We start from the raw sequence: 111,158 nt of genomic DNA, 5'->3' as shown, positions 1-111,158 counted from the left end.
ATATATATATATATATATATATATATATATATATATATATATATATATATATATATATATATATTACATTCAGTGTAAATTAAAATTATAACATTATTGTGAAAATCACGGTTGAGCGAAAAAAAGTACAGGAACATATTCTATTAAATTCTCAGCTTGATCATGGTTTAAAATCACTTCTTCAAAGTGCTGATATTAAATGAACCCTGTACATCTTGGAAAATACATAATTTACAGATCATTTTTCTTCGCATGATAATAAATCATAATAAATCAAGAGAGTCTTTTATATTTTTTTTTTTCCAGAGTTCCACATACAAAATAAGACCTTCGAGTGATATATCACAACAATGCATGTAATAAATAAGGCGCAAAATAAATACCTAAACTAATTGACTTAAAGTGTCAGTTCAGAGGATGTGTTTCCTACATACAGTCTCATGAATGATTTTTCCATCAAGTGCCATTTATTCTGTTTATCTCAACTCGTACTCGCTAATTAATTACCCGTGCTTTTGCCATCATGGCATTTACCTTGAAAGGTTCTATGCCCGTTGATAGATGAAGGGAAAATGGTTGAGAAACACGTAGACGAAAAGTTGCTAGTCTGTTCAAACATGCGTTAGAGTTCGAGTTCTGCCGTAGCTTTATCACTAAAAGCAAACGTTCGAGGGAAGTGCAGTCTTCATTCTTGCAAGGTCATTCTTAAATCACGTAAGAAGCATGTTCCAGTTTCACAGAGAGATGATATTGAGATCACAGCAAGGTGATGGCGAGAGCATGCTAAATCTCTTTCTCTCTCTCAGAGCTGTACAAGTAGGGCTGAGAGAGAGAGCGAAAAAGAGAGAGAGAGACAGAGAGAGAGAGCGCGAGACAGCAAGAAAGAGAGAGAGAGAGAGAGAGAGAGAGAGAGAGAGCACTGGCGCTCCCAGCAGATTGCTGTAAGTGGAGCAGCGGACCTCCGGGAGCAGACCTGCTGGATAGATAGAAGTGAGTTTCTTCAGGGTTTCCTTCCCCTCTGAATGCCCTTCGATGCTCATTGGTCCGAAGTGCAAAGCTGTCCCAACATCGGACAAAAATATATATATATAACCAAGCTCCATTTACAGAGTGTAGATATTTTTACATTTACCCAAGTCATGACAGAATGTCAATCCTTTTTTTTTTTTTTTTTTTTACAAATAACTTAAATGTAGCTCTTATGCACCATTTGTAAAGTGAAGTTTAGTGTGCTTTATTTATTATAAATATGATGGTTGCTGGAGTGGGAGTTGACTGTTAGTACATGTAGGCCAAGTCTTTTAGTCTCCAACTGAGAGTCGTGTCGTGAGTCGAGCGTCAAATGAAGTCACCTGGTGTCTATTTATATAAGTGGTGATCGCTAGAAGCTGCCACTGCTTCCTATTAAAATACTGTAAAAGCTATTTCTAAGCCACTGTACAAAAAGGCTCGGGTTTGATTTCTGTTTTAACGCTGTGTAAAAAAGTAGCAAAGTAGCATGCAATTAGTAAAGGTTAATGAGAGTTAGAATCATTTCCAGCTAGCAGCAAGAGCTTAAAATCCCCCAGAGGATAAGAGTTGGCAACATGTGCATGGGCCACATTTGTTGGTGCAAAAAAGATGCTGGTGGGTGAATTACAAATGTGTGCATTCCATACACACTGATCTCGAACACAATAGATGTGAAGCATAGCTGGATTTGATATAAGACACACGAGTGCTCGTCGTTCAGTTATTTCGAGTCTGGTACGTTCTCCGGTACTGTTTTTTTCTTTTCTTTGCCGATCAGCAGAGGTAAGTGGAAATGCTCAGATTATAAATACACACAGACAGACAGTATCACTGGTACCACTACTACACAGATTTTAAAAACAAAACACAAAGGGAAAAAAAAGAAATGCAGAATGATCTCCCATGTCCGTCTTTCAGCAGTAAGCAGTAGGTCAGTGAACTGGTATCAGACCCACTATTCTGCCATACTGCCCTTGTCACACAGCTGCGTAATGAACTCTGCCTGTGCAGGTCAAGCAGGGTCAACAGAGGATTGATGGCATTTTTAAGATAGCTGCAGAAGCTAGATTGGGGCTCTGTCCAAACCAGCCAGAGGTCAAACAGCTGCTGAGGCAGAGGGATTGATGATTAGTGCAGAAGTCTAATTTAAAGTGTGTGTTTGTAGTTGTGTGTGTGTTTGTGTTTGTGTGTGTGTGTTTTCAAGCATCCTGCTGGCCAAGAGCCTGCAGCTCCGTCGTGTAGAGCGAGTGCTGGAGGAAGACGTTCTTGCGGCTGTACATGTGCAGAGAGAGTGGCCCGCGTGGTGGCTGGCCCAGACGCCCGCTGAATGAGGAGTGTGGTCTTGCCATGGTGTGTCTCTCACTGTCTGAGGACAGGCTGCAAGAGCTGCCACTCACCACAGCACGAGGGATCTGAGAGGGCCCCGGATGGTCTAGCTTTCGTGGTGTAGTTGCCTCAGAAGATGACGAGTATATCTGTTCAGACCTCCTCTGGACTGCAGCAGGATCTCGAGTGCCTATCCCTCCACTATGACGTTCTTCTCCCCAACTGGACAGTCGGGCTGACCTTCGCTCCCTTGGAAGACTGCTGCTGCTATTGCCTATGGCTCGACTTGGATGGACAGCCTGTTGACAGAAGGCAGGGAAAGAAAAAAATCAGTAAAATAGGTTTTGACTAAGAGTACATTGGACATCCAAAAAGCAAAGGAATAAAACTACATCTGGCAAGCAGAAGCTAACTTAAGGGCAAAGAAGCTGACAAAACATGATGCTACCTAACTAATGTGGAAAAAGGTGTTAAATGTGTTAATCGAAATCGGGTTTGCTCACAGTTTAATTTAAATGAATGGCCTATCAAACAGGACAAAACAACAAACAGACTTTGACTAAGAACAAATTAGGCCACTTAATTCAACAACACCTTGATCAAACTCTCTCAGACTCCTGGATCGTCTTTAAGTGTTTTCTGACCAACTGGTGCGCTAGCTAGTGTGTATGCTTAGGATGTAGCAGAACTAAAGGAAAAAGTCACAGCAGAGATGAAGCCACCTGTTCATTTTTCCCCACAAAGCACAGCCTCACTTACACACAGCCCATTACTTATGATGCTAATGAGCAGAGCACCTATAAACGAAGCCATTAGCTAAAGGCTTCAATGTTTTGACTAAATACCACCCACAACTCGGCGTGTAATCCCAGCTGAGTTTACAGCTAAAATGCAATAAAATAAACTGCAATGAGTGTAAATTTGACTGTTCCCCTGGGTTGAGGGAAAGAGTTGATTAAACGTGATGTTGCTTAACTAATGTGAAAAGCAGAAAGTGGTGAAGTGAAACTGAAAGCAGACAAGGGTAAAAAAAATGTAAAAAAATCAAATGAAAGTACATGTCTACAGTTTGGTAGAAACTGAACAGCTTGTATGCACACCAAGAAAAGAAGACATGGCATGTGCACAAGGCCAGGACATCCGTTTTGTAAAATACCCAGAAGGAAAGGCAGAGATCAACAGAGAGGTGGATGTGGACCGAGTTTACTCCTTTTCAACTCTTTCTCAAGTACATGCCTCCACGAGCATTCAGTCTCTCAAAAGCAGGGACATAAAAGCATGTGAGACAGAAGTTTGGTGCTTTGGAAGGAGGCCAGAAACCTGCACACACACCCACACACACACACCTCACTACACCTGCAGAGTCATGATGTTGAAAACAGGAGACTGGTGTAAATCATTGTGATTTAACAGCCTAATCCATTTGTGTCTTTATTAGCCTGTAATAAAAACCAGTCTGGTGATAATTGTACGCTTCCACTAAAAGCCCCTCAGCCTGATTACACCCACTGGGCAGGAAGAAGTACCATAGTTGTTCACCACACTATAAAGTACATATACACGTGCATATAAATGCAGCAGTTGACACTCAAGCCAGCACTGAGAACAGCAAAAATAAAACAAAGTGTTTCCTGGTGAATGACTGTTTATCATCCTCTGTTGTAAACTGGGCTTGGTACATCATCAATAACTCAACGTTGGATATCAAGCCTTTGTATTATTCCACTAAATACAATATAAAGCTATGTACAGAGTCATACACAGTTCATGCAGTGATTTTATTGCTGCGAGTCGTCAGTCACTGAACTATGAAGTCGCTTGTTGGCGTTCCTACTACTGGCTGCCACAGTAATAAAGTTTATCAGTGAAATGCTGCAACTAGCATTTCAAATCACATTTCTTGCTACTAAAATAAACCATGCTGGAGGGGGATTTAGCGTTTGTACATAAAATTCATCAGTGTATATCTGCATCTTATAGGAGATAAAGAGGTGTGTGCTCTTTGCCACAGATCACATGCATGCTACTGTCTTCACTCCCATTGGGAGTCACTCCACATTTGCATAAAGTGAAACTTTTCTCAACTTTCTCACGTCTGGACACGCCCACATCAAGTCACCGACAGTTGCTGTTGCTCATGTTGCAGGACGTCTCCAGCTCTCATTGCAAATGAATAACCTCTGGTTGCTTTGACTGCTCTGCGACTCTCTGTATATGTAGAATGTAGCACAAGAAGAGGAAGAATGCCTTTATTTTTCACATATATACATCACTGTGAAATTCAATTCTGCACATAAGAGAGCAGGGTCAGCCATGGTACAGCATCCTTGGAGGTTAGTTATCTTGCTCAAGTGGTCCAGCAGTGGGAGCTTGTTGGTGCCGGGGTTCTGAGCAGTAACCCAGAAGATATCCCCTGACCCACCACTGCACCTGAGAGGCAGGGTCTGTAGAGGCAGGAATATTTCTCAGAGAAGTGATCTCAAATCGATAAAAGCATGAAAAGACCTCCCACTGTCAGGTTTAGATAACGACACTTCTAACACAGAGTGCGCTATTTTCCAGACCTCCTGAATGGGGTAGTGCTTTAAATGATAAATGCTCCTTCATCAGTGTTTTCACTGAGACAAGTAGGAAATAAAGCCATTAGCTCCCGTTTGGAGCACAGTAGCCACCTATCTTTTATCACTGTCTCCCAAATGTCAGGGGCAGAGTAGACGTGTGCTCAGGCAGCATGGAGGGAAGAGACACAGTTTGCCCGCGGCTGCTGCAGAGCTAGACGTCTAACGCTGTGAAGCGGACGCGTCTTCAGATGATAGAAGAGCTGACAGAGAGAAGGAGAGAGTATGGAAAACTCCCACAGGCTACACTGTGCACTCAAAGACCTTACAATCATATGCTCAGGCCAAAGGCCGCTTTTTAACCTGCCACTGCACACAAGGACAAATAGAGTGTGTCTACCACAGGGACAATGAGTTTGTATTGGGCGGAAGAAGAAGATTTCAGTTCCTACTTATGATTCACTCTTCTTTAACTACTGTCAACAACTATTCATTTTATGTTACACGCACCCACACGCATTTCTCTTACTATCCTTTTGAGGAGCTTTGATTGACGTAATTATTAATTCAGCTAATGAATGCTATGCCTACACACCTAACGCTAACCTTAACCAAAAGGAAATCCAATCCATGAAGGCCAAATGTCTTCATGAGATTAAAACAGTCAGATACTGCATTTCTGCTCGCTCACTGGTTGTAACAAGAATTTTATTTGAGTTGCTGTAGCCTCCTTGTCAGCTTGAACTAATTTGGTCGTTCTCCTCTGACCTCTCTAATCATTAACGCATTTTACATGCAGAATTCTATAGACTAGAAATTCTACAGACTAGAAATTCTATAGACGGTTGTGCATGAGCAGACCAGGAGATCAAGAGTTTCTAAAATACTCAAACCAGCCCATCTGGTTAAATTTGGATGCCACACTCAAAATCACTGAAATCAGATTTTCCCCCATTCCGATGCTTGAGGTCAATATGTGCTTAGCAACAGTCTGATCACATCTAGGTCATTCATCTATTTATCCATGTGCAACACCTGATTTATCCTGGTCAGGATCCCGCTTGCATAAACAATCGGAGTGCGGTGGGAATACAGCTGTGAATACATCCTGGATAGGGCACTGATCCATCACAGGGCATCACACACATACATTCTCACAGTCAACCTAAGGACAATTTGGCACAGCCTACCACCTACCACCATGTTTTTTTGTGGGAGGGGAGATACACACATGAATACACACAAAAAAAAACCCCATAAGGCATTAACTCAAGGACAGGTTTGAACCAGGGATTCTGAAGCTGTGAGGAAGCATTGCTATCCACTCCACCAGCATGTCAGCCTGAAGAAGAGTTGCTTTACCATCTAATATGGTGGCACGGTGGCTTAGTGGTTAGTATGTTCGCCTCCAGCGTCCTGGGTTCGAGTCTTGCTCCTGCTCACTGTGTGTGTGGCGTTTGCATGTTCTCCCTGTGCTTGGTGGGTTTCCTCCTGGTGCTCCAGTTGCTAGAAGATGCTTCTAGGCTGATTGGAGTCTCTAAATTGCCCGTAGTGTGCGAGTCGAATGAGTGTGTGTGCATGGGTTGGGGTGTTTGATGCCCAATGATGCACAGGCTCCCCGTGACCCGAGAATAGATCGGATAAGTGGTACAGACAATGAAATGAAAAGTCTTTGTGTCCCTACCCCAATAATTAACCCTCCTTAATAGTCTCTTAAATCCATTTCTTGTGCTATCTAAATCCAAAATCAGCATCTCTATTTGAGTGGTTGTTGACATAAACAGGCAAATTTCCTGATTTCACCTTGGTAACAGCCTTTTTTGTGCCCTTTGAAACTAGACCTCTGCTCTGCGATATTTTAAATGACGAGAGCTGAAAGCAATATAAATATTCTTGTTTTATTTTGAAAGGACGCACAGCGATAGCTCAAATCAGCCTAACCTTTTCATTGGGGCCCTGCATAAATAGTCGCCTTTATTAGTCATACCTAGAATTATATCTCATTTCAACGCCAGGGTCACTGCAGGTCTCCACCAATGCAATTTTCACTCTTTCTGGAGCACATAAATGTCTCCCACCAGGTATCTGAGCAGGTCATTTATCAGAGGTTTGGTTTTTTTTTTTTTTTTTCCCTGTTCACAGGAGTGGAATTCTCACAAAGGTTCTGAAAAGTCAGCGGTGCATCTGAAAACGAACTACATTACGACACGGTGCTACAGCACAGGAAGAGTACAAAGAGATGTGAGAGTGGGAAGCAAGCTAAATGGTAGAGAGATCAAAGAGATATTTGAGGGTAAAAACTGAAAGGAACATAAAAGTAAAATAGTGTGAGAATAACAAAGGAATGACAACAATGTGTGTATGTGTGTGTCAGGGGTGTTGCACCTGTCATAAACAAACAAACAAACAAACACGTCTAGCAAACAAAAAGTGTACAAGCAAAAAAAGGTTCTTCGGGGGTTCTTTTATGGTTCGCAGGATAATTAAAGGTTTTCAGTATTACATCATATGATAAGGATAAAGGGTAGGGTTAATCATCGGACCTTTTACTTCAGATCAGACTTTGATAACCCTCAGCTTTGTGGGGTGTCCAGGCTGTGGTTGTCCTGTGAACACCTTCCTTTGTGTGAGCTGTGGATCGCTTCAGCTTCTTCACAGTTGGCCTGCGGGTTGTGTCTCCTGACTAATGACCTCCTTAGCTGGTCCCCGACTTTTGGTAGATGGGCATGGTTGTACCACATCCTTTCCATGTTTTAATAATGGATTTTTTTTTTGGCCAAAAATTTACAAACAATATTGAACCCTGCTAATTGTGTAGACCCATGACATATAATCCCAATTAAGTCCACTTCAGTTCATGTTGTATGAGTACAAAAGGTGGAAAAGTGCAAAGGAGACAGTGTGTGTGTGTGTATATATTTCGCCTAGGCACTGTATAAGGATGGAATGACAGAAATGGATTTCAGCCAGGTTTGTTGTTCATGGAGACCTGATGGCGCTTTGATTTGAAAATGCAGTGTAGAAGAGTGAACATCAAAGCTCTTCCTCCTACTACTGCCTCCCTCAAATAGCCATCAGCTTTGTGGGAAGATAAGGTGCTTTACAGTGCTTGTCTTGTTCTCTCTGACAGGACAGGCACTCGGTAGACAATAGGGGATATGTATATCAAAAAGAGAAAGAGGAAAGATGCAGATAAAAGCAGTATAAATTGAGATTCTATCACGCATTGTGGCAGATGTCTTCTCGGGCTCATGAAGCCTGCTTTAAAGACTGTCAGCTCCACTATGGTGAGGAAAGTGTGTTCTAAGGATCATGTCAGAAAAATGCATCACACATCATTGCCACATATGGGATTTTACAAGCAGAAATTACAAAGCAGCGGAGGAAACGCAGCTGGGTGCCACAGCATCCTTAACAAACAATTGCAGATTTTTTTTTTTTTTTACACCAACAGGCAAAGCTATTGCAGGCAGTGTTTTTCAGCAGAAAAGTGCAGCAAAACAAAATAAGCCGAACTGCTGGATAGCGTTCAAAGATGCACATCCCATCAGCAACCTGGCACATGGTATAATTTGCAGGCAGAGGTAGAACATGAAACACAGAGCCAAATGCTTGAGTGCCCTCAGGCTGTGATGTTTGTGTAGCTCTGCTCAGCTCACTTCCATTTGCTTGGGTGCTAGTGTAGGGAGAGCAGAGCAGTCAGCCTCTTGCAGCTGTTATTACTGCACTCGGGCTGAAGTAAATGCGATGGCTGAGGCTACAGACATTTATGTCAGGTGTGAAAACAACACAAGGATACAAAGCTTACCAGCCTGCGTATCTTTCTCTGTGACCCACTGTGTGGCTTCAGATGCCCTCCAAAACTAGGCCTAATGTCAACAACTGGAACAGCACTCGTTTACTGAGTCAACACTATGAAGGAGACAATGCATTTTTGAGAGCGAGCCTGGTGCTAGATGCAATACAAAGAAACTTTTTTGCAAAGTCAAGGTCTGAATGAATCTTTAATAAGGCAATTAGTATTTGAATTATTAAAGCTCTCACAGACACAAAACATCAACTGTTCATAGCCTTACATTTATGAATACCTTACATTGATTAAGTTGGCATTGATACAGTGGTGCAGTGAGTATCTTTGCCACCTGACAGCTCCAGGATCCCCGGTTGGACCTGTGCTTGGGTTACTATCTATGCAGACTTTCACAGGTTCTCCTCGTGTTCATTTGGGTTTCTTCAGAGTTCTCTCATGTTTTCTGCCAGCTCTCAAAAACATAACAGTATGTGAATTAGTTACACTAAATTGTCCCGAGTATGAATAAGGGTATGAATGTGTGTGCATAGTTCCCTGAACTGAACTGGCTTTCCCCGGCTGTATGTATCCCTGCTTCACACCCAATGTTCCCAGCACAGACTCCAGATCCACCATGATAAACTGGAAAAAAACCTGCTTTTTGTTGAAATTATTTTAGGTCATGGCTTTAGGATTAAAATCACAGCTGTGTGCTTGTCTTTGCATCTATGGATGGCCAAGTCAGTGGAGAGTCTCTGCTGTCAGAAGCTCAGCCAGGTCTCTCTTTCTCTCTCTTTTTTTTTTTGGAGCACTGGAGGGCTTGCCTAGTTTATCGCAACTCATTTTTCACACCAGCACATCCTCTAGAGAGACTCCCTTTCTTTAGCACTTGCTAGCAGGCTATTTGGGCCAGTATAATACCTGTAGTGATGATGCTTTTCTCAATCCATCACAGCCGCTTGTATCCTTTACGTTGTCTGATGATACATCAAACCTTATTTTTAGTGCATTGGGTCATGTCTGTGCATTTCTTTTAATAAGGCTAACTACCCTAATAGAAATTATTCAACACAGACACAACAAGCTTCTGGAGGTATAGGCACTCTCCACATGACCATGAAATAAAGTACATGGAAATATAAAAGAGAGGATGAAGGGAACAGTGTGTCCTTCACAGGGCCCTTGAGTGTCGTTGTTATATGTCATGTAGCTCTGAGTAACGGAGTGAGCAAGGGAAGGGTCGGATGTACCGTTGGCTGGTACACGTCTACCTCGCCTTAGGGAATTTCCGGCCAGGGTCTGCCTCTGATGCACACGTCATTCTCTGTCCACACAAGCCCATGTTAATTACAACTACTATAGATAGTGACAGCCCATAGACTAGCAGAGAAAAAGTGAAGGCAAGAGGGAAAAAAAAGAAGGCAGCAAGAGACCGGTTGCTCATAATCCAGTGGTTGCTGATGATAAGGGACACTACCTGCCAGATGAAGGTAATGTCACTATAAATATTAAGCATTTAAAGTAAACTATGCAAGCAGAGCATTTCAACACTAACTACAAGGTTTTTTTTTCAACTGATAGAAATAAAATATTGAGTATATCAATATTCCCAACTCAGTGACTAGCTGGTAAACAGTGCAACAATACTACAAGTCCTGCATATTTAATAGCATTGAATAAAAAATAAAAAAAAAAGGTTCTCTGAAGGCAAACCATCTAACCATAACAACTATTTAAAAATATCTCATTTTAAGGAGCATTTGTGCTCCTTAAAATGTGCGAAATAAATTCGGTGCATTTCCAAAGTAGATTAGAGAACAACACTGAGCAGTAATATAATAAATTAGAATACATAGTGACTATGGATATCAACAAATAAACAAAAGACAGAAGAGATTTTCTTTATCATGTTTGCATTACTCAACATGTACATATTGGTGTGTAAAGGAGTTATATGAATGCATTTGACCTTTGTGGGTGTGTGGGTGTGTATTGACGCCAACATGACTCCTGCCATGCCTGAAACCTGAATATGTCTCTGATACACATTGTGTGAAATCTTGGTGGTTGTTCCACCTTATCCTAAAAATCTACAGAAAATTTGTGTTTATCATTTTGGTTGTGGCAAAACGTTCCTACTATACACCTCAAGGCGATTCAGAATTGGTGGACTTGACAGGAATATTTAATTAATATTCAATGTGTTGCCTTTTCTCCCATTTGTGCTGGGGTAAACTGTGCTAGATCAGATTCAGAGAGCCAGGGGTCCTCTCAGCATCCGAGAGATGAAAAATTCAAAAGTGCATGCCAAAAGGAAAAGCAGAAGCCAATTTACTGACATACCATTCATCTCAAACTGAAAGCAAACATGCACAGAAGGTCCAAAAAATTCTTGAATTTCACACATACGCTGCTGCTACCTCAGTACGTTTAGAACCAGAATATGGAGGAGGATGCTCAGACTGCACCTGTCCTACTTTAGCTTGACTAATGAACTCAAAATGTCCTGAATCTGTCCACTAGTGGGTGAGGAGGGCAGCGGTAAACAGGAGCAAGTCCCTTGGCTGGCACTGACCGCATGCCACTACACAGTGATTGATACACAACCTCATCCCTGGACACTAGGCCAGGCTTAGCAGCCCACTGAGACCTGCTGAAATCAACATGCACCTATACTCTCTCTCTCTCAAACACACACACACAGTGGTCAAATGTACAAATTTATTTTTAAAAGTCATAAACTAAAAGAAAAGTTCTAAAATCTAGTTTCGTTTTCAAGTTAAGTTGTCTTTATTTGTCACATATACATTACTGCACAGTTCTTATAACTCACATTTACTTTATCACTAAAAATCAGATCGCCTAAAAGCAGGAGTAAAGGTTTAATGTCAAGCCCTATAACAGTGTTTCCATATCTGGAAGGATTTCATGCGAGTATCTTTTAGGAAGCTAAGAACCCTTTTTAAAATATAATGCCAACATCTACCCAATCAGCTTATGGATTATATTTAATGCAAATTTGATGCTACTAAATTTGAATAATGACACTGCTACAAGATATCAGTTTGAAATACTGTCCAAACACTTTCCAAAGTGTCAGTGTGATGCAGAGGCCTCATAACTCAAATGTCTATAAAGGTTCAGTCTTTCAAGCAATTCCTTTGGAATGTCCTTTGGAAATGAACACAAGACCAATGTACCAAAGTGCTAGGATTCCGAACGCATTTTGCCACGCATCTGTTTTATGTAACAATGTTGCTAAGGTGAGCAAAAATAGTCTTATATACTATGTACAGCAGAGTGCACTAGCATATTAATCGTTTTAGCTTCTCCTGAAAAGTTCTATATGTGATTCACTACATGGATAATATATGGGATTACACCCACACATACTGCTGCATTGATATATAATGTGTTACATTTTCGTTTGATGTTACTGGGAAAAAGAACTGGCTGCCTGAGTCACTGGTACATGATGTTTCAGAATATAGAAAGTCTGAACTGACCCTGTCAGGAAAAAAAGAGGTCTAAGAGAGCTGTGATCTCTGTCACACCCCTCTGTGCCCCCAAGCCTGTCTCTCTCTGTGTGTGTCTGAGAGACACACACACACATATATATACATACACACACATACGCTTATGCAGCAGTCCTCTTCCCCTATCATTCTCATGCTGCAATCCGCAGTCCAAAGGATAATGGAGCTCTAATTAATTTCTAAATCCAGCCTATTCTCAAAGACGAACCACGCTCAAATCTCCCTTTTGATGAATATGCTGATTGCGGCGCTATTCAATTAAGATGTCCCAAAAAAACCATCAATGCATTCTAGTCAGTAAATCATCACGTAAGTACTGCATATCAGCTTTGTTCCAGATTCCTTTTTCCTCTTATGTCAGTCAGACCTAATGGGTTCTTGATTTGTTTGATGCTATAAATACCACTGTGTAATCGAAGAGAAAAGAAAAGAAAAGAAAGCCAATTACTTTTCTGCAGTTGTTGTTATGGACAAAATAATCCAGGAAATAGCACTCAGCCATTAATGGGCCCAATCTAAATTGATTACGCAGGGTTTCAGGTACAGCCATAGCTGTAAGTAAAAGGATCTATGACACAAGGGCCCTCTCAGTGCACTGGATAAAATGGACTTCATCCCAGCCAACCTGAACAGGGAAAAAGACAACTACATTTATCTCAATCAAAATAAAGACCAGCCTCCATGGATGGCAAGCTTTCAACTCTCCAGTAGTTTACCCTGTCTGTGCCTTTTCTAGCCTTCTCTCCAAACTTAACAAATCCACTACAACACATACTGGTCGAAAAATAAATTGGTGCAGATTGAGTGAATGTGAATCGTTGTGACAACTGTCTCGTAAATGACGGCTCACAACATTCTGGCAAACTGAACAGTATGGCAGGAGAGGCAAGTGTGCTCTGAAAATGACTGCCAGCTTGGACTGAAAACTTGGAGCCACACATTTTTGTAATCCTCACAATATTACATGATAAAAAAAAAATTGGCTACTAAACACAAGACAAAATCATGAAGGAATAATAAAGGAATTAGTCTGACAACTCAAATCTCCATGGACTAATTCACAATCCTGTTTAATCACTGGGGTAAGCGGTGGTGTAAGCAGGTCACAGCACCCTGTACAGTAGTTAAGTAAAATGGAATGGGGGCAGATTGTTGAGGGTGACTGTCAAACTGGGGTGTGAGATATTGGTCTGAGATCTCAGTATGGTGAGCTTGATCATGACTGTGGGGTTTAAAGCAGAATCCAGCACGAGGCATTCAATCAAATCTCAGGTTGTTTGCAGCATCACTGAGCACTGATTCTGTGTCAGCAACTGGCAAATAAGAGAGAGGAGATTTCATCTGGGCTAAAAAGCAAATAAAGTCAGGGTTATGACTGTTAAAGATTTAACTTAGAAATGTTCACTTACTGCAATATGATGCTTGAGCTGCTCTGAGCTGAGATAAACTGATCTTAATATATGTATGGAAAGCAGTTGCTGAAAGATTAGTAAGTTGCTTCATTAAGAGTAATGATTTTTATTAGCTGCCCCTGCAATGTGTCCCTTTTGAAAGTGAATTTCTGCCTTGTGCACAGTGCTCACCCTCAATAACCTTGACCAGAATAACATTATTACTGAACATGAATAAATAAACGAACAAACAAACAAACAAATGAATGCTTTGTGATTTTGCATGCAGCTTTTTTTAAATCTTCTCTCACATATGAAACAATACCAAAGAAGGAGAGAAATAAATAAATAAATAAATATATATATATATATATAAATATTTTTTTTTTTTTTTTTTTTTTTTTTTTTTTTTTTTTTTTGAGAAACAGTCTGTGCTGCTACTTGATTCGATTTTCAGACCTTCCAGACCTGTAACATACTCGCTTCCCGTGTTCTGGATGGGCTTGCATCACACAGGGCTGAAACTCCAGGTAAAATCAATACCTATCTGCTGCATTTAAATGCATGTCAGACAAGAATCTACAAATAATCCAAAAAGGTGCTTAGTCTTGGCCTTTAGTATGATTCAATGACTCACTCCAAATCCCAAACTGTATCAGCCGGTGTAGGGACATACAAATAAGTTGAAAAAGAAAAGTCGATGGAGTGCAAAGACAAGAGATATGAAAACTAAGAACAAGCTCCTAGCAGAGATAAGGCCATGTGAGGTCTTCTTAAATAGTTTCTATTAGTCCAAAGTTTCCCTAGAAAACCCATATGGACCTTTTTCACAATGCCAGTGTCATGATATCCAGAATTAAATAGTAGCATTGCCACTTTGAACATTATTTAGGTTTGAAATGCATATCTACATTTTTCAGTTTGTTTTTCAGTCACCTGCTGTAGCTGCTAACAAACACAGCAGTTAATCAGCTGACAATCACTAACAACAAGGCATGATGAAAACTGTTACTTTATAGTAGAATTAAATGAATTTTCACTATATGGCCTAAGTATGTGGATATCTGACCATCACACCCACATGTGTCCTTTCCCAAACTGCTAAATGCTACAATTTTCTAGAATGTCTTTGTATGATGTATCTTTACGATTTCCCTTTACTGGAACTAAGGGAGAGCAACTTACAGTTACTTCATTTGCACAACTGAGCAGTTTAGGGTTAAAAGCTCAACAGTGGTGGGATTTGAACTCACAACCTTCCAATAATCAGTCCAAAGTCTTATCCGCTGAGCTACCACTGTACCCGTGTGCACAAAGCAAGCTTCTTAAAGACTTGGTGTGTGAAGGCTAAAGTGTAAAAACCTCAGTATCCCACACAGAGCCCTGCCCTCAACCCCACTGAACACTTCTGGGATGAACTGAAAAGGCAACAGAGTTCTACACCTTTTCACCCAGCCTCACTAAGGCTCTTGCAGCTGAATAAGCACAGGCATGTTTTAAAAAGAATCTAGAGGAAAGCCTGCCATAAGATTCAAGGCTGTTAAAGGGAATATCAGCTTCGTTATGGGATGTTCAACAAGTATGTTCAAATGTGATGGTGGATTGTCCACATACTTTTGGCTGAATATTGTACAAATATTCACTTATCTGTGGTGGAACAGCTGCATGGTTGTGGTCCTACACACTGCTGTCGCTTTGGAGTTTGTCATGTCAAAACATTTTGCTGGACAACAGATGTTTCATCTGTCTATTCAGTTGGAGAGGGTATAGTCCCATGCTTTTGATATTTACAGCCAGTGGTTTTCGAGTAGTCGGATTCTTTGAAATGCAGGCTGCAGACGTTTCTGCTGCTCATCCTTATCCCAGTGAATAGCTCGAAGCCATTTTTCTCTCACAAGCACATCGGTGGAGAAATAAGTGAAAGTCAAGGATTTTTGCTTGAATTATATGTATACTTAGGGATGCCGCAAAAATTGCAAGCTATATTTGCTGCCTCACTGGAAGTTCTGAAACGCTACTACTTACGCTTTCGCTTTTATAAACAGAAATGTGGAAAAAGGTCCACTAGTGTTAATGGATAGAATAGTCATGTTAAAAATGAATAGATTTACATTATGTCCTTTCAGGACCTCACAAAAATGCTGATGTGGTCTGGGCAGACTTAGAGGGAACAGCAATTGCAATCTAAAAAAAAACAAAAAAAAACAAAACAGCTATAGCTTTTTTTTTTATGGAAAAAAGACAACTTTAATAAAAATAATATTGAAGCAGAAATTGAATAAGAAAAAGAATTGAAGCAGATAATTAAAGAAAGATGCCAGCCCTGCTATAACACAAAGAGAGACATTACACAATGCTGAAAGGCCATCTGTATACTTCAGCTGAGATATTGATCTTAGAAAGCTTTGGATTATATGAAAGCACACAGCATTGCTTTAATGCCTGCAAAAGAGCAGCATGCTGCCGTTTCTAAACTTGAAGAAATACAGAAAAGTGAATGAATCATTACAATAAAGCTTTTTACATCTCTAACTAACACTTGCAACACATGCTTTCCAACAGATCTGATTAATTGCTGCAAATTAGGCATAATTACTAAACCACACTTTAATCCAAAATGACAAACCTAATTTTAATGCAAGTAACGATATGCTGTACACATTATAGGTATTTTCACATTAAGGGCAAATCATTTAATTCATCTAATCAGGACAAAATATTGGTTTCAGTTCAACTGCTAGACTTGACACCAGCGGAAAAGTCTATTTTGCTGATTCTTTTATTTTTTTCCAGCTAGCTGAGCAGGTAAAAGAGGCTGCATGTGAGCAGGAAATAAGGAAGGGATTTTCAGCCCTGCACACAGAGGGCGGCGTGTCTGACTGCGGTTCAAGTTGTTCTAAAACCAACAATATGAAACCAATTATTTCTCTCAGTGTCTGCTGAAATATTTAAATGGGTATTTTTCCCCTGTTGTGAAATAAAGCACGATGTCTCATCCCAAAACAAAAGTACACATCCTCTCTGGCTGATCGCTGACTGTTACAAGCTTGAACTAACAACTCCAATAATAGACAGCGGCCTGGAGGCTGCTTAATAATACATCAATCTCTCTGTCTCTTCCCAAGATTTAATCCATCAAGCAGACACACTCTTCTATTCCACCTGTAGATAAGAAACCGGATATAGACTTGCCTGATAGAGGCTCAAAGAAAAGAGGTGTTGAAGAGAGGTTCTCAACTTCAAATTAATCAAACCTTGTTTCACTAATAATAATATAAGCAAAAAATATTTGAAGCACTCATTAGAAATGTAACTTGTACGAATGGCTCTGTTGTCATTTTTAAAAGAATGTGATAAATATCTGAGCTTGGATCATTCTTATTGTTTAAGCATAATTTCTCCATGAAACACTTATAAACGCACAGTCTTTCTGATGTCAATAACATTTTCATTATACTGTATGTGGCTTTGAGCTTTGTCACTGAGAGTAAGGCCCAGAGATCACTCTTTCCAGTGCACCTTTGTACTGTAAATGCAATGGATCAAGTGAGTCTGTATCTTGGCAGTGCTCTGTAAAGCACACACCTGCAAGGCTCTCTAACCTCTTCCTGAATTAATGAAACAGATGTCGGCCTGTAGCTTTCGGTACATAAACATGGATTAGATTACATGCCCTTACTACTAATGAAACATCGGCCTATACCCGAATCACACAGACAAAAGGGACTGACAGGACACCACGATGCACTAAGCACAATACTCTACTGTTAAACTCGACCTACTGCAGATACAGAATGTTAACAAATGACAGACTTTCACACTACCACCCAAAATCTAACACAGAGCTGTGGCACGGAAAAAGGCAAAGCAGCAGGGCTTCAATTTTTACTCACATTAAAACACCTACTCTGCACCCACAGAGCTAATGGAGGGGGGTGACTGGTGTGATTTGCATCCCATCTACATTTTCTACTTTCTGCTGGGATGCTTCACTGTGTGTTTGTGTTTGTGAAGTGTTTTCAAATTCCTCCACATTACTCACAAAGTGGGAATTTAAATAACTGCCTGAACGTATTCTCCGCTATAAATCCGCTCCCCATTTCTCCACACTGTTACGGTTTACTGTCCCTTTCAGCGCGTGCCCTGATTCGTATTTGTGTAATAAATGCTAAATGTCTATATGCAACCTGGAGGCAAGAGGCATTAAGGAAGTGCCACATGGGAACAAACATTAGCAAAAAAAGAAGGCAATTTCATAAGAGAATGGCTGCGGACTGGGTAAGCATTGATGAAGAGACACCACATAATCAACATGCCCCCCGATTAAGATTACTGATAAGATTACAACCCAACAATCACTTTAATTTCATAAGGAGCACCACGGCAATTAAGCGATTCTATTATTCGATGATGCAATTTCAAAAGCTCTGCTGTTTCCCTTAATTAGCCAGGGTGAAGATTGGAGGAGAAAAGCGACCTGACTTTGATTAGAGTCAGACAGGGCTGCTTCATACAGAGATACCTCCTACCTGCGTTCTGCCTCCAGCACAGGCTCGTGTTGTTCACTGCACCCACAAGGAAGGATCAGGGAGGGACAAGAGAACACAACAACAAATAGACAGATGAACATGATGCGTGCAAAACACAAATAAAAACCTGAATATAAAATGAAGAGAACAAAAGGTAGACGTGGTGAGACGAGATGGAATGGCATGTCATTATGCAGATATAACGATCCCTTTGAATACATCATTGGGGCATTAAGGGAAGATCAAGTGTGTAGATTAGCATTACAAGACTTAAGAATGGGGGGGGGCACTTTCTAGAAATAAATCTGTTTAATTTTTTTTTTTTTATTAATAATTAATTATCATAACATGTAGCTTCTTATAGCATTCTTTACAAGTATTAAATGAGCTTGATATTCAACAGATCATTAGCAGTCAGAACAGATCTGCCACAGAATATGCCACATGACATGAAGATGAATGGTCTAATGTCACCAAAGAATCAATTATAGTGTTTAAAGATTTACCACCGAGGCATTGTTAAATTCTTATCAAATTAGAAAGAATTATAAACACTGCTTGAATTATTTATAAATACAGATTGATGTAAACCAGTGCTAAGTTAGGGAGGCAAAATTGCATTACTCCACAGCGCAAACTCAACAAATGCAATCAACGTGGGAACGCAAAAAGTTTTCTTTGAAGAAATTTTCAAGAGGGGGTGAACCTGCAAATGCTTAAGGAAACAGTAGGTGGGAGAGTGACTCACGCTGCAACATGTATTAGAGGTACTGAGTACAGAGAAAAATAAATGGGGGGGTGGGGATTTGAAACAACAATCCGTAGTATTTATTAAAAACTGGGGAATGTCATTATTTCTCTCAATTTCTGATAAAAAAAAGTGATATTTGGAATACACACAATGACGTGACAATACTGTCGGAAGCTAGTGACTGAGCCTCAATTTGGTCTTACAACAGCCTTCAGAGAGTCTCATAGAGAGGAAAATAAGAGATAAAACATTCAATAATTGGTGCTCCCGAGCGGGAAAAAAGCATTTGCTCTATTGTCACAAGTTTGAATCGAGACGAGGAGAACAAAATTGGCTGTGCTCTCTGGGTGGGAGTGACTACATACTCTTTCTTCTGTCAGTGTAACGGCTGGTTTCATACGATTCGGAGGAATGAAAATGCTAGCTTTCACCTTCCCTGTGTGGTAGGTGTAGAACAGGGAAAGGCTCATAGGTGAGTGAGAACTGGCAGGTGACCACAGCGGGGAGAAATGGAGAAAAAAAATAAAAACCGTAAATGTTCAGTAATATCAGGTGTAGACATCGGATTAGTTATGCTTTAAACAAAATCTAAGCACTTCAAAATGAAATGTCTGGATAAACTACGAGTATAACTCTTCTGTTGATACTGTACATATAAAACTGCACAGCAACCTACAAAAAAAAAGTACTTGAGGCCACAACCAAGAATAAACACTAGGATCGGTGTCATTGATGATATAATTCTTTATTAAAATTCTTGCCACAATGTTCTTGCCTCTCCCAGCCATCTGTCCCCGGTGAGGTGTCGCCTGTGCATTCTGTCGCACGCTGGCCCTTGAGGGGAAAGAATTGAGGGACGAGAGAGAGACAAGAGAGAGTGTGGCACACTCCAACTAGTGCACACCTTTCTCTAATATCTAAATACCCCACAGACAGCCTGCAGCCAGCCTAATGTACCGGGACTCAATAATTCTGTTGCTCATTTTGGGCCACAGTCATTACCCTGACAAAGTTATTAAAGTTAAGCCATGGCTACAGTGTGAGCATAACAATACAAGAGATACTGCATGATTACACAAAAGATGACATTTTCAAATGACAGCATATATTAGGGGCTAGGAAAAATGCACTTAACATTCATCCCTGAAGAACTACTTAATCAACTGGCATGGCACTTCATTAAAAAAAAAACCCCCACTGAGTGTTCTCCAACCTGCATGCTACTTAATGTTTTCACACAAGCACCCACACACCTGATGATGCCTTAGCACTAAGCCCAGATGGAGCACTGTGTTAATGACAGGCCTACCAGTGCACACGTTTGCACTTAAAAAGCACATCCATCTCGCATTAAACACAGCTTAACACGTCAATAACGTTTTGAAAGACCACCTTATTATGATAACACACGCTCCGACCCCTTCTTCGAGTCCCTTTACTGATGCTTTCATGTGTATCCATCTCACTATTTAAGTCCATAAGCGTTTAAAAATACACATCACTTTTGTAATGGCCTCTCGTCGAGTGTTCTCGCTCTCCCCCACTCCGAGCTGTTTCTAGCAAGACACTCACCTTCCCACTCTCCTGCCACCTGAGAAAAAGAATGTGAAGGAATGTCAAAGACAAATCTAAGAAAAAGACAGAGGCAGACAGATCCTCTCCAGCTGATGGTGTGCTGGATGAGATGAGAAGAATACAGCTAGGGGCCAAAGCTATGGGACCTAAGGAACAGCAGCGGCTGCTGGGAGCCCACGCACCTTCTTGAGGGATGCTGTCTCATTAGCTGCTACCGCCTGCCTGCTGTCTGGCCAAACTCCAATGCACTTATCCAAATCATAGTGGCGCAGATCAGCACTTCATTATTGCATGAGACGCACTTGAAAACGTTCACTCATTGCCAACGGCCACATGCATCAACTCCCAGGAACGATGATCACGAAGAGCACAAAAACAAAACAGAAATTCTGTGATACGTTGAATCTATAAATCAGTTATGTGAATTTAAAATGTTATATTAGATTTTCTAAAAAAAAAAAAAAAAAGCAACAATGCACTGCCTGTAATTCCTACCATGCTAAGTCAGTAGATTATGTACCAAATTAGTTCTCAACTAAACTATGCTATGAAGCTTGAAGGCATTTTTTTTTTTTTTTTAACAATTTCCATGAGCACACTGAGACACCTTCCATCTCAGCTAATCTGCACTAAATTATCCATGACCTGCATTCGCGGGAACCATCCCACAGCGGCACATGGGGAAGAAAAGTTAGAGATAAATCAAATGAATTTTGAAAAAATTAATTCAGACTCTTTGTGATTTTGGTTTCATTTAGTGTATAATACATGTTCATGAGTTTTACATGCATCAGTAAAAAGAAAAAAGAAAAAAAAGTTAAAAGTGGATCAAAGCATATGTGGCCTTCTGCCTTCCTGCAGCCAGCTCCTCCTCCTGAATAAACATGGCACTTTCATCTTCCCAATCCAGGCGCTTTGGGCAGAGAGTTGCCATTCTCATGCCTCTGTCTGCGTGGATTATCATTCAATATACTTACGCCCACACAAGGGCAGTATATGTATGCACTTCTCTGAGTTTTCCCTTCATCTTTGAAGCGGTGCTTCTGGGGGATTAAATACAAACTAAATGTGAGGCTGGCTTTAAGCATTTAAACTGGAGATGACTGTTCTGTGAAGGACAGATCAAGAACTCCATCTAATGTCAGGAGATATGGTGTAAAAAGGCCACACTTGAAGCTGTAATTTCTTAAGTACCATTACTGCATATGAAAGCCCACACTACACACACACACACATGCAAGAGCAGAAGGATGGGATATATATAGAGAGAAAGACAGATAGAGATAAAGCTTGGCAGGCAGGAATTGGATTGGCTGAGCAAAAAAGACAAGATGTAGAGGTCTCGAAAAAGCAGGCAGGAATCCAAAAGCATCAGTGAGGGAGTAGCAGTGTCCAGCTCTCTGAACCGTGGTTGTATGCCATGCTTTGTATGAAGCACCACATGGTTGTGGGAAGAACTCGCACGACTGCCTGCGAGACAAGGCGTGAGCAGGAGAACTGGAGCTGGCATAAGCTTGGCCCTGGAAGTATCTTTGGAAGTATCACACACGACGTATCTTTGGAGCAGGATTGGTAAACAGCCTACTCACACATCCTCGATATGATCAGCATGGACAGGGGACAGCTGAACTGTCTGAACTTATTGAGGAAACTTTGAGTAAAACAGACGTGTGTCTTCGTTATGTATGATACTTTCCTTGGACTTAATACCGCTCCTCACTTGAGCCAAAATGGCATAAGAAAAATAGCTTAAGTGCAGCACCATGGTCTAAAAGCATGAAAAATAAACACTACGTTCTGTGCGCATATGATTTTACAACCTTGATATAGTACTCCAAGGCTTCATTAAGTTGTGAGAACAATTAAAATAAAATGTTAACTAGCAAAGGGGTCAAGCTGGCTTAGTGGTTAACACGTTTGCCTTGTGCATGAAATCTGCATCTTCTCCCAGTGATTTGGGGTTTACTCCCTCAGTCCAAAGAGCATCATTGTAGACTGACTGGCCAGAGTAGATTGTGAATGGGTGTGTGAGTGAGGGTGACTGTGCCCTGTGATAGGTTGGCACCCTGGGTGTTATGCCACGTGTCCCCTGGGATAGACTCCAGGTTCCCCACAACCCTGTGTAGAATAAGCACTAAAGAAAATAGATGGATGGATGAATGTTAAATAAAAGGATGATCAAAAGCTATTTTATAAGTTACATATAAATGTATAAGCTACATAAAAATGACAACCAGGACTACTGATGCAGCAGTATATTTTACAATCGACTAGATTAGTAGATATTTATACTGTTTAATGTCTTCTCAGTCATATTAGTATATTAATCATTTTTATTTCACACTTTTTTGGAAGACGCCTGTGCTCCAGACAAAACTGACAACCTCTGAGACATGAACTAACACACAGGTAATTTGCATACGCTGAATGCCACATTCAGAAAAAAAAACACCTTAAGTACTTGGAACTTTCACAGCATAAATATTGATTTAATCTTTGGACTTAAGACAGTCACTCAAATTGCCAATTTCTCAATTTTTGTGAGCCTTCTGATCTTCAGCTCATTGAATGCAACCATGCTACCTTTAACTTCAATCTATTGTCTGTACCGCTTATCCTACACAGGGTCGTAGGAACCTGGAGCTTTTCCCAGGAAACACAAGGCAGGGGACAGCCTTAACAGGATGCCAACCCAACGCAGGGCACAAACACACATATACTCACACACCAATTCACACACCACTACCAGTCAGCCTACATCACACGTCTTTGGACTGGGGGAGGAAATCGGAGTACCCAGAAGAAACCTCCTCAGCATGGGGAGAACAAACTGAACGCGGGGCAGTGCAGCAATCGACACCCTGAGGTGCGAGGCAAACATGCTAAAACATGCAGTAAGTCTCTGTGGTTTCACATTATAATAATAGAACTTTCAACACAGTCAATAATTATGCCCTATTAAAGATCAGGCCTGTTCTAGCTACACACTCTTTCACCACGGCTCACTCCTAAGCTTTGAGGCCACTGGCAGACATCTTGAACACCGTATGTTCCCTGGATATATTTAATTATAGGTTGCTTGCACTGCCCATAATCATAGGCTGTTTCAGCTCCAAGTCCAGATCGCAATTTCTGACCATTAACAATCCCTTCAAACCCACTGTATCAACTATACCCTGCACTGCTGACCACTTTTCAAGCTTTTCTAGATATTTGTAAAGATAAATTTAGTAATATCCACTAACGTTACCCCTCTGCTCCCCTCCACTGTCATGGTAATTTGTTTGGCAGCTTCTGTGCTGTAGATTCCATCTTGGCCTCAGAACTGTGTACTAAATCTAGCTCTTCAGTCTGTGAGCCTGACTACCTTTAATCTTAAAGCTTGTGCTTCTAGCCTCTCGACTCCTGCTGTTCGATTGATATGCGTATGCCTGTTGTTACACCTGTCCCAAAAAAAGCTGGCCTTGACACAACTGCTCCTGCCAATTGTGAGTGATGGAAAAAGTGCTCCTACTGTCTGCTGATGCTGGTCCACTGCACATTCTTCTTCGCCTTGATCTCACTGTGGCTTTTTATACTGTAAATAGCGTTTCAACCAAACGCAGTTCATTACCTTAGGAAAACATAAATCATCTACCTCGCCTGTCAATCAAGTGCTGCCTCAGGGCTCAGTTCTCAGTCCCTTCCTTTTCATCATACAGTACATGCTCCCTAGACAAGTTACAAGCTTTCAGTATTCTGCTGAAGACATGTAAATGCAAATTCAACCACATACCTCAACCATATGTTCGCCCTTTCATTTCAGTAACAAAGGAATACATGCATTTATGACCCGAAAACCGTGAATGAATGAAAACGTTCTTAGATTAAAAACAAACAAAACAGAAGTATTGCTTGTAAGCCCCAGTGTCACATCTCCCAATCTTAAATCCGCACAGTCTGTCAGGAATCTTGTGCTGCATCCCAAACAATATACTACACATTAGGCACTACTTTTTTACTAACCGGAAGCATACGCCATCTCCCTGGCTTATGGCTAATGACATCAAACACACATAATTCGACGGCGCTACCTTTAGAAGAATTTTTTAACGTTGAAAAAGAAAATCACAAGCAGTGTAATTTAAAAGACATTTGTAAGATGTTTTGTTTCACTGGAATGTCATCAGCTGTCTTGATTTTTTTTTTGGCTCATCCAGGATCAGCACCTGGTAGCCCCGCCCCTCTTCCGCTACACAAGCAAAGCGCATGAAGTGCCCGACGTTCCACGATAAAATTTTTTGGTCGAATAAGTACATCACCTGGGTGCTTGAAGTGCACTTCATCCTGCTGTAATTTGTGAACACACAACTAACACTATGTGTAATACACAATGGAACAGAATAGGACACTCTTTTTAGTGGTGTTCTTAACTCCACTTTCATTCGAGCATCCCATTACATTTCTCACCAAATTTATCTTTTCTTAAATATTAATGATGCTGAACATGTGTTCATTTGCTCTTATTGTAATGCACTGGTTTTTTGATACATCATGGTAGCTTAGTGGGTAAGGATTTGGACTACTAATTGAAAGATCGTGAATTTGAATCCCAGGTCCACCAAGCTGCCACTGTTGTATAAAATGAGATAAATTGATAAGGGCATCTGCCAAATGCCAGAATTGTAAATGTGAATCAGCTGAAACTGACCAATATGCTCAACGTTCAACTGTTCAAGCACTATCACACCATGTGATCAGCTCATATTACACTCGTGCTATGTCAATTACGCTGGTTACAGTTATCTTTCCCGTATTCAATAAAATCTACTTTTTATAACTTTCAAAGCCCTTCACAGTCTTGCTCCTGCCTATCTTTCTTTTACATCCCATCTCATTCACTCAAGTCCTCTGGCAGCAGACTGCAGTTTCCCACACCAGGCTTTCATCAGTGGGCAGAAGGTCACGTATTGCCATGGCTTACCCTAATCGAGCTGTGACTGCACTTCTATTACTTCTTTCGAATCACAGCTGAAAACATTTCTCTTCACACAACATTATTCTTCTTTTTCTTTGTTGTAAACCTTTTTATTTTTAAAGTTACTCTGTGTTACATGATTGGTAAAGCAAACCTTAGTATAAGAAAGGTGGTATATAAACTTCGACTATTTCACAACATACATATATTTTAAGTTAAAATAAATTAAATTAAGTTGTATTTATTTGTCACATATACATTACTGCAGAGTGAAATTGTGTCTTTGCATATCCTATCCTTGGGGTCAGAGCACAGGGTCGGCCATGATACAGCGCCCCTGGAGCAGGGTGAGTTGAGGGCCTTGCTCAAGGGCCCAACGGTGGCAGCTTGGCAGTGCCGGGGCTTGAACCCTGATCTTCCAGTCAACAACCCAGAGCCACTTGAGCTACCACCGCCAATTTTTTTTTTTTTACATGTGTTGTCCATAACATCACCCCAAACAACCCAAAAAATGTCCACTTCACCCCTGCACCCTATGAGATGCTTCACACAGAGACAATTAAACTTCATAACAAAAGTTCAGTCAAACAACAAACAATTAGATTTGCTCTTCAAAGCAAAAATAATTCACTGTTCCACATGCAAATACCAGCTTGCAGATAGGCACAGGTGGAGGAGAGCGAAGATGCCAGAGATCCGACAGTTGGCACTAATGTAGGTCTCTGTCACCACCATTCTGCACCAGTCTGATGCATGAAATCAAATAAAATTGTGATTTAAGAGCTGCTAGGTGGACTGCAAAATCACTCAATCATCTGTGAATGTCCCATAAAGGGTGTCTGCAGAGATAGGACAAAAGCTCTTATATGCAGAGGGTAAAAGCTAAAAAAAAAAAATATTAATTGAAATTCTGTACATATGACGTTTTATACAGAGTAAAGCTTTCTGCACTTAAACAGTGCTCCAAGCATAATCTCTCTGAGTGCTGTTCAAAAGATCAGATAGGCCTTGGCTTGGCTTTCCAAGTGCCAAAAAAAACCCTGTAAAAAGAGGGAGTGAGTCAGGTCAAAACAAAACATGATGAAAAGTTTCTCTGCAGGATGGACAAAAGGTCTCAAACGTGGCATTGCTGAACATGTCCACTGCTATTCCATCAACAGGTTTCTTGAAGCAACAAAGATGATCATCGATCGATTTCCTCCCACCACCTCCAGCTAGTATAGATTGAACTGTCGAGGCCATAATCAGAACAATTCATTTTGGCTAGAGGGGGCGTTTCATATGGGATAAATATTCAAACATTTAATGAGCTGTCACTTCTCCAAATAAGATTTATGGCTAGGAGGGGAGGTATGTGAAAAATTTAAAGTAATCCATTAAAAAAAATTTGTATCTGTGTCGTGGAGTGAGGACTGATGAAGCAAAAGGGCTCTTTAGTGTTTATCATTTTTAAACAGAGGTCCACAGGCTTAAGCCTCCAAACAGAAAAAAAAATGACCACAAGCAGAGAAGAATGAAAGCAGCAGGTAGAGTTTTTCATTTAGGTTTACTAAACATCTCTCAGCATGACCAGTTCTGAATTTCCACTTGATGAAAATACATTTCCCCCTCTCACTGACCATTACTAAACACCGGCAAATTGCTTTGTCCGATTTTTCTTCACAGTTAAGGAAAAGAAATCACTAACTCTAATTAAATGTTAGCTCGATGTTGGCTAATTTAAAAAGGAATCCATTCTACATTGTTTGTGCATTTTGGTGGGTTTATAGACCAAAATGAATGATACCTCACGTTCACATTTTTTAACCTCTCTAAATCACTTCAAATGAAAGGTTTTGAGAATTGATATATAGATGGATAGATGATTGAAAGGAAAAACTCTGTTGTGCGTGTCCTATGATTAAAACCTTTAAACTCACTGAGCATTTTACTGCACATTCATGAAATTATCTAATTGCATGGCAGCAATACAAGTATACAATCAAGAAGATACAGATTAAGAGATGTTAATACCGATTAGCACTAGGAAAAAATGTGATCTCGGTCACTTTAACCGTGGCAGTAGTAGTTGCCACTAGGCAAACTTAAGTATTTCATAACTTGCTGATCTCCTGGGATTTTCACACACAACCGTCTCTCAGGTTTACACAGAATGCTGTGGAAAAAAAAAACACACATCAAGTTGATGGTGGAAATGCCTTGTTGATGAGAGTGGTCATAAGAAAATGGCCAGATTGGTTCAAAACAACAGGAGGATATAGTAACTCAAAATAATCACAACTGCAGAATAGCAGAAAAGCATCTGAGAACACAGATAACATCACCCTCAGTTGGCTGGGCTACAACAGCAGAAGAGGATCACCAAACTGGACGGCTTAAGATGGGGAAAAAGAGCAGGCGATTTTTTCTAATCTCAAACTGTCCAGTGTTAGTGAGTCTAGGTCTACTGTAGCCTCAGATTCCTGGCTGATAAGAGTGCAACCCAATGTGATCTTCAGCTGTTGTAGCTCATTCTCCTCAAGGTTTGATGTTTTGTTTGTTCGGAGATGATTACTGCTCACTACAGCGTTAAAGAGTGATTGTTTGCTGTGTGCTTCTTGTTGTCTTGAACCAATCTGGCCATTTTCCTCTGACCTTGTTTCCACATAAATGTCCCTCACTTTTTTTTCTTCTTTCTTTTTTTTATTTTCACACCATTCTGAGTAACCTCTAGAGACTGTTGTTCATTACAATCTCAGGAACTCCAAGCCTGTCTGGCACACACAATCATGCAACGGTCAAAATCACCAAGTTCAATGTGCGCTGGATAGATAATCACTAGCAGCCATCATTCCACTTAACATAGCGCTCATGAATAGACCGGGTACATACATAAACAACGTTAACATATCTAACTCGTTCTAATCCAAAAAAAAAAAAAAAAGAGTTATCATGATATCCCTTTAACGGTTCTCATGGACGGATATAATGGAATTCCTCAACATGTCAGTTCTAGCATCATGACGTGCAAAGAAAGCAGATTCATGATCAGTCTAAGTCTAAGAGGAAACCTTTTGAAGAGCTGTGTCATGATTCACAAGTGACACGGAAGATCATATTGATCTGCAGGACAACTGTGGACAAGATGGAAATAGACAAGCTGGCATGAGTGGCTCGGTCTGGAGCTTGGCCATCTGGCCGTTGCTCTTTGACACATTGAGAAGACTTTGCTGTGGCTGCTGAATACGAGTATGGCTAATGCCTACAAATGTGGCCGGTCCATTCGCTTCTGCTGCTGCGTGGCTCAAGTGAGGACATGAAACCCTTGCTTCGTTTCTGCTTTAGCTAATTAGCTCAGTAAGAGAGAGGCGGGGTGCTCCAGATAAAAAATAGAGAACTACGGATAAAGAGGAAAAATAGTGATGACCTCCTCAAGTCAAAGCAGCCTTAGAAATAGCTGACCTACTTGTAGACACACTTTCTGATGTCTGCGTGTCCTCAATGAAGCAACCTATATAGCAGTGCAGTCTACATAGAGTGGAGTGCGGAAGTGCAACTCCTCTCTTGCTAAGCATTAGAAGTGATGAGGTTGTGTATAGCAGATAGGTTGCGTGAAGGTCTTGTGTGGTTAGTTTTTGCTCCTTGATTCCACCTCTGGTTCATCTGAGACAAGCAGAAGATGATCCACATTTTTATCCACCCACTCTACTTCCACATTCCTTCTTGACACCGCAGTGGAAAAAAAGGTGTTAGGCTCACAGATTTTTTTTTTTTTAAATGCTGTTTTTCTATTGCATAACCGTGCGCTCCTTAGAATATCTCATCCTTCTCAGGCTCTTTTATAGACGATATGAGAGATAAAAGCCTGATGACTTGGTGAGCCATTTAGATTGTGTTAACAGTGTGGATTGTAAACCAATTAGAAAAAAGTCATTTGAATTCACATCAGAGAAGCACATTATCTATAATACAATGCTTATAAAGTCTAGAGAGGATGGAAATATTTGGGGGAAAGGAGCAGGGGGGTGACTGGCGTCTCCATAGGAGCATGTCTAAAAGCGATTCTGTATGAGGGAAGTAGAGTCCCGAAAAAACCCACCCATGATCATATTGCAGGTCCTTTTCACTCTGCATTACAATGTTGGAGGTAAAATGTGAGATGAATACAAAGAGAAGAAAGAAGAAAACTTGTAGAACTTACTGCCTGTCATAATGCGCTTCATGTTTTCTAAACTGGAGATATTGAAACGCCCAAAGACATTTACGAGCAAACGGATTCAAAACAGAACACGCATCCTAATATACCGTTTGAAAACTTTTTCCAGGATATATACTGAGGTCACACACTGAGGATACACACTGAGGTCACACACTGAGGATACACACTGAGGTCACACACTGAGGATACACACTGAGGATACACACTGAGGTCACACACTGAGGTCACACACTGAGGATACACACTGAGGTCACACACTGAGGTCACACACTGAGGACACACACTGAGGACACACACTGAGGACACACACTGAGGACACACACTGAGGTCACACACTGAGGTCACACACTGAGGTCACACACTGAGGTCACACACTGAGGTCACACACTGAGGACACACACTGAGGACACACACTGAGGACACACACTGAGGACACACACTGAGGACACACAGTGAGGTCACACACTGAGGACACACAGTGAGGTCACACACTGAGGACACACACTGAGGACACACACTGAGGACACACACTGAGGTCACACACTGAGGTCACACAGTGAGGTCACACAGTGAGGTCACACAGTGAGGACACACACTGAGGACACACAGTGAGGTCACACACTGAGGTCACACACTGAGGTCACACACTGAGGTCACACACTGAGGACACACACTGAGGACACACACTGAGGACACACACTGAGGTCACACACTGAGGTCACACACTGAGGATACACAATGATGCACACACTGAGGTCACACACTGAGGTCACACACTGAGGATACACACTGAGGTCACACACTGAGGATACACACTGAGGATACACAATGATGCACACACTGAGGTCACACACTGAGGATACACACTGAGGTCACACACTGAGGTCACACACTGAGGATACACACTGAGGTCACACACTGAGGTCACACACTGAGGTCACACACTGAGGTCACACACTGAGGTCACACACTGAGGATACACACTGAGGATACACACTGAGGATACACACTGAGGTCACACACTGAGGATACACACTGAGGATACACAATGATGCACACACTGAGGTCACACACTGAGGATACACACTGAGGATACACAATGATGCACACACTGAGGTCACACACTGAGGACACACACTGAGGACACACACTGAGGACACACAATGATGCACACACTGAGGTCACACACTGAGGATACACACTGAGGTCACACACTGAGGATACACACTGAGGTCACACACTGAGGATACACACTGAGGATACACACTGAGGTCACACACTGAGGATACACACTGAGGATACACACTGAGGATACACAATGATGCACACACTGAGGTCACACACTGAGGATACACACTGAGGTCACACACTGAGGATACACACTGAGGATACACACTGAGGATACACAATGATGCACACACTGAGGTCACACACTGAGGTCACACACTGAGGATACACACTGAGGATACACAATGATGCACACACTGAGGTCACACACTGAGGTCACACACTGAGGTCACACACTGAGGACACACACTGAGGACACACACTGAGGACACACACTGAGGACACACACTGAGGACACACAGTGAGGAGACACAGTGAGGAGACACAGTGAGGAGACACAGTGAGGAGACACAGTGAGGTCGCACACTGAGGACACACAGCGAGGACACACAGCGAGGTCGCACACTGAGGACACACAGCGAGGTCGCACACTGAGGACACACAGCGAGGTCGCACACTGAGGACACACAGCGAGGTCGCACACTGAGGACACACAGCGAGGTCACACACTGAGGATACACAGTGAGGTCACACACTGAGGATACACAGTGAGGTCACACACTGAGGATACCCTTGTGAGGTCACACACTGAGGATACACAGTGAGGTCACACACTGAGGATACCCTTGTGAGGTCACACACTGAGGATACCCTTGTGAGGTCACACACTGAGGATACCCTTGTGAGGTCACACACTGAGGATACCCTTGTGAGGTCACACACTGAGGATACCCTTGTGAGGTCACACACTGAGGATACACAGTGAGGTCACACACTGAGGATACCCTTGTGAGGTCACACACTGAGGATACACAGTGAGGTCACACTGAGGATACCCTTGTGAAGTCACAGAAACTACAATGAGGTCACACACTGAGGATACACACTGAGGATACCCTTGTGAAGTCACAGAAACTACAATGAGGTCACACACTGAGGATACACACTGAGGTCACACACTGAGGTCACAGAACCTACAATGAGGTCACACACTGAGGATACACACTTAGGTCACACACTCCTAGGACCTACAATGAGGTTCTACACTGTCAAGTTCACACCGAAGTTCTTACTCTGACCCTCAATGACCCTGGGCAATTTGAAAAGTCGTTGGACATCCTAATGGCTGTAAATTATACAGCTTTGAATTTCACAGATTGCTGCATGTCAACTTTTCAAAACTGCTTTACCCAAAGAACATCCAAGAAAACGCTGCGTAAGAGATTCATGATTTAAATGACTTGAAGCTTTCTGCTGAGAAAGTATTGAATTCGGGAGCACTATCTGAACCTGAGCATGCACTGCCTGGATTATAGTATTATTGTTTCGCTCGAACCATGACCAAAAATAAATAAATAAATAAATAAACAAATAGACAAACAATCAAATAAATAAATAAATAACAGGACAAGTCGACCTGAATTCAATTAAAAAAAACTGACAGCGTTCAATGAAGCCATGACTTTAAAGGAGCCATTAAGAGTTCTATTATGGTCCAGTAATGGGTACTCACCTCTGGGCCTGGAGGATCTGTCTGTGTTGTTTTGTCAGTCTTTTGGCACATGGATTTCTGTGCAGAACGTGCAGCTTCCTATAACACATGCACACATATAATAAACAATTACAATGCCGAGTTCCATTAGCAGTCATAATTTAGTTCTGTTCTATGTGTAACGTAAAAATGACTTGTTTACATTTGGAAATATGTAAAATCTCCTAGACATACGCTTGAAGAACAGATAAAACAACAAAGCAAAAAAATATTCAAAGTTAAAAACAATGTGGCACAGAAAACAAAACTGCTAATAGCCTCAAAAAGACACAATCTGAAGTCTGCACAATAGGTTGGCAGTTTGAACATGGAGTGTTCATCATGTGGGCTAGAAAAATCGTCTAATTTTCTTCAAAATACAGCACTATTCCAACCGATACTCAGACTTACTGATCACAGTCCTGAGGCTTGAACATCCTGAATAAACATGCTTAGACAAAGACAGTGGTGAAAACCATTAAAGCCTAGGCTTGTGCAGCCAATAGATTTTTAAATAAACTCAGTGGTGTATTGTCTTGAGGGACTGGAGAGATTGGGTTGTGCATGTTTGAGGAGTGCAAACAGAAAAAGGCACAGTACATTGTTTCTACAGACACTTGTTTGCATGAGAAAAGAGAAGGTGACCTTTCATGACAGAAAAGTAAATTTAAAAATGCATCAATAAAGCATAAGCATCTTTGGGAAGAGAGTGTCTGGGCCAGAAAATGAGCTAGAAGAAAACTCTGCAGTCTGAACCCTACGCTGTCTATAGCAAGTTCTTGGACCTAAAACTTGAGTGATTATAACAGCGTGACATTAGCTTAACAACTATACAAAAGTTAAACACAACCTACACATAAACATATAAATAGTCTAGCTTGCATTGCATAAGTAAGCAATCAATCTAATGGCAATACTACAATGACAGAGTAATAACGATACTGCACTGAGATTCAACCGACCATCCTTCACTTTACCCCATCAGTAGGACAGAACAACGGCATTTAAAATTTGATGTGCTTTTAAGAGTTCTTTTCAATCACCTCCACAAATCAATCTGACAAATATCAATTTAGCAGGTAGAAAACCATTATGATGGCCTTTCACATTACGGCTGAAGTATTATTCTTCATTTGTCCTCTTGCATTTATAGCCTCTTGACTGCCCTCTAGAGTTTTATTCAAGCCCCCTGTCTTACGCTAGCACGTCTTTTCATTTCCCCTCCACACCGCTAGCCCATAAATTTGAGTAGGAGCTGTCATATTTCTCCTTCCAGAATCTACCCTCTCGCGGTTAAGACACAGAACAGTGTGTTTGCCATGGTGAGTGGTAGGAGCATATGGTGCCTGGTTTACAACGCAGTGAGAGAGCCCGTGACAAAATATTTCCAGTGCGAACCGGAGTGCTCTCAAGCATCTGCATAACTTATCAGCGAAAGAGAAACAGACACCAGCTAGACATCCATGCCGTCCATTATTTATAGCTTTAGTGCCACCTAATTATGTAGCGCCAACAAAAAGGAATTAAGTAAAGCAAGCATGAAGCTGTAGCATGTTAATCTTGGTTGCCTGTGAGAACACTATAGGCATCTTGGCTTGGAAAATGGAGGTGATGTGTATGAGGGGGTTTGACTTATCTCACCAGCTCAGTCTGTAGAAGCAGGATCAACTCATCTCTCTCTTTCAGCTGCTGCTGCAGGGAGTGGCTCTCATCTCGCCCTGGATCCTACACGCACGCACATACACACACACACACACACACAAAACTTCTCTTTAAAAAGGGCTACTTTATTCAGGCCATCTCTTCAGCTTTTTAAGTGAGAGAAGAGAAAGTGAAGAAGAAGTGCAGCTTTTACACTAAAGTTTTGCCTGATGTGAACTTGCTCACCATTTCCAGCAAGTTTGGTCAACAGCTATTATATGTGTATGGAGGAACCATAAGCTTCAATGGCTAGACCACCGAAAGCTCTCAGCAAAAAAGCAGGTCAGAATGGCAATGCCATCTGTCTCTAAACTCCCTCGTCCACATACACATACAGCATAGATTTGGCAACTAACGTACTGGTAATAAAGGGCCCTAGATAAACCGAAGCTGCTTTCCAGACAGGGTTTAATTTAAAGGGATTAGTCACACTGGGGAAATACAGTAAGGTGAACATGAAAGTCTTGCACATTTATGTGCATAATGTTTGGATAATCAGACTAATGATGCTGCAATGAAAGCCTATAATAGGTCTGAGCTTGTGGATTGGGTAAATATAAAAAGTGGAAAAAAATGAGCGTTTAAAGATGGAAATATTGTCCACAAATCTCTAAAAGAAAATTGAAGTGCTGCTTCTGAGGTTTTGTGGAGCACAGCCAAAGGCTAAATTGAGGCTGAGGGACATGCGAATAACACACCGAGCTGAAACTCAGTACTACAATTTGATGGGTATGTTTAAAAAAAAAAACTATATTAGTGATAATGACAATATCATTCTGCTTCACTGCCGACACGATTTCACTTCCAAACTCTACGATGTTTGATTGTAGTTTAAATGCTTTGCTTCATATGTTTTCCAAGAAATATTCCAATTATCCCAAAACATGACCGAGATATATTCATTCTGTCACATAAGCATTAACAAGACTGGGCACTGATGCTGGGTGAGAAAGTCAGCATTCCAGTTCATCCTAAAGGTTGTTCAGTTGGGTTTAGTTCAGGGATCTGTGCAGGTCACTCGAGTTCTTCCACAACAACCTCGGCATGGCATGTCTTCATGGACTTCATAGGCTCTGATTACAGGGACATTATCCTGCTGGAATGTGTTTGGATGCTGTGGCATTACAAAATTGGAACTAAGATGTGCAAACACATCCAATACAGTTGTGTACTTCCAACTTGTGACAACTTGGAACAAAACCCACACTGATGGTCAAGTGTCCACAAATATTTGGCCAAATAGTCTATACTGACCAGTGCTGTTCCCACATTAAAACACCTCAATCCCAACTGGAATTTCCCATTCTATTTGAGCTTGGTTAAAGGGTTGCTTAAATATAATGTAAAACATTATACAAGCGCAATCTTCATTTTAGAGTTGTTTATTTGTTTTCTAATATGGTAATATCGCTAAATCCTGACCTTCATTGTTCTATCAATGGTTGTGTTTTATAGCTGACATCAGCCAATAGCTGAAGGTATGAGAGTATATGGTGTATATAGTAGACGTTTTAACCATAAAGGTAATTTATGTTCAAATTTTCAATCTTCAAATAAAAGGTCAAAAAGGTCTGACAAAATCTGATTGTTCTAACACGTCCTAAATACTTTGGATGTTCATTAATCAAGGTGTAAATATACAGCTAGTCAGGGGCGGGACTTAATCCTGTTATGTAGTATGGAGTCGGTCACAAGAGCTCAGTCAAAAAGATTATGTGCTTCAATGTCACTGTGCGAAACTATTTCTGGAAATGCTCCCTCATGGAAAGAAGGATCTCAAGATCTCAGTAGCCAGTGTACCTCTGATGCAGCTAAAAAAAAAAAAAAAAACAACAACAAAAAAAACTAAATAAATATCTTGATACCAAATTTCAAATTAGTGAACTAGTGAAGTGAAACCACATCCTTCCTGTGCATAAAAAGGTCACATCCAAATCCAGGCTTGTGGGAACATTTAATTATGCGATAATTATAGATCCCAGATTTACCAAGAGGCATTTTATCTCTGCAGAGGCATGGTGGACCTCCAGAGAGCAATTTGGCCACAGTTACATTGACACACACACTCGCACAAGTACATAGACAAACAGACGAATGCCTTTAGCATAACAAGACGCTGTGCACAGTGTCTTTGGCACCATGCTGTAAAGCTCCACTTGAGTAGTTTTTTTTTTGCCAGTTTAGTTGGCCTAGTTAGACACTTCAGCAGTGTGCAAGGGGTCAGGCTCAACAAATGAGAAGACTTTACTGTTACAGAAAACACAAATACAGAAATATATTGAAAGTTGAACTCTTAAAGACCCATAAAAAGAAACGCACACCAAAAACCTGCTCTATTTTCAACTGAGGTAAAGGAAAAACTATTTATTAATAAAAAAAATAAAAAAAATCTTCCATACATAATAATGACCATCCCATTATAATTACAATACTGTAATTAATTTTGTGAACACTCTAAATGTTTGTTTTAGACAAATACCACCAAATTAATAGTCTGGAGCCTTTGTTATGACATTTAGAAGAGGTCTATAATTTTACTTAACAGCACATATTATTCCAATAACGGAATTCCTATTTAGTGCAATAGCTGTGGGTGTGAAGATGTGAACAAATCATTTTAACTAATATTACATTTTGGCATTTAAATAAATGAATAAACATTTTTTTTATTATTATTTTCTACTGCAGCAACACTGTCAGCAATACATGCAGATTTCCTAACATCACTCACCATGGTTTAATCAAGGAATATTTCTTTACATGGATCTAAGTTCAGATACCTGAAGTTTCTGCTCTCTATTTTTGACATGCTATATACTTGACTAATTTACAAGAATACAGAATATAGAAGAATAAAGTTATCGATATAGGCTAAACCCAAAATAAGGCACAACACCTGTTCCGGACAGGTATGCTCACCGGGGAGCTAAACTATTTAGCATTTAGTCTGAACGTCACTGAAACCTAAACTCTCGTTTTCAAGATATTAAGTCCTGGCGTATCGCTGTCCTAAAGAGGCACGTAGGCAATCTTTTCATTTAGACCCAATTACCATACTTCAGTGATCTGCTGGGCTCTGCATAATTTGTATTTCCAGTCTTTTTAAACATACCCTTATAGTGAAAGCGTGTGAATGTACAGACAGCCAGAAAAGCCAGGAACCAATAAGAGAAAAACTACATATAAATACAGTATGTTGTTGTTGCTGTAATAAAAAAAAAATACATTAGTGCTTACTGCATTTACAGTATTACTATGTAAATATAGCCTAGGACTTTGGTTACTTTGTGCTTCGTAGTTATGAATTGTCTGAAAACAAGTTGATTCTCTGAGCTGGCTCTTTAATGTAGACAAGAATCTTTTTGAGATTCTACTTTAATGAAAGTTACAATAACGTTGCTGCTGATACAGCAGGCACAATGACATTAATGTCAGAACAGCAGTGTGTCGCTGGTTTTACATTTATTGAAATAGATTGTTTTTGTCCATCATAAAGTACACTAAGCTTCTATTGAAACAAAAAAATCAGGTAAGCTGAGGTGAGCTGAGAAAATTGCTCCGAGTCATTGAAAAGGAGTCGCAATGTACTCTCCTTCTCCCCCCCTCCCCTCCCTAAGCTTTGGCCGATTCTCTCTCACAAGTCAGATCTGCCCTATGAACTGCTGCTCATGCTGTGTCACAGAGCAGTGTAACACACATGGAGGTAAGCACAATCTGCCCACTTCTGCATGCATGAGCTCAAAGGTGCCCACAATCGGATAGTGTCTCCACGACCGATAATAGATAGAGTAATAGATAGAGACCAATAATAGATAGAGACAGAGTATTCAATCATTTATTATAAGCAAGCTCTTTATCCTGGTCAGGATTATGATAGGTCTGGATAATATCCCAGGAACACTGGAGTTGTGTTAGGGACATACCCTGAATGGGATACCAATCCATTGCATACACATTCATATGCTCATTCATACCTAGGGGCAATTTAACCTAGTCCACTTACCAGCAAGGTTCTGGAGGAAGGACCTGGAGGAACCTCACACAGACAGACATTGTGAAATTACAGACAGTAAGCTCCGGATCAAACCAGGGACCCTGGACCTGTGAGGCAGCAATGCTACCCACTTTGCAAAAATAAGACCTGTATATTAATTACCATACAAGTCATTTCTAACATAATTAGAATGCCCTTTATTGCAACTCGTTCTAGACTTACCCTGATTAACAAAAATATTGTTCCAGATGGTTAATTAATGTAGGGCACTACATTTTCAAATGAGTGTTTGCGATGTGTGAACACAAAGCCATGTTGTCACTGAAGCATTTCGTGCTCATTATTGAATTATATGAGCAGGATGGAAAATCCGACAAAATTAACATGATAAAAAGGTTTTCTACTCATTTGACCTTTTTTCTTCGTTTTAGCAGACACCGTGTGGAATCACGGGGCGATGGAAAATGTCATAAATAAATTTTCCAGTGTTTGACACTGTATGGGAGACTCAGTCAGCCATTAGAGAGGCTTACTGGTGCCTCTGCATCATTAAGAAATATAGTCTCATAAAAGCTAAAACAATAAATTGAACTCAGCAGCCTGAAATTGGAACTATTATTTACCTAAATCCTATTTACTGAAAGACACTTAAGCCAGGTTCTGCCTGTTGCACTACAAATATACACTGATCAGCTTTAACATTAAAACCAGCTGCCTAATATTATGTAGGTCCCCCAGTGCTGCTACTAAACACATCAAACTAAGATGTGCTGTGTGTTCTGATGCCTTTCTATCATAGCCAGCATTAATTTTTCGAACAATTTGTGCTACAGTAGCACTTCTGTTGGATCAGATCAGACAGGCTGATTAACCTTTGGTCCTCAAATGCATCTATGAGCCCTGGGCTCCCATGACCCTCTTTTCATTCCTTAGACCACTTTTGGTAGGTAATAACTGCATACTGGGAACACCCCACAAGATCTGCTGTTTTGGAGATGCTCTGGCCAAGGTCCTTAGACTTGCCCATTTTTCCTGCTTCCAGCACATCAACTTCTGTTCACTTGCTGCTTAATATCCTTATAGTTGCCATTGTAACAATATAATCAGTGTTATTCAGTGCACCTGTTGGTTTTAATGTTAGGGCTCAACAGAGCTTAATGACAGTGATAGCAACCACATAACTAATAATCAGTTAATAACTTCGAAAAGCATAAGTCCACATCTCCAGATTTCTCATTCTAGCCACACGAGAGCGCTTTCCTCAGGCTCCAATTACGAAAGAGACGGGGATAACAAATGTTTTATACACAAAGTTTTTTGCTCAAAGTAGGACAAAAAGTGACATGGTTCTGTTTCAGGTGGGATTGTGAGTTTTATTTTTAAATACGAGGAAGTTATATATTTTCTAGAACAAGGCAGGACAAGTCCCACCCTTCTCCTGTCATCTGAACACAGTGCGAGAATTCATGGCGTCCTATTCTAAGCTTTCCTCTTGCTGGCTACGGACAAGCTGCGACATCACATGGCCCGTTGGTGTGACTGCTGCTCCTGCATGTGCTCCATGTAGGTCAGGAAGGAGGACAGAGAGAGACCTCGTTTCCAACTTTGCGCAGCTCGACGGGATTTCCGACTCAAAAAAAAAAAAAAATCCTGATGAAAAATAAAATCCGCTTCCCTCCCAGAAAAAGCTCCATAGGCAAAAGTATAAACCTTTCTCTTGTGACAGCCATGGCCCAGCTCCAAAGGATTACCGAACATAATAAAATAATCTCATCAACATAGTTCAACATTTTTTTATTGATGGTTGAGGAAAATAATTCAGATCGAGTTCCCTTCTATACCGAAGTTGAATTGTAGGAAAGACAGCATTTTGTTGAAGAAAAAAAAAAAAAAAAAAAAAAAAACACAAATGGAAAAATAAATGTATTGTCAGTGTTGCAGTTCAGAAACTCTGACATCTTTTTTGTGATAAGGTTTATATATTAGCACACTACAAAAACATTAACACTGTTTTTCTTAGTGTTTTTTTTAATTACTAGAAAAATGTAACTACAGACTTTACCTTCTGAAAGGCTTAAGAAATTCCCAAAATATATTTCATAATGAAGGCAATTACCTTGAAATCTGGAGACTTCTCGCTGCAGGGGCTTATGGGTAAAGAGTGAAGGCTGCTGGCAGGGCTGGGCTCAGTGCTCTGAAAGAAGGGAAAAACAACAAAGACCATCGGTTTCAATTCCGTCAATCAGTTTTTTAATTACTTACCCTGAATCTACAACACATTTTAATACACTTCAGATCATTTCCAAAGAAGAAAGTATAATAGCATTTACTAAATTCTTAGATCACTCCAAATTTCACTACTGTTGACTGCGCCTCAGGTTTCTTTTGATTATTATAATTATCATATGTTATTATGAAGAACTTCATAGAACTTGACTAGATATCACTGTGTTAAATTCAATGGAGTGGGCATGATTTTAGACATGTGTGTACAGGTATACAGAGGCACAATTTAGAGAGCACGTATGACCAGAAACCAAACCAACAAAGTGCAAGGAACTCACTGTAGACTTCCGCAAACAAATTGTATTCAAACATGAATCTGGGCAAGGCTATAAAACATTTCTAAAGCTCTGAATTCACTGCACACCATGTGGGCACCACGGTTGTGAAATAAAAGTTTGGAACCATTACCAGGCTAGACTGGCCTTGGTCAGAACCAAACAGAGACACTCTAACAGAGCTTTAGAAGTCAACAATCTCAAAAAAATACTGCATCAATCAGGCTTTTAATGTTACATCAGCAAGATACAAGTCACTCCTGAGTAAAAAAAAAAGCATATGGCAGGCATTTAAAAGAGAGCATGAGGAAAAAGATCCTCTGGTCTGATGAGATATAAATTGAACACTTTGGGCTTAACTCCAAGCACAACGTCTGGTGAAAACCAGATACTGCTTATCAACTGGATAATACCAATCCTGCAGTGATGCATGGTGGTGGCAGGGACAGGAAGACTGGCCAGAATCGAGTCAATACAGAGGTCCTTGAAGGTCCTACTTCAGAGTGCACACATTATTAGAGCAGGGAAAAGGTTCACCATTCAGCATGACAATAACACAAAGCATAAAGCCAAGACAACGAGCTTGAGGACTAGTGTCTGAATGTCCTTGAGTGGCCCAGACTTGAACCCTATATAACATCTGTGGAGAGACCTAAAGATGGCTGGTCACACGTCCTCCTGTCCAACTGTAGTATCACTTCTGCAACAACACAAATAGCTCTTATATCTATCATTGGATTTGAATCTACTAATGGCACTGTACATATGTACCTGACCCTGATGTTTACACTGGTTAGATTCTAAACTGCTTTTCATTGTACTAATACTTGTACACTGTGCCAAGTTGAATCTAATCTACCCTAATAACACTAAGTAGGGATCAGATGAGAAAGTAAGAGCAAGGATTTGTACCTTGCTGTACTGTGAACATGGCTGCTGTCCAAGCTGCACACCAATTTGCAATTTCTACAAGTTTCCTTCCTTGACATTTATTTTTCATAGTCATTCTAGAAATGTGGATTCAACTACAGCTTATCTGCTGGTCTAAATGTTTGTACTTGATAACTGGTTGTCTTTGTGGTATTTTCTGCAGCACACTGAGATGTAATGCCCTAATGGAACTTGAGTGCTTAATGGTCCACTGAGTGTTTCACTGAAAGCATATTTCGTGAGGTGTGCTATAATTTGGAAACATAGTCCTGCCTGCTCAGCTGACCCGCATGACAAAATGAAACCAAATATCATCAATAACTAAGACACCAAGTTCTGTGATGAATTGTCATTGTTATGTACCTATAGCATGATGGTAAGATGAGTCACGTGACAAGTAATAGGTAATTTAATGAGCGAATAATTAAATGATACAGCAAGCTCCAAAATTATTGGTTGCGAAAGTTATGAAAATACATACTGTATGATTAATCACTCACTAAAGCTAGCCTTTATTCTAAGAAAATGGATCTATTAAAAATCTATCTATTAAAAATAAATTTTTTAACACGCTCCTCATTATGGAATCTCTCCAGATCCTCCATTATCCCTGATCATCTCTTGTGGACTCTGTTGTTCTGCTCACCCAATGGTTTTTCACTAGGGTTTTAAATATTTTCAGGGAGCTAGGATAGCTAAGTACAAGGTTATATTCTGTGATGACTGAACCATTTTTGTGTAGATTTGCATTTGAATGGATCATTATACTGCTAAGTTCCCAGTTGTGGACTCTTGGATAAGGTAGCTGGACTTTCTCAGCTAAAAAAGCCAAAAAAACCCACAAAAATATCTTTAATCCATAGCTCTGTGATGTATTATGTAGCTCTTTGTTGTTTTATGTAGCACCATGGTCCTGGAGAAACTTTGTTTTATTTCACTGTGTACTGCATCAGCTATATGGTTGAAATGACTGAAATGAAAGCTTCTGGACTTGACTTGTCCACAGAACATTGTACAACTCAAAGTTCCAAGTGAACTCCAGGTACCTACACTTGTAGCTAATGAAAAGGCTTTGTTCTGACCTTCCAAATCAGGAGTGCTCAATTTTACCCACAAAGAGCCAGTGAGGGTGCAGATTTTCAGTCCAATCAAGCAGGAGCCACACCTGTTTAACCAGTTGAATCTGACAAGTCATCATGCACAGAGCAAAGGATGTCTTATTTCAGATTCTGAGATTTAATGTCTCCAAAATGATGGTCATCTTCCTCAAATCTACATTCCATGGAAAATCTTTTGCCTTTGCACCGTGCATGATGGCAAAACAGACTTGTGTCCTGTTCCAAGCAGGTTTATTACAGCTCTGGCTGCTTTCATTGATTCTTAAATTTTTGAACTTTGGAGTTTTTTCATAAAGGTCAACACAATTCAGTTGTGTATTTTTACATTTTTCCAATGTTGATAAATAACTAAGGGAATTAGGCCTTAAGTTCCTTTATATACCAGTGACGGATGACTGTTTAAGTATCTGAACTTCAAAAAACAGTGCAATATAAATGGGAACATGTTGAGGTTGAACTTTGTTCATAAGAATCTTTGCCACTTCACTAAGGCTGCCAATAATTCTGATGCTAACTGCATATAATAAGAAACCAATCAGAAACTTAGAAAAACATCGTCATCTGTGCTCAATATCATAGGGTCATACAAACAAACACAGCAGAAAAGCACAAGTCATTGCAAATCTTGTTGGTGAACAGTTTACATATGGAGATAGAAGATGGCACATTTGCAAGTTAATGAGACGACTGAGTCAGCGAAGAGGGCAAACAATTTCCTCTTTAATATTCATGTTTTTTTCTGCTGTGTGCACTTCCCTGGACCTTTTTTTTGTCTCCTAATTGTTATTTCGGTTTTTACGGCTTACAAAATAGTTTTAATGTTGCTATTGTCTAGAGTAATCTGGTGAGCGTCACAGGTACGATGGTTTATAGTGAGAATCAATAATGAAATCTGAAATAACATGATACAAAGGAGTGCAAAGGAACTTCCACTGAAAATAAATGAGCTTGTGTTTATAGTCAAAACATCAGAATGACTACAATTTTGCCAAATAATAAATAAAATCATTCGCAGGCTGTACCTCAGACTCTGCTTGCTCCAGGTCCAGCCTAAGCAATAAAGCTTTTTGTATTTTGCATAGTCAGTAAAGCTGACAGAGTTGTGCTTCAGACATTTTGCCCTAGCTAAATAGAGCTGTGCTCAAAGCAAAGATAACAACATTTTTCAGAAAAAGATGACATTTCTATGGTATTCGTCAAGCTAATATACAGCCCTGAAAGCTAAAATGATGATCTATCATTTCATATTTATCTTTTGTTCTCAAACCCAAATGTCTTCGGTGTATAGCAAAAACAATAGAATTGCCTTTGATGTTCCAATACTTTCAGAGGGGACTGTAGGTGTACTCCAGGTAGGCTGTGCTCCAGGTAGGTTTCTAAAGCTCTGCTCCAGTTAAGTTCATGAATCTGCGCTCCAGTTTATAAACCTATATTCCAGGTAAAAGACAGCATAGCAATCCTGCATGTAAGTTTATAAACCTTTGCTCTAGATTAAAGTAACACACATGAGTTTAAGACAAAACTACTGTGCTCCAAGTCATTTTAATGGAGAGGTTCTAACAGGTAGGGGCCATAAAGCTCTGTTTATTCCCCTAATGATAAAAAAAAAAACAGCAGCTTCAGAAATCAGCTACTAGCATGAAGCCTTACCTCCTGCAAAAGCCTGCGAAGTCGCAGCAGGAGCGTTTTCATGGCCGTGCAGTCCTGCTGCATCGGCCTGAAGGGTAACGTCTCCAACCCAGAGAACAGCTCATCATCACAGGGCAAAAAGAGAGACACTGGCCGTGGCTCCCTAAGAAAACAAGAGATGGAACAACGTTAGTGTATTTCTAGCAGTTGTTTTGTCAACTCAAACCTCCGAAAAAGTACACGTAGAAGAAGCACAATATAAACTGAACACGTTTTCAGTACATTTTCATTTCTAAACAGAACTATTTTTTTGTTTTAATGTCCACTCAGCAAATATCTATGCTTTAGTCTTTAAGAATAAATCTGTTCTTGGTCATGAGGTTATTTAGCTGCTTAGCCTGATAGAAAACTATACTGATGAATATGTCAAGTGATATATCGAGTGATATATATACAGCAACATGAGCCTAGGAATACGCATAGTATGTTTATTTGAATATTTTGCAGGAAGCATAGTGAAGAGCACAGAAAGTGGAAAGAAAAGAACTATTAGACCTGAATCATAAAGCATATAATCGAAAAGGGAAACACAGACTTTCAGAGAGTGTATATTATAAAACAAAAAAAGGGGCAAAAACAGAACTATACACAGCAGCCGTAGAGAAAAGTCATGAAAAAGGAGAAACAGAACCAGTCCAATACATAAAGCAGTTTTGCACACAGTGATTCCAGTTTGGAGAAAATTCTTCTGCAATTCATGTCATTAAAGCCTAAAAAAATGAAGATTGTTTGTGTTATAGCAATGAACATGAAGATTTCAGGACATTTGAGTCAGGATTCTTGAATTCCCAACAAACATTTATTGTGGCTTGGAATAAAAACAGTATCGAAGTCTCTTAAAAGACAACACTAACCACTTTTACGCAGTATAACAAATAAAACCAGATTTTTACTTCATGTTTGCATTTGCTGTGTATTAAACTAGTTAACTACTTAATAACAGAAATGAAAAAGCTCTCAGGTGTGGATATGCCAGTTCAATCCTAGTAATAATCCAAAACTACTAGCCAGGAAAACACAATATTTCTTTAGGAGTATTTTCTCTTGGAAATCAGAACCAGTTCTGTGGTAATGATTATTATGATTCACTGACCGCTCACAATCCACCCGGATGATTCTCTCGCAATGGATATGCCCGAGGCAGGCCAGACAAAACAAAAAATAAACAATACAATCGAAACATTCTCCAGCAGTACAGATATCGAATATTCATCAGTAAGTATTGACAATGTTAAATGTCTTTTCCTCAGCTAACATCGCTACCTCTACCACAGGGTCATTATTTACATCATGGATTAGAGGATAGTGAAACTGTCGTTATTCAGATTCCCAGAGACACCAGAGCAGATCTTTGTCTTCCCTGGATTTTACCTTGCATCGAAGAGCTTTTTTACTCCGTCAAAGAAAAACAGCATGGTGAGGATAAAAGCAATGACATCTTAGCATAATAGCCTCAGCACTAAGAAAATGGCAGGCTGGCAGAGTTAGCTTTGTCTGGGAACACTGGTGATAACAGGAATAGGGTTTTTTCCTGACTCTATGTAATTTTCCTTACTAAAGCACTTTTTCAGCCTCCGCTGGCACAAGCTGGATTTCTGTCCCTTCAAACACTATAAATCCTAAATATGCTTCACATTAGTGCCTCTATCTTTCCCTCACTGTAATATGGCCCTGTGTAGAACATCTAAAAGTGGTGCCCATTAGCTTTGACAACATTCCAGTCACCTCTAATATCCCATTACAATATCATTATAGCCATCACAGCTTCCCCCAGGACTCTCTGGGTTCATGTCTTTACTGTGCAATGCGAATACTAATAATGTCATCCAGTCAGGGCGTCTTATGAAGGAAAGTCTCTTTGCTTAGTCTCCTCTATGATGGCCCCCCTCTGTGTGCTCACCTGGACTCCTCATGTTAGAGGACACGGGGAGCCAGCGTCCCTTTGCTCTCAACGACCAGCTGTCACACGCAATGGACTCCCCCAGCTGGACTGCTTTATAGCTCATATTCTGTGTTTGGGTTATTAGCGCAGTATTCCCATCAGGGCCTTCAGCATCATGCCACGCAGTGCCTTTGATTTCTAATTACACATTAATTTCACGCTAGAGAAGCAGTACTGCATCTGGGCACCGTGAAGCCATTCATGCTGGTATATTCATTACAGAGTTGTAGGGAAAAATTTGGATCTCTGCTTGAACGGCTCCTAAAATACAATCTGATCTTCATCTAGGTCATAGTGGAAAACAAAGACAAGTCTTAATAAGCTATGTACTTGTTCAATAAAGATATGGAAATATTTGGTGTTGAGCGAAACAACAAGAGTCACAAAATATTATGATATGTTTCAATCAGGGATTACTCATAAAATAAGCCGCAAAATAGAGGCTGTAGCTTACAAATCTAATAAACAAATCAAGTAGTAATATAATAAACACTTCAAGCAAAGTGGAGCACTTAAAAAAAATAAATAAAAAGGCCTGCATTTGAGTGGAGTTTTGTATCCTGGCAAGAGCAGCAAAGACAAATATGTGTATACCTTAGTTAGCAAGCTGTTAAGCTGTACAGCACATTTGGTGGCTGCAGATAACCGAGTGAGTAGGAGGAGATTTAACAAATGCAGCGCTATACCAAAAAAAATATGAAGCATAAAGACACTGAAAATAGCAGCAGTTTGAAAACTGATGGTGCTGTATGAATGTGCGCCAGGAAAGAAACCCCATAAACATACACAGAAAAAAAAGCAGACGAGGGACTTTTGGATATGCCAACAACCCTGAAGAGGTCCATCAGGCTTGATGGACTACTGATGTTTAGAGGTACATACCTGAAACCATCAGCATGCGAAGCTACTGCAGAGTTTACGCTGGACCATTAGCTTAAAGCGACGTGCAACTAGGAAAGGAAGCTAGGAATAGGATTACAAGTGAAAGGTGTGAAAAATGTGCGTGAAATGATTTAAAATGAAGTGGCAATCGAAACAAAGATTTGCTTAGATCTAGTTTAAGGTGGCTCGTGCTTTCAGCAATTAAAAGGATGAAGGAAATACAAACTGAAACAGAGTTTGAGAAAGGAAAGAATAGAAAACATGAATATGAGGCAGATTTTTTTTCCTTGCTTAATATACACCGATCAGGCATAACATTATGCTTAATATTGTGTTGGTCCCCCTTTTGCTGCTAAAACAGTTCTGACCCATCAAGGCATGAACTCCATCTAGCCCTGAAGGTGTCCTGTGGTATCTGGCACAAAAATGTTAGCAGCAGATCCTTTAAGTCCTGTAAGTTACGAGGTGGGGCCTCCGTGGGCCCCACCTTGCAACTTGCGGGACTTAAAGTATACTTACAGAACTTAAAGGACTTACAGGACTTAAAGGATACTTTTGACAGATACTGACCACAGCAGACCGGGAACACCCCACAAGAGCTGCAGTTTTGGAGATGCTCTGATCCAGTGGTCTAGCCATCACAATTTGGCCCTTGTCAAACTCAAATCCTTACGCTTGTCCATTTTTTCTGCTTCTAACACATCAACTTTGAGGACAAAATGTTCATCTGCTGTGTAATGAGGAGATAATCAGTGTTATTGACCTTACTTGTCAGTGGTCAAAATGTTATGCCTGATCAGTGTAAGCACACCAATAGTAATCATACATAAATGTATTAAGATTAAGTGAGATGTAAATACTGTAAAAAAAAAAAAAAAAAACAATTAAAAAAGCCAGGTAAATTGATAGAACCCTTTTTCATTTAATTTCCAGTGCTGAGTGAGAGAGCTTTAGCTTGATTTACCTCACATGATACAATGCAACATTGGTGTTAACATTGAGAATGTAGAGGTGACGGCTGCAGGCTGTCTCTTGACACCAATGCAATTTTTTTTTTTTTTTTATAATCTCACTTCTATGCTTGGAATAATAATTTTGTCACTGCTGACTGAATGCCTGCTGAAAAGCCAATGGCATTTCGAGAAAATGAAATAATAAGAGGTTGAGTGAGGAAGACAGCCTTGACATATGAGTTATATGGGAAGTCCTATATTTAAGTACTTCATCATTTATTATGTGCGTAAACAGGCAACAAAAAAAAAAAAACATGACTCTAAAGTCGTCACGAAGCATCTGAACTTGCCAATACGGTGACTGTGCCTGCCTTGGAAATAAAAAAATCAACATGATTCCTTACTGTGAGTGACAACCAAATGACAAGCATGACTCACTGCGATTGAGATATTTCTTAGCCTAGACATAAGCGTGCTGGCTGAGGGTCGGATTAGGCATTCTCAATCTAAAGTACTTCTCGGATTGTCATGGTTTTTGGAGCCTCCCTCTCTAAATCACCTTGAAAGAGAAGGAGACGGAAAGTAGCACAGGACCAGACGCACAGCCTTCTGTCGCCGAGGACCACAGCTTGCAAGAACCTATGCAGTCTGCCCCCCTGCTGGAGCAAACCTGTTCCTGAAGGACACGTGAGATGAACAGCATTTCATGGCCGAGAATTTGAGCACCTGACCACCTGGGCATTGTCCAGAGACTTAAAAAAAAAAAAAAAAAAAATGATCAAAAGCGTTTTATGGAAAACTGTAAGGACTGTAATGGGATTAAATTCTGTTCTGCTTTCCTACAAGATCAATCGTCTATGTTGCTAGTTGCATGATTTTCTCCATATTACGCTGTCTTTCTACAACAAGTGACTCAGTCTTAGTAGTGCTATGAAGTAGGATGAACCCATTCTGTTCTCTCGCTCTCACTCTCGCCCCCTCTCCCTCGCTCAGTTTAGCTCTGTCTCAATCCTCAATCCTGGGATTGAGAGAGGGAGGGCTCTGGGGCTGAGAATCAGTTTCGTCAACTGTTGATGTGTCATCCAAAGGAAAAGTCAAGGTTTTGCCTTAGGATAATAAATCATGTCACTTGGAGATGAATAAACACTCCACAGAAGCACTGTGTATCTTTTGCTGCGCCGATGGTAGTGGTATAATCTTAAGTTATCTCACACTGGGCATTTCAGAGCTCGGTTCTTAATTGCAGATCAGAGCATTAGCAAGAGCAACAGTGAAAAAAGGAGAAACTCTTGTCAATCCATGGACCGTGCCATCACTAGGGCTGGATAGTAAATATCAGTCCTTTTGGGATTTAGCAATTTTACAATCACAGTATTCAAGCAAACTCTCTGATATTCTGAGACGCCTGCATTTTTTCAAACTTCTCAAAGATGCCCAAGACATGTAGTTCAACCCAACCCCTCTTCAGTTCATGTGCATTGAACATCATAGAAAGTAGGTTTAAAAAAATCAATCCAGTGCTTGCAGTTTCACCAACTCAAAAAGTTTTCAGCAAAAAGGCTCAACAGACCAAGTCACTGTTTCAACATTGCAACAGAAATCAAGTCCCTCCAGGAGATATTTAATGTTTGTTGCGACCAAAAATGTTTAATTTATTTGAAGATTTTTTTTAAAAAATTTGTTATGCTCTGTGAACTTTTTTAGTGGAAAGCTCGAACTGTTCAAAATACAAGCACAGGATTCTTCTTTAAAATTACTACCAGTGATGAGACATGTAATTGCTTTCTATAATGCCTCACATAAATTGAAGCAGGCTTTGGCTGAATGTGCGTTGTGATGATGCCAGACAATGCGTCCAGGGCAAATCTGTATAAAAATCTGAAAGAAATGGCAAGCTCCTCCATATATTATAGACTTTGCTTGATTTTTAATTCATTTCTGTGATCAGAAAACTGCAAAATTGTGTAGTGGCTGAAGAACAGGTGGACAACAAGGTCAGTTATTAGTGTTAATATACAAGTTATTCAACCAAGACACTGGAAAAGCTGAACACTTTCAGTGACATGCTTGGTCTCTTTCCTGCGTATTTTAATTAATTACAAATCTTGTATTGTACTGTAGACCTGGCAACAACAAAATGACACGGAATGGTGTGTGTGCTAGCAATGGGGAGCTGCTAGCAGGAAAATGTCGAGGGTCAGAGATTAAATAAAGCAAAGCACCGGCTTGGTCGTCTTATTAGTTCAATATGTCCAATTAGTTGAATATTAATAACATCACAATGTTTGGGGTCGGTTTGTAATGTTTGTATTCATCGCTACTTAAAACACGCTAGCTCCACTACTGACCAGATGTGAAGCGTCCAACTGGAAATATCACCAACCTGTATGTGACATGTATTCTGGTTCTGTCTACATACACGTGTTTGGGCTTAAAAAAGAGGGACAGTGATGTGTAGCTGAACAAATACAGAAAATATTTGCAAGCAAAAACATTTCAGTTCTTAAGTCTTTTTTTTTTTTTTGCCAAATATCAGAATATCTTCAATAATATGACTGAAAAAATATGATGTAATCTTTTGGTCATATCATCATCCTAGCTGTCAGAATGCAAAAAAAAAAAAATTGGATGCTGATGAGAAACAAGGGGGGAAAAATTGACTTGCAAACTGCTGGCCAGATGTGCTGAGAATGTACAACAGACTGCATTAACACTAGACATAAAACACTGTTGGAAGATATACAGTGGACGTGTAATTCAAAGCTGTTTTAAAGATACAAAGCCAAGGTCATTCATACGTCTTGCTGACGAGGCAAACCCACCTGCTCTGGAGGGAGCTTAACGGCTTTTTGTGCCGTAATTCAAAAGTAGATTAAAAATATCAGTCTTCGAGTCGGTTTTCCAAGAAAAATCTTTTTGTATAAGTTTCTTTTTTTTTTAATGGAAGTGTTTTATCTCCAAAACACAGAACACCATTTCTTTAGAAAATATCAAACTCTGTTGGTGCTTTGGACCAGATATGAGGTTATACACACATCTCATCTAGGGAAAGTCAAATGAAATAAAATAAAATAAAATAAAATAAAAACAAGGAAATGAAACAGACACATTATCAAAATTGCAAGGCTTAACTGTAGTTGCCCATCTCTGGTGATAAAAAGGGAACAGGATGCGAGAAAAATTGCCTGACACCCATAATAAAATATGATGGTGGATCACTGCTGCTTTGGGGCTGTTGGTTCAGGTGCTCTTGTGAATATTGATGGAATCATGAATTCTGCCAAAGAGCAGGATATTTGAGCCCAAAACCTCTGCCAGGAGGTTAATAGTTGCTTGTAAATGGATCTTTCAGCAAGATAATGACCCCAAACTGAAGAGGTGTTGGGACAGAAAATCAATCTCGGTTATCACAGTTGTCAGGTTTGAGCCGTATTGAAAATCTGCGTCCTGTAGGGAATCATTTTGAATGTATAAAGAGTCCATCCATAGACAGGAGGAGCCCACTAACAACCAACTGCTGACCAGATCTTATCTTAGTGGTGGATCATTCTCAGCAGTGACAGTGGCATGGCAGTGGTGTGCGTGTACGCGTGTGTGTGTGTGTGTGTGCTGCTGTTACAAATGCATTAGTGATGGTGGGGTTTCATGAACACTGAACTTACTGTCCACTTTATTACACCTCCTGCCATGCCATGGTTTTCACGATGGGCACATTTGCTGAGGTCTGAACCAGAGTGTGATTGTTCCAGGCACTTTGGTTTGGTTTCAGACTCATTTGATTTCTACTGAACCCCCAGAGCATTTGCGTTCATCTTACATCATCACAAATGTGCATGGAGAGCACAAGGAGACTCAAGAAATTTTACTTTTTTTTTGGTGCTATTATGCACAGCATTTTGTGCAGAACATGATGGGAATCATCACAAGGCAATGAAGTCTAATGATAGTGTTATCGGCTATAACGCATGCGCAGGTTACTCTACTTCCTGAACAAGTGCGAGTTGCGTTCCTGTTCATGGGAATCGTAGCACTGTTACTATGCTACCCAAACTCAGAGCTCCTCCTACAGGCAGTCTCGGGTTCAAAACTGCAAAGCTCTTCCCAGTCCACATGACAGATTTCACATTTTCATGCAAACCTTGCTCTGTTTCAGACTAAACTGCCAGTGTGAAAGCTGCCTAAGTTTTCCTAGAAGGTATAGAATATTCTATTTGCCCTGCACATTGTCTGTTGTCTCAAGTCTTCATTAAGGTTAGAGTCAGGATCTGAACACAACATTGCTCTCAACAGTTTTAGCTGGTGGACTTACTATACCATACTTTGCATCTTATGAAAAAATACTCAAAATCTGTTAGTCACACTTTTTTTTCCAGATTCTCAAATAAACCTGATCCATAGTAGGACAGCTTCTAAAAATTGTACAAATAATTAAAAGGTCAGGGAAATATATATAATTTTCTAGGCTAATTTCCATGCAGATATAATTTCCTGCATATCCACATGGGATACGGCTGGCGTCACTGCGAAGAAAAGCCAGCTGTCAGAAATGAGACCCAGTTCTGTAAGGACTCTGCATTCGAGAGCACATTTATCAACTAGCTTAACCAGTACTATACTGCATGTATTACTGTGAGATATAATTGAAAGCATCGAAACACAACTGTATAAATGATGGTAATTATCTGTCAACAAGAGCAACACGCTTGTTTAGATGAGAGTTAGCATCAGGAAACTGAAGTGGATTTAACGATATAAGAGGCTTAGTCAATCAAGTCGATTACAATCTCCTGCAAAGCGGTGGAGACTAAACCGAAAAATTCTTCATCAAGAACACTGAGGTACAAATTCCACAGTGACACTAGACAGCACTGAGACCATGCAGCTGAAATCCTAAACAGTCTTCATTGTTTAAGCGTACGCTTACACTCTCGCTCAATCAGATAAAATGAAATGAACTAGTGGCAAGCTTGTAAGGCAAATCCGTTTCAAATCCCAGTATACTGAAATCCAGTAGAGGTAAGGCTTGGCTTATTTGTGTTCCTCAATCACTGTCTTCTCTTGTGCATTCATTAGAGAATCTCTGTGAGCTGGGCGCAGGGGGTTAAATTAATTGTTAGTGCAAATTTTAGAGAAGTGATCACATCTAATTCTTTTGACTGATTTGAAGTTTTAGCATGCAAGAGAAATTGATTGCCTCTGAGAGGAGAGGAGAGGCGAAGCAAGGTGAAGAAAAGAGAGTAGAGGAGAGGAGAGGAGAGAGAAGAGAAGAGAGAAGAAAAGAGAAGAGAAGAGAAGAGAAGAGAAGAGAAGAGAAGAGAAGAGAAGAGAAGAGAAGAGAAGAGAAGAGAAGAGAAGAGAAGCAAAGAAAAGAGAGGAGAGGAGAGGAGAGGAGAGGAGAGGAGAGGAGAGGAGAGGAGAAGAGAGGCGAGGAGAGGAGAGAAGAGAAGAGAAGAGAAGAGAGGCAAAGAAAAGAGAGGAGAGGAGAGGAGAAAAGAGAAGAGAAGAGAAGAGAAGAGAAGAGAAGAGAAGAGAAGAGAAGAGAAGAGAAGAGAAGAGAAGAGAAGAGGAAAAGAGAGGAGAGGCAAGGAGAGGCAAGGAGAAGAAAATAAAAGAGAGGAGAGGAGAGGCAAGGAGAAGAAAATAAAAGAGAGGAGAGGAGAGGCGAGGAAAAGAGAGGAGAGGAAAGGCAAGAAGAAGAAAATAAAAGAGGAGTGGAGAGGAGAAGAAAGGAGAGGAGAGGAGAGGCGAAGAAAGGAGAGGAGAGGCAAAGAAAGGAGAGGAGAGAGGCAAAGAAAAGAGAGGAGAGGAGAGGAGAGGAGAGAAGAGAGGCAAAGAAAAGAGAAGAGAAGAGAAGAGAAGAGAAGAGAAGAGAAGAGAGGCAAAGAAAAGAGAGAAGAGAAGAGAAGAGAAGAGAAGAGAAGAGAAGAGAAGAGAAGAGAAGAGAAGAGAAGAGAAGAGAAGAGGAGAGGAGAGGAGAGAAGAGGCAAGGAGAAGAAAATAAAAGAGAGGAGAGGAGAGGCAAGGAGAAGAAAATAAAAGAGGAGTGGAGAGGAGAAGAAAGGAGAGGAGAGGAGAGGCGAAGAAAGGAGAGGAGAGGAGAGGCAAAGAAAGGAGAGGAGAGAGGCAAAGAAAAGAGAGGAGAGGAGAGGAGAGGAGAGGAGAGGAGAGGAGAGGAGAGGAGAGGAGAGGAGAGGAGAGAAGAGGCAAGGAGAAGAAAATAAAAGAGGAGAGGAGAGGCAAGGAGAAGAAAATAAAAGAGGAGTGGAGAGGAGAAGAAAGGAGAGGAGAGGAGAGGCGAAGAAAGGAGAGGAGAGAAGAGAAGAGAAGAGAAGAGAAGAGAAGAGAAGAGAAGAGAAGAGAAGAGAAGAGAAGAGAAGAAAATAGAGAGGAGAGGAGAGGCAAGGAGAAGAAAATAAAAGAGGAGTGGAGAGGCAAGGAGAAGAAAATAAAAGAGGAGTGGAGAGGAGAAGAAAGGAGAGGAGAGGAGAGGCAAAGAAAGGAGAGGAGAGGAGAGGAGAGGAGAGAGGCAAAGAAAGGAGAGGAGAGGAGAGAAGAGAAGAGAAGAGAAGAGAAGAGAAGAGAAGAGAGGCAAAGAGAGGAGAGGAGAGAAGAGAAGAGAAGAGAAGAGAAGAGAAGAGAAGAGAAGAGAAGAGAAGAGAAGAGAAGAGAAGAGAAGAGAAGAGAAGAAAAGAGAGAGAGAGAGAGAGAGTAGAGGTAAGGAGAAGAAAATAAAAGAGAGGAGAGGAGAGGCAAGGAGAAGAAAATAAAAGAGAGGAGAGGAGAGAAAAGGAGAAGAGAGGCGAGGAAAAGAGAGGAGAGGAAAGGCAAGAAGAAGAAAATAAAAGAGGAGTGGAGAGGAGAGGAGAGGAGAGGAGAGGAGAGAAGAGAAGAGAAGAGAAGAGAAGAGAAGAGAAGAGAAGAGAAGAGAAGAGAAGAGAAGAGAAGAGAAGAGAAGAGAAGAGAAGAGAAGAGAACAAGAGAGGATAGGAGAGGCAAGGAGAAGAAAATAAAAGAGAGGAGAGGAGAGGCCAGGAGAAGAAAATAAAAGAGAGGAGAGGCGAGGAAAAGAGAGGAGAGGAAAGGTAAGAAGAAGAAAATAAAAGAGGAGTGGAGAGGAGAAGAAAATAAAAGAGAGGAGAGGAGAGGAGGGAAAAGGAGAGGTGAGGAGAGGCGAAGAAAGGAGAGGAGAGGAGAGGAGAGAAAAGGAGAGGCAAAGAAAGGAGAGGAGAGGAGAGGAGAGGAGAGAGGCAAAGAAAAAAGAGGAGAGGAGAGAAGAGGAAAGGCAAAGGAAGGGAGAGGGGAGGGGTGGGGATGAGACAGAGGAAAAACAGATTAACGGAGGGTAAAGGGGGATGAGAGGAGAGGAGAATATTAACACAGGGTGAGCCAGAGGAGGATGAGCAAAGTACCTGTTGTTCTCTCTGCACTCCTTGGCAGTGTTCTGGTCTGTAGGCAGCTCCAGAGGGGATGGCAGCAGGTTCAGACAGGAGGCAAGAGATTGGCTGGAGTCTTCCTGAGAAGCTATAATGAAAAAATATATATATTAATAAAATGACATATCACATATAACAAGACTAATTACTGAGTATGACATTTAACACGACGTGTAATATAAATAATGAATAACAAAATATGTGTATTTACTTTAAAACATTTTTGGATTGTTAATGAATCGTTTTGGTTTTTTTTAATAATTAATTAGAATTTTTTATAATAAAGACCCCAATGTTAGCATGCATCCAAATATAATATGCGTTTTTACATAAAATATTTAAAAAAAAATAAAATTCAGTAGAAATTTGCTAATAAATTGTTTTGCTTTTGAAACAATTAATCCAAAATACTTTGATTAGAAACTACATCAGAACCTTAATATAGACCAGAATACTAAGAGACCTGCCTATATGAATGTGTTAATTCTACAAAAACACAAAGTTTGATGAGCTTAAATAGACAATTAATGAGATATACCTATAGGATTTATCCTGGCTATCTGCTCACAAGCATAGCCACATGCCCTACTGCAGGTCAACTAGCAAAAGTAAAACAATTCTTCTCTATAGTGTAGTGTAACATAATTGTGTAATATATTTGACAAGAATAAAATGCTGTCTTGCTTAATTCTCAGGTATTTGAAACAACAGAGGGATGTCTGGTTTAAAAAAATTTAAAAAGATACCTGCGAGCAATCTACCCACTAGAGTATTGTGCAAATGATTTACATAATTACTTTAAGATGAAGGATATTCATCAGAGACGTTAGTGTGAGGTTCATTATTAGTTTCAAGTGCTAAAAGACGTACCGTGTCGATGTCTCTGGTCATCAGAGAGCTCCAGGTCCAGCATTAGATCGTCCTCGTCTAGCTCTGAGGAGCCCAGATTGTTCAAAACATCCTGGGAGAAGAGAAGCCATTGCATCAGTGCAAAAGTTCTCGCATACTTCACTTGAAAAGCTCAATTCAAGTTAGAAAATATATTGCATTTGATATAAAGAATATAAGCTTCCTGGATTAAAATGTAACCAAGTATTTGGTTACGCTTCTCCTTGCCTTAATAGCAGTGCCAATCCTGTCAAGTAAGCATGGCACCAGTGTGTTGAGATAGTTCCTGTGAATTTCAGTGTACTTTCGTGTGCAATGCGGCTAGAGTTCATGGATTAACTAGTTTGGAGATTTTGCAAGCATCCTAGCGCTCATGCTCATCACACACAGATTTGGTCCAATACAGTTTTGTCATGTAACGTGGTTGCCAAAGTTTGAGTTCAACCTCAGAGTCTGGTCATCATCTAACAAACTGGTGATCATTTTTACAACAAAGCTACATCCAGTGAAGCACTGGACCTTTATTTTGTGTGAGGGAAAAAAAAAAAAAAAACGTAGACTTTCTGCATTCGCCTGGTCATTTTAAATTTCTAGCAACTGTCCGTGGGATTTCACTTAAAACAACAATATCGATCAAGAGGCTTCATCAGTCTTATGATTAGAACACAAATCAAATCTTAGAAAAGACAAAACCCCATGGATGAGTAGCATCTTGAATACGTCTTCAGTAAAATCCCATTGCTACTAGTAAATCAAAATGACCTGAAAATCTTTATAGCTTTCATATAAAACACAAGGCATGTCTTTTTCTATCAGAAAGGAGCTCACAATTGCAATACATCTAAAAGGCATGTCCTGCCTGAACAATTTATACAGATTAGACCGTAAGGCATGACAAAGTCTTTCCGAAGAGACACACTGCCATCTTGTGACCGGTATCAGGAACACGGATTGGATTCGAAGCAAAACAGAAGGCAAGCAAAAGTCCCTGTACAACAGAACATAGCAAAAGCACAAAGAATAGCTTGAAAGAAACTGCATAAACACACCCACCATCCCTCTCTCACTAGTAAAAGTAGTACTGATGTTAATGTTACCTGCAAATGGCATGTGTAATTATTTTCAATCGAGAGATATAATCAACAACGTCTTACACCCACACCGGTACACATCCTCCTGTAAATCAGCTACCTGCAGCCAGCATCCTGTCTGAACACTCTCATGTTAACATTTATCTCTGAGAAGCGTTTGAGGAGTGACACAGATCTGACATTTGGTGTGACTCACTCACTCTCTCTCTCTCACACACACACACACAGATTGATTTTCCCATCCTCTCGTGCCATAGCCAGGAGAAAACCTCTTTTACTTGTTAATGCTGGATACTGAAGCTCCCGTCAAGTCACTCAAACAACCGTGCAATGGCAAGTGAAACAATTTTCTGCTGCCTGATGATTCCACGCAGTCCTGTGAGAACATGCGAAAACATCCGGCTGTACGAGAAGAAACTGTGCCTGAACACGGGCCAATCCAGGACACCGAACATAGCAGTGATGCATGCTGAGTCAAGGAACTTTAAACAACTCCTCACTTTTATCTGGCAACAAAAGCACGATGACTAGATAGACTATTCAAAGCATGTTCCATAATCCAGGACAGTCAGTAGTTAGTACTGATCAGACCAGTTCTGCAAGAGTGGGGATTTCTATACAAAGCGAATGAAAGATATTGTGTCTCATATTGGGTCAGCAATGCTCACTGTTACAGTGGCTTGGTATAAAGGTGTACATATTGGGGAAACAGATGGGCTGGCCAGGATAGATGCTACTTTTCCTCATTTTGAAGATTCATTAGTCTCTGAAGAGGCGAATCATGGTGAAGAGGCAGGCAATCTGCATCACCTACGATCGATCAAACAGAGCAATGTGGGCAGTGAGCAAAAAAAAAAAAGAAAAGAAGGAGTACCTTCCTCGTACACTTTAAAGGAGCACTTTAAAGGTGACATTATAGCCAACAGATTTAAAAATAAAAGCTGCAAAATATATAGTGTTGTATATAACATGGATACTACACGACAACATAACACAGGAGGTAAGTGCTGTGTATAATGCACACCAAAAACCTTGCACTACAGTCATCTTTAACTAGTTGAAGATCTAAAAGGAATGTGTAGTATGAGCCTGAATTACTAGCTTTAGATAAAGCTCTGGGATGTTGACAAAAGAGAAGTGCTCATGTACAACGTGCCATGTTTGAAGGCAAAGTATTTATTTACAGCGCTAATGCATGTGTGAAGAGAAGCGGCTAAAGTCAAACTGTACGTACGGCCTTCATCCTGGATAGTGGATTCAAGCTAAAGAGATCTGAAAAGATCTCACTGGGGGGAAAAAAGGAAAAGAAAGAGAGAGAGAGAGAGAGAGAGAGAGAGAGGATTGCATGCCTCAACCTTGTTGTCAACATAAAAAAAACCCTAAAATGCAGCATTCTGTAACTATCTTATTCACGTCTGCTCTGGAACACAAACGCTGCTCTGTCAACACTCCTCAATAAAGCTGCTGCTACACACAATAACGTCCCACAAACTCTGCAGCTCTTGCAAGCAGAAGTATTAAATACAGGAGAAATTCAGCCACACTGCTGATTTCCTGTGTTTAAAGCCTTCTGAATTATAATCTGAAAAACTTTCTCAATTGATCAGCAACATTATAACCGAACATGAGAATGTCATCTATCATGAGATTTTGCTTTGCTACTATAATTAGTGTAAAATAAAATAAAATAAAATAAAATAAAATAAAATAAAATAAAATAAAATAAATAACTTAAAGAGTAAGAACTGAACCCAACAGCATCCCAGATTGAAAAATACAAAAAACTTTATGGTTAACATATCAGCCCGGGTTAGGAGGCATGGTGTCTTAGTGGTTAGCACATTTACTCGCCTCTGGTTTTGGGGACAATGATGGTTTGATTCCCACCTTCACTATGAGTTTGCATGTTCTCCCCATGCTTCAGAGGTTTCCTCCAGGTACTTTGGTTTCCTCCCCAGTCCAAAGACCTGATCGGTATCTCGTAATTGTCTGTAGTGTGTGAATCTGAGCGTGTGATTGAGCCCTGTGATGTTTTGCTACCTTGTCTAGGATGTCCCCTGCCTTGTGCCCTGAATCCCCTGGAACAGACACCAAGTTCCCCACTACCCTATGTAGAACAAATGGTTCTACATGGAAATAGATGGATGGATGGATGGATGGATGGATGGAAGGAAATCAGGTTAGGTTTCAAAAAATGATCATTTCCAACAAACTTTTGCTGCTAACACTGTAACTGCCTGGGTTTCGAAACCCAAATTCTACAGGGTCCAAGCTCAGTAATTAAATCCACTAGACAGGACTGCATAATGCGCTGCTTCAGGATTAGGCTAAAGCTGGGCTGTCACAAGCTATTAAGAAAAAAAACACAATTCTGTGAAAAGGCTTATTTATATTCAACCAGGGGGTATCCTACAAAACAAGCTCCCAATATCCTGCCTTATTTAAAAAAGCCAGACAGGTCACTCCATCCTCAGCATGCACCACACAATCCTGGTGTGACATGTTCCCACTAATTTAAGCACAGCTGTAGAAATCAAGGCTCACACGCATCCATGCGACAATTACACAGCCCTGACGATCGAATGCAGAAAGAGCAAAATGTCATTTAAACAAAGAAAGCCTTCGTAAAGCAAGCCTATTTTGTTCTTTGAGGAATTGTTTGTTAAACTCTGTAAGACATAATTATGACAAGAAGGTCCTATAATAAAGGTGTAGAAGCTGCCTGGTTTAAAGTAGCCGGCAGAATACGCAAGACAAACGCTGATATTAAAAAGCTCATAAGGACATAAATATACTTAAATATATGCTCTGCTTTATGGAGGAGGCTATGAGCAAACCAGTATCACTGGAAATGATCTGCAGTTAGACTTCAAGTAGACATTATATAGCAAGTATTCATTGGAGAAGGCAATGTGTGAGAAGGTCAATATTCATTCTAAAAATTTAATACAGGGCAAACCTATAGGACAAATACCTCACAACATACTGTATTTCAGCATAAGGCTGCAGGCTAGTAATAAATATATAATGGACATTTCTGAGAGCAAGGTAATCCCTACTCTAACATTGCTCTATCCTCCATACTAAAGACATTTCCAGTAATTCCAGTATCTTCAGTGATCACAGAAAATCTCCTCAGGAAAAACAAGAGAGCTTCTCCTGTCTGAAAATGATCATGTGAACACTTGCACTTGCACCGTCCACTGGATTTTAAACAAACAACCATGATTACGCAACAACCTTCACTATAAGATCCTGTTTTTACAACCACTGTACAGTACAGACAACATACAGCAGATCACACACAATGTTATGGCATACTGGCTTTTATTTTGCATCTACGAATTACAAAACACACCTAATAACATACACCGTTTAGGCATAACATTATGAGAATCTTAATATTGTATTGGTCCTCCTTTTGCTGCCAAACCCCATTGACCCGCGGATGCATGGACTCCACTAGATCCCTGATGGTGTGCTGCGGTATCTGTCATCAAGATATTAGCAGAAGATCCTTTAAGTCTTTTAATTTGCGAGGTGGGGCCCATCTCAACTTACATGACTTAAAAGATACTTACAGGTCTTAAAGGACTTACAGGATACTGACCACTGCAGACCAGGAACACCCCACAAGAGCTGCAGTTTTGGAGGAGATGCTCTGATCCAGTCGTCTAGCCATCACAATTTGGCCCTTCGTCAAACTCAAATCCTTACTCTTGCCCATTTTTCCTGCTTCTAACACATAAACTTTGAGGACAAAATGTTTACTTGCTGCCTAATATATCCCACCCACTAACAGATGCCATGATGAGATCATCAGTCTTATTCACGGCACCTCTCAGTGCTCATAATGATCAGTATATGTACTAGATTGGCTAGATTTGTTCCTGAGTATTGTTTTTTTTTTTAAATATAGGAAATAAATTAAATAATTATATATAAATTATATAGTAAATAAATTATAAATAAATAGGAAACCTATATCTGGTGAATGTCATGTGACTTTTTCAATTTAACTGATCAAGCTAAGCATCAGCGTTAGACACAAAGCAGGTTTGCCCAAAACAATAATTTACCACAGTAACAAAGCAAGCCTTATTAAGTAGGACTTCCTTGGAAAATGAACGGAAATTAACCAGATGAAATAAGGCTTCCGGTTTGTTCCGAGCACACGTGCATTGTTCAGGAGAGTCGGTTGCATCAGCACTACCTTATGCAATCCCTGATGTATTTTCTCTCTACTATTGTTTAAATTATCACTAAATACATAGCTGCGTGTGTATACACATATACACAAATACATAGATGTGTTTACTGATGTCTCTCATCCATTCCACCAAAATGGTAAGTTCAAGTATCAAAATGTTAGGGATGATTAGCAATAAAAGCCTTTTGTGGTGATAAACATGCAGCTCAAGAGTCCGATAATGAGGATATGGGATAAAACCTTAATGGCACAATAAAAATTTGCTCATTTTCCAAGGGGAAAAATAAACACTCCATAAAACCTTACACTTGTAAAACATGTTAATCATGCTTTGTTTATAGACACATTAGACAAATCTGCTGCAATTTAAGCTGCTTAATGATGTCCAACTAAAGTTATGAATATTGGATGTGGCAGCTTAGTGGTTAAGGTGTTAGATTACTAATCGGAAGATTGTGAGTTTGACTCCCAGGTCCACGAAGCTGCCACTGTTGGGCCCCTGAGCAAGGCCCTTAACCCTCAAAGGTTCAGTTGTAAAAACTAAGTCGCTCTGGATAAGGACGTCTGCTAAATGTCAGAAATGTAAATCTAAATGTATACAATTCATCCGAGCAGCAGCAAAGTAAGTTCTTTGTTCTTCTCCTGTCTGCCCAGTCCAGTGTTTCTCAAGCTTCTCATTTCTTGGAGCCAGTTATTACATGTCTCTATAGCAGAGTGAAAAAAGCAGAAGTAAGCAGCAGTTTCAGTTCATTCAGTGTGAACCATTCTGCGCTGGTTAAACAATTCACTGACAACAAAGGAACATATTTGTGATGTAATCTGTTGCATGCACAGTGGCTGGGAGCAGCATTACATGTACATAACAAGACCTTCATCACTGGCCATGCTTTAGTCTTCAACAATTCAACCCCCCTACCCCACCACCCCTCCCTTAAAAATTCAGATTTGTTTGGTAAAAAGGTGTTCCACCCTCTTCACACTTTTTATCCTGCAAAAATCATGCTCTATGTGAATACACCTTTCCACTGGATTCAACAGCCAGTTCAACGAGCACACTGTACTCACAGCTTCTTAGCATAAGAAGTGAAGCGCCATGCAGTGAAGTCTGGACAAAGCCGATTCTGTTTTTATCTGAAAGCCATATTAAAGTGCTCTTACCCATGTTAGCTTGACCTTGCTCATGCTGTCAAAAAAATGAAGGTATATTCTGAAAAGGACTAACTGCAGCTACACTCTCTCTCTCTCTCTCTCTCTCTCGTACACACAGAGTTATTAATCATGTTAATATTGATCACAGCTTTATAATCTCACACTGGCTCTCTCCACGTTTACTTCTAATCTAGTTTTACATTTCATTATTTTTCTGTGTATTAAACTTTGTTTCTTAATGTTTACTTATTGATGTAGGATTTGTAATAGCGATAAAGGTAACCATGAAAAGCTTGGAAAATAATATCATACAATCGCCGTCCACTTTATTAGGAACCTGTACACAGATCAACAGTTTCAGAAATACTAAAATCCTGTACCAGGGACCATGCCACAGTTTAAGATAACACTTTTTTTATACATTCTTATATTCAATGTGAACATTAACCAAAGGTCTTGCCTTGTATCTATACGATTATACACTCTGTGCTGCTGTCACTTGATTGGCTGATTGGATAACTGCATACAGTAATCAGGCATAACATTTTGACCACCTGCCTAATATTCTGTTGGTCCCCCTTACCTGGCATGGACTCCACTAGATCCTTGAAGGTGTGCTGTGGTATCTGACAACAAGATGTTTAAGCAGCAGATCCTTTAAGTCCTGTAAGTTGCTAGGTGGGGCCTCCCACGCTCTGATCCAGTCGTCTAGCCATCACAATTTAGCCCGTGTCAAACTCGCACATCAACTTTGAGGACAAAATGTTCACTAGCTGCATAATATATCCCACCCACTAACAGGTGCCATGATGAGGAGATAATCAGTGTTATTCATTGCACCTGTACCATAATGTTATGCCCGATCTGTGTATATGAGCAGGTCTACAGGTGTATTAAAGTGGACAGCTCCTACTAGAGTGAACAGTGAACTAAATCCATGTTGTAATTTTGGTTTCTTCCGATTAATTGTGTTTTATCTGAATATTTTGTTTTATATTAGGCTATAGCAAGGGTGATAAATGAAAGGAAACTCCACAGACTCTGTAAAGCTTCAGGAGGCATTTTGCTGCTAGGGTTTGGATTCACTTGTCCGTTTAGAGGAAAGAGTCGCTGCAAATCAATACAAAGTTATTCTGACTGATCACCTTTTATGCTACGATGAATCATTCCTATACTGATGGGAGTGTTCTGTTCTAGAGATATCAGTGCGAACAGAGACAGGGCATGAGAACTCACTAAATGGTTTGATGAATCTCAGTTCCACTAAACACTGATGGGAGATCTGGGACTGGTGTGTTACACAGCGCTTCCCACCACCTTCATCATCCAATCACCAATCAAGGAAATAGCTTTTGGGGAAATGGTGTTGGATAGAATTCTAGCCATTGTCTCATTGTTGTAACAAGTTACTTTTATCAACATTAAGGATTCTCAATCAAAGTGCAGGAAGGAAAACCAGCAGAACTCGACACTCAACAAGATGCCTTTCTTATTAGTAATATGTATGATTTAATACCCTTTAATCCAAATACCCTTAAAATATATTTCAAACAAGAAGCTGTGGAAGATGAATGAATTAAAAAAATCTGACCTTGCTGTGACTTTCTGCTGGTTAAAATGATACTACCATATAAATCCTACAAACACTAAAGCACTTGTTCTTGAGAAATCAAGCTAACAAAAAATTCAGACAGACAAACACACAGCCTGAGACAGATGCACAGGCAACCCAAAAATATGACTTAAAATAGCAGATAAACTGAAAGTAGACATACGATGGGAGCCTGAGCTCCAGCTTGGCTTTCTGTCATTCCCAACCGTTTTCCTTCAGTACTTTCCTTGTGTATTCCCACTTGCCAATTTCCCTGTTTAGTACCAATCACCTGGTCACCTTTACCTCACAGAGGCAGCCTACACAGCGTCAGCTCATCCTGTTTATCACTACTGTTTATCATTACTACCAAATACAGCACCAGGTCCTTTATTTCCTAGTAATTTTGCAATAAAGCTATTAAATCTGCAGCATCGAAAGAGTGTATGTTAATTTTCTTATTTGCTGGTGGACTGCATCCTATGTGTAGCAGCATGGATACTGCAGACACAATGAGAGAAACTCATCATTTTATGGATTCTTTAATGTATAGCTTATGATTTGTTGAACTATCCTCTTGTAATATTTTATTGCAGACTTGTTTGTTCTACCAGGCCCTGATGGAGTTGATGAGTGACACTGAACAATGCTCATATAGGTCAGACTAGAGAATCTTCAAAAAACATTTACAGAGCCTTTATTTAACTGCAACAATATGCCAATAGTGTGAAGCTCACGAGATTTAAATACTGCTGATTATACATTTTCACACTTCCTTCATGGTGCATGGTTGCAGCAGGGCATAAAGTAAATAGCAGACTTGGCTGCAGAGAAAGGTAGTTGGCTTCAGTTGGTGCTATAGTGTGTTGGACTGCATGATCAGGCTTCACATTTCAGGAAATTCTGATGTATTCAAAGTGGCTGCTTCTCATTCTCTAAACTTGAGTACTGAGCATGCTGATAGGCTGCCAATGGAGCAGTCTAATAATCAGATTGTGATGCAGGAGTGTGGCTCAGCAGCAGCACTGAATGCACTGCAGGCTGATATTAAGGCTGCTCTAGCAAAGCTGAAGCTGGATCTTTTTTTACAAATTAAAGCTGGACACAGCTGATTGATGATTGAAGTGAATGACTAGATAATTTCACAATGTGAGATTAAAGAAAATGTGAGGAAAATAAATGCTAGCTAATAATATTTTCACTTACTAACTAAACCAATGACCCGAGCCTTTGGCTGAGTGTTGAATGTTGCTGTAAGTGTCATAGATTCAGAGCAGGATTTTCCTCCCAATCCTTTTTAGTGGTGAAATTAGAACGTGGGCACAGAAACCTTATCAACGTCAGAGCATATCCTCAAAAGTAACAGAACTCACAAAGTACCTGAACATTTTTTTGATTAGGTTAAACCTTCTTAGATGGCTTATTCTGATTATACAGACTGGTATTTGGGTCAAATTCACTAACGTTGCTCCAGATTCACATTTCTCTACTATGTGAAATAAACCACAGTGCACAGCTGATTAGGATTCATATTAAACCAGAGACACTGACTAATAAAGTCAGATTTATTAAAAGGATGTTTTTTAGCTTCCTTGTGCTTGTAAGTTTAACTTAAAAAAAAAAATAAAAAAGGAAAGTGTCAAAGCTAAACAGTCCTGTTAATCATAAAGAGATCATGAATGTTTACAAATAAATAAACAGAAAATATGTAGAACATATTATTTGTGATTTTTCATATTTAATCATAATATAATATAATATAATATAATATAATATAATTTATATTATATTATATTATATTATATTATATTATATTATATTATATTATATTATAACATAACATAATATAATATATGTTTATTTTTTCACAATCATTTTATTCTATTTGAATGGAAAAAGGCCATATTCTCTGACACATTCGATGGATACGCTATAACTAAAAATAATAATAAAAGAGTCCATAAATATTTGGACACAACCACAATGGATTTAAAACCAAGCGTTAAAAATAATTCTTAGAATTATGATGAGTCTTCCTAAATGGTCAATAAAATATTTTTGTTAAACCACTTGAATTAAACCTGAAGGTCTACACGCCAATCCAATTTTTATTGCTTCACTTCAAATCCATTGTGGTGGTGTACAGAGGCAAATGTATGAAAATTGAGTCACTGTCCAAATATTTATGCACCCGACAGTAGATAATATCATTTGTAGGATACTGGTACAGCTTAATGTTGACATCTAGCGTTTTTCAGATTTCCTTATCACGGCACAGTATCACACATCCAGACAGAACTAATCCATATCCAGACATTTCCATCTCCACAAAATGGATGAGTGTGCCATCTTCTTCTTTGTGGAACCAACAACATAAACGGCAAAAACTAGATAACAGACAACTATCTAATAAATGAGGCAGTGCTGGATCCACACTTTCTGTTCCCTCCAAAATTACTGCCATAAATAATGAGCAAAAATGAGAGAATAAAATAAACACAACACACAATTTCAACTCAATTCTATTCAACTGCAGATATTATTCATCACTGTTTTAAAGTAAAAAACTATTCCTATTGCAGTTACTGTCTGTACCGTGTATGCCACTTAAATAGGTACTGTACTTTCAAGCAGATGTGCCATAATAAATGACAGCCCAATGACTATTTTAAAACAAATGCAGATTTCCTGTCCGGTTATCTCAGGGATTAAATGTGACATTTAATCTAACACACACCTAATAATTCTTTGTCATCTATTTATGTGGGAAAACCAAAAAAATATCATTAAGTTCTATAATAAAGTTTCATATGTGAGTAACATTTGAGGATAACAGTGACCGAGGGGAAAAAAGAGCTCAAAGGTCACTGCATAGTTTAGCTGATTCTTCAGCTTGTCAAGTTTTAAAATCACGATATAACGATAAAAAATCTCCTCTAAAAGTGTCTCAAACTTCATTACACAATACAAGAATAATTGCAAAGTCATTAAGACTACATTCATGAATACAACACCTCTGAATAACACGATGAATGTGTGCCAACTGTTTCCTGCTTTAGCCAGGTGCGCACTGTCTGTTCTGCCTGAAATATAAGATATGAATCGGAAGTAGCGCTTCCTCTTGGTAAGAAAAAAATAACAATAGGACAGGATACACACTTTGACCTTGCTCTCATTGTAGATATTTTTTAGTCATTCTTTAACTGGAAAAAAGGAAATTATCAACATTCTCTATAAAAAAAAGAAAGAAAGAAGAAATTGTACAATAAAATCCAAAGGGCACAAATTTAATACAACGAATACAAAAAGTCTATTAAAATTCAGGTTTTTTGTGAGGTTAAAAATGAAATGAAGATAAATCATGTCAGAACTTTTTCAATGTGAAATTACAAAGAATCACAAAACATTTTCAAGTTTGCAATAACCTGGTTGCATGTCTATAATAATACTTTGTTGAAGCACCTTGTGATTTTATTGTGTGACTCATAGCTCAACAAGTTTCTCACTATTTCATGCAAAAAAATACTCAGATTTTTACTTGGATTGAAGTCTGGCTCTGGCTACCTCATTCACACACACTGATCTTTTGCTTAAGTCATTCCTTTGGTGATTTGGATGTATGCTTTGGGTGAGTGTCATGCTAAAAGGTGAAATTCCTTTTCGTCTTCAGCTTACTAGCAGACATCTGAAGCTTTTGCACTAAAATTGATATTTGTGATTATGTCCACTTTACTAAAAGCCCCAGTACTGCCTATAGAAAGGCAGGCCTAAAGCATGATGCTGCCACCACCATGCTGCCCCAGGGATATGGTGTTCTTCTGGTGATGTGCTTTAGATTAAACATTCCTTTCGGAATTAAGGAATGTACTGTTCATGATGATGTCAGTGTGGTGGTCAATGTGTTGTTGATGGCCCTTACAGTACATCTAATGTTTGGAAAATTCTTTTCTACTCCACTTCTGATCGACACCTTTATGGATTCACAGATGAGATGGTATGAAAATGCTTTGTAAGCTATTTGTAGACCATGGCTTCAGATGATACAGGAACAGCTGATCTTTATGTGGGTTTATCAGAATCATTTCATTAATAACAGCTGTATGATCATTACTTTTCTACATGAGACTGGATGTGATTGGTTCGATCAGAATGCAGCTACATCCCCAATTATAAAAGACCAATAACCAAGATCGGTGTATTTTTATATTCCCTTTTTTCCCCAGATTTTTTGCACTTAATTTTTCTATGTTGTAATTTTACATTGAGGGTGGAAAATGTTCTGACATGATTTCTCTGTTTCGTTTTTAAATATATATATAAAACTACTACAGACCGAACAGGCATAGCATTACGACCACCTGCCTAATATTGTGTTGGTCCCCATTTTGCTTCCAAAACAGCTCTGACCCGTCGAGGCATGGACTCCACTAGATCCCTGAAGGTGTGCTGTGGTATCTGGCACCAAGATGTTAGCAGCAGATCCTTTAAGTCTTTAAGTTGCGAGGCGGGGGCCTCCATGGGCTGCAGTTTTGGAGATGCTCTGATCCAGTGGTCTAGCCATCGCAATTTGGCCCTTTTCAAACTCGCTCAAATCCTTACACTTGCCCATTTTTCCTGCTTCTAACAAATCAACTTTGAGGACAAAATGTTCACTTGCTGCCTAATATATCCCACCCACTAACAGGTGCCATGATGACGAGATCATCAGTGTTATTCACTTCATCTCTCACTACTAAGAATGTTTATAAAATATTTTAATATGTTTATAAATATTTTTACCGTGGACAGTGGATAAAGCATTTCACATTTTGTACTGTGGATGGACTATAATGTAGAAAAGATAAAACAGTCTAAATCTTTAAAAGATTAATAGTAATACATGCTAGACAAAGTGAGGGGTAGACCTGAGACTGTAGTGTGGTTTAATCTGCTTTTCAAACAAATCCTCCTTTGAGAATGTTTTCTTACTTTACCACAGAAATACAGAAAACGCCGTTTGAAAGAAATAGTCATGAAATGGCTCTTTATAGCGAGGCGCACACACGTCACACTGCTTTGAATACTGCACTTACAACTCTAAGGAATGCAAATCTGCTTCAAATTGCTGTGGAGACTGTATCGATTGCATTCCACTCCTGCTAATTAACATAACCAGCAATAATAAATACACTGCAGAGCCAGAACTATACTAGACCAAAATATTTCACCTCCTGCCTGCTCTTACACACCATTTTTTAATGAATATGGTTCTAATAGTCTTGGAGCTAGTTCACACTGAAGCGCTACTGAGAGTGTTTGGGGGCCTGGAGAGAGCCATTTATTATGCTTTCTGAAGTCAAGTTTCTCTAGGGGAAAGACTCACTCATATTTAAGTACGGTAAAGAAATAAAAATAATCTGTGCATTCCTGGTAGACATCTCTCTGAAAGATAGTCACTGTGTAATGAGGTTAAATATGCTTCATTAGCTTACAAAGTCCAACAGCTTCAACAACAGAGAGCATTAGTGTTTTTACTTAGACTGTAAGCTCTGACCCTGTCACCTGTAAATTTTTCATCATGTCTTTTCAAGAATAGAGGAGACTGGGAGTTCCCACTTTCTTTTCTGCATTCTAAACGCAATGCTGTCTATTTAAGTGGTCCATGGGCATTGTACCCCCTCTTGACAGTTAATGCAAATCAGTTGCCAGTTGTCCTTTGCAGAAACCATGAAATGTTTACACAAACGTAGATCTCCAGCTGCTCAAACTGAAAACTGAGCTTTTTTTTTTTCCAAGGTAAGGATTTTTTTCAACTTTAGGCCAGTTTTGATATACTGAACTTCTTTGGCTCTACAGGGACTGCACTGAGGCTAAGTGAGTGGCAGAGTGTAGTTTAGAGGCCATAGAGTTCACAAACTTTAATTCCCATGTAATTACAGTAGAGCAGAGGACAAGCCAAGAAGCAGGTTTAACCGCAGTTCTTGGCTAGAGTTTTACGATACTCATAGAAAAGTGACCTTTAAAAGTTTACATTTTCAGCCGAGTCAAGTTTCAGAATGTCTGCTCCAAAAACATCTTACTTCAAGTTTACGCCATTAAAGGACACAAAGGGTGACTCTCAATCTAACTACTAATCATCTTGTACAGCATCTAATGCATAAAACATTGAATGCAAAGCTATTATTCAGAGATTTATTAAAACAAAATGTCCACACTCAATGTGTTTACTCCAGCAAACTGTGCTTACTCAGCCAAGGTGCTGCAGCAACAAATCTGTCACAGAAAAGGCAGCAGAAGGAAGCAGGACCTTTATGACTCTGGGAGCAAACAGGTACGTCTGAGCAAGTCAACAGATTCGCCTCTTCTCTGAAGACTTTCCCGAGGTGAAAATCTTTTAAAGAATGGAGGGCATGACTAGTTTAAAGAAGTCTACTCTAGATGTGGCATCCAGAGAGATGGAGCGTGTATGTGTGTGTTCACTGCGGCACAAGAAATAAAAGATGTATTTGTGTAAAGGCGGTCTAGGGTTAGCTGTGAAAATTAGGATTTGAACAGATCTCTAATGAGAAGGAGAAGCCTGTTAGAGAATAGCAAAAAAGAAAAATGTTTGCAAAGAAGCATGATAAAAGAATATGCAAAAACTCCAAACAAGGGAATAACAAATCTCTGTGAGACTACAGTAAATTTGATGGAGCATATTATATTCGAGATTTTATATTTTTTTGCATAAGCACGAGGGAAACGTGTGGGAGATTGAACGAACCCAAATCTCATAATAAAAGACAGAGCTACCAACTTCAGGATAGAACTCATTATATCTTGTTAGTATACCTTTTTACCCCCTGCAGTGCACTATATTTGTATATAGCCACATGCACTTACAGAGCTGCAGTCTGCACACACTTTGGCTGATTTAGTTAGCAATGGTGTGTGATTAGGTGTGGAATGGGATCCTTTAACACAGTGTTATAAAGGCTGAGTTCCTTCTTTCAAATTCATACTACACCTAAACAAAAAATTTATTGGCAATCTGCTCCATCTACTCTTTTATGGTTCCAAAATGAACGTTCATGTATCAGCATAATATGCTACGTGCCCTGAAGTCTTATGATCTTTATGACCTTGCTTACCAGGCTTCCCAGTTTGGAGGACGAGGAGTTGGTTCTGTGTTTGGCCAGCATGCTGGTCTCCATGCAGGTATGCTCTTTAAGGTTGAGGTGAAGTCTTGGTCCTCCGGCTCCCTCTGAAGCTGAGCGCAGCCTCCGCTCCAAACGTATCACCTCACGGCGTGGGCTCATACTACTGCACATGGATACTGTGGAGAGTGAAACACACTGGTTGTGAAGGGCAATGCTACAAAACCAGGAGCAATACAAAATAAGCAATCTTCTTGTAAAGATCCCACTGATGTGGAAAATGAACCAAAAAAAAAAAAATACACATAACAACCAATCACCAATTAAAGCAGCCATTAGTTTATTTATGTAGCGTCCAGCTGAGACAGCTGCAGTTCTCAGTATTTCTTTTTCCCCTCCCATCTGTATGAATCCAACCAGAATTTTGTTAATAACTAACAGTTATTACTTTGGAGTTATTACTCAGGATGCTGAAGAAAATACATTATCACTATGGACACACCAGTGTTTAAGATTGTGGTTGATTGGAGCATCAGGGTTCAAGCCCCACCACCACCAAGCTGCCACTGTTGGGCCCTTGAGCAAGGCCCTTAACCCTCACTGCTCCAGGGTGCTGTATTATGGATGACCCTGCGTTCCTCCAAAGTTGGGATATGCAAAGAAAGAGTGCTACAAATGTGTAAGTGACAAATAAAAGCTTCTATTCTACTGTTTTTAAGGACAGACGGACCACCCCAAGATCCAGCAGGTTTACAATGAGGCTCCTGAGTTTCAGAGGCACTGCACAACTCCCCAGCCAGTGAGCGAGGCTTCCATAGCGACCGTCTCTCTTGTGGGCCACCACTCCCCAGCCACTTTTGTGAGGAAAATTTCACATATCCAGTGAATTTGAGACTGTGCCCCTCACCCTCAGATGATGGTGTGTGGTATTTGGGGTATTGCTAAAGGTCCAAGCAGCCCTGCAGTTATAATGAAAGCATCGAACATAAGCTGGTTCCTGCCTGAATCCAATAGTTTATTCATATCTGGCACACACTGGGGTAATATGGTGGCCAGCATTCTCCATGCTGAAGCCTTTATGCTGAAAAACTCCATCAGTATTAAGGAACTTTTTCATGAGAATGAGCAACTCAGTGTGAGTGAGAATGATAGACTGTCCCATATGGTCTACTTTCACAGGGTTGAATTACATGTGACTGTCAATATGGATCGTGCCAACCCTACTTGCCATCTTGAGACACTGATAGCTGCATTCTGGATCAGTTCCAATGAAACCATCAAATAAATTGCCTCTACACACCACACGTGAGGTAAGACCTCATCAGAATATCATAAATTCAGCTGTAAGGGCAGTGCATTCTACACGTGTACATCTGAATGTAGCACATTATCCAGTGAAGCACCAGTAAAGCAGTGTGGCCTGCAACCTGCTCATAATCCATCAAGTTAAATAAGGAGCCGGAGCTGGTGTAGCAGATGGTCTAAAGTTTCCTGTAAGGCTCAATAAATAGTTTTTAAACGGTCGAAAGACAGCATTTGTGACCAGTTCCTTGACCAGCACCAGAAGAGGCAGTGCTATAGGATAGATGTCAGGATCCAATCCAGTTGGAATAGATAAGGGAAGGGGGCCGATCAAGGCCCAATTTTCTTGGTGGAATGCAAAATTTTGCAAGGGAACACGGAATATAAATTATAAATCTTCCTCCCATCTTATATTTTTTCCATCACCATGTCGCCTTAGGGGTTCCGTAGCTTGGAGAATGCTTCTTCCATGATGATCAATGAAAGGGGAACTGAAGACAACCTTGAGAACCTAGTACTATGGCAAAGAAGATGAGGCGAACGTGATGCCAGAGGCATCTACAGGGACACCTTCTCCACAAAAAGTTCAAGTCCTTCTTTCTTGTTACTATTGTTTATGCCAGAAATATTGAACTACACTTCAAACTTGAAGAAAGCTATTGAAAAATATTTCAGACATTTGACCTTGCTACAACCTTTTCCCAGTTTGGATGAATTTCAAACTCTACTGGTTACAGTCCCATATAAATTTAACAACAATTCAACCACTTGTTCTTCAGATATCATGTTAATAAGAATCTTGGATGTACGAATGGATGGCTGGATAGACAACACTCAGAGGTATGAAAAAAAAGAGGGGTTAGGAATCAGGAAACTGCAGGCTTGTGGGACTGTGCTGAAATTTCAAGGAAGGCCTCACTCAAAGGGTTACAGACAGAAAAGGGAAGTCCAACTCCAGCTTCTGTGTGTGTGTGTTTGTTAGTTGAGCCCATCAAACTTTGCAAGCTCAGAGGTGCAGAGTGTAGTATGGTGGAGAAAACCAGTCAACAATGTGAGCTGTACACATTCACTAGCGTACATGTTGCCAGGCAGTGGGCGATGTGAAAATGTTGAGGCAACTCTTAAGAGAAGATGCACCCAGCAAAGCACTGAGAGGTGAGCGTCATATGGAGGAACAGAACAGTTTATATCGAGCTTGCAGACAGTGTAGGAGTTATGGGTAACAATCCTAAGCAAGATAAAGAGAGAAAACAACTCATGCTAGGGGCCACCGTGTTCCAAACGTCTCCAAAAAGTACAGAATGGGGACTATAGGAGTCTACTGCAGGATTAAATGAGGTTTGAAGTGTTGTAAGCGAGAACTGGAAAAAGAACAGAAACCATGTCAAAAGTATTTATATCAAATAATACACCGGACGCTCACTCTTACGGGACTTTGTCGAAGGTCTACATGTGCAGGCATGCATCCATGCTGAAGAAAGTATCCTGAGGGTTTTCACCATTTCTGGCAGTTACACGGGTGAAGTAGAAAATATCCTTACACATTCATAAATAATACCTGACACAACAGCAGTGATGACTATGCATGTGCAGAAAAGACAAGTCTGCATAAGTAAATCGTCAGCAGACATACAGAACAAACTGGTATTATTTAACCAGAAAAGCTCAAAATGCAGAACACACTGTATAGAGTTACAGGGGTAGGTGGTATCTAGTGATCTAGTGTTATATAAATAATGAACAAGGTCTTCTCAGTAACAAAGTGAGGTTTGAAACATCAGTGTGTAAAAACAAAAAAAAACTTTAACCAAGCCTACATCTTCTAAAAAAGCCCACACTGTGTACTGTACTACTACAGAGGAGCCGGATACTCTAATTACAGGAGGTCAATGAAATATTCTGACGGTTTAATCATTGTCATTTTTCACTTTGGCAACATTGTGTCCTTTGTGTATTTTCAAGGTGTAAATGAATGAAATTAAAAATAAGGGCTCTCATATGGCAAGAACTTTAACATGTGGCATAGGCTAAATTTAAATGTAATATATTTACATATGGTAAACAGAATTCCTGCACCACTGGCGTTTTCAGATTCAACTTTACCCAAACGTTAAAGCCTGCAGCACAAATACCTGTACGTATACCTACATCCAACGACAAGAAAAATAGAATCTTAATACATTAAATTTACATATTAACACATGAGGCTATTCATCAACATGCCTGGAACAACAGCCTTTGTCCTTTCTTAACTGCAATGACTGGCAAGTCACGACAAAAATACATTCAAGAATAACCTCATACAAATGTAAATTTACAACTACACCAAGTGTAAAAAGTTCACTTTCTCCGGCACACGCGTTAAGAAACGCGAGAAAGACACCGCGAGCGTGCAGATTACCTCTCAGCAGGAAGAAATTTAATACAGACGACAACAAACTTTGCCTTCCATAAAAGCTCTCAGCCACAGGAATTCTGGAGTGTGAGCTTCAGGAGGATATAATATTACAAAATTGTAGGCCATGAGGGAAAGACATTGTCAAGTCACGCCGCATTGAAATTTTCGGTGGGCAGAAGCAGTAATGTTTTAAGAGGAGTGCAATGGAAGAATAGTTCAACTAGAGCTAGAAGTAAAGGGTTGTTAAATCAAACCTGAGGCAGCACACGACTTAACAGAACAACACAAAACACGAAAAAGACCATTTACCCAAAACAGAAAATAATACAATGAAATGATGACACTAATTAAAGGGGAACATTATTACCATTATGGGTTAATCTTGTTTTTTCGTCGTTATCTACTAAATACAAAACCTAGTTCCCTGTTCATTATCTTAAACTTCCTTCATTCATTATCTTAATTGTAAAAATGCAGTTGTGGGGAAAAAGAAATACAATTTTCTTCAATAACAATTGTGTGGTTCTCACCAAATTCCAATTACAAATAACCTCAGGTGATAAAACTAAACAACAGATTTCAACATGTAGTTATTTTGTTCTGCAAAAAGAAAAGCAACATTCAGAAACCAGGTGCAGGAAAATATGTACCTCCTACATCATTAAGAGAGCAATATAAAATGTTTATCCTGAATATGTTGTTGATTTTTCGACTGCTCCTGTGTGTGAGGGGTCGCCACAGTGGACCAACTGGTCCGCACAACAACTTGGCACAAGTTTTACACTGGATGCCCTTCCTGACACAACCCTCCCATTTTATCCGGGCTTGGGACCGGCACCGCATCCAATGGCTGGAGTTTGGGCACTGGCTGGGAATCGAACCAGGGCCTTCCACATGGTAGGCGAGAAACCTACCACTGACTGTACAGTAATACCTCTCAGATCCACGTCTCACGATTCGCGGCTTCACTGATCAGCGAAATTTTCTTTGGAACCTAATTAATCTGTATCCGCAAAATTTTTTTGCAGACCCATGAAATCCCGCAAAAGTGTTTTTACGGCTAATTTCGTGGCAATTTATACATTTTCATGCTTTTTAATGCAAAATTATTAAGAAAAGTTTAGTTTATTAATTTTGTAATATAAACATAAAAGTAAAATCAACAAAATATTAATATAAATAAAATATAAATGTTATTAATGATATTGAACATCGCAGATATCACGTACGTACAGTACAGCCATTACAACACGCTATTGGCTGGAAGGGTTGGAAGTAGCCAATCACAGAGCATTAACAGTTTTACCTAGCTGCTGATTGGCTGGTAGCTATGATGCTTTGTATGCATGATGTGGTTCATCTCCCCGACCCTTGTACTCGGTTCAACACGCACGTATTTTGGGAGCATGATTGGGGTCATATTTACGGTTTCAACTCCAAAGCAGAGTTTTCATACCAAGCAGAACAAACAGCGCCCATGACCATCAGAGAAACAACTGAACTGATGCTGCTCATCAATTTAGGAAAGGTCATAAGGCTATCTCCAAATAAGTTTAATTCTATTTAAAACTACAGTGAGAATCATTATTTACTAATGGAAAGCCTTCAAGAATTCCCAGGAGTGTGTGTCTCATCAAATTTGGTCCAGCCCATTTAATGCAAGCTGCATGATGCAGACTACAGGCCTCTGTAAATGTTTATGTTCAGGACAGAACCATCAGAGAAACCTGAACCATCAGAGATTTTCATGGAAGGCTGGTTAAGAAAAAGCTCCTCCTCTGCATGACTTAGTTTTGTAAAAAATTTCATATTAAGGAATCTAAATAATAAGTCTTTGAACTAACTAATGAGGTAGTGGTGTGTGTTCATGATGCACAGAGCTATTTTTACCAAACAAACTGTCAAGCATGATTAAAGAGGGGTGATGAATTAGGCTTGTTTTTGGAGCTGATCTGCAATCATTAAAAACAAAAAACAAACGAAAAAAATTAATTCCACTTCATACCAAAATATTCATGTCCAGCAGCTTAAGCTGGATCGAAACTTAGATCATGCAACAGGACAACGATTGCAAGTACACCATGTGAATGTCTAACAAAGAAAAAAACTCATGGTGTTGGCCTGGCCAGGTCAAAGTCCAAATCTCAACCCAGTGAAATGCTGTGGTGGGATTTAGTGAGCTGTGCATAAACAAACACCCTTAAACATCAATGAACAGAGGCAATGTGCTAAAAATTCACCAAAACAATGTGAGAGATGGAAACTCCTACAAATAACACTTACTTCAAGTCACGGTTGATAGAAGCTGGTGAGGACCACACAATTGTAACTTAAGCACTGATAAATAAAATCATTGCAGGGGGGTGTATATTCTTTATTTTCCATGACTGCATATCTCTTTTGAACCTTGTCCTTTTAAAAGCAAGGCTTCAAACACTGCACATTATACATTCTAGCAAAGGCAGTCATGAATGTTTTTTTCCCAGAATCTCCTAGGCATCTGTCAAGATTTAACATGAACATGCTAACAGAGGAAAGAGCTGGTGACATAAGTGTGCAAGTTTTGCTCTACCACTTCTTTATGTGAAGCAGTAGCTCAGTGGTTAATAATAGGTTATGAGTTCAAATCCCAGGACCACCAAGCTGGGCACTTGAGCAAGGCCCTTAACCATCAAGTGCTCAGTTGTATAAATGAGATAAATGCAAGTTTCTCCGGATGAGGGCGTCTGCCAAATGCCATAAATGTAAATGTATACTTAAGTCAGGTCAATATTTACTCTACATTTCACATGCAGCACATTCAGATGACCTGTGTACAGATCATACCTCTGAGGTGGACAGATTTTGAACTCATGGGACAGAAGTATTGTAGTGTCTAGCTTTCTACATTTAAAGACAATCACTTCCCATCACACTAAAAAAAAAAAAAAAAAAAAAAAACACAATCAAGTGCCATATACTGTATGAGTATTGTTTCCTCTCATCTCTTCTAACTTAAAAATATCTATGTCGAAGCATGATACATATTCACAAAGTGCCGCACAGTGGATCTTGACCTAATACTACTCGAGCTGATATTATAGAAGACAAAAATAGGCTTCATTTCAAAATCAGCCTCATCTGACTGACACACGGCTTTATTATTGATAAACAAAACATCATGGCATATTCGAATGCCGTACTAATTTTCTGCTCGAGACCCTTATGACTCACTTCGTCTGAATTATTTATACGCCGATTTACTATAAACTTGAAATACACCACACTTGCTAGTGAAACCACACAGACAACAGTTCCTACTTCCCTAATAAACAAACTGCAGGGAATTCATTTACGACAGCCAGAGTGTAAAAGCAATATGGGATTATTCCATAGCAGTCACACTGTAATGCCACTGTTATCATCTAAACCTGGGATGGCCCTTCAAGAGTCGCTGTATTCTAGTTCATCAGGTTATAGAATAAAAAACCATCATTACCACATACCACATACCTCATGTAACGCTACTTAAATTTCAGTACCTTGTGGTACATAATGCTTCCTCAAAATGTAGCATCAGGTCACAAGTAGTAAATATAGTGTTTTAAGGCCAGCGGGTTAAATTACAACAAACAAATGTAGATGTAATTAACCAGAAACTAAAACCAGTTTAAAAATAATACATTAAAAAAACCTGATAAACAGCAAGTGTGGGGCAGGGCAACTGTCTTTCTCTTGTTCACTAGAAAACAAACAAGGAACTAAATGAAACAATGAGTAACCTTTGAGAGAGATCCTGGACTTCAACTGAAATATGTCCTGTATTAACTCTTGCAAAAGTACTAAACCCTATTTAGAAAGCATTATGGGATTTATAACATATTTATAGAATATGTTTTTCCCCCCACAGAGTCTTCAGTGCACGCATCTCTGGAAATACTAGAAATGTAAATTGCAGACTGGAGCAGAACAAAGACCTCTATATACTAAGAGGAAAAAAAAAACATTTTTTACTTTCACACAACACTACCCTGAATTTCCTCTCCATCATACCTGTGTGAGGTTTCCTCAGATAGCTTGGCCTGCTGTCCAGTTTGCCAAAGCCTGCCGATTTTCCGAGCTGCTGGACCAGCACAGTATTCCGGTGTGTTCTTTCTCTGGGTTCTGCATTGGAGCTACTCTCCTCGCTCAGCTCTGGGTTCAGTTCGTTTTCACTGGCCTCGATCGGATCCTGGTGCTGCTCCTGCTCCGTATTCTGTGTTTCTGGTTCTGTTTGGACAGTGGTACTCTCACACTTTGTATTGGCAGTTTGGCTCATATCTGGCAGTATAGGCTTCTCCACAGTACTCTGATCAGGTTTGGCACATGTCTGTGAGGTAGAAACACCTTGGCTGATATTCTCAGGGGGGACTTCAGCTGGACTCGGAACAGGCAGGGCATCCACTTCAGAGACTGTGTCCTCAGTGACATGGACAAAGTCTGAGGGGGTAATGGCTGTCGTGCGGTCCTCAGAAACCATGGGAGATTGTAGAGAGCTCTCTGCAAGTTCGCCAGGCCAGGAACCTGGAGTTCCTGTCTTGGGAGCATCGTCCTTGACTTGATTCTGTTCCACCTGGTTCGAGTAGTTCTTAGAAAACCGATGGTGGGCCGAAAAAGACTTGGGCAGCAGCTTTTTTGATTTGGAAGATCTCTTGCTGCTGACATCATCCAGGAAACCCGAATCATCTCCTTCATTCGTCCCTGAGCTAATGCAGTTAATGAAAACATTCCGGTTAGTGGAGGTTTTCTCAAAGTCCTCTGTCTGGGAACGGCTGAGCTTCTTCTTGTGTCCGCCGAATCCAAACGAGTGTCGTGTCTTATTGTTGCAACCGTCATTAAAGCTCGGCTCAGACAGCCGACTCCGATTGTCTGCACCGAGTTGGTTGGAATCGGCACGTAACTCGCTGTTCCTCTTGCTATGAAAGCTGATAGACGGCGTTCGGAAAAGGCTGCGCCGCTTTCCTGTGCTGCTGGAGCTCGAGTTGGTGCTTGAGGGAGAAGAAGTGTGCACACCATTGCCAACACCACCAGAGGATGGAGAGGATGGCAGGGAGTCCTGCCTCTTCCTTACACTGCGCCTGAAGATTGGCAACCTGGAGACCAGGGTGGAACGGCGTGGCCCTGATTCACCCATCAGAGATAAGCACCAAATCTGACAATCTGCTAAAATGAAAACACAATCAGTATACATGGAAATTATACTGAAATCAACTGAAATAACTGCTTGTAGTCTCAGCATAATTTTACACGAAGTTCATGCTAAGGATGAAAACAATCCATTTTGCCTTGCATGTAAGGAGCTGCAGTGACTGTAAAAACAAGGTGTTTCCTATTAACTGAAAATGCTTTCACACCAAACTAATGAGATACACCCTCTTCCACACACCTAGCAATGGAATGTAGGTTCCACTCTATTCATAACATATGGAAAAGTGGATGCCAGCAACGCAAAGCCCAGTCTACACAATACCGGAATAATTTATAAGTGAATTGTGGTTGTTTTTCCCCAACAGATGAACACCTGCGCATTATGGCGCGTGCTGAGGGGTGGTGTTTCTGTTTAGGTGACACACCTGACATCCTGCAGCGCTTTAAAGCACAGAGGCAAATCACACCGGACACTTTGAAGACTAAGGTCAGTTAGGGGAAAAGAGAAACGTTTAGAATAATACGCGTATAAATATAAATGTACACAGGTTACGAGCAATCACATGACGTCAGCACCATCAATCCGAGCTGTAAGTGGTAGATGAGACTGAGGCTTGATTTTGACAGCTCTGGTCATATTTTAATCATGCAGCAGGAAGTAAATAGAGAGTCAAGGGGCAAAGCACGAAAATAGCACATTTCTATCAAACGGATAGAAACAGGTTTTGTGCACGTTATTCGAACACAGCAGTGATTTCTGTCTGTCAATAACGTGCTGCCTGTTAGCGTCGCGCGCGCTACAATAGCCAGCCCTGACACGCTAGTCACATCTATGCTAGGTCAACAGTGTTAGAAAGAGAGAGAGAGTAAAAATGGTACCTGAAGAAATCCGTCGCTTTTCTGTTTGCCTGCGAGGTCAAACACTATTATGGCTCAGGGTATGGCCGGTTCACTTACATGTCACTCTCCCCACAGCAAACCCCATCCATGGTTTGGTCGCAATAGTGCACCTAAAATGACGTGGAGCCTGTTTCTCCGCTTCCGCGTTGCTGCCTCGGTGACGTGAGCACCTTGTCGTCACCGACCGATAGTGCACAGGTAAGTAGAAAAAAATGGCTGAATCCCAAAATTAGCCCTGTTTTTCTCCAAGTCTACTAGGACAGGGTTGTGGAGAGATGGCTGTTAGAAGCATATTTAGTGCACTTCGTGTCATTTGTGATCCGGCCCTGGTATGGCGGGGTGTTAGTTGATGCATGAAGGACGCTGGTTGCTCGGGTGTGAGCTTTCCTCAGCATCCTCAGTTGGATGTAATATGTGTTGATAATGGTACACTGCCTGTCTATTTGAGCTAAAGCATCGTTATACGTTTTATCAGCTTAAGTGCGAAAAGCAGGGCGTGGTTATTTAAATATAAACCACACCCGTTTTGAGGAGCAGTCACTCGTTCCCACGCTCGCTGTCAATGAATAAAGAACTAACTAATAATAAATGGTGTAGAAATTACACGCTGGATAGTGGGTTTTAAAACAATTAAATGAACTGATATTTATATTTATTCATATTTATTTATTAATTAAATTAATATTGCGAGACTCAGCCCAGAATCACACAAAACATGTTTTTATTAAGGGGTAAAGTAAAGCTTTACTGAGCGTGCTGTTACAGGAAAATAAGCAACGGTATGTTGTTGTGATGCCACCCTGGAGTTTTTATTCATGTTTTACCACAGCGAGTTATTATTCTTAAAGAAACATACCTAGTCGTTTACTTTTTATCTGCCACAATTAATAATCTAAGAATTGAGTTCCGCCTTTGTTTCAGTTTGATTCCCATCCTACACCCACTATATTGGCTAAAGTTTTGGGACACCCCTCCAAATCACTGAATTCAGGTGTTGTTTTTCAGGGGTTGGGCTCGGCCCCTTAGTTCCAGTGAAAGGAACTCTTAATGCTTCAGCATACCAAGACATTTTGGACAATTTCAACTTTGTGGGAACAGTTTGGGGATGACCCCTTCCTGTTCCAACATGACTGTACACCAGTGCACAAAGCAAGGTCCATAAAGACATGGATGAGTGAGTTTGGTGTGGAGGAACTTGCCTGACCTGCACAAAGTCCTGACCTCAACCTGATAGAAAACCTTAGGGATGAATTAGAGCACAGACTGTGAGCCATTCCAAAACTGGGATGTCTGTCTTTACATGCACATGAATTTAATATGGAGTTGGTCCACCCTTTGCAGCTATAACAGCTTCAACTCCTCTGGGAAGGCTTTCCACAAGGTTTAGGAATGTGTTTATGGGAATTTTTGACCATTCCTCTAAAAGCGCATTTGTGAGGTCAGGCACTGATGTTGGACAAGAAGTTCTAGCTCGCAGTCTCCACTCTAATTCATCCCAAAGGTGTTCTATCGGGTTGAGGTCAGGAGGTCCAGATTTGAACCCTATTGAATACCTCTGGAATGTCATCAAGAGGAAGATGGATGGTCACAAACCATCAAGCAAAGCAAAGCAAAGCAAAAAGTGGTATAAAGTTCCCCAACAGCAACGTGAAAAACTGGTGGAGAGCATGGAGCCAAAACGCATGCAGATCGGGGTTATTCCACCATTTTGTTTCATTTGAAATGGACCATTTTGTTTTGAGTTATTAAAGCTCTGCAAATACTGCATGGTCTTGGGTTATTTTGATGTGATGTCATTTCCTTTAAATATACACTCTAAATATCAATAGTTATATTTTGAATTTAGGAGAAATATTGTCAGCAGTTCACAAAAAATGAAACAAAACTGTTCATCTCACCAATACATGCACCTGGAAGAAGAAACTGATTATTTTGCAGTGGTCTCTTATTTTTTTCCAGAGCTGTACACAGAGTTTTTTTTTTTCTGATTGTGTTGTAAATCAGATTATTAATAGATTATTAGACTTCAGTGCCCGTAAATGTTAAAGAAACTTCTTATAGAAAAAGCTTCTATAATCTTCTCAACAGTTTGTCATTGTCATCATTGTTAAACAACATGTTTGTAATCCGTGTATTATTAGTCTTACTGCCTGCCAAACAAGACACTGTGAAGGAGTTGTTACTATGGAAACAAGCACATTAATATAAACCTTGCAGCTCTTACTATTTCAGAGTTGTAGAATAATTAATGAAGAGGCAGAATAAGGCAGTATTATGAATGAAAAAATGCACACTACGTAACCACTACTTGTAGTTATTATCAGTTACCCTATTTATATATAATCATATGTTGCAGTGTGCAACAATAATTTCCAGTACATCATGACTGGAGTCACACTGGGTGACATTATTCAGTGGTTTGGCTTCATGCATCATGTCCACTCCTATTTGCGGGTGTAATTCTTTTGAAAGCCACAAGGGGTCACTGATGCCTTACAATGGTAGGCTGTCACAGTACAGATGACCTCTTATGCAGAGGGCATGTTTACTTATATTTACAGATTTTTATTCAAATCAGGTTCCAAAGGAAGAGGAATAAACTCTTAGTTTGCAGTTGTTAAAGGTTAGAGATGCAGATACCACAAGTTCCTATTAGTGCAACAAGCACATATTAGTCGTTATACATTTCTGGCATTTGGCAGACGCCCTTATCCAGAGTGACTTACATTTTACCCCACCATGTATAACTGAGCAAAGGAGGGTTAAGGGCCTTGTTCAAGGGTCCAGTTGTGGCAGCTTATAGGACCTGGAATTTGAACTCACAACCTTTTAATCTGTAGTCCAACACCTTCACCACTAAGCCACCCTATCCCCTACATTCAGGCACATTTAGAAAAAAAATTCCTCCTCCTCCTCCTCCTCCTCATCATACTAATAATATTATTATTATTAACAAAAACAATTCCTCCAGATTTCACCACTTTTATTTCATATCAAAACCCCACATGGTAAATTAAAAAAAAAAACAATATAGATACAAGTGACAGACAGCTTTTCATTTTCATTAAAGCCTCAAAATCACAAAAAGCAAACGTCACACTGCAGCTCATTTGAAGATTATAGTACATCCTGTGGGGGGAAATTATATTGCACGCTACTTCACATACACCTGCACCAAGCCATGAGACTTAACATGCTATAAAGTGCTATCTCAAAGATGAATTAAAATGACCACTAAAACACATCATGTCCTGTTTAATAAGTAAGTACAGCTCACAGTATCTTGATACTCTACCACTAAGTCTACGTCAAAAGTGATTAGTGAAAACAGCACCCTGCCCTAAAGACCGAACAGCTTAACGTGTACAAGAGGAAAAATAAAACATGTTACTTGTTGGTTACTATTATTACACTCTGTGACTCAAACTTTGTAACTTTGCAAAAACACAAGTCAGAAACTAAAATGTGCATAGATTCTCCCTTGAATCCACTGTGGAAAGAAATTTGAAAAACAATGATTAGTGTTTACAAAAAAGTAACTACTGGAAGAGCATCCCATGATTTCACTATTTCCTTATGTGACAATACCATCGTTCACATTATTAGTTTTAATAATCACAAACAAACGGACAAATCCTCAGGACACAACATGTAAAATATATTACATATTATTGAAGAGACTGAAGGAAAAAAAACAAAAACAAAAAAAAAAAAAACCTTGTGGCCATATGTGATGATGCTTTCTTTAAAACAAACATTCTTTTCATAAAGGATAATGCTACAATAAAATAAGAACAAACAAGTAAACCATCAAGTAGGAAAGGATAGAAAAGCATTGAAATTTGAAAGCATCTTTAAAAAAAATCAATTTGCAAAAAAATCTAAGAGGTTCCAGCAAGTTAAAAAGCCTTAAAATGTAAGAATAAAAATGCTTTGATTTGGTAAACTCAGAGGGTTCCAGCTTAAGAAGCAAACAAACCCTTTGAGGTTTAGTGAATAGGCACATGCTATACCACCACCTCAAATTCATCCAAGCATAAAACCAGTGCCAATTATTATTTGAGGACTAAGAGGTAGGTATTAGAAAGCCCATAGGGTGAGTACCTGAGGAATTACATGGCAATGCCATTTCATCCACCAATTGCTACTCCATTTAAATCCCTTTAAAGCCAGTTATCTGTCATCATTATTCACTAAGGCCATGTCAGTTTTTCTCAGTCATTTTTGGACTGGCTGTGATGGTGCATATTAACCCAATCACCTTTTGAATCAGTGTTAGTACTCATACCCTGGTTAAAACCTAGCAGCACAACTGTGCTTCAAATGCTACTTTGCATTTTTTCCATGAAAAAAAAAAAAAATACATTCAAAATGCAAAAGCTATTCGATGCTGCATTCAATTATATACCAACCACTACGAGGTGTCATTACATGTATACATCACAGTCCACTGCAAGCAAATGCTTTCATGGTGTTTTTAAGATAGACTGTTTGGGATAGATTTAGTTTCACTGCAAGTTATTTATTAGATCATTATTGTTATTAATCTTAAACAAAACCTCTTAAAGGAAACAAAGCCAGCTCAAGCAGCATTTCTACAATCAGAACAGTGTACAAAGTCGGTTATTATTAGTGCACAGGTATTAGATAGTGTTGATTAACATACTCATCTCCAACATCATTAAATTGCTCATGTGTACAGCAAATAGGTGACATCTGTAAAACTTTGCATTATATTAAGGTGTAGTGTGTTCTTTTGCATTTCTGTGACTGGTGTTAAACCCTGATGTGTTTAAGTGCAGACATTATAATCTAAACACCTGCCTAGTTGGTCTTCTAAAAGGCACTGTATCAAGGGTTTTTCAGATTACTTGTGGCTCTGAAGCTCTAGTGCACCGAAATAGTGTTTTTAAACAAATAGCTACATATCATGACTTATGAGAAGCAAGGGACAAAATAAGCTAATGGAATAGGATAGTTAGTGATCAGCAGACCGACTTGGACACATTCACATGTAAGAGAGGCGCTTGGCTGTGATGAACTCCTCCAGGTGGATGGCTCCGCCCCCCATGAGGCCAAACGCAGGGTACATGGTTCCAGAACAGTCCACCTGACGCTCGTAGAAGCATCGCATCGAGTCGGCGTCATAGAAGAAGACGCGGCCGGCCTCGTAGTCGAGGCAGATGCCGATCCGCTGAGGCAGAGGCATAACACGGCTGCCATGGTCTCCAACGGCTGCATTGTGGGACGCTTTGGGAATGAAGAGCTTGCCCATGCCTACTGTGAGCAGAGTGAAAGGCTGAGAGAGCTCATAGCATGTGTCCTCGCTGCCACTGTCATGCCCGCTGTCATGGTCGTACCTAGAAAGAAATTATAAGAATGGCATGATCAAGATTTACTGACCAGGAACCAGTTGGCTTGGAACAGATCCAACTATTTAAAGCACCAGATCAGATGCCCCAATTTAAAGAAATAGTACTTCAGTTACAGGCTTGTATGTACGTGTGTATGCTTAAAGATTCTATATCTGCCATTTTTAGCCCTCTCCTCAGATATCTATCTTAGAAGATCAATTTCAATGCTGGACTGTATGATGCAGCTTTTCTGACATCATGAGGGTTGGTAGTAAACTTTCTGCATTTCTTTACCATTTATTCAACTGTTTATTCATCAAACTGCACTATATTCACCTGCATCAAATCAAACATTTTTATATTAAATATTTATCTAAAATTTTTGCTCCTGATGTCTCCATAACATTGCTTCATTATATCAATCCTCCCTAGGGCTCAACAGACCTTTACATCAGCTGACAGACGAGGGATGGCCCTCGATGTCGAAACATATTCCAACAAGGGGAAATGCCAAGAAATAGACGGGGGAAGTGCTTCAAAGTGCTGAAACACATTGTTATGCTCTTGAAAATGCTCAGAGGAACTAGGGAACAGGGGTGAAGTGGCATTTACTTGCAGCATTCTACCTTTAATTACTATTCTTTCATCAATTAAACAAATTGTTCCATAACATCAGATTACTGACCAGCAGTAAGAGCCTTTCGTAAAGCATAGTACACAAATTACCATTTTTAACAAAAGTAACAGTAGATGACCCCCCCCCCCAGTTCACTTGAGCTCACCGTGGGCTGCTGGTGTCACGGGGGGTGTGGAACCATTCACTCATCTTCGAGTCTGATACCACGCCTACTTTCACCATGTAAGAACTTGGTTCCACATGGAAAGCCCAGTAATGGCGGCCATGAGAGATTCCTGTGTCACCGATGATGTAATCAAGGCATATGTAACTTCCAGTCTGAACCCGATCAGCAGCCAACAAGAAGGTCATGCCAGCCATGCTGTCTACAGAGTCCTTCCTCTTGCTCAACCTCAGACGCTCTGTGCTGTAGCCGCATTTCTCATTGAACAAGAAGCCGAACACTGTGGAAAAACAAACAGCAGCTTCTTAAAAGTAAAACCTGGTTTTAGGGTTTGGATTAAGGAGTAGTGTTTCTTTTATCTTAATACTGGCCAACAGAATGTAAAAGCATTCTAGAAGGAACAGGATGTGACAACATTACTTCTAACACTGAGGTGTTTTTTTTGGTGTTATGTATACACATATATAGTATCTCACAAAAGTGAGTACACCCCTCACATTTTTGTAAACATTTTATTATATCTTTTCATGTGACAACACTGACGCTCTGCTACAATGTAAAGTAGTGAGTGTACAGCCTGTATAACAGTGTAAATTTGCTGTCCCCTCAAAATAACTCAACACACAGCCATTAATGTCTAAACCATTGGCAGCAAAAGTGACTACACCCCTAAATTGGGCCCAATTAGCCATTTACCCTCCCCGGTGTCATGTAACTTGTTAGTGTTACAAGGTCTCAGGTGTGAATGGGGAGCAGGTGTGTTAAATTTGGTGTTATCGCTCTCACACTCTCTCATACTGGTCACTGGAAGTTCAACATGGCACCTCATAGCAAAGAGCTCTCTGACGATCTGAAAAAAAGAATTGTTGCTCTACATAAAGATGGCCTAGGCTATAAAAAGATTGCCAAGACCCTGAAACTGAGCTGCAGCACGGTGGGCAATACAGCGGTTTTACAGGACAGGTTCCACTCAGAACAGACCTCGCCATGGTCCACCAAAGAAGTTGAGTGCACATGCTCAGCGTCATATCCAGAGGTTGTCTTTGTGAAATAGACGTATGAGTGCTGCCAGCATTGCTGCAGAGGTTGAAGGGGTGGGGGGTCAGCCTGTCAGTGCTCAGACCATACACCGCACACTGCATCAAATTGGTCTGCATGGCTGTTGTCCCAGAAGGAAGCCTCTACTAAAGATGATGCACAAGAAAGGTCACATACAGTTTGCTGAAGACAAGCAGACTAAGGACATGGATTACTGGAACCATGTCCTGTGGTCCAATGAGACCAAGATAAACTTATTTGGTTCAGATGGTGTCAAGCGTGTGTGGTGGCAACCAGGTGAGGAGTACAAAGACAAGTGTGTCTTGCCTACAGTCAAGCATGGTGGTGGGAGTGTCATGGTCTGGGCCTGCATGAGTGCTGCCGGCACTGGGGAGCTACAGTTCATTGAGGGAACCATGAATGCCAACATGTACTGTGACATACTGAAGCAGAGCATGATCCCCTCCCTTCGGAGACTGGGCCACAGGGCAGTATTCCAACATGAGACATCCATGCCCAAGACGGTTAAGGCAGTGCTGGAAAATAATGGTGGCCACACAAAATATTGACACATTGGCCCCAATTTGGACATTTCCACTTAGGGGTGTACTCACTTTTGTTGCCAACGGTTTAGACATTAATGGCTGTGTGTTGAATTATTTTGAGGGAACAGCAAATTTACACTGTTATACAGGCTGTACACTCACTACTTTACATTGTAGCAGAGTGTCTTTTTTCAGTGTTGTCACATGAAAAGATATAAAATATTTACAAAAAATGTGAGGGGGGTGTACTCACTTTTGTGAGACACTGTATTTATGCTTGATTTTTGCAATATAAATTTTCTGTGATTTTTTTTGGAAAGCTATCTGAATTGGCAAAATTGCAAGCACTGGATTCTTCTTGTAAACTTCTACTAATGAACACGCATATGTTGTTACTTTTTTTTATGATAGCTGGACTCATATTGGATTTGACAGCTTGGTCAAAAATCTGTAATCGGGAATCTGTAGTAATTTTGCAAAAAATTGCAAGCTCCTCCAAATAGCGTGGAGTTGATTGCTGAATGCTTAATTTTGCCTTAATTTCTGTGATTGAAACAACAGCCCCATCAGGAGTCTGTGAATTTGCAGACATCACACACTAGGCAAATAAAAGAAACAAACTAATTATAAAAGAGATGACTTGTTTTGTTGAGACACTGTCACTGTGACTAAATGTGTAACATTTCCAAGTAATCAGTGAGTCAACAGAAATATGCTGAAACAGTGCACTGACTATAACTGAAACAGGATACTTGTACAGTACTGCAATACACCTTTATTTTGTAATTTTATTTGTACCAACCCTTAATTAATCCAAACTCGGAATTTACTTCAGAATATTATGATTCTATAAATGTAAACTGAGCAATACCACACTGAGCAGAGGAAGTGCTTTAGACAAGGCACCAAATATTACATTGAGGTGCAGAGTCTCAAAAATCCCCCTCATTAATAACACACTCATGCTCATTTGGAATGGCCCTTCATCCAGCTCTGTGCTTAAACAAAGTGCTTGTGCACAATTCCAAAAGTGAATGGATAAACTCTAGCACAGATCGGATTTTAACAGCAGTTTAAATCGCTTAAATCCGACACTCACTGAATAACAAACAAAAGCCCCACTTTAAATGGGTTCTGCTGGACTGAGCACACAAATGCTGTCAGATTTAATCTAAGCTAAAGGTAATCATGACAGGAGGTGCACAAACATGCTGCGATCAAACGATCTTAGTAGAGATTGGCCTACTTAGTAATCTTGTTCAAATATGTGCATTAAATGTATACATAAAGCGTCACGGGAGGTTACTCATGTGGTGGCTCAGCAGTACAACTGCCACATACCATATGTTCAGTCATTAATCAACATAGAAGAGCTGGTTCATACACGGTGACAGAGAATGCATAGTCAGGGTTTGTTTGAGCAAGATGCACAATCAGCAGAATCTCTGAGTGGATTTGAATAAAAGGGTCAGTGGGTTTATGGACATCGTAGACAATTTAATGAATTAAAGTATACTTTTTCAAATGAAGCCTCTCAAATGTGTGCATTAGTAGTGTGCGATATGAAAAAACATCACAATACATAAAGGCATTTCTACAATATATACTATAAATACTAGATCACAACAGGAGCTTGCCAGTGACCTTACAAATACATTTAATGGTTTATTATTAATTATTATTATTATTATTATTATTATTATTATTATTATTATTAAATTGTATATAATGGTCTGATATACAATTTATGCCAACAAACATAAATTGAAGATTTTCTTTTTATAAGTTTTAAGATTCCAAATATTAGAAACTTTCTTAGGCTGATTTAGTAAAGAGATATCTAGACATCTGATTTGATAAACAGAATAATTCAGACAGAACATGTAGTGTGCTAGAATTGATCAAAATATCACTATTATATTGTAATATCTCCCAGTCCTAGTGTGTAGCACTGGCACTGAATAAACCATTAAACGTAAGACAGCTACACCCTATGTAGGACACAACATGTGTGAAAAGCTATTTGTAAATCGGCTTCAGGAAGTCTGACGCATGTAACATGCAAAATCCATGTAAATCTAACTCAGTAGCAGTAAAAAAAAAAAAAATCTGTGTATATGAATAAAAACAAATCTGAAACCTTAAACAGGAATTTTAAATTCAGAAGAATTTTAAAGCAGTCTCTACACTACTACTGTAGAGTTTTGTGCTAATAAACAAATGATTCACTGAGAGATGAATCAAGGTTCTATGTAATTTCGCTTGACTGATCAACAGTCTGCACTATTTTTAGCATCACCAGCAGGTATAAACTTGCATGGGATTCATCAAAGGGACATGGACGTCGTTAAAAAAGCATCATCACGTGGGATCGCAGTTAATTTCCTAAGCCATGCTGCGACATCAAATGGCGGAAGAAGCACTATTATTGTAATGAGGGTTTTTACAGCGCTGATGCATACAGTCTCACTCACAGCTGGGACCGAACTGGCCGAGAGCTCCATCGGGTACTGACTTTCGTGCAAGAAATCAGATTATTAACCATGATAATGTTCGTTTACCTGGTGCAGGAGGTGTGTGAAAGGACACCTCGGGGCTGTAGGGGCTATGAATGGTATTGCGGCAGCTCCGCACCCTGAATGCGTAGCGGCAATCACTATCCAAATCACACACCACTGTGCTGGAGCCGTACACTTGCTCGGTCAGGTGCCACTGGCTCTCCTCATCCTTTGCAGGCACTTTTCTATACTCGAGGACATGGTGGTCAGTAGGAAGAGAGTCCTCGGGCAGCCTCCAGTGGATCAGGCCCTCATTATACACACGACTATGAGACAAGTCGATCATGGGTGGAACAGGAACTGGAGAGCAAAAATAGATAAACATAATTCAGCGTTAAAGTTTGAACTACAAAGACATGGTTCCTGCATCAAACCCTGAAGGATATGAAGTGAACGGGACAAGAATAGAGCTATTCCTAAGCCATGACTTCCAAGGTTCATGACAGAATACAAGGTAAATAGAACATCTAATGCATGCTCTTTCATAATCAGCAGCTTGTTGGGAACACAAATTTTAATAAATTAGAGGTATCGAAAAATTTGGTTTTGCTTAACTTGGAAGAACTCTTAAGGATGACCCTGTCCAAAAAGTGAAGAGGTGTAAGCTCGGCAAGCGAGGATGAAGAGGGGACTGTCACAAATCTAAAGAAGCTTGCCAAGCCTTTAGGCACGAAGCCCAAAGCACTTCTCCCCAAATAACAAGCTATTGACCAGAACAGGGGCTGCATTAAACCCCTTAAAACTGGAAAGAAACCTCATCCTGCTCTCTGGTCATGAATTCTTCTTCACCAGAAAGTATGGCAGAGACGAACGAAAACAGATTTAAAGGGCTGGAGGCCAAGAAGGTGTTCCATGCTCTGAGCATTTATGGCTTCCATCAGCACTACAAAACACCATTTTGTGGACCAAAAGTCCACTTTAATCAGAGATGCAGTGTTGAAATGGATGAGCCAGATGCCATCTGCCTAGTATGCTTTTTCCTTTGATCAATTTCACTATACGCAGAGCTTTTTATCCATTACTAGACATTAGTAGCATTGGCAAAACTTAGATAACGAAATTGATTGTATTAATTATAGTATAGTATATGTCATTACTCACACTCAGCAAGGCAGAACTTTTTGAATTATGCATTATTCCACTGATTGGTGACAGGACACAAAGAAAAGTATTCAGAAAGTATTCAGACACTTTCACTTGTTGCACACCTTATGTTGTTGATTTGATTCTGAATGCATACCATTTTTACACATCCATAAGTCTGGGATTTAGTGGAGTGTTGTTTTGGCTGTATGCTTAGGGTCAGTGTCGTGCTGAAAGGTGAACCATCATCCCACTTAAAAAAATTTTAAGGATGTTCCTGTATTTGGCTGCATTCAACTGCACCTCAATAGTCCTTGCCTCCGAGAAGCACCCCATCACATGATGCTGCCACTAGGCATAGAATTAGCCAGGTGATGTACTGCTTGCTTGGGGGTTTTTTTGCCCAGAGACTTTAATTTTTATCTTATCAGACCAAAGAATCATTTTCCTAGACGCTGCTGGAGTCCTTTATGCAGTCATATGCTATTTACTCAACAGTAGCATCTGTCTTGCCACTCTTCCATGAAGACCTGATTCATGGAGTGCTGTAGAGATGGTTGGTTTGTCCAACAGGTACTTTTGGAGCTCTGTTAGTGTGAACACTGGGTTCTTTCTTACCTGCCTGACCAAGGTCCTTCATCTCTTGAAGACGGTTCTCTAAAAAGGTTCAAAATTATTGCCACTTTACAACTGAAAATGCCTTAGAAATTGTTTTGTATCCCAGCATTGATCTATGCCTCGCCACAATGTGACTGTGGAGATCCACAGATCCTTGGACTTCACGGCTTGGTTTTTGTCCGGACAATACAGTTTAAATTGTGCGCCTTTCCATACTATGTCCAATCAATTTTAGCAACAGGTGAACCTCAGCTGAGTCCTAAACACATATACATCTCAAAGAAAGAAGATGCATCTGACCTCAATCAGTCAGAACTTGATTACTTTTGTTAAAACACGTTTTTTACTTTTTCATGATGGGCAATTAACTTTGGATTGATGGGTAAAAATGGGAATTGTATCCATTCAAAATTAAATACTCAAAACAAAGTGTGAATCAAGTAAGAGAGTCTGAATCTCTTCTAAATCCAGTGTGTGTGTGTTTCCAAAGAAAATCATTGAGAATGTGATGAAAGCAGGATTTGGACCATGTGCAACACTAAGCTGACCAGACCAGAATTACACCATTTTGGTTCACTGACATATCACTGGTCAGCCATTGCCCAATAGCTGCCCGACTCCAGTCTTCAACCACAGTGGCATTATTGCTCAGAAGTGAAGATCTACACAGCAGTTATGTTAGCTGTTTATCCGGATCATTGCAAGCAAGAAATTCTATATACCTGGACCTTTACAAGTTTAGAACATGTTTTCTAGAACAATTTATGTATTAACCAGTTCATTCCCCACAGATTTAGAAGTTGTTTGAAACGTCTTTTCTCCCCTTCTGCATATTTATTTTTGCTGAGCAGTACTAAATGCACTCTTTGTTTCCATAGCTGAGGAGAGACTTCTGTCTAAATAAACAGTTCCTGAGCAGACTACCTTGCAATTTTAACATCTATATTTGCCTCTGTAGTGCTCCAGCTTTTCCCTGTACTTTTCCTTTATCTACGTACAATTGAGCGCAAAGCTTTGCATTCCCTTGGTTTCTCAGTGGAAAAAACACAGACGTTTAGTTTATCTAAAAAAACAATTCACCTAACACAAAATAGAAGATGTATTTAGAGGAACAGGAAATAATGGGATAGGAGGAAAGTCCACATCAGAACACCACAATGGTGATTGTTGCACTATTAAGATCATACAATTTCAGGAACAAACTGAAACAAACAACCTCTAATAAACGTTTTGAAAGATTTAACATTTCAAAATAAGGATAAGGATAATAAATCTAAAACTAGTGTGCTCAGTTTTATACTCTATATACTCACTCACACACACACAGACCCATTTCATAAATTCTACCTTACAACACCACAAGTTATAATGAAAGGAATAAGAGTAAAAGCCGCCAATCCTCCTGGCAAAATCCTGGGCTATTTTAGGACTCCAACCAGCTTATTTAATTAGAAAGCCACTGGTAGCAGACACACCAGCACCCCACCACCCACCTACAGGGATACATGAACGCGTGACTTTCTCACACTTACCTCCACCAAAAGAAAGATCTTTCAGCAAGGACTCTTCCTTTGAGGTGTCCAGGACAAACTCATCAAATGAGGGGTTAGCAGCAGGCTGAAAGGTCTTCAGTGACTCCGTGGCTTTCTGAATCCTGCACCCAAGAAGACAGTGAGATACAGCAGCAGTTCAACAGCAGCCATGTTTGATCATCGTATATGCAGCTCTTAGACAGTAAACTGCCAAAAGCTGCCTAATGGAGATCAATTATCAGGATTAGACTAGAAGACGCATACTATTACTATACTTAAATCCACCAACACATGCCATTCTGCAAAGCTCACAAGCACATGGCCAGCTTTCACTAACCAGAACCTCAAGATAGACCACCAGCCACTGTTAAGCAGCTTGTGTCTGTATATAAACAGCAGCATCCTCATTAGAAGAACAAACTTTTTGGATGACTGTGAAGCTGTCAGTAAAAATAAGAATTAGGGAATTTAGGTGTAACCTGATGTGGAGCTGCTTAGCTGTCTGAACGAAGCAGGACTGGTCAGTCTCTTTGAGAACTTCCTGTGCATAACCCACTAAACCGCTGTTCTCCAGCATGCCCTGGTACTCGTCCACCTGGCTCCTGAGCTTGTCCAGACGTCGGTTCCTGGACAACTCAATGGACCGCAACAATTCACTCTTCCTTTCTTGCAGAGTCTCAAATAGACGCTCAAAGTGCTCATGCGCCTGTCTCTCTGCAAGCTGTCCATTTTCCTACATTGGTGAGATACAAACATTAATTACCAAAAGCACTGCTAGCCCATTTTCATTTTCAATATACCAATAAGAGTTATTTGCTGAAACCCAGTAATGGTCTGATTGCTATCCTTCTCCATCAGCTAATGATGTGCTTAAGAAAGGAAATACTTTGGAAGCAGGAAGACATTTGTCATGTTCAAATCTGTCTCAAAATCAATCCACTGCTTCAGGCCAATTTAGGTCCAGCACTAGTACTCAGCATTAGGTGAGTGCATCACTACACACAATGTACTACACCAGCATTTCCAGAACCAGTCCTCATGGACCAGTAGACAGTTTTTACTCTCTGCCAGCTGCAAACATGTCTAAACAGAGCAGTCAGAAACATAATACACTTGACCATGCTTACTGGGATTTGGCAGAGAACAAAAACGTGGGCCATCTTTAGTCGCTAATAACCAATACATCTTTTTAATCGTTAAACACTGGCTGCGAGTTTCCTTTCCTTAAGTAAAATCTTTTTATGATCTACACTATTACAGTTACTACTACAGACCATTACATTTTATATTTAATAAGATTCTGAAATAATACATTCTCAATATCGTAGACATTTCAAATTACATCAGTCCCCTAATATTCCAAGGATTGTCCATCAAAATTATATATAATATATAAACCTGTTCATAAAATCTACTTGACTGGGAAAGACATGATCCTGTCTTGCAGTGGGCATAGTAGCTAGAGCAAAAGGCTCTCAAATGTTTCCACAAACTACTTACCTCAGTTTGCTGAATCAAGACGTCCAGTTCAGAAATCTGAGTCCTCACTTGTTCCTCTTTGCTAATTAAGTAATGGATACTTTTTGATAGCTTCTCCTGTTGGCAGAACAAATAAATCTGTTAGGCTATGAATGTACGTAATGGAAAAGCAAACCACCCCAGCAATTTTCAGGTAGTTCAGAGCATCTAATACCACAATGACAGAAGACATTGAGCTCTGTGATGGCTTTAACATTATTAGGCACAATTGATTGCATTAAAAATGCATAGCCCAGGCCTGCTTGATCTAATCTAAGGTTACACGGCTTAGGCCAAAGACAAAATGGGCCTGAGGTGTTTTTTTGTATTCTGTAGAAATTTACACCAGTGGCCAAAAGTAAAGAAGAGGCTTTTACTGACAGATGTACAGGCGTGAACTTTTTGCCTTGCTCCCCTCTATTCACGTGTAACATGATCCTGAGTTCTTGCCAAGCAGGATGCTCAATTTTTAATGAGCAGGTTAAGTAAATGAAACTCTAAACCCTTAACAAATACAATGCACCATCACATGCCTGAGAAACCTATAGTTTATGGTACAATTTTATTTCGAGTCTGCATACCTTGAGGACCTTGTAGGCACTGCTCATGGACGTGACTTTATGGTTAGCATGAGAACCACCGAGTTTGCAGAGGTGACACACCGGCCTGCGACACACCTCGCAATACATGTTAACTTTCTCCATCTCATGCTCAGGACACATCAACACCTGCAGCCAGAAATATACCAAATATAATACTCATATAATAATGTTAGTAATTTAGCAGCTTTGCTGGTCATACCTTTGGTCTGAAGTTAGTAGTAGGCCCGACGTACTCGTGTTGGGCCCTGGGTGTCCCCCATGGGTGGTGCAGCTTGAAGCACTCATTGCAGTAGCTGGCCTTGCAGTCCATGCAGCTCTTGGTGGCCTCCTGCACAGCAGGTGGCTTGCACAAGTTGCACATGATAGCGACAGCGGCACGGGCCGCCTGCCTGTAGCGCTCCACGATGCTCTCCAGCGTGAAGTTGCGGAAGAGCATGCTGATACCCCGCTCGCCCAGCTCTATGTCACGCTGGCAACCTGGGCATGGGAAGCTGGTGACGCGGGGGGTGACTGAGGAGCGCCTCCAACCAGGAGAAGAGGACACGGACCCTGATTTCACACAAATATTACTCTGTCAGATAAATACATAGATGAACAATATTATAAAAAAGTTAAAGCACTGCTAACCTAAAAAGATGAAACTCAAGTCAGTTGACTCCAGTTTCAGGATGCTCACAAAAGATGTGACAAACAGAAGAAAAAGCCACAAGGTGACAATGATCTGGACAATAAAATGCTCAAATGCAAAAAGAGGTCAAACAAAGGGATACCAAACAAAAGATATGTGAGCCAGTTACAGTTACCAATTTCTTGGTAGACAAGCTGAATAGACAGATGATGCCACAAATGTACACTTGATCACAAAAAATATTGGAGTATGATGTATAAAGACAAGTGTTTTTGACATTTTACTGACACCAGGAAAAAAACTACAGATATTGGGTAAAGCTTTATCTTATTCCTTGTCCAGTTCAATGTATTAAACATATATACACACACAGTACAGTTACAGAGACAGACACAAACTTGGTGTTTCACATGAAGGAAAATCTCAGACAGAAGAGAAAGCCACTGACGGCACAAGTAAACATTCACTACAATCATGACAGAAGCAAGCAGGTCACAGACACTAAGAAACAGCTAAGAAAAGACTACACGTAGATGCACGGCATGGACACAAGACAGTGACATCACACTGCATGGCACAAAAGTGAGCAATGGATGCAAAACATTGCCGTAACAAACATGCACAGAGATGTACGGAGATGTAACGGACTCATAACGGCTTGACTGTTGCGGACGTGGCAGGAGATGACCGTGAGTGAATGACTGTGGGGACCTTTACAGATGGGAACTGAACAAAATGAGGGAAAATAGGCAATGAGTGAGGGCGTGTTAGAAGAAGAAGCATGTACTTAGGCCATGGTTGCGCTGCGCTGCTCGGGGAGGGGAGGAGCAGGCAGCATCTGCAGCGCGGCTTGCTGGGGCCAGCTGCTGCTGCCGCAATGACACTCAGTGCAGAGGAGGGGAAAGAAAATAAAACGCTCAGACCAGTAAGTCATCGTAAGGCCATTCTGGCAGAGCATAGAGGTGCCTGGCCATACAAAAACCACAAATCAACGGCAAGCACCCTCTCATTCAAGATTATGGTACTACGCTAAAACTAAAAAGTGATGCACTTGCACGCACTGTCTTCTTCAAATCTGCCTCCGTCACTTGAGAGTTAAATTTGGTAGAAGGTTCTCACTTTACCGTCACTAAATTTGCAGTGGGGTGTACTCTCAGATGCAAACTGATGTGTGATATTCACATCTGAGGTGGATGGAAGACTAGAGCGGTTGGAAACAAGCGAAATATACACCTGCCCGTTTGAAATACTGAGCATATTTACTGCCAGGACCAACACTGAATAGAAGCAAGTCTGGCTAAGGTTAGTGCTGACACATGCAATCTTTACCACGTGTTATATTACACAAAATATAAAAGGATTTGGCCAGGACTGAGTGGTGCACTGATGCATTGATTGATTAGTCAGGAGAAAAGACATACTGTTAGCATATAATAAATCCAAATTTTACAATGCACAATTCAGTAAATAAACACAATTTTAAAAAAAATACTCATTCTGTCCAGCTATTGGGTTTAAAGGAGCTGTTAGTAATTTTAGTGCCATCTGCTGGTGGTGAGATGGATAGCAACAGAACCAAATAAACCACCATTTGACCACATGAGCACTTTCCATGGAAGCTAGGGATGTGCACAGACATTCAAATACCTGTTAAGCATTTGATCCACCAATATTCAAATAAATACTGACATTGCTATCCAGCCAATGGTTATGCCATACATCCACATGAGGTCATTGTGAGGACGGAAACATCCGGCAGACAGCCATACTGTTTTCATGGATTTTCTCTGGATCTGGCGTTTTTACCCTCATGTGGGCAGGCAATGATGGCAATCAGATATGAAGCTTGCAGGATAAAAATCAGCGAGAAATACATCTCCAATAATGTTTACTACAACTGTTTAAAAATCTTAAACGACAGTGGACAGAGATCAGGTACCTCAGGTCTGCACATTTGCCTGTGTTACACCAGAAGCGACAAGGTACGTCTCACACGCTCCACAGCGCTTTTCATTTGACACAACTGTGCAAATGTTTTCTTTCACAAGTTCAATAAGAAGAAAATATCTCTTGTGGCTGCCAGATTACAATAAACATACATTATTAAAATTTATTAGGTAAAAATAAATATAAAGGTTTGAATTTTAGTGATACCAGCGGCTGAAATATTGAGCTGACATTTAAACTGTTTTTTTTTCTTCTTTGCTGTGGGTTTAACAGTTTTATTAATCATTTCTCCATATTACGTCTGTCAAATACAAACACGTATGCCAGCACTGACAGGAAGAGGGCTTCATTAAAATGATACTCCACATTAATAAAGAATTCTCTGCTCTCCTAGAGGTTAACTCAATATCAATTCATTAACTCGTCAAATATGAACTAAAAGCAAGAGATGGGTACATAAAATCGTTTTAAACTGCTGGGCAGAGTTAAATTTGAGACCAGAAATTTTTAAATATAAAGAAAGACACTATATCAGCATCAGTGGAATTTATAGTGAATATAGAAGAATATAGAATATAGGAAGAAGGTCATTACTGTGAAATGCTAGTTTGAAATATATTTATGTGTTTAGCAGGAGGGGAACTGTGCACAGTGACCCACACATTCCTGTCCAGCACACATCCACAGCAACATCCCCAGCTCTCCAATCTCTCTCTCCCTCTCCCTCCCTCTCTATCTATCTATCCATCAATCTATCTATCTATCTGGTTGGAATAATTCCTTGTAAAAGGATTTGCAAATGTGTGGCTTCAATGCTGCCCCATGGTATCCAGTGAATATGCTCAGTAGACTTGTAGACTTTTCAAAAGACACCGTTTCCGTTATTCCATTACACCGTCTCGCACAAGGAAGTGTTTGTACCTACAGAGAAGTAGTGCGTGTTCACAGGGGTTCTACAAACACCGTACTCACTACAGCTATTCAAATTATATAACCCACATCTACCTCTCCCTCCAAACGACCTTCTGAGTGAGGCTGGAAGCAACAAACAGAGAAGTGAAATAAAATAAGAGTAACACAGAACAAATGTGAACAAATGTGGCATGAGACCTGGCTTGCAGCCCAGGATTGCACAAACATGAAATCATATTACATGTCACACATTTCAATGCAAATCGGACATTGTAGATGAGGACAACAGGAACATATTTGTTAATTCACAGGAGCTTGATGCGTATCTTTCGCCGACAGCCAGAAATAAAGCTGAATTATTTGCTTAAGCAAATGCTGGACCATATAAAAGAAGCCTGGAGGTTCTTGTCCCAAGGTTTGTTCGGTTTGATTTAATCCTCCTCATGCCAGACTGCCTCACCATGACAACACTTTGTAGGAGGTAGAACTCGAAAACATCAGTCTATTCCCTCTCTCTGCTAGGGGTCCACACAGAACAGGTCTACAGCTGACTAAATATGCCATTTTGTATTATAATCTTAACATTTATGCCCCCTTTTTTTGGTAACAGAGAACCATTCATGTCCCCCAAAAGAAAGGAAATGATCTATAATAGTGCAAAATGAACTAAACATTATTGTATGCGGGAACATTCTGTAGGCAGCAGGCTCACAGCACTGAAGATCATGCTAAAATTGATACACATTCATTCATTGATCTGCATTTGACAAGAGTAATTAACAAGTTCGGCACTAGTCAAGCCTGAATAGTCAAAGAGTAAATAATTAGAAAGCTAAATATTTGCATAAAGCAGTATAACTTTCCTTCTCGTGCTTTCTCTCTCCTTAACCCAGATTTCACATTGATGAACTAGGCGCCCAGAGGTCAAAAAAAGTAACAAATTCACCAGCCTTTCTTGCATTTTCTACCAGACTGAATTTAAAAAAAAAATTCTCCAAAGCACATTATTGCATATTCAGGGGTCAGATTCAGTGTGTAGCTGCTGAGACTCAGAGCTGGGACGCACCTGATCGGACCAGCCTGTCCAGCCTCTCCATGCTGGGAGAGGGAACTCTGGACCGAGGGCTTCCGGGGTTCGAGCACTCGGATCCGGCATCCGTGCTGAAAGAGTCGTCCTGGTTTAGCATGAGCAGCTCTTTGACACACTTGTGACAGACGCTGTGCTGGCATGGCAGGATGAGTGGGTGCGTGAACAGTTCCTTGCAAATGGGGCAGATCAGCTCGCGCTCTATGTTCTTTATAGGGACCTGCAAAACAGAGAGACATCAGGCTCTGGATGAACAGGAACAGTGTGTAGAAAAACAATTTGACATATCTTGGCAGGGTGGATTTTTTTGTAAACTTTTCATTCATTTATAATATTTCAAATATTAGGACGTTTTAAGCACAGGGAGGAAAGTGAGTGTGCTATTTAAGCTATCTAAGTGGAAATTCACATGCAGTAAAAGTTTTGGACAAGACTTGATCTGTGTTTTCTTTCCTTCTACAAGCTAAGTTGTTACAAATGAGCTTGAAGACCCCTGCAGCCGAACCCGAGCCTGGTTTGCATACGAAAAGCCATGTGGGGAAATAAAGGGGAAGGGAGCAAGCCATTGTTACATTTCTGCTTGTTTTCCCCCTTATAATCTAGCAGTCGGATCTTACAGACTTAAACAGGCGATGCAGAAGGTGTCCGCGTTAACTCAATACAATTTATTTATTGTAAGTGTATTATTATATTTATTATAAAGACACGACACGGCTCCGCTATCAAACACATTTACTACACTCCAGTCATTCTCCTGCATCACTTACCCCCATCGAGCTTCGCCTTGACACCGCAGACATTGTAAAACGGCTTAACTGCTGAGAAGCAGTGCTAGCTGGACGAGCTGAAGAACAAGAACTTTTAGCAAGACGAGAACCAGAAGCGTGAAATAAAAAAATCGCCAGTCCACTCCACAGATATAAAGCGCCGCTGTGAATCGCCACACACGCGCACTGCCGTTAGTTTATGGGAAGGAGCGCAGAAAGCCGGGGATCAGGGCGGGGCCACGGAAAGTCGCCTTAGCAACCAGCCCTTGTGTATGCAAATTAAAGGGGGGCGTGGATGAATGAGATGAATAGTCACGCGGCCGCCGGTATCTTGTTCATTAAAAAAAAAAAATCATATTTTAAAGGACAAACATCTTTCAAGACATAAAGGAAGAAGGAAGAAATAACTTTAATGCGTTTAAACAGTCAGCTCGTGTCACATTAGTTAAGAAAATACAGCCCTCTTTTGCACTTCAGTCCCTGGTTGCCAAATGGAGAAAAATCCCGTCCTCATGTGCTCATATAATTGTTCTACGTAATGACAAAATGTCCAAGTGTGCGTATTAGCTGTCTGAGCTATTTTGGTAACTTGGTAACCATATTAGGAAATCCGTATAGCGGAAGTGGTAGCCCAATGGTTAGGACATAGGATCATAAGGTTGTGAGTTGAAGTCACTGTAGGGCCCTTGAGCAAGGCTCTTAACCCACCAACTGCTCAGTCGTACAAATGAGATAAATGTAAGGGTAACGGTGTCTGCCGAAAATGCCCTGAATGTAAATACATGAGGTAGACACCGGTTAAGTACTGAGAGTAAGCTGACCACTGAAACTGGCCATTCATTCGGGTTCGGGTGGATCCGCAACCCAGGAAACTGGGCGTGGCTGGAATAGGCCTACATGCTCAGGTGGGATGCAGACCACTGTGTGCGCGCACACACACACACCTGCAGAGGGCCGAAAGTGCGGGTACATAATTGTGCCATTTGATTATGATGTTTTCTTTGTTCGTATGGTTTAAAAAGGCTCACCCTAGATTCCTAGGTATTTCAATGAATAATAATTTAACTATAAATAAAAGGCCCTAGATGCCGTCTCTCACACGTGACCTGCATCAATGTAGTCACATTGTATTTATAGTATCTGTCGGGTATGTAGTGGTGAGCAGTGGTATGCAGTGGGCGTGACTAGGGGCGGAGACTAATATGAGCTGAAATAGGACCTTATTGACTGTCCCACGTGTTCGTCCTGAAATGAATTCTCATTCATTCAAATTAATGATAGTGTTGAATCTTCTTGACGGACACAAAAGGTCCACGTGACTGCGAGCTTACTCTTACTGCAGTAGAGCAGTAGGTTATGTAGCTTAAGGCACAGCTGGCTAAATAGATCAGTGTGTTATTACTTGGTTGCTTCTTGTATGAAACTCTATGCCGTTGCTTTTCAGCATCTTTTTTTTTTTAATTCTGATTCAAAGCTATACTTTACTTTCCACCTTTAACTTTAAATCTGATATTTATTATCATGATCATATCCACAATATTAAATACTTATTATTATAAAAACATTGTTTTATTTGATGAATGCCAATCTAGTCAGATAAAACTGCGTGAGCTTGAATATTCGTATTTAATGTTTTACAGTCATGGTGTAAATATGCTCCAGTATAACTTTAAGCACCTGCCTGCTCTTCTAACGGTTTCTTCACGGCCATGTTCACAACTAGGGGCCAGTAATTCCAATGGTACATGCATGGAGCATATTTTCAGGTAAAACGTTGCCTGGATTGTTTTTCTCATCGTGCAATCAAGTGGCATACCGTTAAATGTAATCATGCTCGATTATACATAATAAGTGCGCGTGCTTTGTGTTAGAAAATCCTGATTAAACCCCAATCTAAATGCATGACTTGCAGGAATGATCCAGTCCTTATTCTGCACTCCTAGAAACAGGGCGGCGTGTAACTGAAACGCAGCATCCCTCATGCTCTCAAGATCAAAGCAATGGCAGGAAAAAAAAAAATCTGTGGTAAATGTGTTTCAGTGTAGGCTTACCTCTCCCCTTTCAATCCGCTCCATTATGCTCCCGAACTCCGTTATCTCCTCTGAGTCAGACATCGTAAATATCCCGATCAATAGAAACGGCGGCGTTAAATGGGTGTATAAAAGACCAAGAGAGGATAGCCTACTCCTGAGAATATCAACCAAGCCCTCCTGCAGCTCAGGGGTGTGGTTCAGTCTCCCCGGATGCGCACTCCATGAGACAGGAGCAAGACGAAGGCTGCAGGATTTTAAGTGCTGTGCCACATGTACAGCACCCTGCGTATGGCTTGTGTCCAGAAGAGCGAGCTATAATGTGACATTGATCGTGCTCTTCTTTAGAAGGCAAATTGAATAAACCATTAGGATCATCCTTAAAGCATGAAACCCCGCCCTCTACTGTCAGTGAGTGGGCGTGGCCTCATTTACGCTGCCGAGCTGTTGCTGTGTACACGGCTCTCATTTAGCAACAGCTACAATTATAATCATTAGCGTAAAAAAAATGCCTTTGTACGCAAAGCAGTGTTCAGACAGCATAATCTACCCAAAATTAGCTCAAATCATTAACTGCTTAAAGACTGCAGTTATCCTGGATGCCCAGACTTGTATAATGTTGGCTAATATTACCTAAATTAGTGTTACAGGTGATTAAAGGAGACATGGCCAGACACATACACTATATTGGCAAAAGTTTTGGGACACCCGTCCAAATCATTGAATTCAGGTGTTGTTTTTCAGGGGTTGGGTTTATCGTCTTAGTTTCAGTGAAAGGAACTCTTAATGCTTCAGCATACCAAGACATTTTGGACAATTTCATGCTCCCAACTTTGTGGGAACAGTTTGGGTCTGGCCCCTTCCTCTTCCAACATGACTGTACACCAGTGCTCAACCTGATAGAACACCTTTGGCATGAATTAGAGCGGAGACTGCGAGCCAGGCCAAAACTGGGACGTCATGCACATGAATTAATGAGAAATCCCACGTAGTAGTGGAGTAGTGAACGTTTGACCTCACAGTTCAAGAATGTCACTATATGGCACAGTTGATCTGAGACTGGACATGGCTACTTAGCAGTGGTGTTGAAGGTGGTGTTATTGGCTAATGTCTGTTCTAACACAAGAATTTCCCTCATGGGATCAATAAAGTCTGTCTGTCTGTCTCTCTGTCTGTCTGTCTGTCTGTCTATCTATCTATCTATCTATCTATCTATCTATCTATCTATCTATCTATCTATCTATCTATCTATCTATCTATCTATCTATCAGCAGAATATATAAACGATCGAAATATATACAAATGAGGAAGTGAGAAAGCTGCACAGACTAAAGGACTAAAGTGCTGCTGCATATTGTAGATTTAACAAGAGGACATGTCTGTATTTTGAATGATCTAACACAAACACAGCAGAACCTAAAGATAAGAAGAGTTTACTTCTGATTCTGTGTGCAGCTTTATATCATTCTGTAAACTGGGAAGGAACTTGTAGTTGAGAAGACTACCTCGAGGGGAGGAGTAGGAATTTAAGTTGAGGGGATATTTTCGGGGTTTTTCTTGTTGGAGGTTGGGAATTACAAGTTGCAGCCTCAGGTCAAATACAACTTAGATTCCACTGGCTCCTCTAAGAGTGAGTAGTCAAACAGCATTGTGGGTAATGTAGGAAACCATTAACCAAAGTAAAGATATTGATGACATATGGATATATCAATGACAGAAGTTAACAAAAGGATTGATTACAAAATAAATAGTAGATATCACTGAAGTGCACATTAACTATAATGATTAATAATACAAGTCATTCAGAGTGGAGTTTTCCTCTAAAAAACAGCCATTTATACACTGTTCTACTTACAGGACACTTACAGACAACTTAATCTTATATTATTGATATGTTAAGATTGATAAGATCAATAAGGCTAATGTAGAAAATAATATCAGAGGTCTTGAAAGAAACTACACTCTATCACTTTATTTTTTAAACTAATGAGCAATTTTTAGTTAAAAATATATATGAAACAGGGCCAATCTCCTATATTGGGGTAATACAAAATTGAATGCATTGTAAAGCTTATATCTCTGTAGCTCACCTGTATCATATGAGGGAAATTAGATATAGATTAGCTATACAGTGGTAGATTCAGTGGTTGGATCTTTTGCCTGTTTCAGAGGCATGATAATGACCCAGATGTTCTCCAATATGTTCTGTAGGTGTTACGTTTAATTTACATTGAATATAATATTACTTTAATTGCTTCCTATTGTGAGCCCACTCTTTCTCCCACTGCAATATGATAGCTTCAGACACTAAAATATTACATGATAGTAAATATAGTTCCTAGTTTAAAAGAGCAGTGCATATTTGTTCATGACAGTGTACATTACTGATATATATCCATAAGATACATATCAGATGGCAGCTTATTTAGTCGTCTGAAAGACACAGGATCATGCATGTCCTACATTATTGGAGTTTGTATGTTCTCCCAGTGCGTCAGAGATTTCCTCCAGGCACTCTGGTTTCCTTCCCTAGTCCAAAGAAAGGTGTAGTCTGATTGTAATCTCTGAATTGTGCAGAGTGTGTGTGATTGTGCCCCGTGATGTTTTGGCACACTGTCCAGGGTGTCCACGGGTAAATCTCAAGGGTCACTGTGAGACCGTGTGTAGGATAAACGCTGCAGAAAATGAATGGAATGGAATGAAAGTTATAGAAATAACAGTCTGTTGTTTATGTTACTATGATGCAGATAACATAATCCTCGATATATAACTCATATTGGTTATTTTTTTTTAGATTGTTTTAGAGCTTGTGACTAGATTACATTGCATTGGTCTATCTAAGACAAATAAGAACAAGTCCTTTCAGACAGATATTTAGTTCGTTGTTGGCGATAAACACATATATCAGAGATGAAACTGACAGTGTTTATTGTGTAGTACTTTCATGTAGTAACTGAATTTCGTTAAAGCTAGCTGATCTGTCATTTGACTTATAACACATCAGCTGAATCTATTCCAGTTACAGGAAAGTCATTATAGCAAGTGAGTTGCTGCAAGAGCCATTTTACTTGCTCTGAATTGATATTGCTAGCCATGTCTTTGACAGCGAAGCTACATCTCTGATCTTAGCTGTCCTTCCAGGAACACAACGTAAACATACAGTCATGAATAATGTAACAGAAAAGCGACATTAATCTGATCTTGCAAGTCTGACGTAAATTTGTAATTCTATGACGTATACAAAAACTCAACATGTAATACACACAAGGTAATTTACAGTAGCGGTATTTTGATGGTCAGAATTAGCCTTAGTGTTAGCTTTAACATTATGCTAAATTAATATTTCATACAAATGATTCAGTAAAGCTCCCTGCTTAAGAACCATCATGCCTGGTGAATGCAGAGGAAAAACATCTGTGCGATCAAAATCATCACACAATCCGGTTTAGTGTTTTCTAGATTCCTGCCTGGAGTTTGCATGCTCTCCCTGGGCTTCCGGGGTTTTCTCCCAAGTCCAAAGACATTCATTGTAGGCTTTTTAGCATGTCTAAATTGTATGTACCCTGAGATTGGTTCACACCCCATCCACAGGGTCCATCACTCTGTGCCCTGAGTCTCCTGGGATAGATACCAGGCTCTCCACAACCCTGTGTAGGACAGGCAGTACACAAAAGGATGGATTTATTGTGATAAAACGTGATGAAACGTAACTAATACCATCCTGTCGAGTGATATCTTGAGGCTTTTAGAACTAAAGTTTATCAACTAATCTAAAGCACATCTAAACTAAAGACAGTGTTGTGATCTTTGTACGATTTGACAGAGAAAGAAAAGATTTTTGCTAATTACATCTAACCTTCTAACATGATCTCTCTTGTTATTGAACCACAAACACAAATCTCTGGAGTAAGGTCATGCTGAAACGGGCCACAGTTTTAAGCCAGTATACTTAAAGTACAGTAAACTCTGAAAAAGTCTGTTCAATTCTTCTAACCGTCCATTTGAATAATGACCAGATGCAGCAGAATAAAACAGGAATTCAATACTTTATTTCCCTTTTAAATATGCATTGCCTTTCAAATCTGCTGACATGAAAGACGGTTATTTATTAATCACACTGAAATTGTCATTTACAGTATTGGCATTTCATACAAAGGCTTTGTTGTTTTTTTAATCTCTAACATTGATATTTTTGTAAGCATAGAAAAAATAAATTCTCCAATTTTGCTGAAACACATTCAAGTGTCTTCTTCGAGAAGTGACGTCAATTTGCAGCAATGTGGGGGTAGGGTTCAAGGAAGGGGGAGTTATTAATTATCGAGTTATTTATCTGAGGCACATTCACTGAGGACAAGGGGTGCTGTTCATTACTAAAACATTGCAGTAACCTTTGCTTTTGAAACGAAAGCGTGTTTTAAATACAAGTGGCATGTTATTGGAGATCACGTGATTGTAACAAAAAAAAATACTTTAACGTATATTTATTTTAGCAGGACATTTTGCTTGAATAGATATTTTAACATACAGTTTTCTGTGTTGAAGTAAAACATATTGACAGCAAACCAAATAAACGAACGGAGCAAATTGGACATTTCAAGAATCTAACCAGCGTCTAACAAAACACCTGATTGCAGCTCATTTAAAAAAAAAAAAAAAAAAATTGTTGGTGAGGAACAAGACATCTTGTTGATGTACGAGGGACCCAAACAACCTTGTGCTTGGGTTTAAGCAGCGATTGATAGTTTCAGGTTCAATAATAGATGAAGCTGGACCCAATTATTTATTCATCGCCTCCTCCCCGCCTCCATTACGGAAGACGGTCCATGGTCAGCTTGGTTTCTATCTACTGCTAAAGTTAATGCAGCCGGGCTCAGAGGGACGAGGTGCGTCTTTGCACGTGATTCGGAGGCTGTTGTGGTTGTGTAGATGTGTGTCACGCTGTCATGTGCAGCTCTCCCTCCATGTCCGCTGCAGCTGCTGCATGCGCTCAAAGGCTCTGTAACTGACGTTCAGCGCCGGGTGAACCTTCAGCAGACTGGGCTCACCTATCAGAGACAGGCCGCAGATGCCGAAATAGGTGTGCAGAGGGTCTGAGGCGCAGGAGGACGAGACAGAGAGTAGAGAATGTGTGTCAGTTAAACAAGACACAAAGACACACACACACTCACACATATGTACAGACACACACTCACATATGTACAGACACACAGTCACACACAGACACACACTCTCACATATGTACAGACGTACAGACACACAGTCACACACTCACACAAACACAGATGTACAGACACACTCACACAAACACAGATGTACAGACACACACTCCCACATATGTACAGACACACAGTCACACACTCACACAAACAGATGTACAGACACACACTCACACAAACACAGATGTACAGACACACAGTCACACACAGACACACACACTCACATATGTACAGACGTACAGACACACAGTCACACAGACACACACTCACACAAACACAGATGTACAGACACACTCACACAAACACAGATGTACAGACACTCACTCCCACATATGTACAGACGTACAGACGTACAGACACACAGACACACACTCACACAAACAGATGTACAGACACACACTCACACAAACACAGATGTACAGACACACACACAAACACACACACACAGAGATGAACAGAGACACACACACTCACATGAACAGACACACAGTCACACAGATGTACAGACACAAACACACTCACACAAACACACACTACCATGAACAGAAACACACACAGATGTACAAACACACACTAACATGAACAGAAACACACACAGATGTACAAACACACTCACATGAACAGAGACACACACACAGATGTACAGAGACAAACACACTCACACAAACACACATGAACAGAAACACACGAACAGAAACACACACAGATGTACAAACACACACTCACATGAACAGAGACACACACAGATGTACAAACACACACTCACATGAACAGAAACACACACAGATGTACAAACACACACTCACATGAACAGAGACACACACAGATGTACAAACACACACTCACATGAACAGAGACACACACACAGATGTACAGAGACAAACACACACTCACACAAACACACACATGAACAGAAACACAGATGTACAAACACACACTCACATGAACAGAGACACACACACAGATGTACAGAGACAAACACACACTCACACAAACACACACATGAACAGAAACACAGATGTACAAACACACACTCACATGAACAGAGACACACAGATGTACAGAGACAAACACACACTCACACAAACACACACTTACATGAACAGAGACACACACACACAGATGTACAGAGACAAATACACACTCACACAAACACACACATGAACAGAAACACATAGATGTACAAACACACTCACATGAACAGAGACACACACACAGATGTACAGAGACAAACACACACTCACACAAACACACATGAACAGAAACACACACAGATGTACAAACACACACACACATGAACAGAGACACACAGATGTACAGAGACAAACACACACTCACACAAACACACACTTACATGAACAGAGACACACACACACAGATGTACAGAGACAAATACACACTCACACAAACACACACATGAACAGAAACACATAGATGTACAAACACACTCACATGAACAGAGACACACAC

At 40.1% G+C, this 111,158-nt stretch overlaps 3 protein-coding genes across 9 annotated transcripts in view; all 3 read right to left on the bottom strand.

The window, feature by feature from the left end:
- Positions 1-284: 284 nt before the first annotated feature.
- ccser1 (coiled-coil serine-rich protein 1) lies at positions 285-81,619 on the bottom strand. Of its 3 annotated transcripts, XM_058389601.1 has the most exons (11): positions 81,433-81,619; positions 79,420-80,565; positions 71,682-71,866; positions 56,514-56,604; positions 55,620-55,731; positions 44,395-44,536; positions 40,252-40,329; positions 34,082-34,165; positions 32,423-32,500; positions 18,142-18,177; positions 2,498-2,636 (listed from the first exon to the last, which is right to left on the bottom strand). In XM_058389601.1, the coding sequence occupies exons 2-10, from the start codon at positions 80,537-80,539 to the stop codon at positions 18,175-18,177; spliced, it is 1,893 nt and encodes a 630-aa protein (XP_058245584.1). In that variant the 5' UTR covers positions 80,540-80,565; positions 81,433-81,619; the 3' UTR covers positions 2,498-2,636; positions 18,142-18,174. The 3 variants fall into 3 exon arrangements, with proteins under 3 accessions (XP_058245583.1, XP_058245581.1, XP_058245584.1); XM_058389600.1 differs by lacking the exon at positions 18,142-18,177 and having other exon boundaries at positions 285-2,636; positions 79,420-80,568; XM_058389598.1 differs by lacking the exon at positions 18,142-18,177 and having other exon boundaries at positions 285-2,636.
- A 2,800-nt stretch (positions 81,620-84,419) lies between these two features.
- Positions 84,420-104,842, bottom strand: trim36 (tripartite motif containing 36). 5 transcript variants are annotated; one of them, XM_058390522.1, is made up of 11 exons: positions 104,494-104,842; positions 101,655-101,895; positions 98,517-98,612; positions 97,301-97,650; positions 97,081-97,227; positions 96,482-96,577; positions 95,461-95,714; positions 94,982-95,103; positions 91,752-92,048; positions 87,590-87,887; positions 84,420-86,813 (listed from the first exon to the last, which is right to left on the bottom strand). In XM_058390522.1, the coding sequence occupies exons 1-11, from the start codon at positions 104,554-104,556 to the stop codon at positions 86,462-86,464; spliced, it is 2,316 nt and encodes a 771-aa protein (XP_058246505.1). In that variant the 5' UTR covers positions 104,557-104,842; the 3' UTR covers positions 84,420-86,461. The 5 variants fall into 5 exon arrangements, with proteins under 5 accessions (XP_058246505.1, XP_058246500.1, XP_058246501.1 ...); XM_058390517.1 differs by lacking the exon at positions 98,517-98,612 and adding an exon at positions 100,682-100,711 and having other exon boundaries at positions 104,494-104,841; XM_058390518.1 differs by lacking the exon at positions 98,517-98,612 and having other exon boundaries at positions 104,494-104,840.
- Positions 104,843-108,508: 3,666 nt separating this feature from the next.
- The window catches only part of pggt1b (protein geranylgeranyltransferase type I, beta subunit), a 16,744-nt gene continuing 14,094 nt past the window's right edge, over positions 108,509-111,158 (bottom strand). Inside the window, exon 9 of the mRNA XM_058389806.1 lies at positions 108,509-109,562. Coding sequence (XP_058245789.1) covers positions 109,414-109,562 — 149 coding nt within the window. The 3' untranslated portion in view covers positions 108,509-109,413. The remainder of the gene's footprint in view (positions 109,563-111,158) is intronic.

This window comes from Hemibagrus wyckioides, linkage group LG05 (assembly GCF_019097595.1).
Source record: "Hemibagrus wyckioides isolate EC202008001 linkage group LG05, SWU_Hwy_1.0, whole genome shotgun sequence".
Taxonomy (NCBI): domain Eukaryota; kingdom Metazoa; phylum Chordata; class Actinopteri; order Siluriformes; family Bagridae; genus Hemibagrus; species Hemibagrus wyckioides.
Note: the sequence above shows the minus strand (reverse complement) of the source record. Positions and strands in the feature narration are given on the sequence as shown.

Excerpts from the sequence above, each read along its gene's own strand:
- trim36 (XM_058390522.1), bottom strand. The coding sequence starts at position 104,556 with ATGTCTGACTCAGAGGAGATAACGGAGTTCGGGAGCATAATGGAGCGG. Across the intron at positions 97,651-98,516 it reads GCAGCGCAACCATGGCCTAA|GGTCCGTGTCCTCTTCTCCT; the intron begins GTACATGCTTCT and ends GTGTGAAATCAG. Across the intron at positions 97,228-97,300 it reads CTACTAACTTCAGACCAAAG|GTGTTGATGTGTCCTGAGCA; the intron begins GTATGACCAGCA and ends TTCTGGCTGCAG.
- ccser1 (XM_058389600.1), bottom strand. The coding sequence starts at position 80,539 with ATGGGTGAATCAGGGCCACGCCGTTCCACCCTGGTCTCCAGGTTGCCA. Across the intron at positions 55,732-56,513 it reads TGACCAGAGACATCGACACG|CTTCTCAGGAAGACTCCAGC; the intron begins GTACGTCTTTTA and ends TTTTCATTATAG. Across the intron at positions 40,330-44,394 it reads TTCGCAGGCTTTTGCAGGAG|AGCACTGAGCCCAGCCCTGC; the intron begins GTAAGGCTTCAT and ends CCCTTCTTTCAG.